At 43.8% G+C, this 144,179-nt stretch overlaps 1 protein-coding gene and 1 long non-coding RNA gene across 7 annotated transcripts; one reads left to right on the top strand and one right to left on the bottom strand.

The window, feature by feature from the left end:
* Positions 1 to 24,340: 24,340 nt before the first annotated feature.
* On the bottom strand, positions 24,341 to 140,476 carry LOC115803223 (uncharacterized). The gene is made up of 6 exons (XR_016391160.1): positions 134,855 to 140,476; positions 57,390 to 96,753; positions 46,552 to 56,670; positions 32,949 to 43,906; positions 31,886 to 32,038; positions 24,341 to 25,713 (listed from the first exon to the last, which is right to left on the bottom strand). It is a non-coding gene; the product is annotated as an uncharacterized LOC115803223 (long non-coding RNA).
* Positions 132,151 to 143,663, top strand: PPP1R3B (protein phosphatase 1 regulatory subunit 3B). 6 transcript variants are annotated; one of them, XM_022571128.2, is made up of 2 exons: positions 132,151 to 132,302; positions 138,771 to 140,797. In XM_022571128.2, the coding sequence occupies exons 1-2, from the start codon at positions 132,166 to 132,168 to the stop codon at positions 139,648 to 139,650; spliced, it is 1,017 nt and encodes a 338-aa protein (XP_022426836.1). In that variant the 5' UTR covers positions 132,151 to 132,165; the 3' UTR covers positions 139,651 to 140,797. The 6 variants fall into 6 exon arrangements, 4 of the variants coding, with proteins under 4 accessions (XP_022426836.1, XP_022426837.1, XP_089759822.1 ...); XM_022571129.3 differs by lacking the exon at positions 132,151 to 132,302 and adding an exon at positions 132,990 to 133,153; XR_016391158.1 differs by lacking the exons at positions 132,151 to 132,302; positions 138,771 to 140,797 and adding exons at positions 133,063 to 133,153; positions 143,452 to 143,663.
* The last annotated feature ends 516 nt before the right edge of the window (positions 143,664 to 144,179 follow it).

The following is a 144,179-nucleotide window of genomic DNA, read 5'->3' as shown; positions in this document are numbered from 1 at the left end:
AGTGGGACGCGTCTTCATCTCTCAGCCACACACAGGCTTAAAGGGACAAAAAGATCATCATATTCCTTGTCTGAGGAGGACTTTGGAATCTGCTTTAAGTGTTCATTCTTTTTTCCTTCACCCCTTTGTGAGACATTTTAGACAATCTCTGCCACCAGGATGCCGAGGTGCCCGGGCAGTGAGATGCAGAGGGCAGGACCTGCCTGAGGGTGACAGGTTGGGAAATGGCCTCTGTGAGGCCAGGCTTTGTTTTCTTGCAAACATTTGATGACTGTCACAGGGATCCAGAGGCAGAAATGGCTCACCTTCTTTGACACACAGATAGTATTCTTTGAGACTTTAATCAAGTCACAATTTGTTTTGTGCCCTAGTCCTTGTGGAGATGGACCATTTTATGGTTAATTTGGAAGTGAATTCCTCTATAAGAAACATGCCTATTCAGAATCTTTTCTGACGGCCAAAAATTAGGTAGCCCGGCAATGAACCCTTGCCAACATTTTTCTTTTTTTTTGGCAATTCATCATGTGGTTGAACTGAGAGATCAAATACGGAAAGAAGAACACAAAAATAAAAATCACCGTACCTCCCCCACACCCAGGAAAGGACTGGTAATAAGACAAGGGACCCGGAGAACAACCTTCTAGACTAAACTCCCATCCTTTATTCAGTGAAGACTTTTTGGACCCTGAGAGGCAGAGTTGAAATCACTGGTCTTTGTGTTAAATAATATGTTTCTTACTGCATCATTTTGAAATTATCTGTTTATAATTAAACGAATTAGAATCGGAGCCCCATCAGGGTAGGGACTCTTTGTGTTTTTGTATCTCTCTCACTGAGTACAGTCCCTTAAACATATAACCAAAAAAAAAAAAGTATATAAAATGAACAAATGGGGGGCTTCCCTGGTAGCGCAGTGGTTGAGAATCTGCCTGCCAATGCAGGGGACACGGGTTCGAGCCCTGGTCTGGGAAGATCTCACATGCCACGGAGCAACTAGGCCCATGAGCCACAACTACTGAGCCTGCGCGTCTGGAGCCTGTGCTCCGAAACAAGAGAGGCCGTGATAGTGAGAGGCCCGCGTACTGCGATGAAGAGTGTTCCCCACTTGCCGCAACTAGAGAAAGCCCTCGCACAGAACCGAAGACCCAACACAGCCAAAAAATAAATTAATTTTTAAAAAAAGCTTTAAAAAAAAAATGGACACATGAATGAATGAATGGATCACAGACCTTCCTTCCCAATTCACAAATCCCAAAAAGGGCGCTGCCCCCCTGAAGCATGTTTTTCAGGCCATCAGTAATAACAAAAATAACAGCTACAATTTACTGAGCACCTACTATGTGCTAGAGACCATGCTAAGAACTTTATGCATAACATAACATTTAATCTGGATCCTCCCCTAAGTTCACATACGGTATATGGAGTACACTGTGCTTCCCCATTGTGCTACCTGCTGCACTTACAAATAATGGTTCACTCTTTGTCTCTCCTTGGATTGAAAGCCCCACAAGGACAGAAACGTTATCTTTTCTTATACCTGAATCCTCCAGCATATAGCCCTTATAATGTGTGCCATGTAATACATACTGAATTAATTTTTTTTTTTACTTTAACAAAGTCTTACAGATCCCTGTTAGGTGATATTATAAGTATTTTCTAGTAAAGCTATGGCAATGCTGAGTGTCTCCGCTCCTTTCCCTTCCTCAGACAAAATGTAGGGAAACTGGCAACTTTTCCTTGTGGTCGCTGGAAACATTGATGACCTCTATTGTCACCAGTAGGTCACTCTGTACCTCAAACCTTGGAAGAGGCTCCTCCCCACTCCCTGATAATTTTTCCTTTTGCTTGTCATTGACACACCTGTGTTGCTGTCTCCACCAATGTGACACTGCTCCCAGGCATTACTACTGGTTCTTTGGGATCCCAGGTACCAAGAGAACTAGAATGAAGCGGACACATCCAGGAACCAGACAGGGCTGAGCAAGGTTCAGTGCAGAAAGCGCAAGAGTCTGACGTTGAGACCACCAGTCCCAGGTACATCCCCAGCTTAGAAAGCTTCTCTGAAAGGAGTAAGGAGTAGCCCCCATTTCTCCCAGTCAGAGGGGGTTTCCCTTTGCCCCCAGCTATATTGCACCCCAGCCCATTTCCTCCATGACTGCCACATCCAACATCTTCATCCTAATAGGATTTTCTGCATTGTGTCTAGAGGTTTGTTTTGCTTCTTGGGGCCCCTTGCTACCATCATGGACCCCAACCTCTCCTCACTGCTCTAAGGGCAGCCATCTCCTCGGGTTGATGTCCAAGGCCAAGAAAGAGGTGAGCAATTTCCACAAAGTGGGCTAAGAATATTCCCACTATACCAGGGTGCTGTATCCGGTTTGAAAATGGCACATTTGTTGGACACTCTTCTCCCTTTCAGCTTCATGAATTCCAGAAATGCAGATTCCCACCCCAGATCCTGGACAGACACTCTGCCAGGGGTCCAGCTTCTGGAGTTGTTGCCATTCTGGTCGGGGACATCCGGGATCTAACCAGTTCAGAGCTACAATGGCCAAGAGTCAGGAGTGTGATTTCATCTGGCACTGGGCTTGTTGCTAGGATCACGTAGAGGGACAGCGGAGACTCAGAGTTTCCACTATAATAATAAATTGCAGATGCCTATTTAAAGCACTCAGACATTTATTTCAAAGCTTGGGAGGCAGCCCTGGATGATAAAAATGAAACAGACTAAGGGCTGGGAGTCTGGGTCACTCACTCTGTGTCCTTAACAGAGTCACCCGGTCTTCTTGGACTCAGTTGCCTCCTCTATAAAATGAGAGGATTGATGGGATGGAGATGAAAAAGGGGTCCCAGACCCAATTTCAACTTGTGTGGAGGCTTCCCCACACCAACAAGCAATTCTCAGATGCCAGCAGGGTGTCTGCGAATGCAACCCAATTCTGACATTATCTGCCGAGAGACAGAATCAGACTCCACAGGTAAGAGGCTCAGCCCCACGAGACCATCCTCCACTTCAGATGCTAGTGAGACACCCGGGTTTTAACCTGTGCTTCCTGCTGATCCACTGGATGTAAGTTGGAGGTTCTCACAACCTACCCCTTGCGTTCCATTAATTTTCTAGAATGGCTCACAGGACTCAGGAAAACCCTTGAGTTCACTATACTACTGATTTATTTAAAAAGGATATCAAGGGGTACGAATCAACAGTCAGATGAAGAGATACATAGGGCAAGGTCCTTCTGTTCTCATGAAGCATGGGGCCCAGCATAGAGGCAAGCATCTGATTCCCCAACGTGGAAGCTCTGGGAAAAAGAGCCAGAAAGCTGTCCTTTGGGGTTTTTACAGAGGCTTCCTTGCATAGTCATAATTGACTAAAGCACTGGCCAATGACAACCGATTCAACCTTCAACCTCCAGTCCCAGAAATTAGGGGGCGCAACTGTAAGCTCCAACCCTCTAATTACGGAAGCGGTTCTCCTGGCAGGCAGCCTCCGTTCTGGGGTGAGGTCCAAAAGTCACCTTCATTAACATAAGCCCAATTGTCCTGGCAGAAAATTCCAGGGGTTTTGGGAGCTGTGAGCCAGGAACTGTGGATAAAGACCAAATACACATGAGAATGTGAATGACCAAATATATGAAATATTTCTCTTATAAATCACAATACCACAAGGTGTTAGCTAACGCTATGCTGTTAATCATTTTGCAATACACAAATGTACCAAATCCACACTTTGTACACCTTACACTTACATAATGTTATATGTCAATTACATTTCAATGAAGCTGGGAAAAAATGAGGGGTTGACTGGTTCATCTCTGAGGTTCCTCTCAGATCAAACGCTGTGGTTCTTTGAGGTCTTTTATTTCTGAAGTCAGAATCACTTCATTCTAAAGGCAAGTCTGTTGCCTGGCCCTCTCTCCCATCCCATCCATCGGCACTGTAAAGCTACTTCTGCTGTCTCATGAGCCCAGACTCCAAATCTTTCACCTCAGGAGACTGAGTGGGTTCCTTTTCTTAGCCACAACTCTGGAAAGGACCTTCACAGCCAGTTCAGTGTTACTGAACCTATCTTGTCCATTCTGAGTCATAATATACAACTTTATGTCAAGGTGGGATGACAGCTCCAAGTGGGAAATAAAACAGGTATATCATTAGGGATCATCTTTGCTATTTAGACAAGATTTTCTACGCTTTTTTTAAAAAGTTTTTTCTTAATTATACATGGAACTCATTTTCTTGCATAAAATTTGGAAAACTATGATAAGTTTAGAGAAAAGGTAAAATTATTCTCTTTTTAAAAAAAATCTTTTTCTTTTTTTAAAAATTTATTTACTTATTTTATTTTTGGTTGCGTTGGGTCTTCGTTGCTGCGCACAGGCTTTCTCTAGTTGCGGCGAGCGGGGGCTACTCTTTCTTGTGGCGCACGGGCTTCTCATTGAGGTGGCTTCTCTTGTTGTGGAGCACGGGCTCTAGGTGCGCAGGCTTCAGTAGTTGTAGCACACAGGCTCAGTAGTTATGGCGCACGGGCTTAGTTGCTCCGCGGCATGTGGGATCTTCCCGGACCAAGGCTCAAACCTGTGTCCCCTGCATTGGCAGGTGGATTCTTAACCACTGAGCCACCAGGGAAGCCGGTAAAATTATTCTTAATCCTACAATCCTACCCCTCCCCCCACAGAGAAATTGGTAGCATTTTGCTATATTCTCCATTGTTGAGATCATGCTATTTCATCCTTTTTTCCACTTAACGAAGGTATAATAAACATTTCCTCATGTTATTGAAGTCCTTTATAAATAATATTTTAATGATTTCAAAATATTCTATGTTGTGGGCATTGCCCTGAGGTTGACCAGTTAGGTTGTTTCTAGTTACATTCTTGAAAAAAAAATTTTTATTAGTAATACTGAGATGAACATCTCTGTCACTTATCTCTGTGAATTTCAGATTATTTCTTTAAAATGCATTCCTAGAAATAAGTTAACTAAATTGAAGAGTATGAACAGTTTAAGACTCTTGATACTGTTTTGGTCTTAATTTTTCAAGCACATTTTATGACAACATCACCATTTTTTTCTCTTAAAGAATATCCTATTCATTTTAATCATGAGAATGCTTGAAGTTTTTCAAACTTTCCTGAAGCAACACCTACCAACCCAAACCTCCTCCCAGGAAACATCAGAATCCAGATCTTTGTCAGGAACTGTCAATTAGCTTCAAGAATACCTGTCTGACCCCAGGCACCTGTGTCCTTAGGTCAATGACTTAAATGCTTTGAGCCTTAGTTTCTTTAACTGTATAAGCACTGAGAACAGAACCCATCTTGTGGGGCGGTTGGGGATTAGGTGGATAAAGCATGCGACTGGCACACAGGAAGCACTCAGGAACTATCACCTGGAGAACTGCTACGGTTCTTGTCCCAAAACGAGCATTCCTCCTAGTGCAGCAGGGAAAACTGAGGCTCAGGGAAGTTGCTCCTTGACAAAAATTGCGCAGCAAGTGACCTGTGGTTCACTTGTCCCAGTTTACGCTTTGATCCCCACATAATTCAGGAAATAGCTGAGTGAAAATAAATAATTCTAAAGGTAGTTTAGGCAAATATATCATTGTTTTCTTGACCATGGTCCAAAGCCAGTTGCAGTGTTATGTGTAGACAATCACATCTTATCCAAGCAAGATGGAAAAGTCATGGCTACCACCACTACGCAACAAGGATGAGGTCTACACTCTCCTGCTGGGTTCTGAAGATCTCTCTCAGCCTGCCTCCCCGTGCTCACCTCCTGTCACAGCCCCCCATGGGCTCCCGTGTCAACTAAAATCCACGGCACATCATTCTCTTAACGTAGGGATTTCACCAAGGCTCTGCTGGAGCTGCTGGCAGCTTCCCCCTCATCCTTCGAGGCCAAACGTCCTTCTGGGTGAAGCCTTCCCTCTTTCCCAGGCACATTCATTGCTCCTGGCCCCAGCTGAGTTATCGAGATGCCTATGTGTGTCATCGCATTACAACGTGTGACCCACGTAACTCGTGGGCATGGGAGGTCTTCCTCCTTGGTCAACTCCAGCTGAACCTAGAGAGGGTCAGATCCTCCCAAAGTCAGCTGACATCTGCTTCTGCAAGACTTCGAAACTCAGAGCATCTGAAACCTAATATAAACTCGTGGTTGTTCTTCTAAGAAGACAGTGACAGGAAAACGTAATTTAATATTGGGGTCCCATCAGCAGCAAAAGCAATAAGAGCTGGCTATCTTCAGCTGGACGCCTGAAACCAGCACAACATTGTGCATCACCTCTACTCCAATAAAAGTTTAAAACCACATACCTTCCTAATCTACAAAAATAAAAATAAACAAACAAATGTTAAAAAAAAGAAAAAAGAACTGAGTATCTTCAACAGATTGCCATGCCACCACCATCATTTATGGTTTTCTCCCACTATTACAGTGGGAATCCATTTTTTCCCCATCTTTGGATCCCAGTGCCTATGGCAGGGCATATTAGTACACGCAGGGTAGGTGCTCTGTGGTCTGCTGAGGGCTCTGACCACAAGTCGGTCACTGAATGACCATTACTGTGTCCAGTAATGTGCCGGGGGCTCGGGAGGCACACCTGCCTTTTCAGCTGAACTCAGCCCCAGACCCCAGCACTTAGCCTTTTCAAGCCTGGAGATGGTCGCCATGGCTGCAGTGGAGTGAGTACTAAGGCCCCGCGGCGGAGAGATCTCTGCAGTTCTTTGCACCTGCCTTCCACACTCTCCCCTCTGCGTGCATTTCAGTTTCAGGTCACTCCCCCTCGTCCGCCGGTCTTAGCCCCACTGTGCTTAGACAGACCCCTCTCTTCCTGAAGACTTCCGGCCCAGTCCAGCCTACACAGCTTCCTCTGTTTCACTCCTGTGCTTTTGTGTTTGCATCTCTTACCTCCTCTTTAAGACTCTAAACTCCTGCCCAAGGGGGTTCTTATCTTCTTTTCGACTCTTCAGAGCACTTAGCAGATTGCTAGGTACATAACAGGCACTTAATAAATAATTCGTTCATTGGTACCGACATTCTTCACGTTCCAAGAGGTGAAACTGGGGTCCTCTAATCTTGGTACTCAAAGCTCAGTCTGGACAAGCAGCCTCGGCACCTTCTGGGAACTTGGTAGAAATGCAGAATTGCAGGCCTGCCCCAGACCGGCTGACTCAGATCTGCCTTTTAAGAAGGTGCCCAGGGGATCTGTGTGTGTGAGAAGCACTGATCTAAATGACACTAAGCGCCAAGCTCCTGAGCTTGCCTTCCTCACTTGGTCCATTGTTTCTGCTTCCCCCATCCCTGCCTCTTCCCCACAGCGTCCCGAGCCCCTCCCCTTCCCTCCCCAGTGCATCACTTGCACCGTTTGCTTTCCAATATCCTCAATTCACGCACTCCTCAAGTTTCTCTTTCCCGTCCCCAAAACGCCAACAATTCACCTCCTCCGTTCCTTTCTTGCTCTTTGATCACCCGGCACCTACCATGCTACCGTCTCCTGTTTTGTTGATTCAATACACATCTTGCTCATCAAACAGCCAAGTGAGAGGGATTCAGCAAGAAATCTGAGCCCAAACTTCTCTTGAATGCGTAAAAGGTCTTTTTGCTGTTTCTGTTTATCAACTTACTCCTAACCGAACAGAAACTGAGAATTCACTGGCCCACAGAAAATGTGAGATGGCAGGGAAAACTGTGCTCGTCCATTTGTAGGCTCAGCTGCTAAAAGGAATTTGAGAAATAAGCAGTCTTCATTAGTTAAGCCTCAACGTTCAACTCAAAGAAAGGTATGCCTCACTTAAAGGTGATCAAACACAGAAAACCATACTTAGAAGAAGGAATGCCAGGGTTTGCTTTAAACCATGATTCTTCCACTTAAAATATAAGACTTCAAAAGGTCTTTAATCGAGTGACTTTAAAAACTACATTTGTTCACACTTTGATAAGAGCACAGGTGTCTTGAAATTCAGGGGAGACACCTTCAGTTTCAGTTGTTGTATTTTATGTAGAATCCAGGAAGAAGCAAGTTTGGGGCCTGATATACAAAGAAAATTACTACCCCCATATTTTGTAGCAGGAACTAAGCAGTTAAGTACTGTCCTCTCAGACTTCCTACCTGAGGCTGGATTTGCAGTGATAATTTTCTTTAGACATTTTGAAAAGTGATTGTTCATAAAGAAATGAGATATATTGGACACAGTCTTCCTTAAGGCCAAGGGCCACAATAATTGGGTTGTTTGATTTCTATTCATTTTTCTTAAATCTGATTGCTTGCACGATAACTTTCTTCCCCAATCAACTAGTCTAATAATTCATATCAATATTTTATTTTTAATGGTTGACTACTCATTTAATTAAAAATGTAAGTGCATTAGCTCTGTGTAAAATGATTCCATTGGGATAGGATGATTTAAATATTCATAACATAAAAAGTAATAAATCTGAGCTCAGTGTTTGCATTTTAAAATGTCAGGCTACTGTCAGCTGTATTTAGCCCTAGATGAGTTTTACTGAATTAAAAGCTTTGAGCATCATCTTTTTATTGATCCTTCTTTATAATAAAACAATACAACAGAAATGCTATGAGAACAGTATAACTCAATAACTCACTTCCACTTTCAGCTTCATCCACTTATAACTAGCTTCCCTCCCTTTCTGTCTTTGGTGCTATCCTCCTCTCCTATCACCTAGATTCTGGTCCCTAAATCATCCTGTCTGAAATCAAAGAAGTTACATGCTGGGGAGGCATAATATTTATTTCCAGTTAATTCAATCTCTCTTTCCACTCCTCCCCCATGCCCCATCAAAAAAAATAAATAAATAAAGCCAATGAATCATAAGAGTGTACAGCAAGATCTCTAGAGAAAACTGTGTCCACTGGAATGCTTGCCAATTGGAGGAAGAGTCATGCACTTCACAGGGGGTAAGAACTGTCCTGTGTCAGTTCATGAATATATATAGCTTTAGAATCAGCAAACTTGACAAGTCTATATATTGGGTTAGGACATGGAAGACTCCAACTAGAGCAGGAATCTCTGATAAGCTACCAAAGGCTTGAGAATGTCATTTACATTATTCACAAAAATGAACTTGAAGTGCACTCAAGACTTAAATATAAGATCTGAAAAAAAGACCTTATAAAATGCCTAGAGGAAAACATACAGAAAGAGCTCCCTGACAGTGGTCTTGGCAAAGATTTTTTGAATATGATACCAAAAGTATAGGCAACAAAGCAAAAAATAAACAACTGGGACTACATCAAACTAAAAAGCTTCTGCACAGCCAAGAAAACAATCCATAAAATGAAAAGGCTACCTAAGGAATGGGCGAAAATATTTGCAAGCCATGTATCTGATAAGTGGTCAATATCTAAAATATATAGGGAACACATACAACTCAACAGCAAAATAAATAAATAAATAATCTGATTTTTAAATGGGCAAAGGTCCTGAGTAGACATTTTTCCAAAGAAGATATACAGATGGCCAACAGGCACATGAAAAGGTGCTCAACACCACTAATCATCAGGGAAATGCAAACCAAAACCACAACGAGACGTCACCTCACAGCTGTCTGGATGGCTATCATCAAAAAGACAAGAGATAATGAACCTGTAGTGAGGATGTAGAGAAAAGGGAACCCTGGTACACAGCCGGTGGGAACATAAATCGGTACAGCCATTATGGAAAACAGTTTGGAGGTTCCTCAAAAAATTAACAATAAAACTGTCGTATGATTCAGCAACCTCACTGCTGGGTATATAGCCAAAGAAAACAAAATCACTATCTTGAGATATCTGCGCTCTAATGTTCACTGCAGCCTTACTTACAATGGCCAAGGTATAAAAACAACTTAAGTATGTATCTCTGGATGAACAGATATAGAAAATGTGGTGTGATATATACACAACAGAATATTATTCAGCCTTAAAAAGGAAATCCTGCCATTTGTGACACATGAATGAAGCTAGAAGGCATTATGCTAAGCGAAATAAGCAAAACAGAGAAAGACAAATACTGTATGGTATCACTTGTATGTGGAATTCAAAAAAAAAAAAAGAGAGAGAGAGAAAAGGTCAATGCATAGAACCAAAGAGTAGAGTGGTGGTTACCAGGGGGGCTGAGGGATGGAGGAAATGGGGATGTTGTTCAGAGGTACAAACTTCCAGGTATAAGATGAACAGCTCCTGAAGATCTAATGTCCAGCGTAGTGATTACAGTTAATAATACTGTAGAGTATACTTGAAATTTGCTAAAACAATAAATCTTAAGTGATCTTACCACATACAAGAAAGGTAACTATGAAGTGATGGATATGGTAACGACTGTGACGATATTCCACAATGTATAAATATATCACATCACATTGTATAGTTCAAATATATGCAATTCTATATGTCAAATATATTTCAATAAAGCTGGGGAAAAAAATAAAAGGAAGTGGGGGAATTCAACAAGTGCAGGGCATCATTGATAAGCTATGGAAGGCTTGAAAATGCCACTTGGAAATAAGGACACTGGCGTAGTGAAGGCATGTCCTCCCCAAGAACCCCCAGCAACCTGGTTTGGGATTACTATTGTCTCATCTTCAACCCCAAATCACTACTGTTAGCAAAGCCTGTCTGGATTACACAGAAGAGGCCTCTGCTATGAATAGGAACAGGCGGCCTGGAAGAATGGGAGGGCAATGACATTTTGCAGCCTCCCACAGTCCCAGCCCCACTAGTGTGGATAATGTTTTTGAACTGGGTTATTGGGAGGAACGTGAAATGTGGAGTCAGGAGATGGAAGATCTACCCCTTAGCTATCAAACCTCCAAGTTCTCTTACAGTTCTAAAATTATCTATACAAAGAGCAGGTCTTTGAAAGATAAAACCCAGGACTGGATTGGCACATAGGTGATACAAAAGTGACCCCGTCCTACCCAATAGGGGCGCATGTCACACGCTTTCATTTGGAGCCCATATAGAACCCCAGAATCCTTCTCTACTCACGCCTTTGCTCTGCCTCTACAAAATGTTCATCAACAGCCCATGAGCTGAAGCCTATTTGCCATCCCTGAAGGTGTCTGATTAACAGAGGAGAAACAAATTCATTTCCACTTGGGCAGGACAGGGCAGAGCACAGCATTAATAACCTCCCAGTGCTGGAGCCTCCATAAGCCATCCGACTTTGGAGGTCAAACGTCAGGTTTGAGGCTGAAAGGAAAGAGAAGCCATCAAAACAGCAAAGACGAGACGCCCAAGTTTGTTTGGAAGGGTCCGTGAAGCCAGGCACACAGACGCTTCTGTATTTACTTCTCAGAGATGTGGAGCTTTGTTTGTGATTCTGGTCATCCTTTATAAATTAAATTCTCCTCCTGGGCCAAGTGACGAAAGAAAATACTCAAATCTACACACCGTATTTATTTGATTTTACCAAAAACGTATAAAGTTCAGTTGTTCTATTATAAATGAGGCACATGTGGAATCCATATACACAGTAGAGACAGATGGTGTACAGTCTCTCCCTGCATGTGTACACAGAGGCTATGAATGTGTAAGATATACAAAGCATCGAATGTTTAGAGATTCTGTGTATATTACATACAGCTGAGTCATCTCCTCCAGAGTTTCTCAAAGTGTGGTCTATCAACCAGCTGCATGAGAACATGCTGGGATGTCCGTTAAACGGGGTCCCCATGCCAGACCTCTTGAATCAGTCCCCTCCACACCTCTACCAAGACTGATTCTGGGTCAGTGATGGATTACTGGATGGCAGGAAGTCTCTTGGAGGCACAGATGTTATTCTGTGACTCTGGGGACCTAGGCATGTGTTTCTGGGCATGACTGTATTTCACAGGCAAATGTAAATGCATTTTAGACTTATCAGTGGTTTTAATATGCTTTTCATCTCTCTCTTCCTCTATCAGCTAATCATGGCTTTAAGTATGCCTGTGTTGCTTTTTTTTAATTAGCCCTTCCTTCTGGGTTTGTAGCACATTATGCTTAGCTATGGTGAAGCTTCTAGAATCATCCTTTGTTACATCTGGACTTGCTTCTTCCCCCTGAGTCATTACAGCCTCTTTGCAGTTTTCCTGCTGTGCCCTTGACACAATTAAATGGTCCTGATTTCCTGAAATCCAATAATTAAATGGGCGAGAATGAGCTACAGTAAAAATGAAGAACAGCCATGCTGCATCTTTACACCTTTCTCGTTTTCCTGGAGGCAGTCCACAAATTTAAGCTAATCTGATTAAGCAGGAATACAGTGGATCTCTCCATCATTACAGAAAAGCAGGGCCCTTGGAGGAGTAACTTATGGCACCTGTTTAGCTGCGTTAAAATCACTACCTAAAAGGTAGAGATAAAAATTAAGTAATAAACCATAAGCTACAGAAACTTGAAGGAAGAACTTCAGAAGTTATCTGTACTAACCGTCTCAACTTGGCCAGGACTCTGAGCCTTCATTTGTAGATTCCCAGATTGGACTGTACACAGTAAAGGATGGAGAGGTCAGAGAGGCTTCTAGCATCAGTCCAGGGCCAAAGGGTAGAAGGTTGCTCTCCTCTGAGGAATTACCTGGATCATCCCGCACAAGCGAGGTGGGCTGACAGCCTGCACATCAAACAGTCTGCAGCCACAGGAATCAACGCGCTACGCCAAGCTCCTGAAAAGGCCGATGGTCCCCTGCACTGTAGGGCGGAGACGGGATTTTCTCCCCCTCTCCTGGAGAGCTTATTTTCCCTTAGAGCAGGCATCCTCTGTGCTGTCCTTTGGGAAAAGAGCTGTCATCAAAATTTCTGCTACAGGAAGAATCTTGCAGATTTTATTTCGCTACAAATTGTTATGTCCCATGCTCCAGTAAGAATTTATGGCAAGTCTTCTGTAGGATGGAGGAGTCAGAGGTGCAGGATAACACAGGTGGTGTGGTGGGGCTGAGAGCACGCTGTGTACCAGTAGATGCTGCACCTCTGCTTTCCTAGGACTGCCATGGTGTAAAGATTTGACAAGGCTGCAAGCCCTGCTTTGAGCTGTGGGGATGGCAGATGTGGAAAAAGGGACCCGCGGGCCTAGCCTGATACCTCAGGGAAACAGAAGCAAGCATGGTGGAGATACAATTTTTGAGCACTATTCATGTGCCAGTTACTGTGCTAACAGTTTTTTACGATGACTACTACCAATAATAATAATAACACACAAGTACCTAATATCGTCCGGCATGATCCCCAAGAAGCCCAGGAGGTTCACATGATAATCTCTATTATACAGGTGAAGTTTAGGGAGTGAAGTCTCTTGGTCAATCAAGGTCATGTGATTTGATCCCAAAGAACCCTGCTCTTAACTCCTATTCTCCATGCCTCATATTTTCAGGGGATGATGGCACTTAAGACCCAAAATAGATCTGTGTGGTGGAAGGTATTATATATACCCTCTCCTATTTTATAGATGAGTAAATGGAGATCTAGAAAGCTTAGGTGAGGTCCTGCCTGGAGGGACGCCTGGTAAGTGACGGCTCCAGGACTCACGCGCAGATTGACCTGATGCGAAAGCCTGCCCCTCGAGACTGGTGGGGGCCACCTTCAGGGCAACCACAAACACTGGCTAAGACCCGTGAGGATCAGACCCTGACACAGGGCCGTGCCTAGTGCCACCTCGGCCTGGAGCTAATATCACTCCACCTTGGCTACAGCTGTGCAGACAGAACTCTTATACCTTAAACTAGAGTATGCATTCAGATGGAACGGAATTGAGTGACAAAATGCACGGCTCAGACAATAATGGGTGGTCAGGAAGGGCACGAAATGGTGGGGAGGCTGAAGAAACATGGAATACATTTTCTAGTCTTAAAGGGCCTGGAGTCTGGTTGGTGCAAGAGAGCACAGAGGAAATGAGTGACTGATACTAGCCAGTACCCATTTAAGGGCTAAATTATGTTCCATTATCTCCAAGTACTACAGAGCTTCGAAGGATGAGAGATGATCAAGGGCGGGAAGGTTAAGAAAGGCTTCCTGCAGGAGGTGGGTCTTGAGCTGCGCCTTGGAGGAAGCAGAGGTCGGACGGGGGGTATTACATCAGTAAGTGCACGGAACAGGGAAAGAACATGGTGTGTTCATGGTTGGTGTGCAGCGAAGCATTTAGGGCTGCTGGCCGGCCTCAGGAGCAGCTCCGTATCTGGGGGCTGGGATAAACCAGGTGTCTCAAAGCAACCCAGATAATTCGGAATTGAGGTTGTTATGTTATGAGTTAAACTACTAAACTTGTACACAGCGGATCAAAGCAAGAGAACAAAGTCATCTAAGAGAGACTGCCTCCAGCCTGACAGGACTCAGTAACAATGGGGACTGAGGGACATTTCTCCATCTCTAAAGAGACTGCGGCCATCAGAAAAAGGGACAGTTGATCACAGAGCCGAGAACATCATGGGTGAGTGTCCACTCTGCCCATCACAGAGAGCCTGTCCCAACCCAGGTGGTCCACTCTGAGTGGCTGGTGTATTTCTCCCTCTTCTTTTACTTGAAGTATAGTTGCTGCACAATATTATATATGTTACAGCTATACAATATAGTGATTCACAATTTTTAAAGGCTATACTCCATTTAGAGTTATTATAAAATACTGGCTATATTCCCTGTGTTATGTGTATTTCTTATTTTTAATCACAGCAGGCTCTGTGAACATGGCTAAGGTGCTTCCTTCCCTAAGAAAGGCCTCTGTTCCCCTGATAAATGAAGTGGCCAAATCTCTGAAACTGATAATCCAGCCCAGACCGTGGCAAAATTGTCCCATAAGGCCATTCGGTGGGGACCTGCTCGTCTCCGCAAGACCCCAGGGCTGTTGCATGTCTCTCTGGTTGGGCAATGAACGACTCCAGAGGTGTCATCACCCACACCCCTGGCCACCCCGCATGACCCCATTTAAACTTTAATAAATATATCCGGAAGGTCCCCAGCAATTCTCAGAGCTGGAGAGCTAGGAGGCCTCAGTTGGAGCCCCTTCCTGGGCCCCCTTGGGTTCTGGCAGCTGAGTGAGTGGTGTCAGGAACCACATATTAATGAATACTCCCTCACCACCATGGTTGGAGGGAAGTGCTCGGCATTCACGCCCTATCTCTCACAGAGCCCCGTGTTCTGGCAACTGTCAGAAAATCACCAGCGTCCCTCCCTCGCACACAAGAGAGACAAGATTGTGGGATCAGCTCCTGCAGATTCTTAAAAATTCCAGGCTGTGCTTATTTGACCTCATGCTGACCTGACTTTGGAGACAGTCTTGTTTCCTTGGTGGTTAGTTTCCTGCCAGAAAATGCTTGTGTTTTATAACTGACCCGCCAAACCTGCTGGGCAGAGCAGGGCTCCTGGCGTCAAAGTTAAGGGAAACGGCCCCAGGAATCTTGAAGGGAAAGGGGGTCAGGCCAGACAAAGAGGAGGTGGTCCAGAGCGCCCACGGAAAATGGGCTTAGTGATGGCCATCTGTCCACCCAGTGGAAGAGGCACACGCACACTGTTGGACCCAGGGCGTGACCCGTGGCACCTCGTCAGTGATACGTCCCCCTCGGTGGAAGGAAGCCTGGAGCCCTTTCAGGCCAGACACCCAGCCTGATGTGTTAGATGCCCTGGGACCTTGAGACGAAGAGAGCAAGGGCTGGGGACTCTGAAACAGGAGGGGTAAATGTACAGGCGTGCACACCTGTGTGGCACGCACATGTGTTGGACTGGGGGACAATTAGAATAAAGCAAGTAAAGCTCTGAACACTGAAGTTGTTTGGGAATTAGGGGCTCACACATAATACCCATCTTCTCCGCCTGAATTCAAAATCCATAGAGAGAAAGATACAGGCAGTCAACAGTTGGGGAGCCGCATGTCAGCGTTATTGCAAATAAGCTGGCTAGCGAGCGTGGTTGTAGACCTGCAGCCTGCGGGTTGTGCTAACACTTGGCCTCTGAAATACCCACAGGGATGAGAGCTCAGCAGGTCTTCCCACAGGGCTGGGCCCCTCTGCCTGCAGGGTGCACAGGAGGGACGGGAGCTGCCCGCAGGCAGGTATGGAACAAGGAGGAACCAGGAAAAGCTGAACCACGCGGGCTCAGATTCTCCTCCCAATACCCCGACCAGACGATTGACTTCCTTACCAGACGGAATGGGTGGATGGAGGCTCGGGAGTCCCTTAAAAGAAGTCCTCCTCATGGAAGCACAAACCGAGCAGAAGAAGTCCCCACCCCTTAGCAAGTTCTCCGCAAACATAAAGCAAGAGCTAGAATCTAGAATCACTGCATTGTAAGGTTTCCCTTACCTGACAGAAAATAGGCATCTCTCTGAGTGTCCCGTGGACTTCCAAGACGTGCCTTGGTGCTTCGGCGGTCAGCAGGTTCGGTTTCCCAGGCCCAGAGAGGCCAGTACGTTGTGATAGTGCAGCGTGAGTAACGGGATCAGAAGAAGAGCAGCGCCTACGCGGATAAAAAGGACACCCGGAAACCTCGGGGTTTCTCGCGGTACCGAAGTGTTCCTCCCTCCAGCAGAAACATCCGCTCCGGGAGCGCAGGGCGCATGCTCAGACCCTCCCAGAATTGACTGTTTCTCTACACTTTGCACTCACTGAAGGTTTGGTGATTTGGTCCCCATCCGCCCCATGGGACAGAAAACCGGCAGATCTAGATGTTAACTAGGATTGATCTTACCAGTCCTGAACTTGGCACGGGTTCGAGCCCTGGTCCGGGAAGATCCCACGTGCCGCAGAGCAACTAAGCCCGTGTGCCACAACTACTGAACCTGCGCTCCAGAGCCTGTGACCACATCTACTGAGCCCGCGTGCCACAACTACTAGAGCCCACGTGCCTAGAGCCTGTGCTCCGCAACAAGAGAAGCCACCGCAATGAGAAGCCTGCACACCGCAACTAAGAGTAGCCCCTGCTCGCTGCAACTAGAGAAAGCCCACACGCAGCAATGAAGACCCAACGCAGCCAAAAATAAATAACTAAATTTATAAAAAAAAAAAAAGTACAGCATGGTGACTACTTAACCACACTGTACTGTATATTTGACAGTTGCTGAGAGAGTAGACCTTAAAAGTTCTCATCACAAGAAAAAAGTGTAACTATGTGAGGTGATGGATGTTAACTAGACCTATTGTGATCATCATTTTTAATACATACGTATATCAAATCAGTATGTTGTACACCTAAAATTAATACAGTGTTATACATCAATTATATCTCAGTAAAACTGGGAAGAAAAACTTAAAAAAATTTCCTTATCCATTCCTTTTAGATAGGTGTTTGCATAGCATGTATTTTGCATAACCTCCTTTAGTAACTGCACTGAATGCTGTGTTAGTTTTGGGACTGTAATCTCAATTAGTTGAATACTTTGTGGCAGGATTATGGTTAATTTCATGGTCAATTTAACCGATGCCTCGCTCCTTCTTTTGAAATGCTTGTGATAATGTAAATCTTTCTAAAACATATTGAAGGAGTTTAGGCTTTTCTTGCAGAGCCACTGCGGTGGGATTCATGTGAGACAGGACTAGGCTGATGGGATGGGGTGACTCTTTAGATGGTGGTGGGCTTGCAGCAGGAAGCAGGTCAGGAGCGTGGACCAGCACCTCAAGGTGCTCAGCCACGGACGAGAAGAGCGGACGAGAAGGCAGTCAGGGAGGTTGGGGGTCAAGGATGACTCAGTCACCAGCTGAATCCTCGTCACTTACCGGGTTGCAGGGTGACTTTTAGTCTTCAGCCTTCTGCTTCCTTTTAAGATTCCGGCATCCTGCTGTATAAGCACAGACACCTGGACACAACAAAGGGCCTTGCAGCACCCAGCAGAATAATGCTGAACCTAATAGTCCTACGTGGAAAGGCCTTATATATAGTTAAGACATTCATTACTTCTGTGAATACTTCCATGTACATAAAAATGGTAGTAAAATATTAAATGAGGTAGAGAAACCAGATTACAGATGGAATGGAAGCTAGGGCTGCTGGCATCCAAGTTATGGAAAGTTTCGTATAATGGTATTTAACCTTATTTTCCAGCTATCATCTTGGACACCGTGGTTATGGTCATGAAGATTGGGAAGCTCTTTCTGCAAAGCTCCACCTGGATCTGAGAAGATGCTGCTCTCTCCCTGTTACGAGTAGATGAGGTCCATCTTGTACTTTTGTGTGGCTTTGGAGGGTGTATAGGAAGAGAGCATGGCTTTAGGAAATGATGCTGTCTATGATTCTAATTTATTTTTGGACTCCTGAGGCTTAAACATTAACCAGAGTAAAATAAACATATATGTGGAAACTCTGTGAGTTGCATTCTATCTACTGTTTCCATCTCTTTATCTCTGCCTTTTAATATAGTTGAAATGTCCCAGTTTGAGCTACAAAATAAGTCTGTGTTTGTCAATGAAATCCAGTTGTTTGGATATGATGGTGTTCATAAATCCTCTGAATTTAGTCCTCTGGAATTTTCCCGGATTGAAATCAAATATTCACACTCCTGCCTGGCTTTCAGATTCCAAGTCAGCGGTGTTCCCCACTGCACACAGCCTGTAGGTGACATTTGGGAGGGAGGTTATCACAGTATAAGGACTATGTGAGTACTCAAGTCTTATCTAATCAGGTTTTCTTCACACTTGTTTTATTGTGTTCAAATCCCACTGGCTTATCGAGTGACTGGACTTTCTAGTGAGATGTAAGAAAAGAGAGCTTCCCTACAAATGCTTGCCCTTGTTTTAAACCCATTCTCCTGCAAGTTTGAGGAGTTTTGCTCCCTGGCTTTGGCTACATCATTCCTGGCTGATCACAGTTGGAAACCTGAGCTCTGTTCCTATCTCTCTAGTTTTAGGAAACATTGCTGAGTGGGGTAGGTGTTTGGACAAGAGGATTCTTAAGGTCCCTTCCAATTTTTGGTGTTGTGGATTCTAAAATCCAGATGCCACAGAATTCGACACAATTTTTCCTTGCTCCCTACAAAGCAGGCATTCAATAAATATTTGTGGAATAAATGAATGAGGGAAAAAATGAATGGATAAATAAATAAACAGATGGACAGAACTGTCAAGTGACTATGGTTCCAAGCCCTTCTCCCAGTTCCTCCCTGGAAAACCTTTTTGCTTTGGATAAAAACTTTTGCAAAAAGAAATCATGGTGCCAGATATACTCCCTGATATGCCAGAGTTCCAGGGGTAGACAGGCAACTTTATCTACTCTGGAGTTTCTCACCACATGGAGATATAATGGATACTCTTCAAAGCAAATGGGGTTACCACGTCCACCCATTAGGTGGCTATTATTTTTTTAAAAAAGGAAAATAACTAGTGTTGGTGAGGCTGTGGAGAAATTGTCACCCTCATACGTGGCTGGTGGAAATCTAAGCTGGTGCAGCTGCTGTGGAAAACAGTTTGGCAGTTCCTCAAAAAGTTAAACGTAGAATGACCATGTGATCCCGCAATTCCACTCCTAGATATATACTCAAAAGAACTGAGAGCAGGACTTCAAACAGATACTTGGACTTGAATGTTCATAGCGACATTATTCACAATTGTGGAAAGGTGGAAACAACTGACAGATGAATATATAAACAAACTGTGGTCTAGCCATACAATGGAATATTATTTAGCCTGGAAAAGGAAGGAAATTCTGACGCATGCTACAACATGGATAAACCCTGGGGACATTACGCTAAGTGAAATAAGCCAGACATAGAAGGATAAGTATTGTATGATTCCATTTATATGAAATATGTATTATAGGCAAGTTCACAGAGACAGAAAGTGGAATAGAGGTTACAAGGGGCTGAGGAGAGGGGAGAATGGGGAGTTATTATTTAATGGGTACAGGGTCTCAGTGGGGGATGATGAAATAGTTCTGGAAATGGAGAGTGGTGGTTGTACAACATTGTGAATGTATTTATTATCCCTGAATTGTACAGTTAAAGATAGTTACAATGCTAAATTTTATGTGTGTATATTTTAGTGCAACAAAAAATAGCAAAAATAAACAAAACAAAACAAAAGGGGAATGTGAAAGACCAGAGGTAGAAGGCGGCTATCAGGTAAATTATGCCTCAAAATCCTGCTAACTACAGAAGCTAGCGTTTCATAGTGCTTGCAGCTTACAGGTGCTCTCGTATGTCACTACCTCGATCCTTGCAACGTCTCTGTGGGGGGATTATTATCCCATTTCACCGACAAATAAACTGAGGCTCAGTTGACTCACCCAACAGCATATCATTAGCCAGTAGCAAAGTTGTGATTCGAACACCTGTCTTCACACCCGAAATGCTGTGCTCATCCTGCTTCCCCGCAGCGGCCTGTCAAAGCGTTGACCATGCAGCTTGCAGAAGCGCAGCCCACACGCGGGGCCAGCGAGTAAGGCCAATGAGATGGCAAGGGGTGCCGCCCCAGAGGCCAATGGCCTGGTCGGCCATCTCCAGCTGGCCTCACCCTCACCCTTCCCTGAGAGAGGAAGAAGGTCACAATGCTTACTGCTGGGTTGATGGCATTGAAATGCATGTGCTTTGAACATATACAGTGACTATAAAATAACTATAACCCCCAACTCCATCCCCTCCTTAAAGCTTATGTATTCAGGGATCTCTTCAAGGCATTGACATCAAATTCCAATCTTCTGCATATCAGAACCCAGCACTTCTCCTTACAGCCCCCTACGCCATCTTTCAAGAAAACTTTTCTATCGTTTGACATTTGAATCCAGCATCCCTGGCATGAAATCAAGTATCACGAGGAGTTTCCCCCGTCTGGTGAAATTCATGCATATCGTTTGCACTTTGTTTGTGAGGTTAATCTCTTCAGGGCCCCATTTAGCACAGAGATAGCCATACATTTCTCCTGATTTTATGGTTGCAGAAGTTACTCCGTCAAACCATCCACTGGCTTTTTCTGAGCATAATGATCCATCTGTGTAATTAATGGAGCCCACTCTCCTGCCAAAACCTGGCCAGTTCAGTCTGCCTGTTGCTATCCGTAGCAGCTTGAAAGATGGCAAAGACGGCCCCTCAATTCTGATTTTCACCCCCAAGTCATTCACCCGTGGAGTTCCTGTTGTTCTTGGCGTTCCTGCAAGTGGGCTGTTAATTAAACTCCTCAAGTTGTTATTTACAGACAGTGGCTGCCTCAGGGTGCCAAGGGCAAACCATGCACACCCTGCCTACTGTCCATCTGTCCCTGATTTCTCGGACTCTGTCTCTGGAACAGTGAGCCTTGGGTTCCTAGGCCTGGCTGTGTGCTCACCCAAACACCCGCCCACTGCAGCTGGGGAGAGGCAATGGTGCCTAATGGTTAGGAATATGGGCTCCAACAAGCCTGCTGGGGTTTCAATCCTGGCTCCACCAAGGACAAGTTCTGCACCACTGGGAAAGCCTCTGAACCTCAGTACCTCATTTCAGGACCTCAGTTTCCTCATTTATAAAATGGGGATAGTAATGGTATACCCACCCCCTTAAGTAGTTGAGATTAAATATCCTCTAACATGTAAATTACTTAAAATAGCATTGGAAGCAGAGTAAGGCCCCAATATAGGCTAATCCCTACAGCTCTTAGCATTATTACTATGTACCTGGATTTACAGAGCAATTCACCAAAATCCTAACCTTCAAAAATTTCCTAGCAGCACCTTGTCAACACCCACAACTGGAGTACTCAAGGGCAATCATGTAAGTGGCAACCCTTGGCCTTCCCCAAATCCTCTGTAAACTTTCAGAAGCTGCTGCAACTTGGAAGTCAGAGATTATGAATCTCCAATTGCCAGGCCTGTTGAGTCACTTGCTCCTACGCCAATTGTTTGTGTAGGAGCAGAAGACTTTGTCTCCCGTTAGTCACTTGACTCTGTCCTCACAGCTCTCGCCTCCGGCCATATTGTTTGAGCTCTTCGACGTCACGTGAGCTCTGGTGCTCCTCAACGTTTGCACGTGCCTTTCTCTTTGTGTGCCATGGCTCCTGGGGATATTTCAACACTTCCTCATTCTCCATAACTTCTCCTATGGCTCATCCTTCTAGACCTTCAGGCATCGGCTTCGGTTCTGCCTCTTCATCTGTCCTGGCCCAGTCTGCAGAAAGGGCTCCTTTCTGGTGTAGTCCCACACCTTGTATTCATCACACACTTCTGTTGTAGTGTGTTACTTTTCCCCACTAGACCCTAAGTTCCTTGAGGGTGGAGACTGTGTTATGGCTTATGGTCTCTCTGTTCCTTAGCACATTTGGCATTTCAAGGATGTTCAGGAAATAAATGAACCACCCATTGAGGGATGCAGAACTTTCCAGGGAGCGTCCTAAGACAGGTGAAACAGTCAACACGACTGGGAAACTTGGAGAAGGTTTCACAGCAGAAGTGACACGTGGAACTGAGTCTTTAAAGATGAGAATGATTTTTGACAAGCAGAAGAGGGAAGAGGCAAGTGTCTCCAGACCAAGGAACTAACAGGAGTGAGACTCACAGGCCTGGAGATCTGTTGAGGCTAAAACCTGGAGTGGGGTGGGAGGCGGAGGGAGCTAGAGGGAGGTGGGTGCCGGGCTGGAAGGCGGTGCTCATTTGGGGAGACGGATGTGAAGGATGTTCTGCACCAGTAAGAGGTTGGGCTTTATCCTGCAGAAAACTGGGGTCTATGAACGTATTTTAAGCAGGATGGTGTTTTGGAAACTGTATGCCTGGAACAGCAAGGGGCAGGAAGTGCGTCGTACGCGTGGATAGAAAGATACTTTGCTGGTAATGCACGTAATACCTCTGGAAAGGTAAACTCTAGAAACTGGTACCAGAGGGTGGCCCTTTCGTGGAGGAACAGCGGTGGAAGGAAGACAATTTTTGCTGCATTCCTTTTGCACTGGTTCTATTTTTCCAGGCGTTTGTATTATATTTTCTAAAAGAGTACAAGTTTTAAATAGATAGTAAAACTGTGAAAATGAGGAATAAAAGAAAGGAAGACAGAAGGAAAGGCGTCTCACACCACAACGTGAAAGAGCAAATTACCCCCCAGAGTCTGGCCGGGAAGACCAGCCAGGAGACCATGGGGATGGGCAGGAGAGCGATGATTATCACCCACCTGGGACTCTCCTGCCCAGAAAACCAAGGCCACGGTGCAGCCTCGAGTTTGCACACTCCTTTCCCCTCGAAGATGCAAGCGCCCTATTGTAAATCCTCTTATTTCATACTCTGATCCCAGCCTCAAATGTTTGACAAGGCAAACGCAGCCCCAGTTATAATCAGAGAGATGCTTGCTGCTCCTCCGTGAACCTCCATGCACTCTGCCTCACACCCGTCAGCTTCCCCGCTGCTCAGACCTCTCTGAGCAGAGGCCCTGCTGCCACTCACCAGCTCATTGGTGCTTTGCGCTGAGGCCAGCCCCTCGTGGGACCCCAGGGGTTGCAGGCAGAAGGGGAGAGAAGGGCTCTTCCTTCCTCGGGAGGGTGACTTGAGAGAGGCCTGCTCTCCAGACCTCCCGAGAGCTGCTGTTCTGTTTTCAGGACACGTGGAATCTGAAAAGAAGGAAAGAATGCCAGGTCATGTTCGAAGTTCAAATTCGGGCATAGCAAATCATCGGGGAGACCTACCTTGGCCCCCAAAATGACGGCTTTGGGGCTGTGAGGAACTAACAGTTTGGGACTCCCAGTGAGAGAAATTTCTAGAGACATCACAACATTTTTCACAGAGGAACTTGTGATTTCAGGTGCTGATGGCAGCACAAATCTAGGTGCACTTCAGTTTAAGAAAGCCCAATTAAAAAAAAAAAAAGTCTGGACTTTGGAACTGGATGTTAAGAGTAAACTGAACACAATTTTTGAAGGTTACTTTCCATTTACAGTGATTACAAAACATTGGCTCTATTCCCTGGGTTGTACAATACATCCCTGAGCCTATCTTACACCCAATAGTTTGTACCTTCCATTCTGTCAACCCTATATTGTCCCTCCACCCCACACTGGTAACCACTAGTTTGTTCTCTGTATCTGTGAGTCTGCTTCTTTTTTGTTATATTCACTTAGTTTGTTGTATTTTTTAGATTCCACATATAGGTGATATCAGACAGTATTTGTCTTTCCCCGTCTGACTTATTTCACTTAGCATATGTATTGTACAACACAGCAAATATGGCCAATATTTTGTAACAACTGTAAATGGAAAGTAACCTTTAAAAATTGTATGAAAAATTTAAGAAAATATTTTTAAAGAGTATACTGAATAAAGTCCAGGTCTCAGGAATGCCTCTCTGGCCCTGTCTTGTTGATCTTGAGTGAATCACTTCACCTGTCTAAGCTTCAAGTTTCCCTCTAGATCTGCAAGATGCATTTCAGCTCTCCCCTTAATTCTAGCAGCATCTGTTTGCACCATGAAGGGTTTCTTGATTTATTCATCGATGCCCTGTTACCTGTTATCCTAAAGTATATTCAGCGTCACTTTTCAAGATGCTCACGGCTCATCTGAGAGGTGGGTGTGGGGAGGGCATGAGTAAGTGAGGCACTTTTTGCTCAGTCTCCCAGAGCTTTAGACTTTCAAATATTGGGGAGGTGGGAGCAGCTTTATTTTGCTCTAAGAACATGTCTGATGCTGGCTGTCATCACATGACTGAAGCTGGGAGGTCCTGTGATGGGGACCTTTAGGTGGCACCAATGACCTCCTCTTGCACAGGAATCTGTTGATATGAAAATCACGTTTCTGATACTGCTAGCAGATCAGGACCTGTGTCTGTCAGTTTTTCAAAAGCCTCTGCTGATGGGAGCTTGGCTCTTGCTTGCTAACAAGGATCTGAAAGTGGTTTGAAATAACTTGAACACATTTTTCAAGATGTTCTGCCTTTTAGGAATATCCAGCAGACAGTAAATATCATTAAGATTAATTGTGCCAAACATACTCTCACAATTTGAATCGTCAGAAATGCAAAATAAAAGATTGAAATTATGTGTCACACAAAGAATACATTTAACCAAATTATCTGACTCAAAATTAAATGAAAGGCTGAAGGTACTTACTTTTTAATATGTTTTACGTTGTTATGTGACTTCCCTTAGAGTCATTTATATTTAAGTCGTATTTCTTTAAAGCAAGTAATGTAAATTTGCTCTCTCTAGTGTCTTTTACGTCACCAAAGCAAGCAATGTGTCTTCCATATGACTCTGTTTCCTGGTGATGATAGTTGATGCATCTTAGTATTTCTAACGTTTGCCCTGACTCTGATTCACATGGAGAACACTCTTATTTCCACACTGTTTCACTCTCTTTAATTCTGGATGACTCCACTGGCCACAATAGCAAATGCTAAAGATATTGATTCTCACTCCCCTGGCCCAACAGTCTCTATAGTAGAATGACCAGATAAAACAAAGGACTGGACGTCTTGTATTTTTATTTGCTAAGTCTGGCAACCCACTGCCAGAGCCCTTCTAACTTCCTCAGACCTCCTCTTCCACCCAGTCCTCCTTTCCTCTCTTCACCCTCAACTTTCCCCCATCTTTTGGGGGGGCCCGCACCCTGAGCTCTTACTCACCTGCTTGCTTCCACAGTCCGCACCCACACTCAGCCATCGTGAAGTGCTGAGCTTGTGGACAGGGTGCTCCCACCTGAGAGACCCTGTGTCCAGCCTTGGAGGATAAGCTTCCCTCTCACTCCTTGGGTTCAGTCTTTTGCCAAATGTTTCCTATGTCTGTCGTGTCCTTGAGCTCAGCTCCTTCCTGAGGATGGCAACAGGAATTTCCTCTGGTCCTATAGCATCTTTTATTCATGATGGATGATCAAATCATAGGGATGGAACTAAAAGGAGAAAGGATTAAAGGGCCATCACTCAGGGTGTGGGTTCCTAATGCATAAGAACTTCTTAATGTGGGGACCATGCTTCCAAGACTCCAACCAAATCATCCTCTGCGTCCACAGACCATCTAGACCCTAGAGGATATGGCTTCTGCTTTCTTGTTACTGAGCCACCGTTTCCTTAAATGAGCTGGACTCAAAAGAGTGCAAGCAGAAAGCAATTATACTGTTTTTTCTGTGCTAAGTTGAATGCTTCTTCTTTGCTCCTGGATGAAATCTCAGGCAGGTCCTGTGGAATTAACAAATAGCCCCATTTTTCAGATAATAAAAATGTCCAGTTCAATCCAGAATTCAAGTTTGTCATACAATCTAGAGTCCTCTCTTCCTGCCAGTTTGGGCCAGATGCAAGATTAGGAGCTGGCGGTGGTGTAGGAGCTTGTTGGCTCCATCACTGTTTGAACTCCTTCTCGATTCAGACTTCCCCAGAACAGGAGCAGAGTGAAGGAAAGGGTGGGAGCAAGAAAGGGCTCACCTGGTTGAGACCACTGCAGTCTGGTGTCAGGATGCTTCTTTCTCCTACTTAGCACTTTCATGGGTTCTTTGAGGGTCTTCCCTTGGCACCTCGCCCAACGTCATGGGAGTCTCCAACCTGCAGTTCTTTTTTTTTTTTTTTTGCGGTACGCGGGCCTCTCCCGTTGCGGAGCACAGGCTCCGGACGCGCAGGCTCAGCGGCCATGGCTCACGGGCCCAGCCGCTCCGCAGCACGTGGGATCTTCCCGGACCGGGGCACGAACCCGTGTCCCCTACATCGGCAGGCGGACTCCCAACCACTGCGCCACCAGGGAAGCCCCCAAGTTTGTTAAATTGAGTTGAACAAGAATAACAGGTAGATCGAGACTCCTCCTGTGTCCTATTTTTGCCAAAGCCTCCAAACCAAAGACGAGGATAAGTACCATCCACCTTCTAAAGGGAGGGGCTGACCACGTCCATCTTGAAGTTAGACAGAGGAGGCCAAGCGACCCAGCAACCTCCTAGGCATCTGAGGGGCCTCATGGCTTTTAGGAGAGAAGAAGGATTCTTTGGAGAGGATGGTAGGACCAGGGAGAGCCTTGTGGTTCCCCCAAGCCTCCCCCACCTCCCACTGCCTCCAGGATAAATGAAAGCACCTTAAAGTACCACCGGCGGAGATTCGAGTGATTTTCAGGATAGGGGGATGGACAGCCCACTCGCTGGCCAGGTGCTGGCTGGTCCCCTCAAACTCTCCAGCCTTCCCCTTGCTGTGGCTGGAGGGGCATGGGAGGGTTCCTGGGAGGGCCTTGAAATGTGGCCCCTGGGTTTGCTGGTCGTGAGACATGGGGCCTGACTCACCACCGAAGCAGCCTGCAGGAGGGTGCTAGCTGAAGCCCCCACTGAGGATTGGGAGAGGAGAGAGGGCAGAGGGAGGCGTACCTGTGAGGCCCCGGTTTGGAAAGGACCACAGCCAAGAGGGCTGGCGGCTTGGGGGAAGGGAGCCCAGTAGCAAAGCGCAGAGAGGAAGAGCCGAGGGGCCTCCTAAGAGCGCATCTCCAAGTGCCTCTTCCCCGACGGGGACTGGGGTCCTTGTGCAGCCTTGACCTGCATCTGAGGGAGTGCAGGCAGTGATGGCGGGGTGAGAGCGGCGGGGAGGTTCGCCTAACCAACCCACAGAAGGCGCCAGAGCAATTCTCCAATATATGTGAATCCGCAGTGAGAGGGAACATTACACAGTGCGGAGCCCTTTCCCTGCCCTGGCTCTGGCCCTCGGGGACCTGGAAGCAGCAGAGAGAGCAGGGGAGGGACAGGAAGAAGGAGCAGGTCTGACCCGAGCCGCGGTGGGGCTGGGAGAGAAGGGAGAAGCTTCTGTTGGATGAGGGAGTGAAGTTTTGATTTGGATTATACTGGATTTTCTGGGGCTTGAAGGGGACCAGGGCATTCTAAAATCTGTCCAAGATGACACTAAGGCCTCGGGGGGAGAGCTGACAGGATGGGTTTGAGGGCGACTGCAGTGGGGAAACACAAAGCTCTTTCCTGACTTCACTCCAACCTGTTCAATAACCCGTTACACTAGGAGGTGTGGGCAGGCGCCGAACACTAGGAACACTGCGTCTCCCCGATCCTAAGACACGCTTTTTTTTTTTTAACATTAAAATACTTCTGAAATCCAATCCCTTGTAAATCCCAGCGCACATCTATTATTTTTTCCCTAAAAAAGCTTTTTTGAACTGATGCTGCTTTCAAATATATCGCTTTTTAGGATTGAGAACACTTTGTAATGATAGAGCTGTCTAGAGGTCTTATGGGTTTTTCAGTGCTCTCATTGCGTGATTGCTTTCAAGTCCAATGCTACTCTCTGACCTTCTGGTCCTAGGCGGCTGTGCTGTCCAGCCTGGGTGAGGGTGTCAGGAAAAGGACAGGACGGGAGTGAACAGTGGTTGGCCTGAAAGTGTAGGCAGAAAGCACAGGGAACTCCCAGCCATGTCCCTGGCAAAAGGTGTCCAGGGAACCGCAGGACAACCCAAGGTTTCCAGTCCAAGGGGTGAGGTAGGGATCGGAATCAGAAGCAAAGATTTGTCCGCATGAGACTGAGTGAGTCTGGAGAAATCTTTAAAGAAAGGAACCTTTAAGATTTTTTAAATGGGTACCTGTTCATCTGTCGATGGACACTTAGGTTATTTCCACGTCTTGGCTATTGTAAATAGTGCTGCTATGAACATGGGGGTGCAGATATCTCTTCAGGGTAGCGATTTTGTTTCCTTTGGATAAATACCCAGGAATGGAATTGCTGGATCGTATGGTAGCTCTATTTTTAGTTTTTTTGAGGAACCTCCATACTGTTCTGCATAGCGGCTGTATCAGTTTACATTCCCGCCAGCAGTGCAGGAGGGTTCCCTTTCCTCCACAGCCTCCCCAGCACTTGTTATCTGTGCGAGGTGACTGATGTTAACTAAACGTATTGTGGTAGTCATGTTGCAATATATACATACATCAAATCATTACATTTTACACTTTGGACTAACACAATGTTATATATCAACTGTATCTCAGTAAAACTGGGAAAAAATAAGCTGTGGCAATAAAATTTTTTAAAAGGGTAATAAGTGCCTTTGATTGACTCCATGGACAGAAAGAGAACTGAAGAAGACAGATGGTATAGACAGCCACTGCTACATAAGATTAGCCTAAGGAAGAATGAAACTGAACACCATAAAGTAGGGTTAAGCAACTTGTCCAAAGTGACAACAACTAATAAACAACAGAACTAATTACCTCCAATTTTTCTTCAATTTTATCCCTTAATACGAAGTCTTCAAAATGAAAAAAGTAAAACAAAGATACATTGAAGGAAAATAAAGCTTAGAATGGTAAAGAAATAGTAAGAAAACACTTAGCTCTAGATCGGAAATACTGAGTTCCCACACAAACACTCTTCTCATGGGGGTCAGTGAGAGACATGGCCGTGGTGTGATGGCATGACTTCCTGCTGAGACTGGACAAGGTTTAAGGATCCTGCCAGCACGGTGCCTCCCTCGGGCAATCACCCCCAAGTGAACCTGTCTGCCCCCGTGAAGCTGCCTCTTCTACGTCAGTTTCCCCCTCCCTAGTCCAGACGAGGTCTCACAGAGTCTGGAAAGATCCCAGAACGCTGGTCATAATCTTTGAGACGTTCTTTGGGGAACAGGATCTTCCAAATTTCAAAAAGATGAATTTCAAACATGGGAGCAGGAGGCTTGTTATTTCTTGGCACAATCTGACAATTGAATATTAAGCGAAAGAAGTGAAGCTTCTTAGAAAATGAGCTAAGCGTTCACAAAAGAAGTCGTGCAGTACTAACCTCATTATCTTTCACAGCATTCATATCCTAGCACATAAGGGGAATCATAGATAGAGTAAAGCATTTGCTAAAGTTCCTTAAAAACAGATGGAAGTATATTAATTGGATGAAATATGGTTTGGCAAATTCACACGTGATTAAAAGCCTGAATTGATAGAGAATAAGCAGCTCTGTGAGTGGATATTAATAAATCATTGCTGAAAGAAGAGGAGCATTTATATATTATTTATTAAGGATTGATTTATTTTGTTGCTTTTAATGCCGTCAAAATTCTTATTAATGCTTTGGAGCAATAGAAAAAAATCTGTTGGTGGAATGATCCAACATTTCGGACAAGACTGTGGTTATTTGGGTAAATAACATATGGCTGATCTCTATTTGTGGGTCAGGATAATTTAAACCCCTTGTTTATGGAAAACAATGTCCCATAGAGCATTTTAATTTATACCTGAAATACTTTTCAGGCGATGGGAGCAGAGACTTCCGTGTTGGGGATGCCACCTTAAACTACCCCAGGTCCTTTGGTGATAAATGATGGATATTGCTTCACAGTCATAAAATCTTTATGAATTTTAGAGTACCATCTAATCAATCTTGGTGTCACTTTTGGTTGTTTCTTCTAGCCAAACATTCTGAGTTCTTTCAGGGCATAATAAATCATGGCATTTAGACTTTTAGCCTCCATGCCCTCTATTCTCTGAACATGATCTGTTTATCCATGTCCCTCTTAAGATGTGACAACTAATTACCAACACCAGGTAAGGTTGAATCACCTAAGAGCACAGTGTAGTGATGTCCAGCCTTGATCTAGAAACCATTCTTTTACGGAAACAGTCTAACATCACGTCAGCTCTTTAGTACGTGCTTCATACCTCTGGCTCTTACTAAGTTGTAAACTAAAGCTCTCACGTCTGTTTCATTTGAACCGCTGTTGAAACAAATATCCTCCCTCTTGTCCCTGTTGATTTTTTGGAGACTGAATACATGGCTGTACATTCGCTCCTGTTATATTTTAACTTATTAATTTCAGAGTAATCCATCAGTTAGCAGTATTCAAACATTTAAATGTCTCATCGGTGTATTCGTTTAGCACAAATCATCTTGCATTCATTCAACAAAAACTCGAGTGCCTCTGAGACCCTGGGCATGGAATAAGCAACAAATATTTAAGTTCTGAGTTCCAAATATGTTATGACCTACCATAGAACCAATATCTTTTAGAAGAAATAATCAAGGAATTCTAGATAGCAGGAAGACATTCCATACTTCCAGGAGATTTCTCTCCAAGCATCATTTTGTCAGGGGAACATTGTCTTGAAACAGATCACCTAGCTTCCGCTGGTACTCCGTTCCCCAGCTCCCCACCTTGCTTACTGCAGATAAAGATTAGATTCATATTTTCTTAATAATTTATCTGTGGGGAGGAAGGTGATCTCCGCGTCTTACTCTTCCGCCATCTTCCCCCTCTCTTCATATTTTCTTAATAGTTTAAACAAGCTTTTCAGTTCTCTCTATCCCCAGAAAGTAGATCTACACATGGCTCCAATCATATCAGATTTCCTGGATGTACATGTCAGCTCTCATCCCTTTGATGCTGGTGGCTTGAACTTCTGGCCCTCCCATTGATTCATGACTTGAATTCGTACATGGGAACCATCGGGCATTACTTGGAGGGCATGATCGCAAGAGCAAATCACTTTGAGTGAGGAGAAATGGTTTTTCCTCAAAGTAGCTGTGTGATAGAGAGCAAATCTCACTGCCTCTCTGAGCCTTGGCTTCTTTCTTTGCCAATGCAGTGGCTAGACTTACAGCTCAGTGTTACGACCACAGGATTAGGAGCGTAACCGTGACCCTTTCTTGTGCATCAGGGATGTTAAAGTGCTCTGGTTTGGGATGCTTGGGAAGGGGGCTTGAGACCCTCCTTAGGACAATGGTAATACTTTGAGTTTGCAGATAAGGACAAAAGAGAAAGTTTGGCTTTAGCCAGAAGTGCCCTACTGGCTAAAATGAAGCTCCCAAGTTTATACGGACCTTGACCACAAGGATGGTTTGTGTACTCAGCTTTGAAAATTCATTTGCAAAACTGTGGCCCCTTTCAGAGAGGTTTTTTCTTGAAGGAGATGAGATGAGGGGGAAAGAGAGATACTTTACCTGTGTGTGTGTGTGTGTGTGTGTGTGTGTGTGTGTGTGTGTGTGTGTGTGATACACACAGAGAAAAATAAGTACAGTTGAACAAACAGTTGTAAAGAGAAAGCCATGTAAGCACTGGGAGGTCCTGTTGAAGTTGTTCAAAATGCAGAAAGTTTAACACCAAAGAGAACTCACTGATTCTCGGATGTCAGCTCATGAGAGCTGAGGGCCCAGGGCCTTGGGTCAGCTGACTTTTCTCTCTCCCAGGCCTGGAAAGGGTAAATGGTCGCCTGCATGCTGGCTGCTCCTGCTTTCCCCTGGCTCCAAAGAAGCAAGATGGAGAATCCTCTGGAAGGACCAAGAGAACAAGAGCCTTACTGAGGTCGTTGCAGACTTCAGCTAGAGCCCATCCCTGACATCTGTCCGGCTGGAAAGACCAGCCTCAAAACGCGAAACAGGGACGCAGGTCTTTGGGGCTCTCCCATCCCCCTCTCTGCGTCCCCTCCAGGGGACCCATCAGACAGCTGGTCGTCTTCCTAACGTCAAGGACAAGAATCCAGATTGCCATCTTCACCCCAATCACACCCCAATCCCAAGAAAACGTAACAGAGACTTGGCTGACCAGGGCTTACAGCGTAACTGCTGGAGGACAGCCTGCCAGGTCCGCAGGAAAGGAGCCCTGACGCTGGAGCGACAGGAAGAAGAATATTCCCAGCTGCCCCCTCCCTCGGTCCGACTCCAGGAACGACTGCGAGGTCGCTCTGGAGCACTGACCTTCCAGCCTGGCTCCCGTGCAGTAACCTGCCCTTCACCCTCCTCCAAGCCCGTTCTAGCTCAGAGGCCCCCGGATTCTGTTCCAGACATGGAAACACACCTGTAACCAGAAGGTTTATCCAGCAAAAACACGAGTTTGCTGCCGCTCATCACACAGAGACTGCCATCAGTTCGTAGATAAATTTTGGTGAGCACGGAGTTCACAGCAAGACACCCCTATGTCAGCAAAAACCCTTAGCCACTGTCATCTTCTCTACCAATGACAATTTAATGCCACACCTTCTAACTATTAGAAGATTTAGCATGCTCTAAGGGTTCTGAATTAATTTCTAGAAACATAAAATACCATCAAAAAAGCAAAGGGTAACTTTCCTGCCCAGCCCATCTTAGCCAGCATTTCTCTCCAAAAGCTAAGATGAATTTGAGGCAGCGGTGGATGGTGTGGGGTGTGAGGTCACATTCTCTGTTGTCTTGTCCCCTTTACCTAGTGATTGCTGTCCTAAGATGCCAGCAGGCTTCTCCCGGCTCTCCACTGCCCCTGGTGATTTGAGAGCCTTCAAGTTCCAAGCACACCAGGCTTTGAAGGGCATGTCCTCTGGAGCAAGTAGACCGTCTGACTTCCAATCCAGCTGTGTTCAACCCTCTCTTGCGCCTCAGTTCTCTCATTTGTAAAACAGAAATATAACACAATATCCCTCATGGAATTAAATATAAACACCGTTGTTCCTGACATGCCCTGATGGGGCATCACTCCTCTGAACAGCTCCAGTTAGGGCCTCGGGCACCTTCCCAGTGGACAACAGTCATGCCTCATCTGGTCTGACTTACCCACAGCACTTGATGTGGTTGATGGTTCCCTCTTTCTCAAGCGCCTCCTGGCTTGGTTTCCAGAATAACCATTGATTCTGGTTTTCCTTCCATCTCACTGGTTACATCTTCATCTCCCGCCTGGATCCTGCCTCCTTTTCTAGACCTTGGCGTGCCCTACGACTCTGTGCTGGGACTTTTCTTCTAACCTCATACACGCTCAGTTCATGTGTCTGGTCTGTGATTTTTCAACACCATCTCCGCCCACTTTTATATTCTTAGTCTGGACGCCTCCCTGGAATGGCAGACTAGCACCGAAATGCCCGCCTCGAGTTCTTTACTGAGATCGTCATGAGAATCTCAAACTTAATAATATCCCGAACTGAACTCCCCATTCCAGCTCTCCCTCTAAACAGCTCCTCTGGCACTTTCACTGTCTCAGGAAATGTCAACTCTACCCTTGAAGTTGCTCAGGACAAAATCCTCGGGATCATCTCCGACTCTCCTCTTCCTCTCACGTACCACATCCAGTCCACCAGCGAATCCCATGGGCTCTGCCTTCAGAGATAACTGGCGACTGACCACTTCTCACCACCTCCAGTGTAACTGCCACAGCCCAAGCCACCAGCCCCTCCAGGCTGGATTTGGCACTAGCCATTTAATTGTCCCCCTGATGCCCTAGTCTATTTTCAGCACAGCAGCTGGAGGATGCTTTTAAAACAAGTCATCCCCGTGGTCAAAGCGCTCTACTGTGTTCCCCGTCCAACAGAGCCTGTGAGGTCCTGCTTAGTTTCCCTCCCAGCTCCATCTGACCTTGTTCACCCTTCTCCCCCTTGTTCCCGTCACCCCTTCCTCCCTTGATTTTTCTCAGGTAGGCCAAGCACACTCCCACCCCAGGGTCTATGTACTGGTGTTTCCTGTGACTTGATTTTGTCATGTTTACTCGCTCTCCGCTCAAATGTCACCTCATCAATGAGACCTAAATATAGCAACATCTACCTGGCACTCTGCCCGTTTGCCTCAGCTGATTTTTCTCTGTAGGACTTAAAATCACCTGATACACTGTATGTCTTCTTGTTTATTTGTGCATCGCCTGGCAACCCTCAATAAAGTATCATCTCTGTAAAGGCAGAAGCTTTGTTTAGCTCACCACTATAGAACCTAGATCAGTGCCTGACACACAGGAGGCTCTCGGTAAATACCTGTTGAATGAATGGATGAATGAATGAATAAATGAATGAAAAGCCTTTATAACAATACTTGACACATAAGAGGTCAAGCACTGGATGAATAAATGAATAAACAGCATTTAGAAGTGACTGGCACATAGGATGCACTCAGTAAGTACTTGTTGAATAAATGAATGAATTAAAGCATTTAGAGCAGTAGCAACACGTAGTAAGCCTTTGGTAAGTTTTCTTTTTTTCTTCTTTTTAATTTATTTATTTCTGGCTGTGCTGGGTCTTCGTTGCTGTGCAGGGACTTTCTCTAGTCACGGCAATTGGGAGCTACTCTTGGTTGCGGTGTGCGGGCTTCTCACTGCGGTGGCTTCTCTTGCTGCGGAGCATGGGCTCTAGGCATGTGGGCTTCAGTAGTTGTGGCTCGCGGGCTCTAGAGCGCAGGCTCAGTAGTTGTGATGCACGGACTTAGTTGCTCCGTGGCATGTGGGATCTTCCTGGACCAGGGCTCAAACCTGCGTCCCCTGCATTGGCAGGCAGATTCTTAACCACTGCGCCACCAGGGAAGCCCCTTTGGTAAGTTTTAGTATTTATTATTTAAATGTCAAAACTCCAACATCAAGGGGTGCTCCTTCTGCCTGCACTCCCAAAGGACAAAGACGCTCCTCATTTGGCACTGCGAGTAGGGAGGAAAGGAGAATAAATAGGAGTGGGAGGCCCATCCCTGAGAACCCCTATCTCAGGGGTACCCAGGATAAGGACCAGTAATTCTAGGACCCTGTGTGGGCTTGCTTTTCCTTTCTAGTATGTCCAAAGAGGCTTCCATGATTCTTATCTATCCTCATGGTAGATCTCTGAATATTGGGGAGTTAACCATCTGCTATTCCCAGATGCAGCATTTCCTTATTATCAGATCAAGCAACACAGAGGAAAGGAGGTAACTCTCACGATGCTAAAACTTTTTTTTGCCCTTGACCTTAGTGAGTGAGATGCCACCCTGAAATTGTATAACTGAGATACTTGAATTCATAAAAAGCGTTAGGGCCGCTCCAAGAATTTATCAGCTGTTTGTTATTTAGTGTGAATTAGTTCGCTCAGCGTTTTCACTCCAAACTCCTTATTGATACTAGTCTGAACTCAAGAATGGGAGTTTTGCTTGGGATGGAAGAAAGATTGAGGGAGAGGAATTTTACAGCCACGTCACCAGGAGAAAGGACAGTGGTGAAGGCACTTTTTGCAAATATATGGCCCTCAGAATGATAGAGTGAAGCATATAGGAAGGCAGAAGTCTGGGGGTAAGGGTGGGATCAGATGCAAATTTCTTCCAAATGAGAACCAGGCAGCTTCCATACTGACTGTGCGCATTGTGTGAGGCCGGGAAAACCACTTCTCATGACCCTTTTCCAGGGCAACGGTTTGATGCTAATTCAGTTGGGCAGCTGCAACCCAAGGGAAACCTCTATGTAAACGTTCCTCTAAACTTATTTTTTCTTTTCACTCCTTTGAAGGGTCTCAGTTTACAAGGCTATGTCAGTACTCGAGCAATCCGGCCAAAGCATCTAAGTACGGGGCTCTGTGGCCTGGGACTGGTGTTGATTCGGTAAATGTACAGGTCTGACAGCCATTTGTCCTCCTCCTTCCTCCTTGCGTGGAAACTGTATTCGTTTTGTAGGTTTGACTGTTAGCTCTGCAAATGTAGCACTACCACCTCCTTGCCTGGACTTTGCAGCCATTTGCTACCCTCCTCAAAGATCAGGGGAGGGGTCTTTCCCCCAGAGATGCGTGAATCAAATTATACACAGGAACCAAGTTTCAAGAAAACTCACCAAGGAAAACCTGAAAGTTGATCAATTAGGGGCTTGCTTCTAACGTTTATTTATAGTTTCTCAATTACTTGATGGGTAGTCTGGAAGACCAAAGAAACTTGAGGCAAAAACGACAGATTACCAGGGCTGCTCAGAGAGCTGTGAGGCACATCTGGAATTTTAGAAAACTTTAAGTCATCAACAAAAACCATTACCAGCCCTTCAATGTCCTCTAATACGTTCCATCCAGGCGGTCCTCTGCCCCACCCTTCAGCCACCCCTGCTATGGTGATGAGCCCTCCCACCACTGAAGCAACCAGTCCATCTTTGGTTAACTTTACCTGTCAGAAAATTCTTTGTCACTGATAATAACAGGCAGCTCAAATTAAAAATACATTCAAATTTCCAAAATTAAATCTGATTTTTTTTAATGACAGTGGGGATAGCCATAACTACCCCTAGTTTAGCTCTTGCGAATCGGTGGTAGTCAAAACTCAAAGTCCCCATGTCGGTGAGAGTGGTCCCCAGCCCAGCATTACAGGCTGTGAGCCTTTAAAACAGGAAGGGCAATTAGACTAGTTAGTGATGCTATTATTAACAGCTACTGATGATGCACTGCTTACCATGAGATGGGCATTACCACAGCCCAGGGAAGAGGGTGGCATTACCTGCATTTTTCAGATGAGAAAGCAGAGAGGTTAGGTGACGCTGCCAGTCAGTAGCAGAGCTGGGAGTTGAACCCTGGAGGGTTTAATATCCAAGCTCGCGCTCTATCCACGATGTACCCTCTGAGGGTGGTCCTTAGCCACTCTTCATGGACCCTGCAGGGCTGGGCTCGATGGCAGCAGTCAAAGAGGAGCTCTCAGCCGACCACAGAGTGGCCCGCACAAGGTCAGCTCAAGGTCATTTCCCTTCTGATTTCTCCTCAGCCTAGTGGAAATGTGACCCCCAACTGTCAATGCCTAAAAGAGATTCCCAGAAAGCACTAATATCCAGTGACGTTTCTGGATGCCCTTAACACCTGTGATGCATATCTTTATCTTTTATAGAACATTAAATTATGGAACAACAGAATGAGAGAATTTCAGAGTTGTTGGAACTTTGCAGATCATCTAGTCAAGGTTTCCTCCTGATATACCTGTTGGGAATAATCTTGCCAAGAGGGAACTGAAGAGATGAAAAAAAGTAAATAAATGTGGGTAGCAAAGCTAGAATAGTTGCTTCTGCTATGCACCCCTTTGGGGAAGGCAAGAGTATCTGAGACCCAGTCGTGGCCTCTGAAGGGTTTGGAGATGAATAGGAATCAAGTCAGAGGGTTGAACTGAGCCCTGACAGTCTCTGCCTCTAAGTTCTCACGGACCAGCTCCTTCTGCACAGCTCTGTATGTTGAGGCAGAGGACAGAGAGATATCCCTGGACATGCAGAAAGCTCCCTGCTAGCTACATAGGACTAAGAAGAAAACTGACCTTTTCCACACTGTTCCTAGAAGCCATAAGGGACAAGAAGGGTGGAGTCCACGGATGTCCCTCCTGTACGAGGCTGACACCATGCTTTCAGGAACCCAAACCGTTGGGGTGTTCTTCCACGCAGTGAGCTGCTGTATGCCTCCCCGTAAGTTAGTTATCATCTCTAAGCCCCAGTTTTCTTATCTCCGAAAAAGAATAAGAAAGGTACCTACCTCCTAGGAGTCCCATAAGGGTTCAATGAGATAATCTTAGTAAAATGCTTGGAAAAGACTCTGGCACATAGAAAGCTCTTGACTAATAACGCCAATTAGCATTATTATCACTCTACCCACTGGTGAAAGTTAGAGACAAATAGGGACACACTTCTAGAATAAAAGGGGGGAGGAAAAGCTTTACATTGTGTTTCATTTTGTCTTTTAAATTTTCTTTAAGCATCTAATATGTCTGTTTTTCTATATTTCAGGTTATAGAGCTTTTAGAACTAGTACTGAGATTGGACTTAATTTGTAGCTGTGTCCCCAGGCCAATATGGGGGGAGGGAAGGAAAAGGGAAGGGGAGAATATAAATAAAAGAACCTAGAGATTTTTGTCTCGTTTCCTAGATACCTTAACCCAGAGGGACTATTTCTGCAGTGCTTTTTCCTCAGAGGAAACTCTTAGAGAGTTGTGGTTAATTTTGTTAATGAACTGTCACTGATTGAGGATTTAATGTGCTTAATCCTTGCATACGTTAGCTCGTTGAATCCACCACCACTAGTTGAGACAGGTTCATTTGTCCCATTCTCCAGATAGTTTGCAGAGGCAGGACTCGAACCCATTTTTGTCTCACTGCAAGACAGGCTCTTAACCACCACGCTAAACAAAACGTTCACCCAAAACCCAGTGGATCTGGGTCCTGCCTTAAGGCTCGGCCCAGCGAAGCTGAGAAAGCAGGAGGGTGTCCTTGTGCCCTTACCCAGAATGCCTGCCCTGGCCAATCTAGGGATCTTTGAATAAGTCTCTGTAAGGGTAGCTGTCTGAGAAAGCGGTGTTGCAGCTCTGAGGAGGCCAGCTGGGCAGCTTATGAGAGCAGCTTCTAAGAGGGAGGTTCACTGCGAGAGACTCCGAGTGGGTCAGACCTGAAGTAATTCATTCCCAGGAACGAGAAGGCGCATCCAAACAGCCTCCAAGTTACTTGCTGGGAAGAATGACTCTGTTCCTGCCATCATCCCAGGATGAAGGGCCAAGGATGGCTGAGGCGGGGGTCTTGAGCTCACAGCCCCAATCTCTATCAGTCCTCCAATCCACCCCAAATAAAAATAACATTTTATGGGGCAAGGAATATTTTCTTAACCTTATATTTAGAGTAAGTAAAATCTCGTTGAAAAGTTTTATTTAAAGTGCTATGAAATCTAAGTTTTTAAGAATGTAGCTTGTAGACAAGACCCCAGGGCTGGCCTCCTACCCCCTCATCTAGATTTCTACCCAAACCCCTCTTGATAGAAATTCTAGAACTGAGGCAAGATGAAGCCTCATTGAGAACAAAAGGGTTTGCTTAGTATCCTAAGGATGTAGGGGAAGGCTGGAGAGACAAGTCTTCAGGAGAGAGAACTTTCTGGTCACAGGTGGAGCCTGGATGGAAGAGGGATGAGAATAGATGCAGAGGACAAACAGTAGTCATCACAAAGTCCTTGGTTTAAGTACTTCTCTGATAAGTGTCTCTGCGAATCAGAAGTTGATATTTTGACAGTGACCACTATCCAGTTCTTATAAAATTTAACCTCTCGATCTGAGAACTTCGAAAACTGAGCCTGTTTTTATTTTACTTACTTTTTATTTATTTATTGGTTGCATTGGGTCTTCGTTGCTGCGTGCAGGCCTTCTCTAGTTGTGGTGAGCAGGGGCTACTCTTCGTTGCGGTGCGCGGGCTTCTCGTTGCAGTGGCTTCTCTTGTTGTGGAGCACGGGCTCTAGAGCACAGGCTCAGTAGGTGTGGTGCACGGGCTTAGTTGCTTCGCGGCATGTGGGATCTTCCCGGACCAGGACTCGATCCCTTGTCTCCTGCATTGGCAGGCCGATTCTTAACCACTGTGCCACCAGGGAAGTCCCTGAGCCTGTTTTTAAATGTCTTTATTCTACCCTCACATTGGATGATGCTTATTCTGTCTCCCCATAGAATTAATCGTCTACCAGGGTATAGAATTCAGCTTTGGACACCATCTTCCTTCAGGCTCTCTTCTTTGTTCCATTGTCCTCCAGGATCCAATGTTGCTCCAGAGACATTTGAAGCCATTCTGGTTCTTAATCCTTAGTATGCGCCTAGGTTTTCTTTCTGGAAACTTGCAGGATCTTCTCTTTATTCCCACATTCTGAAATATGACAATGACATGTCTGGATACAAATCTATTTTCATCCAATGTCTGGACACGGTGTGGATCCCATCTAGGGCTGTATGGTCTTCAATGCTGGGAAACAATTCTCAGTTCTTTCATTATATCTCCCCTCTGCTTCCTTTGTCCGGCTCACTTTCCTAGACTAATCTTCAGATTTTTCTTTTTTTCTCCCCGTTTTTTTTTTTTTTTTCTGTCTTTTTGCTTCACTTTTTAGTGTTTGGTTGAATTCTTCCTTTCTACTACCATATTTAAAAATTTTCAAAAGCCCATTTTCATTGTTTTTCAAAGGACCCCTTCTTAAAAAAAATAGTCACCTCTTCTTGTTTTCATGGATGAAATATCTTTTCTTACCCCTCCAAGGGTATTAATGTTAGCTGTTTTCCAAGTTTAATTTTTCCTGAAAAGTCTCTTTTTCCTCCAAGATTGTTATTTATTTCAATTTATTTTGTTCTCCATCTTTCTTTAGATATCTGCTCACCCTTGATCGTCTGCTCACATTTATAAGGAAGGGACATTTTGTGTCCATGGTGAGCTTCGCTGAAGAGCAGGAGTTCTCAACTTTACTGAATAGGTGGGGGACTTCTTAAAGTAGATCTCAGGGTCCTACCCCAGTGGTTCTTATTCTGTAGGTCTGGAGCAGGGTGTGAGAATTTGCATTTTTAGCGGGTTCCCAGGTGTTGCCGATACTGCAGGTTTGGAGACCACACTTTGGGAGCCACCGCTCTGACTGTCTGTTTTCTTGGGAACTCCCTGAGAGAGCCATTTTTAGCTATTTCTCCTTGGGTGGTCAGATTCCTCAAAGAAGCATCTTCCAATCTCATGCTCAGGGTCTAGGCCCTGCTGCCGGCATTTTGCTGACCTAAGAGGGCTTGGAGGGAAGGTCTAATCATTAGATGTGTAAGTTTTCATCTGATCCCCCTGTTGTATTATGGTAGACTTGCCATCAACCATTTCTAGAATCTTCCAGTCCAGAGACCCTCTGTTCCACCCTCTCCAGAGGGAAAAACCTCTCGACTTGTACCAGTGGAGACGAGTGACCGTCCCTCTGCCGGGGATCCAAATGCTTCCCAAGCAGACTCTCAGCTGATCCTCCTAGAGCCCCACATTTAGCTCCACTTACTGGAACCACTAATTCCTGCACATCCGGGGGGTGCTGAGCGCAATGAGTTTGCACCTCACCTCCTACTCTGTTGGCTTCGGATTCTGGTTCTTGGGTCTGAAATGTCAATAGTCCTTGTCCTTCTGCCTGCAGCTGCCAGGACTCTGTTGCTCTGTTCTTCCCCTGCATTTTCTTTGTCCTTGTGGGTTTCTACCCTTTTTAAACCTCCGTTGCTGTCATTTCAGTGGGCTTTCAAGAGGAAAGAGCGATCAACGAAAATGTTCAGTCCGCTCTCTTTACCCCGAAGTCCCTAACAGCACTCTAAAAACATTTGGCTTAGCATTAAGTGCGGATCATTCTGAGCTCTCTGTATCTGTAAAGATAGATGTGGCCTCACTGTGACTATTTCGGGTTTATGGACTATTTTTTTCTTTCTGTGCTAAAGAAAGCTTCCTAATTCAAAATGATTTTTTTAAAAACACATCTCCAGTAATGACCCCCAGAAGAAAATATGAAGACTCTCACTTTTTCTGGTTTCTTAGACTTGCATTAATTAGAAAATGCCCTCAAGAAACAGTAAAGCTCTAAATCAGATTCATTTCAATATTCAACTTGTCAGGAGTTTTACAATACTTCTAATGAAGCGCTCAGCATAATGAATTGTACAATTATAATGAAATGGGGTTCTAATGAGCAATTACAATTCCAAGCAAGAGCATTCCAGGTTTCTTTTTCATTGTCTTTCTCTCAAACTGGAGGCTAACAAGTAGTTATGAAAAAAATTAATGCGGCGTATCTGTAAGAGGCGCGGCACTCGGTTGAAATGACTCTTACAAACCCAGTTTTCCGCCGTTTGTAGGTGGCAATATAGCTTAAGAAAATGGGTTCTGTATATGTATAACTGATCACTTTGTTATAAAGCAGAAACTAACACACCATTGTAAAGCAATTATACTCCAATAAAGATGTTAAAAAAAAAAAGAAAATGGGTTCTGTGGACCCTTGTGCACTGTTGGTGGGAATGTAAATTGGTGCAGCCACCATGGAAAACAGTACAGGGGTTCCTCAAAAAATTAAAAATAGAACTATCATATGATCCAGCAATTCCACTTCCTTTTCATATCCAAAGGAAATGAAACCAGAATCTCTAAGAGATATCTATACTGTGTGTTCATTCACAATAGCCAAGATATGGAAACAACCTAAGTGTCTATCAATGGATGAATACGTAAGAAGATGTCTGTTCAGCCATAAGATAGAAGGAAATCCCGCTATTTGTAACAACATAGGCAGATCTTGAGGCCATCACACTAAGTGAAATGAGTCAGAGAAAGAAAAATATTATATGATATCGTTTATATGTGGAATCTATAAATGCTGAACTCATAGAAACAGAGATTAGAATGGTGGTTACCAGGGCCTTGGGGGGTGGATAGGGAGAAGTTGTTCAAAGGATACAAAGTTCCAGTTATAAAATGAATAAGTTCTGAGGATCTAATGTATAGCATGGTGATTATAGTTAATAATGCTGTATTATATACTTGAAAGTTGCTAAGACAGTAGATCTTAAATGTTCTCAACAGTATAGAAGAACTAGTAATTATATGATGTGAAGGTGTTAGCTATGGTTGCAATCATTCTGCAATATGTAAGTATCAAATCAACACATTGTACACCTTAAACTTACACAATGTTATATGGCAATTATATCTCAATAAATCCGAGGAAAAAAAAGAAAATGTGTTCTCAGGTATGGTCCCAGGATCTTTCCTGATGCATACGAGCTTTCACATATGGAGATGGAGTTGTTTGGATGTGGGTTTCGGGCATGAAGTAATGACTCACTGATCACAGCTGCAAATTGAGTCTCATTCATGGAACACTCTCCTTCCCTTCTGGCCTATGAATTTATGGTGTCAAGTGACAGTAAGAGGATAAATGACCCAGAGGTTCTTTGCTACCATCAAGGATCTGAGGCAGAAAAAGGTTGGGAATCATCACGCTTGTTCAAATAAAAGCTGCCTTTACTGAATGCCCATAGTGCATGGGCTGTAAGCACCACGCTGCATGAATTATCATGCATTATTTTGTATTCTCACAGCAACCTGCGAGGCATATATCTTACAGATGAGAAAAGCTGAAGCTTCGAGATGTGGAGTGAAGTGGCCCAAGTTTATGGGCAAAAGGAATCAGAGCTGGCTGAGCCAGGCTCCGTGCTCCAGCTGACCTTCAAGGAGGAAGCCACTGTCTTGGCTGCCTTCTTCCTGGCTTTCTTCTTGATCCCCTCGGTGACTCAAATGAAGCCATTTGCTCACTCCCTGCTTTCCGGAACCTGCTTTGTGCAACTCCAGGGGCATTGATTTCATTATAGCTTAGAGTGATGTAACGTGAGTGCTCTGCTCCGACCATCTGCTTTCCTCACTGGGCTGGTAAGAAACGGTGTGAATTGCCATTGTTATTGGTTACAGTGCTTCTGCTGCAAGTAACAGAAAAGTCCAAACTGGTCAGCTTAGCGTAGTAAAGAAAATGAATCATCTCACATAAAAGAGGTCCTGGTAGAACTCCTTGGGTTTGGTTAAGCCGGTGACTTTGCAATGCCACCAGAGCCCTAAGCTTTCCTTGTCCTCCTGGCTCGGTCATCCTCAGGGCACTGGCATTGCTCCAGCTGAGCTTCCCCAGGGCTGCAAGGTGGCTACTGCTGTTCCAGGTACCGTATCTTGATGGTGGGAGAAGAGAAACAAATACTGGCATCGGCGCTTTTCAAAATCAAGGCAACATTTCCAAGAAACCCCCAAGCAGACCTGTACTCATGCATCATTGAAAGTTGCTAAGAGAGTAGATCTTAAATGTTCTCACCCATGCATACACTGGGTCACCCCTAAATCCATCACTGATAAGAGGCACAAAATTGCCGTGATTAGATTAATTTGGATTTATTCCTGAGTCAGATTAGGGAAAAGTCCAGGATATCTGGACAAAATCATGGCTTTGACACCAAAGAGTAAGTAAGGAAAGAACTGGCCATTGGATGCAGAACCAACAGAGACTTCTACTTAAGTGAAGTGTGCTAAACTTCTCTGGAGAAAGATCACTTAGCGGCAACGTTTTTACGTTTCTGTATTTTCAACTGTTCTCCAGGTTGGGGATGTGGGAATGAAAAGGGGTGGGACCTTGGATGAGGAGCTACAAAGAAACTAAAGATACTTCAACTATGTTAGGACTTAAACGAAATTTCCATGCATTTAGACAAATGCTGTAATGGAGAAATACATGTGACTATCAACATGACGACGGAGCAGTAGGACTGAGAATCCATGAAGAGATGGATCTTTATCTTTTAGGTTAAAGTTTAAGATATGGGCTGTTATTAGCTGATCAGAAACAAGTTGAAAACTGGAACCCAAACGTACTGATGACAAGAGTCCCAAAGTGTTGCCAAAAATCCCTGAACTCGTATGTCAGTATTCTGGGCTCCACTGGGGAGCTGGCACATGGCTCTGCCTCTCCCAAAAGAATTTGGACAGAGTTCTCTGCAAGGCTGACAGATGATGCAACCTGTAACGTTTTTTAGATGTCTTTTGGGCCACCAGCATGAGGTTCTCTCAGTTCGGTAAAGTACGTAGGTCACAGAGGGATATTTAATTCATCTGTGCTATTCTTGAAGAAACTGAGGATTAATGAGCTTCTCCAGCACGTATAAAGTGTTGTCAATTCTTGGAAGAAAAGAACTACCTGTTATGAAGCAGCCACATCCCTAATTATCACTCATTAAGCTTCCCAGCAACCTCAGCCCACAACCAAATACATGGAAAAGAAAGTATCTTTTTTTAAACACAAATCTCATGATATTACCACCTATTCAAAAAGCTTTCATGATGTCCTATTTCCCACAGAACAAAATCCAACTATTTAACTTCACATCCAACACCCTTGGGAATGTGGTCCCTCTTTTTTCCCCACTCTTGTTTCCTCCAGTCTTACCAGATGCCTCACCGTTTCTGGCTGGTATGAACTTTCACATTTTTGTGCCTTTGTCTAACTTCACTTTTTTATTTCTACCATTTAAATACCTATTCATCCTTTAAGACCCCGATTAAACCCAGTTCCTCTAGCAGACTTCCCTTATCAGCTCTCCCTTATTGATTAATCAGAATTAATCAATCTTATCCCTGTGGACTCCCTTCTTTGATTCCACCTCTATTTAATGTTTTTAACAGTTGCCCCTCCTAAAGATACTTTAGTGTCTGCTGGACTTTCTGGGCCACTAAATTAAGAGCTTCCTACAATGGAGGCCAGCTATATCTTCATCAATCCCATTTCTTCTTTCTGGGAACATAGGGAGGCCTCATTTCTCAGTCTTCCTTGCTGTTGGAGTGAGACTATATGTTTGGGTTCTGACTGATGGAATTGGGTGGAAGTATTGTAAGCAACTTGCAAGACTGGTCTTTTAAAATATTTGATGAGGGCTTCCCTGGTGGTGCAGTGGTTGAGAGTCCACCTGCCAATGCAGGGGACACAGGTTCGTGCCCCGGTCCGGGAAGATCCCACATGCCGTGGAGCAGCTGGGCCCGTGAGCCGTGGCTGCTGAGCCTTGCATGTCCAGAGCTTGTGCTCCGCAACGGGAGAGGCCACAAGAGCGAGAGGCCCGCGTACCGCAAAAAAAAAAAAAAAAAAAAATAAATAAATAAATAAATAAAATAAAATATTTGATGAGCCTCCAGCGCACTCTTCACCTTCTGTGGATAGAGGCCAGAATCACAAGATGAAAGGAACCTGGATTTCTGAGTAACAACTTGTAGGAGAGCTACCCAGGAGAGCTGCTGACCCACTTTGGAAATTGTGTGAGTGAGAAATAAACTACTAGTACATTAAGCCACCAAGATGTGGGGATTACTTGTTATTGCGAAGCAGCCTCACTTACCTTGACTAACACAATTCCTAAGGTAGAGGGGGGCCATGCATCATTCAGTTTTTATTCCCCTGGGGATCAGTGCTTTGCACATCTTTCCAAAGTGGGATGAAGAGTAAATAAAATAGTTGTCATAAACATATATTTTCACCTAAGGAAAGACTGAAATCCCCTTAAGAGCAACATCTCTATTTTCTGTGAACATGAGATTAATGATTTAACAGATGTGTGTTTCTGATATTTGCTGGCCGACTTCAGCAATGAGACTGAGGGGAAAGCGGGGTGGAAACAGTTGCCAGCCATTCTCCCCACAGTTGGCTGGCCTGCTCCTTCTGGATGTGGCTTAGCTGTCACCTTCAGAGCAAGGTCTTCAGGGCTCACCATGCTACAGGAATACTCACCTGCTTTCTAACATTATTCTCTATCTTAGCAGTTATCTTCATAGAATTTACCTCAGGTACTTCCCTGGTGGTCCAGTGGTTAAGACTCCACCCTTCCAATGCAGGGGGCACAGGTTCGATCCCTGGTCAGGGAACTAAGGTCCCACAAGCTGCGCGGCCAGAAAAAAAAAAAAAAGAATTCACCTCAGGTTGTAATTATTCACCCGGTTTGTTTGAATTACAGATTAGACTGGAAACTTTGTAAAGGAACCACATCCGTCTTGTTCACTGTTGTTTCCAGGTACCTAGGGCATGTCTGGCTCACGGTAATGCACACTCGTGATGATTGGTAAGGTAAGGAAGGAAAATGAAGAAGCCCCGAATAAAAAAAAAATCACTGTAGGGTGGAGGCAAATAGCTCACACTTCCAAACCTCAAAGTCACAGTTGTACACAGTAAAATAACCAATGAAAAGGCAAAATTATGTTCCATAAAGTACATTTAAGAAGAAAGGAACATGACAGAAGCACTAAAAACATGACCATATAACATGTTTAAAAGCAGGTGACTTCACATCTATAGGAGGAAATCTTAGTTAACTGGAAAAATCATTCAACATAATTCCACAAAGAGTCAAAATAAATGAGACATGACTAGTCATTCTTTCACCAATTCAGCAGTTCATTTCTCAACAAATATTTACTGTGTATCTAGAAGATATAGAATATTTTTCTGGAAGTTGCTGGGAATTTTAAGTAGCAGATAACACCCTCCTCTTTCTCTTCCTCTACAGTGACTTATAATTGAAAACATTCAAGAAAAGTGGCCTTGCCTCCTGTTTCCACCTGAGACCAGGTGCCATAGTTCTCTCTATTCCCATTGTGGGTCCTTTGTTGTACCTGACATAGAACTCCAAGGCAAGTGACTTTTTTTTTTTTTTTCCAGTACGCGAGCCTCTCACTGCTGTGGCCTCTCCCGTTGCGGAGCACAGGCTCCGGACGCGCAGGCTCAGCGGCCATGGCTCACGGGCCCAGCCGCTCCGCGGCATGTGGGATCTTCCCGGACCGGGGCACGAACCCGTGTCCCCTGCATCAGCAGGCGGACCCTCAACCACTGCGCCACCAGGGAAGCCCCCAGGCAAGTGACTTTTATACCAAGCATATACTCCAGGTCTTCAATCCTCACTTCCATCTACCCACACCTCCTTTTATCATCATTTCATGAAAAGGTGCAATTCATTTCACATAGAAAAGACTCAGTAAATGTGTGCTATACAGTGAAACAATCACACCCACAGAGTTCGCTTTTCTGTGGATTTCCCCTCCTGGAGAGAACGTGTCCCCCCTATCTTGTCCCCCCACCTGGAATGTGTCCTCCTTATCGCTCAGTTCCTGCAGTCTGTGGGCCACAAGCCAGTAGTACTTCCTGAAACTCTCACGATCGCTAGGACATTTTCAAGCCACTTCCAGGCTGTCTTCAGACTTGCCAAAATCGCTGCCTGCCCCCCTTACACCACCCTGAAACTGCAGTTCCATCCAAACCTGGGGCAAGGTGGGCTCTGAGAGATGGAGCCTCTTTTTCCCTTGCACTTGAGAGCTGTCTATCTCAAGTGTAAAGCAAGTTGAATATTTCTGTTGAATTTTTTTAACTCCAGGGATTCAAATGTGTTCCCTAAGAGGCAGCTCAGTGAAGTAGAAAGAGCACTGAATCAGCAGTCCAGAAAACGTGGTGGTTTCATGTCCTGGGTCAGCCTCTGTGTGATCTAGAGCACACAGGGTCTTAACCTCTCTGGGTTGGACCAGAAGGTCATCACCTTTAACCCTAAAAAACCCAAGAGTGTGTTTTTCATCCTAACAGTACGGGTTCTATTGACCAATATATGGTTTTATCTCTTGGGAGAAAACAGTTTGCTGATACAGCAGGTGTCTGAGAGTTCTGCCTGCGGAATTGTCATCAAAGCAAGACAGAGTCCCACAGTTGTCGGCTGCCCAATAAGGCTCCACGGAAATACCTAATACAATGAGGTGTTTCTTTGATGTTTCTTGGTCTCAGTCTTTGCTTGACTCTTGGAGCTTTGTTTCTATGAAGGCTTTTCTAGCAAATAAGAATGTTTATATCAGTAACTCCTAAGGCATTATTTAAGTTCAACAAATAGCACTTTTGAGTGGAAGCAGATTTGAATGGCTAGAATTTATTTGCCTGTGCAATGATAATTAGCTGTATAATTCACTTCTTTATTCAGGTTAGTACTGAAATCCTATGTCCCTGGACTGGGATTAGATTCCCTAATGATTCAAGTGGCTGTTCAGAGATTATCTCCACTTCACTGTGGAGACGGGCATCTGAAGGATACTTTCCCTCGATTCTTGAATATGAAGTAACAGCACTTACAAATCATTCATTAAATAACCATTTAGCTATCAAGGTCATGAAACAAAGGACTCAATCAATCTTTTAAAGATAGGCTTTTTTTTTTTGTTAAGCAACATTCATTGTCATTATCATAACTACTTCTGCTAACAGGAGAGGGAAACATCACCACCTAGTTTCTTCCTGCCAAGCAGTAAGTTGCTTCAGCAAGTTCTCTATTCAGAATGCAAAGGTTTTACTAAGTCAAAGAGACTTAGTAAAAGGTGACAGGTGACTGGGGGTGATCTCTGCTTTGAATTCCAGGAGATGGCTGCCCTGTCTCCGTTGCCTCAGGTGGGTTGATCTGGGGACAGATTCCCCAGTGAGCCTGCCCTGCCTGTTCTTTTGTTCCTTGAGCAGCAGTCCAGAGCTGCTCGTGACGCTGGTCCTGTGCAGGGAGAAAACACTCTCTCTCCATCAACACGCATCAGGCAAAATAATCGGGTATCAATTACTTGGCTGAGTGAGGATGATATAATTGAACTTGACAGTATGGCTTGCTCAATGTCTGTAGCTTTGGGTTGGCATTTATCTAGTCCTGCAGCAGCAAGCTCTTCTCCCATGAACGGCTGTTAATTAGAATGCTTTTGTTTTCCTTGATGGATTGATAATTCTTCCTCTTACATTTAAAAATAATTTTAAAAGTTCCTTTCCTCGGGAGAGATGGCATAAACCGAAGGGGATAGTGGTAAAAGTCAGGCATTGGATGTTTCTAATGCAGGATTTTTCTAACAGCAGTTTTCTAATGCTATTAATCTAGAAAGGCTCCAGACATTTCACAGTGGTGTTTCAAGGGATCTCACCATCTGCCTATGTCTCAGGCTCAGTGAATTACTTAGCAATGCTTTTAGGAGGCAGATTCGGACATTGTGCTGCTGCTTTTATATTTTCCACATGCTATGTAATTGACTAGAGTAGTCACCCTCCTCTTCTTCTAATGTAGGATCCAATGGGTCCCCAGGTACTCATGCCACATGCCAAGATGACGTGATAAATCACCTATGTTTACTCTGGCCTCTTCTTCGATCTCACAGAAAACTTGGGGGACTAAGGAGCTACAACTTGTTGGCCCGTTTTCTCCTCTGTTCTTTTCCTATAAGAAATGGTATTTTAGTGGGCTTAATATGTGCCAGGAACTACTTCAAGGGCTTAACATGCATTCACTCCTTTTATCCTCACCACAGCCCTACTGGGTAGGGACTATCATGGTTCCCATTTTGGTGGGGGGGAGTAGGGCACGAGGCATGTGGGATCAGGGATTGAACCCGTCTCCCCTGCATTGGAAGCATGCAGTCTTAACCACTGGCCCGCCAGGGAAGTCCTTGACCCCATTTTAAAGATGAAGTAGTTGAGATACAGAGGGTCGAAGTAACATATCCAATTTCATAGTAGATGGCAGGGTCAGGATTCAAACCCAAGCTCTCTGACTCCAGTGCCCATGGTCTTTACCATTTCACGAACTGAAATTAGTGAGCAGACACTAAATTCCAGCCATGTGATGACAGTAGGAATATCAGTGATACAAAGATCCTTGGGGAAAAACCATATATATGGTCTTAAGCATTCAGGTCATTTGCCTCTAGAGATTGCTTTAGTTTGCACTAAAAAACAAGAACAGAAAAAGACAAAACAAAACAAAACAAAAAACTGAAAACAAAGCTAGACTGCATTGCTTAGTCCTTGAAATCTACCCTCTACCCTCAGCCCAGATCTTCTGCTACCTGCTTATCTGGGAAGCTCACATCTCTTCATAGTTGTAACCTGTATCTTCCACACTCAAGTTAGAACGCATCCTTTCTCCAGTTTCCTGGTCCTCGAGGAAATGAGCTCATCTATTTGGTTCTTCAAGACCCTCCACTGGGTTCTTTCCATCAGATGCACAGGCAATCCTGACACCCTCCCCTCTTTCCTGACGGGCTGCTGGCTTCCTCTCCCACCTTAACTTTCTGCAAACTAAATATCTCATCTCATATGCTCTCTTTTTCTTTGATTATCCACTGTTTATCCCCAACCTAAATAGAAAGAAGCCCAAACACTAACCACCCAATCCAGGGTAACTGAGGGTCGCATGTTGGGGTCTATGACCCAGTTGTCTCTCTGCCTTCTGGGTGTCCTTGGTCTACCTGCCCCACTGCCTCTCCCATCTGCAATGCAGATGCCCTGGGGAGGTCTATAAAGGGAAAGAAAAGCTGAGCACAACCAGAGACCAGGAGGGGCCTCTCTAAATGGAAAATTAGGACATCTTCTCAAGTCTATGACATCACTGTTGCCATTAAAGAACAACCAACTCTTGTCCAGAATCTCAGGCAGGAACTTGAGTGGAGTTTCTAGAGCATGACACAGGAAGCTCATTTAATTCAGACAAATAGGGGCAAACCTAGACTAAATCAGAGAATGTTTAAAGGAATATATGTCTCACAAGCAATGTCAACTTACTGTATTTAAAACTGAACTTGTCATTTCTAGCTAAAACACCTGTTTGCCCCCCAGTCTTTGCATCCACTGGCTTCCTTGATTTCTCTTTTCCTTTACACCCCGTCAGTAGGTCCCGCCAGTGCCACTTCTAACATGTACCCTAAATCCTTCCATTCACCCCCATCTCCATTTCCACTTCCCTTGTCCGTGCCACCATCGCCCTCACTTGTACTCGCCCACCCGCCTCCTAACTGGTCTCCCTATTTCTCTTTGCCCCTCCACGTCCATTCTCCACACAACAGCCAGAACAATCTTTTGAAAACATATATTGGATCCCCTGACTACCCTGTTTAATGCCCTTCAAAGTCTCCCGACTGCACGTGAAATAAAACTCAAACTCCTTGCAGGGCTCTGCAGTTCTGGATGCCACTGACTTTTCTGACCTCATTACACGCCAATCTCTGACTTGGTCCCCAAACCGCAGCCACACCAGACTTTGTCTCCTCGTTGCCCTCAACTGTGGGCCCTGCACTGGCTGTTCCGTTGGCCTGGAAGACTCTTCTGCAGGAACCCACCTGGTTGGCTCCACATCATTCATGCCTCAACTCAGATGGTATCTAGAAAATCTCAACGTGCTACAGACTTGAACAGCGTTGGAGGGCAGTATGTTTCCTAACTGAGCTCCGAGTGAGTCTAAGAATTCACCGATGAACGCAGCTGAAGAGCATCTATGCAGACAGGCCTTCTCTGACCTCCAGTCTAAACTATCCAATGTTTATGAAGAAGATGCGGTACATATACACAATGCAATATTACTCAGCCATAAAAAAGAATGCAATGATGCCATTTGCAGCAACATGGATGGACCTAGAGATGATCATACTAAGTGAAGTAAGTCAGACAAAGACAAATATCATATGACATCACTTATATGTGGAATCTAAAAAAATGATACAAGTGAACTTATTTACAAAATAGAAATAGACTCACAGACATAGAAAAAAAACTTACGGTTACTCAAAAGGGAAAGTGGGGGGATGGATAAATTAGGAGTTTGGGATTAACAGATACATACTACTATATAGATAGATAACCGGGCTTCCCTGGTGGCGCAGTGGTTGAGAGTCCACCTGCCGATGCAGGGGACACGGGGTCGTGCCCCGGTCCGGGAAGATCCCACATGCCGCGGAGTGGCTGGGCCCGTGAGCCATGGCCGCTGAGCCTGCGTGTCTGGAGCCTGTGCTCCGCAACGGGAGAGGCCACAACAGTGAGAGGCCTGCGTACCACAAAAAAAAAAAAAAAAAAAAAAGATAGATAACCAACAAGGAAGGACCTACTGTATAGCACAGGGAACTATATTCAATATCTTGTAATAACCTATAATGGAAAAGAATCTGAAAAAAGAATATATATATATATAACTGAATCGCTTTGCTGTATGCTTGAAGCTAACACAGTATTGTAAATCAACTGTATTTCAGTAAAAACTAAAAAACAAAACAAACAGACCAACTATCCAGTGTTTTATCACATTCTTGTGATGGGCTTTCTTCATAGCACCTGTGGCCACCTGGAATGATCTTGTCCACTTATTTTCTATCTTCCCCAAGAGGATGAGGGCCCTCTGGTTCTTGCCTCAGGGCCAGGCCATGGCAAAGCATAAAGTACATGTGTTGTGTGAAGTTTGTAAACAGTAGCAAGGCACACACAGGGCCTGAGAACAGAGGGCACTTCGTTTCCTTCTTGGCTTTCCATTAACCAGCTGTGTCAACTTGGAAATGCTGCTTCAACTTTTTCTTCACCTGAGCTTGGATGATAATGGAGATTCTTTTTTTTTTTTTTTTTTGCGGTACGCGGGCCTCTCACTGTTGTGGCCTCTCCCATTGCGGAGCACAGGCTCCAGACGCGCAGGCTCAGCGGCCATGGCTCACGGGCCCAGCCACTCCGTGGCATGTGGGATCTTCCCGGACCGGGGCACGAACCCGTGTCCCCTGCATCAGCAGGCAGACTCTCAACCACTGCGCCACCAGGGAAGCCCTGGAGATTCTTTTAAGGCCTAAGTTCCATAACAAGTAGGAGGAAAAGGCCTAACTAGGTACAGTAACTTGCTGCTGGGCCTTTCCTAAATCGATGGGAATAGTTATTAGGCCCTGAAATGCTTCATGAATCAAGGGAAACTTAGCTTACATTCCTACAGTTTTAAAAGTCCTGTGCGTCATTTTCTAATCCTTTGTAAACTGTTCTCTGTGTAAGGCATAGATAGTACCACTCAATCAACCACAGAACTTTCTATATTAAAACAGATTCATTTCTCACCAGTGCTAGAGGGTGGGATGTTGATTAAAGTGAGCTCTGAGTTAGTCTGTGACTCCATCAATGAGCATGGCTGAAGAGCGTAGTAATGAGAGGCCTCCTCAGCATCTGAGTCTCTCACTTCACAGGTGGAAAGCTGGGCTCTAGGAGTTGTTATGAAATACAGGGGCAGACCTAGAATCCAGCTCTCTCACTCCCAGGAGCCGTCCTTTCTTCTGTACCTCACTGCTGCCAGCCACCCCTGGCAGAGCCACCTGGGCTCATGCCTTCTCAGTGGGCTCTGCTGAGGCTCAAACAATGCTCTGATTCTTTCAGCTGATAAAGGTTTGAGTGGCTACTCTCCCAGATACTGTTCTCTCTCTCTCTCTAGGTTTTCCTTTGCAGCAGAAACATCAAAGACTCCAACTTCAATAGCCCATGGTTCTGTAAGTGAAGTGGCTTTGGTGTCCCCTTCTGGATCATAAACCTAATAAGGCCAAGAACTCTGATGTACAACCAACAGCCATTGTAAACATATATGAGTCAGTCAATAGATTAAAAAATAAATAAATCTGTGAATAAATACACTGGGGGTGGGAGATAAGAAGTAGATCTTCTCAAAGAACTGATACGCTATAACCTTGGAAAAGCTACAGTTCAGAGAGGGAACTTGAGATTTCCATAAGAAAGGAAAGACTGGAATTTGTGTGTTTTTTAAAAAATTTCATCCCAGGGCTTCCCTGGTGGCACAGTGGTTGAGAGTCCGCCTGTCGATGCAGGGGACACAGGTTCGTGCCCCGGTCTGGGAAGATCCCACATGCCGCGGAGCGGCTAGGCCCGTGAGCCATGGCCGCTGAGCCTGCGCGTCCGGAGCCTGTGCTCCGTGACGGGAGAGGCCACAACAGTGAGAGGCCCGCGTACCGCAAAAAAAAAAAAAAAAATTTCATCCCAAAGTTGACAACTGGCCAAAGAGTTTTCCAGCTTATTGCCTCTTCCCTAGTTTCAGGATGTAACTCTATTTGATTTGATTATATAAGAAAAGGAGAGGAGAGACTTTGGCCTGAATAACAAACCACAGGACTCTTCTTATCTAAAAGTGACCATAGAAGTATTCTTTTCATCCCTAAAACAGGGTCATTTACATACACACACAGGAAACATGCCAGTGTGGCACATGGCTTCTTTTTCCAGCTCCTTCGCCTGAGGATTCAGAGCTGATGGGCTGGGCTACATCAGTCCTAGACACTGAGAAAATCCAGGCTTCCCGGAAACTTACGAGCTGCTCTGTCCTGGCTCAACACCTCCAGCAGTTCAGCTGCCACACGTGGTTTCCTGGTTGTAATTCAGTCACGATCCTGGCTTTAGCTTCATCTACACAAAGCAGTAGCCTCTCCGGGGCTCCAAGGATCTAGGGGTCAGAGACCTTAGTTTAACTTTTGGTGTTCTGTGTACAACCAGGCAGAGCCCTGCCAGCCACCCTTGAAATACCTGGTCCTGGGTTTAACCTCATGTGGCCCCTCTGTGGACATCAGGGTCTACTGAGATGGCAAGTTACACCTGGGCCCTCTGATGAGCCTGCTATGCAAATGCAACTTGAATGTAGAGACTAAGGTCTGCCACCCCAATTCAGGACCCGTGGTCTGGAAGATGATCTGGTAGTAGTGAGTCCTGGCATATTAATCACTGTATTTAGCAGTTTGAGCACTTATGGGAAAATTTAGCACACTGGTTTAAAACCTTAGCTTAGCATGGAAAGATGTGTATGTGATCCTTCCAACCCCACACTCATTCTTTACTTTATTGTCCTGTTTGTTATCTTCACTGATGATCTGAGTTTATATTATTTATTTGCTTACCAGGTCCTTGCCTATTTCTTCCCAATAGAAAGTCAGCCTTACAACGACAGGAACTTTATCTTATCCACTGCTACCTCTACAGTACTCAGAACAGTGCCTGGCCCATAGTAGGTGCTCAATAAATAATCACTGAATGAACAAAGTATTCGAAATTAGTCAAAGTATTTTTGGCAAGGGGGCAGGAACCCAACTTTGTTTAATTCCCCTCACGTTCCAGCCTTATAACAACCACACCAGGATAGGGGTGTTATCCCCATTTTATACCCGAGGAGACGGACAGCACATCTTCTCAGGCAGTTAACACAATACAAACCAGAAGCCAAAATAATAGCGGTCTGTCTCTGGGCTGAGATGATCTCTCTAATGATGGAGGATGATGAAAGAAAACAGGGAAGGGCCAGACTGATTTGTAACTGAGAAAAACAAGATGGGCAATGAGAAACCAGAGCTTTGCAGAGGTTGAACCTCACCCCAGGAGGCTTCCAGTGTGCCAGCCTGACTTTTCTTTTAAAACTCTGCTCAAACGTCCACTTCCACTTGGGACTTATTTCTCCTAAGAAACCATTACCAAATTCTCTTCCTTTCTAGGACATGCGTTCTGCACACCCACTTTGGCTCTTGGAGGGCGTGTCTGCTGTATCCGTAAGGGATGGGGTTGTTGATCCAGTGTGTGGTGCGCTACTTAGGTACCCAAAGTCCCCCACCCACAAACCTCTGCTCTGACAACCCACCATGCCCACGTGTCTACCATTAGAATTCCACTTTTGGTTGAAGCATGTTTTCAGAAGGTATCTGTTAAAATACAGATTGATTGATTTACTCACTTTACCTAGGAAGAGACTCATGACTGTGGATCGAGTCATACACAGTCATGAGGTTGCAAGGAATCCAGTTGAAGTAGCAGAACCTGGAGTTCTAGTACCTGATCTTACAGGGGTGGACATCCTTGGAATTCTGTAGTGCTGTGGGGTCTGGCCATGGGAGAATGAATTCAAAGATACATCAAAAACAGAAGGATCAGTCTCTAAGCAGCAAGGCATGCTGATCACCTCGTAAGAGCCAAGACTTTGTCCAGTCCTGATTCTTACCTGCGAAGATCCAGCACATAGGTGAGCAATATCCAGAAGCCTGGGGACAGTTCAGAGAAGCTGGGTTAACCGGGCTGAGAAGGAAGTAGGGTGCACGGCAGTCCTCAGTACCAGGGAAACCAAAACGCGGGCTGGGAACCAGAACCGGGGCATTGAGTTCAGACAGAGACTGACTGGCTGCACTGCAGCCTTATTCATGTTCAGCGACCTATTTCTGTTTCTAAGTGAAAGTGAGAAGGAGCCTCCCCTCTGCTTTCATCCAGCAGCGCTGGGGACCCAACTTCTCCTGTGTCCTCTGGCTTCCCCAGTGGAGTCCCTTTCTCCCCCTCCTCACTGGGTTTCTAGTACACATGGTCTGTTCAGTTATACGCTTCTGTTTGATATTAATGTTTAGTAATGGTTGGTGTGTTTATAAACGTAAAATGCAAATTACCTGCCTTCCACTAGATATTTGTTTCCATTTTAAAAACTGATACCACAATTTCCCCGTGTCTTCAAGCAAAGTGAGATGCCCCCTTTATGAATTCTCACTGTATGCTGTGCTTGCCTTTCATAACTTTTGCCACAAGGTAAATAAATGATTGTTTGTGTAGTGATTTAGGTGATGTCTGTCTCCCTGATAGACTGTAAAGACAGGAACTATGTCTGTCTTATTCATGGATTTATCCCCTAGCACGTAATAGAGCTCCTGGCGCACAGTGTGTATTCATAAATATTACATGAACGAATCAATGGATGAAGGAGGCATCGCTAGATTTGGGACTCGACTTTGAGACCAAGATTTCTCCACTAGACCCAACATAATCCTAGGGCCAAAAGGTTTACCAGTTGGCCCATTCTGTTTACTCACCAGCTTGGGATCAAGTGCCTGCTTTTTACTTCCAGCCTTTTGACAACATCTGGTCATCTTTGATGTCACCCTCTTTCTTCATTCTTCTGATATCTTTGTCCATTTTCCTGTCTTTGGTATTCAAGTTCTTCCATCTCTGTTCTCTGGCTTTTGATATGGGCCTGGCCTTCTTATTTAAGGAGCTGTGAATACTCAATTTCCTTTGTTTCTTTTATTCCTGTGTAGGCTGTGGATGTTGGATTGCTGTCTTTTTCACTGAACACCTGTGAGCCCTTATCCAGCTCCTACGGAGGAGCTGCCCGTCTGGCCTCACTGAAAGCCCTATGGCCTATAATCTCTCTGTAGAATTCACCTTACTTATTTATGTGTTAGAGCCAAGGGGACATCCATTCAACACTTACTGACATTATAACATTGTACCAAGGAGGAAGGTATCTTCCTCTACCCTTCTAAGTTCTTCGGGCTGGTCTAAGAAGTAAATTGACATGAGACATATTAACAGGAGAAAATCAAACAAAAAGTTGAGTCACGTGAATACACACGGGAGAGACAAAGGAGAACTGAGCCCTCATCTTAAATACCATCTTCAGCTAAAGACAAAAGAGGATGTTGAGGATGGGAGAGTCAGTAACTCTCTGATGCGAGCTTATCAGGAAAAGCACAGTAAACAATGGTAAGGGCGTTATGCAGATTTAAGTCGTTGCCTTCTTCATGGTTAAGAATTTCTAGAGATTTGGTCATCTTTCTCTTCCTGGTACATGGAAGGAGACACCCTTGCGTATAGAGATTTCCCTTACAAATATAAACGTTTCTTACAAAAGGGTAACTCCTAATTAGTTTTCAGAATTTTTCACGTCTGCTGTTTCCTAGAAAATAACCAGCCTAAAATAATTAATATGCCAAAGAGACAAGATTTTTTAAAGGAGGAGCTCTTTTACAATAGAAGAGAGAATTGGGATGATACATAAGACAAGGACCTCAAGATAAGCAAATTTAAAGATCACCAGGCCAGCCAAGAGTCACAGTCACATGGCAACGTGACCATGGGCAAGTCACGTAACTTTTCTGAGCCACAGCTTCCAAATATATAAAACGAAGCAACTAAATAGTTTCTTAAGTCCTTTCCAGCTTGTGTGATTCTCTAGTATTTTGAGTTTTAGAAGAAAGTTCTTGACAGAAATATTCTTTCAAGAATAATTGCTAACTGCCCCAGCTTGAGCACAATCAGAACTCTGTTAATTTGTTCACATTCCAGGTTGGATTTCCAATTTCCATTTGTGTGTTTGACAAAGTAAGTATTGGCTTTTTAGAATTTTTTAATTACCGTGAGACTCGTGTATTGACGGGGCTCTCAGAGCAATCTTAGAGCATCGGTAACTGCTTATGATTCTAGCGATCTTGCAGTAGGTTATTCATTCTTTGGTATTTGGTTTGACATTTATTTTTCTTTTTCAGCCATATTGACTTAAATATCATTAGCCCCCAAATGCACCAAAGGGCAACTGCATTGACTTTTTTAGTTCTACTCAGCTATTACATCGTAATTCATCTTTTACGGCAAAACTTCCATTGTGAACAGGCCAGGAGGGCTGAAATTGCATCATAGTCACACCTTCCAGTAAACTGTAGAGTCTACTTTAAATGTTACAGGAGTAAATCACAAGATAGGAGAAAACACTTGCTAAATGGCAAATGATTTGAAACTTCTATTTGAGAGAGTATTAGGAGAGGAATGAATGAAGCTATGGAAGTGTATCATATTAGAAAGGGGAAAAGTGTCAACCAATTCTTACAAAATTGGATGATTTCCATTGAAAAATCTCCCTAATTGATTACATGTTGCACAACGTGGGTTAATTTGGGATTCAAGTAACCCAAAGTTTTCTAAAAGCCCACCAAAGAAGAGAGAGAATCTTCTGGGCAGCAAAACTAACTGTCCCTAAATAGGATCTCTTTTATTCCATGGGGTCAGAGCCTAGAAAAAAAGAAAAGAGTAAGAAAACCTCTTTCACCTAGGAATTTAAACATTTTTGGTAAACTGTTTTCTTGAAGTTAATTTTTTCTAATTGAGACTCCAAATCTAGGGGAGGTTGGGTTTGGATGGAAGGAGTCTCCCACTATCACCTTATCCTTGTTAAATACCTGTCACAATATTAAGGTGTTTTCAACTGCAAGTGAAGAGAAACGCTAACTGGTGGGTCTAACCCTAAACTGAAATGGTTTTCCCCACAATCTTTCTGCTGGGTTTGTGTGGTGAATGTTACTTTCATAATTAACCAGCCAGTGTCCTGTCTTTTGGACAAAAGAAGAGTCAGTCACAGTGTGGCAAAAGCAGACAACAAAAAATAAGAACTAAGCAACAAAAGTAAAAATAAACAAATGGGCCTACATCAAACTAAAAAGCTTCTGTACAGCAAAGGAACCATCAACAAAATGAAAAGGCAACCTACATAATGGAAGAAATGTTTGCATCCTATATCTGATCAGAATGGCTATTATCAACAAGATAAGACGTAACAAGTGTCGATGAGGGTGTGGAAAAAAGGCGACACTGGTGCTCTGCTGGTGGCAATGTAAATCGGTGTAGCCCCTATGGAAAACAGTATGGAGTTTCTTTGAAAAATTAAAAATAGAACTACCATATGATCCAGCAACTCCACTTCTGGGTATTTATTTAAAGGAAACAAAAACACTATCTTGAAAAGACACCTGCACCCTCATGTTCATTGCAGCATTATTTACAATTAGCCAAGGCATGGAAACCCTCTAAGTGTCCATTGGCAGATCAATGGATAAAGACGATGTGGTGTATATACACAATGGGGTATTATTCAGCCACAAAAAAGAAGGAAATCCTGCCTTTTGCAACAACATGGATGGATCTTGAGGGTATTATGCTACGTGAAGTAAGTCAGACTGAGAAAGACAAATACTGTATGATTTTTATAAATGAACTGATAGATACAGAGAACAGTCTGGTGGTTGACAGAGGCGGGGAGTGGAGGGTGGGCAAAAATGGGTGAACGTGACCAAAAGGTACAAACTTCCAGTTAGACGAGAAATAAGTTCTGGAGATGAAATGTATAGCATGGTGACTATGGTTAACAATACCATATTGCATGTTTGAAAGTTGCTAGGATAGTACATCTTGAAAATTCTCATCACAAGCACTCACATTGTAACTAGGTGTTGTGGTGGATGTTAATTAGATTTACTGTGGTGATCATTTAGCAATATATACACATATCAAACCATTATGTTATACACCTAAAACGAATACAATATTACATGTCAATTATATCTCAATAAATTTTTTTTAGACTAAAAACTCATATTCATACAGAGATCCCACTTTGTGGGGTGCTTGTGCACTTTTACTGTCCACACCCCTCACTTCTCAGTCTTCCTTCTTTTCAGCCTCTGGAATTTCTTCCCTCTCCATAGGTCACTCATCTTGACCACAGGTCAATATCAGGATGTATGGAAGAGGGCCTTCTGAGTGGCTAACCTAGAGGGGAAGATGAGGGCTGAGTGGCAAACAGAGATGACCCATATCTGGGCACTGAGAGACACACATAGAGGTCCCAAGACCTTGATCAAAGCCTATGTTCTTTTTCAATAATAACTAAAATTATCTGCTTAATTTGGATTTCCAGTCCACAGATAATCAGAAACCAAGGCTGAGAATGAAAAATGACACCTCGGGACTTCCCTGGTGGTCCAGTGGTTAAGATTCTGCACTTCAACTGCAGGGGGTGTGGGTTTGACCCCTGGTCGGGGAACTGAGATCCCACATGCCATGTGGTGAGGCAAAACAAAGAAAAAAGAAAAAAAAAAAAAAAAGAAAACTGATACCCACAGGCTGAAAGTGATGATGGAGACAAGAAAATGGCCGTGAAACAGGTACAACTAAAAAACCCATAGAGCTCAGAGGGCATTTCGTGAGTGACTCACTGCCTAATAACCTCAGAGTCATTTCCTCTGTATTTTTATATTTCAGTTCCACAAGTGATGCACCCAATAGGTCTAAAGCTTGGTTTTAAAAACAATAGTCTTTAGTTATCTCTAAACTTCCACGATACTTAATTACTCATACCAGAAATGCTTTTAAATGAGATACCATTACCTCATGTAGAGAGATAAAATCCCAGGATTAGTTGGCCTGTGTTGTGTGCACTGTTTGTCTAAATGAGGCTGCCCATCTCCTAAAATACCCTCACCCCAGAAGGCCAGCACTAGGGAAGCATGAGTGTTCCCCCTTCGTCATTAGATGACAAAGGACGAATCATACAGCTTGCCCAGCCTGGAGGTGAGCAAGACACTCAGAAGGCGCCTGCACATTTTTCTCTGAGGATGCCCAGATGGCACCAAGCCCAATGTGGAGGCTGGGACATGAATCAGAGACCCCTCGTGGCTTTTGCACTAGCAGGGCTGAGTGTCTTGTCAGCAAAGTCACTGAAGGAGGCAAAACCACCACTAACAACACCCTTCCACTTGTTCCTCACTTTCCAACACCTTCCTCTTCTAAGGTCAAGTTCAAGGCTCACCTTACCCACAGGGCCCACCCTGACCACCTGGTCAGGTCTTTCCCTCCTCTGAAGGCTGCTCATCCTATTATCCAGATCATTCATTTGGCACTTGCCAGAGGGTTTTAGATTGTCAGCTCTCATTTGCTTGGCAAAGAGCATGGGGCCCTGAACACAGCACACCCCCAATAACTATGACTCTTTTATTCATTGAGCAAATATTTATTGACTACCTACTATGTGTCAGCTACACAAAATCCCTGTCCTCACGGAGTTCACCGTCTAGTGGGGGAAGACAGACAAAGACAGATAAATAAAATGTATGGTACCTTAGATGGTGTAAGTGCTAAGGACAAAAAATTGTATGAAATGTGGGCAGTGGGGGAGCTTTGAAATTTTAGATCTTATGATCAAGGAGAAGGTGACTGTGAGTAAAGACCTGAAGACGTCGGTGAGAGAGCCATACAGACATCTGGAGAAACGCGTTTCAGGCAGAGGGAATGGCAGGCAGATACCCTGTAAATTATGGCATTAACAGACATCGTTACTAACCCCTTGGGACCAGGACTTTATTTCAACTTGAAAAGTCCTGCTTATTATATATAATATATATAGTAAGGCTGGCATTAACAGACACTATTGTTAACTTTTCTAGTATATATATATGTGTGTGTGTGTGTGTACGTATATATCGATATATATGATATTGATATGATACGCTATATGACATGATATTAAAGGCTGGCATCAACAAACACTACTCTTGAACCCCTGGGAGCAGGGTTTTTCAAGCTGTAAGAACATAAGCCATATTAAACAAAGCTCTACCAGCCCTTAGAAGATTAGACTGACAGTCTTAAACTTTTTTGTGTCTTTGGCCATAGCTCAGGTGATACAACTCAGATTATCAGCCCCAGGCAGTCCAGTTCGCCACAGCAGGAACACTGGTCCTAAGCGATGGAAGAATAGTCCCACTTGGGGCAAGTTATCAATGAGGCTGTTAGCAAGTCCTCTCATTATCAGCTTCTGCCAGAAATTATAGTCGGGATACTTCCTTAGACGCAAGATCAATCGGCGGTGGGAATCTTGCCCATTGTGAGGTTCGGTTTCCAACTAGTCTGGAGTTGCCCCAGAGAGGCTCGATCTGATTGGTTAAGCGGTTACATCGCCCAGCCAATCATAATATTCAAGAGACCAGTTGAAGCCCTTTTGTCTACCCTGGCGGCTGCAGTAGCTTCTGGCAATGAAGGTCAAAGTGAAGCTTGAATGTACTATTGTAACTTCCCTTTCCTTCTCTGACGGGCCAAATTAGCCACTTGCTTACTTACTTTCCTTTCATTAAAGATCCGACGTAATAACCTCAAAGCTATTGTAAAAAACAGCGTTAAGATTTGTATCCTTTGGGGAAAACTGCATAAGATGACCTGTCACTCCTCTCCACTCCTGCGCATCCCAGGGCCCAGGAGCAGCCCTGCCTCTCACCCCCTCAGATGTCCCACAGCCTTGAGGGAGGGGCTTGCATCTCACTCCACCACTTTTTTTTTTTTTTCACCCCTTCTCTTCTGGAATTATAGAATTGAATTTTGAAAGTCACTTTCTGCCAAGACTTTTAAAAATATCTTCTGTATGTGCTACTGCCAGACTGGGATTGATTTACCAAATAAAAGGACATTAGAAATCTGCAGAGTCAGATCAATCTTTATTGAAAACCCAACAAACATTAAAAGGCTGCCACTAAGCAGCCAGGGGTTGAAGGCAACTCCAGCTAACTGGCGCCCATAGCACTTCTATTCACTGCCAAGTTCTAGGCAACTGGCTCTCAACCCAGCTCCATCAACTTAGGCCAGTTCTCTATAGGGCTTGTGTTGCTGTGTTGCTAATTAGGGTGATACAGAGCACCCCTATCCCAATAGCGTTTCTTCTAGATGTAGATGCTTCCTGAAACTCGAGGATTTAAAAATGCTCCCTGAAATGCTAGCTGCCATTTTGTTACTTGCATTGATCAGTGATGAAGAAATTACTAAACAGCTCCTGTTCTCACTAAATGGTGCAATAGCAATGCTAAAATGATTTGGGGACTGAAGGGACGGAGAGGTATTTGGAGGAAGAAATCTCTTTTATATTGGTGGAACAACATACAATGATTTATGAAATCTGAGTCCTCTAAAAGTCTGAAATGGGGACTTCCCTGGTGGCACAGTGCTTAAGAATCTGCCTGCCAATGCAGGGGACACGGGTTCGAGCCCTGGTCTGCGAAGATCCCACATGCTGCGGAGCAACTAAGCCCGTGCGCCGCAACTACTGAGCCTGCGCTCTAGAGCCCAAGAGCCACAACTACGGAAGCCCGCATGCCTACAGCCCGTGCTCCGCAACAAGAGAAGCCACCGCAATGAGAAGCCCGCGCACCGCAACGAAGAGTAGCCCCCGCTCACCGCAACTAGGGAAAGCCCGTGTGCGGCAACAAAGACTCAACGTAGCCAAAGATAAATAAATAAATTAATTTTTTTAAAAAAAGACTGAAATAGAGTGATTCTCTTTGTAAATTCTCCGAGGTTTACTAATCAACTGATTTTTATAGCAGTTTTCCTCACGCCTAGCTAACATTAGAATCACCCCAGCGTGGGGTATGGCACCCAACGCAAACCAGTAACCCAGAAACTCTGGAGGTAGAGCCCAGATATCAGTCATTTTCCTCCAAATCTCTCTAGTTGATTGTAATGTGAAGCTGGGGGTGAGAACTGCTACTCCACAGGAATCAAGTTTATTGTTTCAAATAACAATTTTTTTAAATTGTAGAATGAAAACAAAAGCGTTATATATATAGGGCTTTAAAAAGCCTGACTGTTACAAGCCCTGTCATAAGGTTTGGTTTCTTCTGGGGCCTTTCTCCTTGGCTTATAGATGGCTGTCTTCTCCTTGTGTCTTCATATGGTCTTCCCTGTATACATCTCTGTGTCTTAATCTCTTCTCTTCATAAGGACACCAGTCATACTGGATTTGGGTCCACTCACATGACCTCATTTTACTTTAACTACTTCATAAAAGACCCTCTCCCCAAACAGTCACCTTCGGAGGCAGTCAGGGTTAGGACTTGAACATATAAATTTAGAGGGGACGCAATTCAGCCCATAACAGGTACTTTGAAGTAAAGTGGATTTTTCTGTTGCTATTGTTGGGTGGGAGACAAAAATTTCTTTTAAAACATGTTAATTAAAAAAAAAAAAAGACATTGAGAATAAATTCAAAAGTTCCCCAGGCATGTGCAGCATAAAGATCCTGAACTGTCGTGACAGAAAGACTGTGCCAGAGGAAGGAAGTCTCAGGACCAGCTGAAAGCGCAGTGCTGGGGTGTTCCAGAGATGCCTTGTAAAGATGTAAGAGATCGCCTACTCATGTGGATTCTTCAACTGCCTGCGTTGTCCAGAATGCCCCAGACAGCCCACGGTGCTGTAGGAGCGTGTGTAATAAACTTTCCCTTCCCAAGAGGTCTCTCCTTTCTTGGCTCTTCCAATGCTTATAAAGTTTGTATTTGCATAAAAGGTAAAGCAATGTATACAATGCATGAAGCCTTGGTGCTCTTAAATCCTAGATGTGTTTAATTAAAAATACTAAAAAATAATTTGGAGATCTTAAGAATCCACTCCCTAAATGTGTGGTTCCTGGGAAATACCACCTCAATAGGTTTTACCTTAGGCCCTCAGTTTAGTTTTTATAAAACTGAATGTTTCTAGAGAAGCGAAGCTGAGGAAGAATATAGAACCAAAACAGAGAGGTACGTGTATATGGTGTGTGTGTGCGTGTGTGTGTGTGTGTGTGTGGTAAGGGGTGTACAGATAAGGGAAAATAGAATCAAGAAAAGCCAGTGTAAGCCATTCTGCTGTCATGGAGGAAGCTATTAGGGCTGTGGGTTTAGAATACCTGCTCAAGACAGGTGATATTTTATTCTGAGTTTCTGTTTGAATGAATCTCCCGGTCCCCTGAATTTACCTACAACAGGAGCAAAGATAATAACCATTTTGTATGAATTCTATGCTCCAACTCAATCACGGTGCTGTTCTTTCAGCAAATTGTTTCTGAGAACCTTTCATGTGCATAGCACTGTCCAGAGAGCCAGGGCCAACACAAAGAGGTACAGGATATGCCCACTACTCTCAGTGAGCTGGGAGTTTATTTGCGCAGACAATGCGTATACAAGTCAAAGATAAACCACACACTCCCTAACACCATACACAAAAATAAGCTCAAAATGGATTAAAGACCTAAATGTAAGGCCAGACACTATCAAACTCTTAGAGGAAAACATAGGCAGGACACTCCATGACATAAATCACAGCAAGATCCTTTTTGACCCACCTCCTAGAGAAATGGAAATAAAAACGAAAATAAACAAATGGGACCTAATGAAACTTCAAAGCTTTTGCACAGCAAAGGAAACCATAAACAAGATGAAAAGAAAACCCTCAGAATGGGAGAAAATGTTTGCAAATGAAGCAACTGACAGAGGATTCATCTCCAAAATTTACAAGCAGCTCATGCAGCTCAATATCAATAAAACAAACAACCCAATCCAAAAATGGGCAGAAGACCTGAAGAGACATTTCTCCAAAGAAGATATACAGATTGCCAACAAACACATGAAAGGATGCTCAACGTCACTAATTATTAGAGAAATGCAAATCAAAACTACAATAAGATATATCACCTCACACCCGTCAGAACAGCCATCATCAAAAAATCTAAAAACAATAAATGCTGGAGAGGTTGTGGAGAAAAGGGAACCCTCTTGCACTGTTGGTGGGAATGTAAATTGATACAGCCACTATGGAGAACATTATGGAGGTTCCTTAAAAAACTAAAAATAGAGCTACCATACAACCCAGCAATCCCACTACTGGGCATATACCCTGAGAAAACCACAATTCAAAAAGAGTCATGTACCACAATGTTCACTGCAGCACTATTTACAATAGCCAGGGCATGGAAGAAACCTAAGTGTCCATCAACAGATGAATGAATAAAGAAGATGTGGCACATAAATACAATGGAATATTACTCAGCCATAAAAAGAAATGAAATTGAGTTATCTGTAGTGAGGTGGATGGATCTAGAGTCTGTCATACAGAGTGAAGTAAGTCAGAAAGAGAAAAATAAATACCGTATGCTAACACATATATATGGAATCTAAAAAAGAAAAATGGTTCTGAAGAACCTAGGGGCAGGACAGGAATAAAGACACAGACATAGAGAATGGACTTGAAGACACAGGGAGGGAGAAGGGTAAGCTGGGACAAAGTGAGAGAGTGGTAGTGTATATATGGACATATATACACTACCAAATGTAAAATAGATAGCTAGTGGGAAGCAGTCGCATAGCACAGGGAGATCAGCTCAGTGCTCTGTGACCAGCTAGAAGGGTGGGATAGGGAGGGTGGGAGGGAGGCAGACACAAGAGGGAAGAGATATGGGGATATCTGTATATGTATAACGGATTCACTTTGTTATAAAGCAGAAACTAACACACCATTGTAAAGTAATTGTAAAAAATTATACTCCAATAAAAATGTTAAAAAAATAAAATAAAATAAATTAACCTCAAGAAAAAGAAAAGATAAACCACACCATGAAACTTACAAGCAATGCAAAGGCGATGTAGGGTGATAGCTTATAAATGTCCATGTAGTGCCCTAAAGGAAAAAATTCAATCCTTCTAGAACTAAAGGCTGCAATAAGATGTGAATTCAGAGCTATCCTGGTAGACTGGACTCAGGGCAAGGAAAATGGATAGGAGAAACTTCAAAAATGGAAAACAGGGATAAAATGGACTAGCCATTTTTGTTTGTTTTTCACTGGTTTGTGTTAGATTGCATGGATCAGATCTGGGACTCAGGGGAAAATCACTGGACATGTTTATAATAAAATGTAAGTCAAATTTCAGTCATCTCTCAGCTTCTAACAGGTCTTTCTTTCAGCCCCATCCCTACTCCAAACAAACAGGCAAACAAACACATGACTTAATGATCAGCTTACACTACGATCCCTGTCAGTGGGAAACTAGATCTTGGCTAAGGGCACAGTCATTTAAAAGGGTCCAGTTTGGTCCTCAATATAAACTGGTCATTACAGAACATGTGAGACCTGACCCTCCTTCAGGAACCTGCCCAGTGTGGCTAAAATTGGCCTCCTGAATTAGACATTGCTAAGGAGAGAAAACACACCATGGGCTGAGGGCCTTTCAAAAGTCTTTTCTTTCTCTAAAAGGAAACGAGGCCAAAATCAGCAACCAGAGTAGACTCGAGTTTATAAAAGCTATCTAGAGTCTACCTCAGGAATGTGAATGAAACTCAGGTCTTTCTTAACCAATATCTTTTTATCAAATTTGCTTTAAAAAAAAAAAAGCTGCTGTTGTGTTTGGGTTACCATCCCTGTTCTGATATTATTATTTTTTAAAAAATTCTGTTACTTTAAAATAAAAGCCTAGTATATGGAATATCATAGGAGATGACTGTTTTAAACAAGGAAGGCTTTTTCTCCATCCTCTTTCCCAGGCCTCCACACATACGCATGGGACCGACCTGCTCTTTGGACCTCAGAAGGTGTGAGTACACATGGGCGTGATCGGCCTGCCCTTTACCCCTCCGAGGTCGGGGTGTTCCTCCTTCCAGCTGGCAAGACCAGCAAACCATTGTGCAATCTGTTCCACCCACACAGACCCCAGGCTGTTGCTGCACTGTCTTTTCCTTTTATTAGTAGGGAAAATTGATCCTTCTAAATGGTAAGTCCAATATTGTAAGGAAGCTGAAACAGTTGCATGGGTTTTGGCTAGTGGCTAACTAGGTTCCCTTGTTCCCAGCTCTACTGGAAACATCCAGTTAGGAGCAATGTCCAGGATCCTAATCTCTCCCTTCTAGAACCTCTACGTTCACCTAACTCTTGTACCTCCCTGGCAATAAAAGCATCACGATAAAGCCTGTGTCATGTCACTTTCTTGATGGCATACTCCTTCTGGCTTTCCAATCAGGAACACCTAGGGGTAGTGAATGCAGATGACTCCAGGGGCCAGCTAGACAACTCCAATGTGTGGATTTGGTGGCGTCTGTGCATGTGTCCAGGGATCCCGGCAGGGTTGATCACAGGCCTGGGGTAATGCGGCTACTGTGACTTTACTCCAGACCATTGTTACCCTGTGGGAACACTGACCCAGTGTTATCTTAGGAGTTTTCAACGGAAGCTCAGACTCTAGAGTTTAACGTGAGATGTTCTGATTTTCCAAGGTTGGCTCAACTTTGTTTTTTTGGCTCAACTTTTAAAAACATTATGAAAGCCAGATAAAATTTATCTGAGGGCTACGTTCAGCCTTCAGGCTGCCAGTGTGAGACATCTGCCATCTTGGATAGGACTAACACCTCCTGTTTGCACGGGAGTTGACAGTTAATGGAAGCATGTAGAGCATTTAGTGTGAGCGCCTACCTGGTTACCTTCAACACAGAGGTGTGGGTGCTCGTTTTGCTACATTAACTCTAGCCTGACTTGGCATTTTGTGTTTGTATAAGAGACAGCATGCTCACCACACACGGGGCTCACAGATGGAGAATGTCTGCTCTGCCTGGGTAGAGAGGAGGGAACACAACAGGGCACAAGTCTCCATTCCTTTTTTCCTCTCTCTGCTGGGGAGGAAAAAGCATGGGTGGGCTTAGCTGAGGAGGTACCAGGCTGGACTGAGCAGTCTAGACTTCCCTGATTGGGTGGATTGGGGAAAAAGCTGTGCAGGGCGCCATATGGATAAACTCTCATTCAACCCAGACAACAGCGGGGATATCGTGTTGCATGGGAATTGTAAAAAATGGCTGTTCAGTTTGGGTGTCCTCTCCCTGCCTGGCTGGACGCTAGCTCTCATCTCCTGCCCCTTTGCAAGCCTCCTAGTCATACACACAACATACACATGCTGCCCACTACTGCTTCCTACTCTCACCTCCATTCACATACCAACACATTGAGCCTGGCATCAAAATTTCCACTGTCTCCTGCCCAACCCAGGTCTGCTCTAATTATCTAATTCCAGAAGAGGGAAGCTAGAAGTCACCTCCACCTCTAGAGCTACACTGTCTAATACAAATATTATGTGAGCCACAAATATAATTTTAAATTTTCACCTAGCCACATTTTACCAAGTAAAAAGAAACAGGCAAAAAAAAATTAAATAATACATTTTATTTAATCCAATATATCCCAAATATCATTTCAACATGTAATGATATTTTTTTAAATTGTTAATGAGATATTTTAACTTTTTTTGTACTCAGCCTTTGAAATCTTGTGTGTATTTTACACTTAGAGCACATTGCAATTTGTACTAGCCACATTTCAAGTGTTCAAAAGTCATATGAGGCTAGTGACTACTGTTTAGTTAGCACAGCTCTAGAACATAAAGAAAGAAATTTCCCTAATGTAGTGATCAAATTTCTACCTCCAAGTTTTTGTTAACGAGGCAATCCAGTTGCCTAAAATTTCCTATACTGACATATTTGAATAAAATTCAAAAATGTTTTGACAAATTAAAATGGTTCATTGACTCTTACAAAGCGAATGTCAACTAGGCTAAATGTAAAATTCTATATTCGGGCTCATAAAAGTCAAACGTATAAATATAGAAGGAGGAGACTGGCTTGGCAATTCATGTAAAAAAAATGTGTGTTTAAGTTAGCCACAATCTCCTAAGACCCGTACTGTGATAGGATTTTTTTTTTTTTAATGACCAGTCAATATAGTAACCCAGAATACAGGAAACAATTGGTCAGATCTAGTGCTGAATTAAGGAGTGTGTCAACCATGTTTGGTGTCCAGGGCTCCAAACTGTAAGATGCTCACTATCATAGGATGCGTAAGAAGATGGAGAAAATGTCATTTACCAGATTTCTTGGTTGAATCTGATACTTTCTGATAAGCTCACTGGCATGAGAACCGTGTTCTCTGAAGACATGTTTGAGCTATAATTGAGGGTCACTAACTAGCTTTCAAGGAGGTGGATGCTGTTATCTATAGGACTTGTATTTGCTAGGTAGGGTGTTCATGATTGGGCAAGACCTGAACTGATCAGGGTAATAAAGAGGACCAAGAATTGCTGTGGCCAACCTTTCCAGCCCACTCCATGTAACAGACACATATTTAAGGCATGTCCATTTGAACAGGCATAAAATTATTAACCTGCCTAGGGTACGTATAGCCTCCTCTTTCGGCCACGGCTAGAGAAGTGTGCTGAAGTTTAAGTATAGCATTTTAAGATAGACTTTTACAAACTAGAGTTTCTGATGAGTCATGGAGAAGATTGATATGGGTGATGAGCAGTTTGTCAATTACCTCATGTGAGAGTTTGAAGAACGAAAGAGATTTGACATAAGAGAAGACTAAAGAATAGTCAAAGGATTCTCACGTAAAAGATGGAGTAGATTTATCCTATTCTCTGATTTTCTGGGTACCAACTGGGCGCCTAACAGTCAATCCCATTCTGACGCTAACTACCAGGACTTAGCTTCCAATCCCACAAGTTAAAGGATCTCAGTTCCCACAAGACTGCCCTCGCTTCAGACATCAACATAAGACCCAAATTTCTGTTTGACTTTGGCTAAAAATTCAGAAGTTTCCACACCTGTGCCCCCCACCCCAGTTTCCATAATTTGCTAGAATGACTCACAGGACTCAGGAAAATGTTACACTTACTATAACAACTTATTATAAAGGACACAAATGACCAGCTAGACGAAGAGGTACACAGGATGAGGTCTGAAATGGTCCTGAAGGCAGAAGCCTGTCTCCGTGGAGTTGGGGTACCCCAGCCTCCCAGCACATGGAAGTGCTCACCAACTTGGTATCTCCCCAACCCTATCATTTATGGGTGTTTATAGAGGTTTCATTATTTGGCATGATTAGTTAATCATTGGCCATTGGTGACTGAATTCAATCTCCATCCACTCTCCTCTCCCAGGGGCCAGAGCAGTGGGGCTGAAAGTCCAACCCTCTCATGTTGGCTTGGTTTTTGACTGGCTCCCGTCCTGAAGCTATCCAGGGCCCCACCTTAAGTCACCTTATTAGCAGAAACTCAGATGTGATAGAAAGGGGCTCAGAATGAATAACAAAAGACGCTCCTCTGAAAAGGGAACCCTCCTACACTGTTGGTGGGAAAGTAAATTGGTACAGCCACTATGGAGAACAGTACGGAGGTTCCTCAAAACACTAAAGATAGAGTGCCCATATGATCCAGCAATTCCACTCCTGGGCATGTGTATGGACAAAACCATAATTCAAAAAGATACATGCACCCCTATGTTCATAGCGGCACTATTTACAATAGCTAAGACATGGAAACAACCTAAATGTCCATTGACAGATGAATGGATAAAGAAGATGTGGTACACATATACAATAGAATATTACTCAACCATAAAAAAGAATGAAATAATGCCATTTGCAGCAACAATGGACGGACATAGAGATTATCATACTAAGCGAAGTTAGTCAGAAAGAGAAAGACAAATTACATGTAATATCACTTATGTGTGGAATCTAAAATATGGCACAAATGAACATATCTACAAAACAGAAACAGACTCACAGGCATAGAGAACACACTTGTGGTTGCCAAGGGGAAGGGGGAGTGCGGGGAGGGGGAAGGATTGGGAGTTTGGGATTAGTAGACACAAACTGTTATATATCAGATGGATAAACAACAAGGTCCTACTATATAGGACAGGGAACTATATTCAATGTCCTGTGATAAACCATAATGGAAAAGAATATGAAAAATGCGTATGTATATATGAATGTATGTATGCATGTATGTATGAATATGTATATGTATAACTGAGTCACTCTGTTGTACAGCAGAAATTAACACAACATTGTAAATCAACTAGACTTCAATTTTAAAGAAAAAAGATTCTCCTTTCACTCAAGAAATTCCAGGGGTTTTAGGAACTCTGTGCACCCCAAATGTATTTCTTATTATACCATGTTGTGATGGTTAATTTTATGTGTCAACTTGACTGGGCTAAGGGATGTCCAGATAGCTGGTAAAACATTATCTCTGGGTATGTCTGTGATGATGTTTCTGGAAGAGAATCATTTGACTCAGTAGACTGAGTATAGACGATCCACCCTCACCAATGTGGGCTGGCATCATTCAATCCCTTGAGTGCCCCAAGAGAACAAAAAGGTGGAGGAAGGGAGAATTTTCTCTCTCTTCTTGAGCACTGATGTTCATCCTCTCCTATCCTCAGGCATCAGAGCTCCCGGGTCTCGGGCCTTTGGACTCTGGGACTTATACCAGCAGATCCCTAGTTCCCAGGCCTTTGGACATGGAGTGAATTGTACCACTGGCTTTCCTGGTTCTCCAACTTGCAGAAGGTAGACGGAAGGGGGCATCTCAGCCTCCAGAATGGCATAAGCTAGTTCCTATAATAAACTTTCTCTTACATTTATGTCTCTATATATCCTATTTTTTCTGTTTCTAGAAAAGCCTGACTAATACGCACACTTACGTTATTCCAAGCATAGACTACTTGGTGGAAGTTTTAAGGAGGCAAGTTTTAATTAAGCATCAGAAAGGACTTCCTGAAAATCAAAATATTCCATTAGTTGAAAATTGGTTTTGTCTCTTGGGTAGTGAGACAATGAGCTCTCTCATCTCCAGATATAAGCAGAGGGCAGCTAAATTTGTCAGGGTTATAGAGATTCTCACTTTTTTTTTTTTTTTTAATAATTAAGCCTCAAAACCTGGAGCTCTCCTTACCAACCTTAATATTCTAAACTACAAAAAAAAAAAAAAAAATTCAAAGGTTAGAATTTACATGTTAAAAGAGCCATTCTTTTAAAATGTCAAAGTAGATATAGATCACACGGAGAAATATCAGGTTTTTCAGGTACCTTGCCAAATATCAAAATGACATTGAGGGTTATCCTCAACCGCAAGCAGGTTGAGGGGAAAAAAATACATGGACTCAGCACTTGAGTTCCACACCCGTTACCATTTCTTCACCAACACAACCCCCGCCCCCAACGCCGTAAACTCCTGCACAGACTCCCCGCAAACAAGCAAAGAGTTAGGTCTGGGGGAAGTGTGAGGGATGGCCCAGGAAAATCTGACTAATCCTCTGAGCGCAGAAAATCTTCCGTGCAACTCAAACTTATCGGTCGATGCTTTCTTTTGTTTTCAGAAAAAAAACCCTTAAACTAATTCGGTCAGAAGGTTACTAGTTGCTATTTGTTTAGCCAATGATTCCTCTCCAAGAATGCATATAACTATGGGCAAATCAAAATTCAGGTTACCTTTGTTAGAAAGTAAACAGGCATATTAGAAATTTTAAGAGTTTTTTGAGCAAATGTCGGTTGGAATGGACATGGCCAAACCGTAAGTGGTTAGGAGCGCTCCACCAAGAGTAGGCAGGGGCAAGACTGTTATAGGGAAAAGGCAGAAGCAGAGGCAGGAAATTAACTGACTGACTGTGGCTTAAGCGTTTGTCTTACGTGGAAAAGCCAAGTTGGCTGTTTGTGATTGGATAACCTGAGGCATCTACAGGGTCAGGTTTTTGTTTGTTCCCGCAGACTGCTAAGGTATTAGAACCATCTCAGTCTAATGGCCCCCTTGTTTTATTAACATTTTCTACTTCTGTGGTCAAATACCTTGGATTATTGGACCTGCAAGCTGCTCTAGGGCATCACCGATCTTTAATCAGTTCCATTTTCAGAGTATAGATGTAGCGAGATTGTTCTTCAGGGGGCAAGCTGACAAGAGTATTGCCACCACGTGCTTCTAGAACAGAAAGTACACATTAATAGGTACTTAATATGTCAGCCTAGAACAACGACTTATTTCCAAAAGGCCTCTATATTTCTAAACCCAATGGTCACTTCTCTGACCTCATCTCACTCAGCCTCTCAACAGCATTTAATCTAGCTCACCACCCCCTATTTCTTGACTTACTTTGTTCCCTAGGCTTCCTTAAGAAAGGGGTGTGGCCCCTTGTGGTAGGTGTACCATTGTTCCAGCTATTCACCGCTTATCCCTGTGAGGGGATTGTACACCCTCAACCTGGACACAACAAGCTTGACCACGGAAAGTAAGTGGAAGAGATAGAGGCCACACCCCTCCATGTGTTTAATGTATGGGATTCAGGAATTCCTAACATCACCTCCTCTAGCTACAGCTGATATCTGAAGTGAATTTTCAGAATTTCTTCCTTTTATCTTAGGACGTGTTGCAAATCCTCTCGGGTGAAGAAAACCCTTAAAGGATGAAGGGAATTAACATTTATTGCATACCTAATATGTGACAAGTTCTGTATTAGAAACTTTACACATATTATCTTATTTCATCATCACAATCCTCTCATTACTCCCATTTTACAGATGGGAAAATGAAAGCTCAGAGAGGTTAGGTAAACTTAACTCTTACTTGCAGTCAAACGGATAGTAATTAGTTACTGGGATTAGAACCGAGTCTGCGTGTTTCCAAGCCTTAAGTTCTTTCTACGCTACAATGCTGGCTACCTGCTTGGTCATATACCTCTGGGTTAGAATGAAGGTTGTAGTGGGGAGGAGAGGGCAAGAGGTTAGCAGATGCCTCATGGATGAGCCCTGTGGACCCAGGATGCAGAAGGAAGCTGGTCTTATTTATTTATTTAATTTATTTATTTTTGGCTGCATTGGGTCTTCATTGCTGCACGCGGGCTTTCTCTAGTTGCGGCGAGCGGGGTCTACTCTTCATTTCGGTGTGCGGGCTTCTCATTGCGGTGGCTTCTCTTGTTGCGGAGCATGGACTCTAGGCTCGCAGGCTTCAGTAGTTTCAGCAAGTGGGCTCAGTAGTTGTGGCTCACGGGCTCTAGAGCACAGGCTCAGTAGTTGTGGCTCACGGGTTCTAGAGCGCAGGCTCAGTAGTTGTGGCGCACGGGCTTAGTTGCTCCAAGGCACATGGGATCTTCCTGGACCAGGGCTTGAACCCTTGTCCTATGCGTTGACAGGCGGATTCTTAACCACTGCACCACCAGGGAAGCCCTCATACTGATTTAGAATCCTAGAAGATTAGAACTGAAAGAACCGAAGATATCACCTGGTCCAGCCAATCAACTCTACCTAATGAGACTGAGGCTCAGAGAAGGGAAGTAATCTTTCCCAATGTGGAAGAATAATTATTTAGATATTTTACTAGTAAGATTTTGCTAGATAATCCTGTGATTACAAACAACCCTAGGCCCCAAATCTTGGTAGATTCCAATAACAAAGATTTATTTCTCATTTGTGTTACACATTGCCTGTGGGTTAGCACCAGACTATGGCTCCGCACAAACTGCAAGTTGGCTGTGGGTCTGTTCCACAAGAATCAAGGCTGAAAGTTCTAGGGCATTCCTTGTTTTATCATTCTTGCTTTATTGCACTTCACAGATACTGCATTTTTTTACAAATTGAAGATTTGTGGCAACCTTGTGTCAAGGAAGTCTATTTGTGCCATTTTCCAACAGCATCTGCTTACTTTGTGTCTCTGTGTCACATTCTGGTAATTCTTGCAATATTTCAAACCCCCCACCAGCAAAAAGATTCACTCAAGTTTCAGGTGATGGTTAGCATTTTTTATCAGAAGGTATTTTTAATTAAGGTATATATATATTTTAGACATCATGCTACTGCACACTAATAGATTACAGTATAATGTAAACATAGCTTTTATATGCACTGGGAAACCCCAAAATTCGTGTGACTCACTTTATTGCAATATTCACTTTACTGCGGTGGTCTGGAACTAAATCTGTGATATCTCCGAGATATGCCTGTGTATGGAATATACTATTTTCATAGCAAAGGGAAGAATTAAGGGGGCTAGTGGAAACAGTGCTCAGACATCATCATGTCATGTCTGCTCACCTCCCATTGGCCAAAGCTAAGCCTGACATCACTGGGGGCAGGGAATACATATTTTTCACAAGGGAGCATGGCAAGTCACATAGCAGTGGGTGGGGTGTCTAACCCTTTTGTAGAAAGAGAGAGTTAATCATTGTGAACAATAACACAATCTACCACATATATTAATTTGTGTTTCATTCACAGTGAACTTTGCTGTTCCCAATGAAGATGGTAGCCCAACCACTGCATTCACTGGCCTCAAGAAGGGCTTGTGTTGCCAAGGTCAAGCATAACTTGCTGGTTTGGATTTCAGAAAGCCAAAGCTATTGAGATGTCTCTGGAGGGCAGGGGGTGAGGAGAGAGGTGAGTGCCTTGGAAAGAGAAGGGAAGAAGCTGTGAGTTAAGGAGAGAGATTTTATTCCTCAAGCTTGAAAAAGGAAGCGGATTTTTGGGGAGGGGCATCGAGGAGAGATGAACACCTGGTCTCAAGAGCTGTGAGAATCAGCTGAAACTTGCTACACCACGGAGGGAGGGCAAGACTTATAGGAGCTTGCTTCTTAGGTGTTCCTGGGGAGGCCAGGGTACCAGCCTCAGTGAGAAGCCCAGCGGGTGCAAACTGGGCTCTCCATGTGCTCAAGGAACAAAAGTCCTCTCCAAAGGTATTGGATGATATAAGGCCTCAAGGACCTTCCCAATGGCCTGGGATGTGGGGCAGAAGAGAACCCATCGTAACATTAAACTTACTACCAACCCAGTGGGATGGGGAGCAGAATACATTTGATTTAATGAAATAAAATGAGTGAGACATTTCTTCCATCTCCTATTATGGAATAAAATTCATTCATCAAGATCTCACAGCTAGAAAGGAACAGGGCAATTCTTTATATTTTCTTTCAAACAAATATTTGTCATTTTCTATGCTAGGCCCTTCATGTTAGTTTCCTAGAGTTGCCGTAACAAAGTACCACAAACTATGTGGTTTAGACAACAGAAATTTATTGTCTCATAGTTCGGAAGGCTGCAAGTCTGAGGTCACGTCAGGGCCACGCTCCCTCTGAAGGCACCAGGGAAGGATCTGTTTCCAGCCTCTCTCCGAGCTTCCGGTAACTCCTTAGCTGTGGCGGCATAACTCCACTCTTCACAAGGCATTTCTCCCTGTATGTGGATCTGTGTCCAAATTTCCCCTTTTTATAAGGACACAAGTCCTGTTAGATTAGGGGGCCCACTCTACTCCACTATGACCTCATCTTAACTAATTACAGCTGCAATGACCTTATTTCCAAATAAGGTGACATTCACATGGGTTAGGACTTCAACATATGAATTTGAGAGGGACACAATTCAACCTATAATACCCTCTGAGAGGCACTGGGGATGTAATGCCACCGAGACAGTCAGGGACCCTGACCTCACGGGGTCAACCATCCAGGGGAGGACAGACACTAAGCCCAAGAGTATGAGCGTGAGGCAGATTCCAGGTCGTTCCATTTCAACTTCCTGCCTCTTGGCCATTGGGAGCTAGTCTTGCAATTAGACGAATATCAACAACACTCCTGGGAACCTCTACTGATATATGATGTGTATTCTCAAGGAAGTTGTCAAAACAGAAATAAGGATTTGCCATGTTTTTGACCATCCAGCATCTGAACCCCCTTCTCAAGTTCTGCCTTTGTGTGAGCCTTCATGGAAAGCAGCAAGGATACGAGGTTACAACCAAAATACAGCCATGATTCACTCTTGCCTAATAATTTGAGTCTAGAGCAATGACTCCTAGGGGCAGCGACAATTTAGAATTCATCCCGGTAGCACCATTCAGGGTCCAGGGGCACTCATGTAAGCAGTAGTGCTGGAAGCAGCACCCTCACCAGCCTGTACCTGTTGTGCTGTGTTCTAGCCTGTGCTAACCACCCAACTTCCCTTGGTGCTTGCCAGATTCTCCATCCTCGCTGTTAACTCTGTGAGCTACCCCATATTCTACCAATAAGTTCCTTTTCTTCTTACAATAACTGAAGTGTGTTGTTTGCAAGTGCTGAAGGGGCAGATACACAGGTAAACAGAGCCGGCTTCATCCAGCCTAGGAGATAAATCTTACGTTGAGATTCCACAGCTGCAGAAGCCAGCCTGTATGATCCATCTCCCTCTGCCTCTCCAAGAAATTGGTGTCCTTTACACATTCTAAATTGCTTATCCTTTCACTCTGCTGAGCTGTTCTTTAGAAGACCTGCAGTGAAAGAGGAACAGATTTTGATGCAGAAATGGAGAAGAGAGGAGTGGTATTTAAGATGGTGGCAAATGGTAAGAGCTCAGTGTAAAAGCCAAAGGCAAACATCTTGCTCATTATAGACTGTGAAACCTCTCAGTCAGGAATTTGAGTTTGCTGATGTCATGCTCCTTTAGTTTGTTTACCATTGCAGCATCCTGGAACATAGCTGAGTCAATCCACTTAGCCATGGTCACATGGAGCAGTTTGGAAGGGGCCACAACCAGCCTGGACCTGGTCCCTGAGGGATGGAGGGGAAATTGCTGCAGGTGTGGGGAAACAGCTTGGTGTGGTAGAGAGAACATAGCAAGCAGCGTGCTTGGTGTTGAGGCTGCCTGTTATTGACATGAGGCATGGGATCCTTTCCCCAGACATGCCAGGGGCGGCGGGGGTGGGGGGGTCCTGACTCTCCACAGACAGTCATTAGATAAGCAGTGCAGCGGGAAGCATAGACCCAAACCTTGAATGGAGAAGAAGGTGGAGTTCAGGACTCCTGTGGAGTTCAATCCAATCAGAGTCCAGATTTTAAAGAGATTGCAGAACCCCAGGATTTACATGATAGTGATGCAGAGGAAAAGAAAACAGGGCAAATGTCAGTCACCAGACTTGGGACAAAGGAAGGCAGGGTCATCAGCAAAAATGGATTTGATATAAATACTAGAACCTTCCATCTCTGCTGTCTACGTCAAGGTCATTGCCAGGGGAAGGACAGCAGCAGGGCCAGGCTTCCAGATGGTGGCCACATGCTCTGATAGAAAAAGGACAGGACGCTGCAAAGACTGAATGCCCACTAGTAATGCATCTTGCCTCACTCAGTTTTTCCTGCCAAATTTGACAGCATCAGAAATCCAGGAGAACCCTATAGAAGGAGCTGGTCTAGGCCCCATCTAAAGACCAATAAGAAAAGCAGAAGCTCTGCAAAAGATCCATTTTCTTTTATTTATTTTAGGGAAAGAGACTTCAAAACTTCCCTCTGTTACTGTTCTACCGTTTATTTTCTACATTTGTTTTGTGTCTGACTCAATGCTCTCAACTTTGATTAAAATTGGGTCAATGGCTTCACGTGTATACTTGTTACTATGCTCAAAGAAATTCCTCATTCGCTTCAAGTTTGAAATTATGCCACCTAATTCAAATGTAGAGTGTATGTGCTGTATTCTGGGTTTTGAGGATTCAAACATGAATAAAATATAGTCCTGCCTTTGGGAAACGTACAGAGTAATTTGTAGTTGCCTTTTCTTAAGACAAATCAATCCCCGTTCTTATAAACTTGTTCAGCAACTTACAAAGGAGAGGAAATTGGAATGGAAAAATACAAGGATAAGGGGAAAGGACAAGAAAGTCAGAAAAGCATACAATGATGAACCCCATCATTCCTGCTTCTGAGACTGTCTGTCTCCCAGCACAGAAGACTAGGGCTGCCACAGCAGGACACCTGCTTGTCCACAGCATTCATTTCACACCAATCTGACATACACAAAGAAAGCCAGTGTGATTTACTCCCTGACTGACTGACTGACAGACACAGGGTGGTGTGTATGTAATAAACTGTTACCCACAGGACTTTTGCCTCACTTGATGACAACAAGAGGAACAAAGATACACATACACACACTAACGCACATACAACTCCTTTCCCCCAACCCTCCACATACACATAGGTGTAGAAAGCTTTATAAATATAAAATCAAAGGCAAAATATTATACAGGAAATTACTTGTGTACCCATCTCCTATGTAGCAAAAAGCAACCAGAAACAAAAGTACAAGGCAAATGACCACTGACAACATAAGAGGTCTTATATACAGAGAGAGCTCAAACAATTCAAGAATAAAAAGACTAACACAATAGCTAAATCAACATAAGAGATTAATAGAAAGCCACAGAAGAAAAAACATAAATATTAAACATGTATGGAAAAAATATTCAATCTCCCTAGTAAGTAATTTAATTAAAATGATAATTATAACAAAATTATAACAAATGAGATCCCAATTTTCCTTTATTAAATTGACTGATATTTTAAACAGATCTCAATGTTAGCAAGGATGTGGAAGCTCTCCAAGGACGATTTATGTTGAACTCATTGTGATTTATTACACCAGTTCTTAAGCCCCAAGTCAGCAGAACACTCCAGGGTGTTCCAAGACCAAAATCTGTGACCAGTGGCTTTCTTTCCTTAGGAACAGTCAAGCTAAAGGAGAAAATGTGCAAAATCATGTGTTTTTCTCCAACGTATCTCTTATAAGAACTTCAGCACTTGCAGGAGTAAAAGGACAAAATCGATTAACAAGATGCAAGCAAATATGAACGTAAAAACCTGGAAATAGCCCATCTTTCGTAGTTCAATAGTTTGCTGGGTTTCATTTTTGTTGATGTTGCTTGTGGACTTTTGTGTTTATGATTTTATGTTACGAAGATCATACGGCCATATTTTCTGCTGAAAAATTATTCCTACTTCACACGATGGGATTAAACATAAATACTTTGTGCTACTCCCCAGGAACACCATGATTTCCACATGTCTCTTCACTTCAGCCACTCACTCATTCCTTCAATAGATATTCACAGTACTCCCTACATGCTGGGCAGAGTTCTGGAGGCTGGAGATATAATCATGAGCAAATTAAAGTCCCCGTTCTCACAGAGCTTACATCCTTGTGGGAGAAAACAGACCATAAACAATAAAAGATAAATATCTAACGTGACAGATGGTGATAAGGAAAGTAGAAGAAAAAGTCAGCAGGGTGGGAGGGGTAAGGAGCACTGGGGGAAGTGGGAGAGGGGGTGAGAGTGCTGTAACTTACAGGATGGTCAAAGAGTGTCCCCCTAATAAGGGGATATTTGAGCAGAGTCCACAAGAGAGGAAAGGATAAGACATGCACTGATCTGGGAGAAGAATATTCCATTTAGAGGGAAGAGCAAGTGCAAAAGGTCCTGAGGTGGGAGCACACTTAGCATGTTCAAAGAACAGCCAGGAGGGCTTCCCTGGTGGCACAGTGATTGAGAGTCCGCCTGCCGATGCAGGGGACACAGGTTCGTGCCCCGGTCCGGGAAGATCCCACATGCCGCGGAGCAGCTGGGCCCGTGAGCCATGGCCGCTGAGCCTGTGCGTCCGGAGCCTGTGCTCCGCAACGGGAGAGGCCACAGCAGTGAGAGGCCCGCGTACCGCAAAAACAAAACAAAACAAAACAGAAAAAGAACAGCCAGGAGGCCTCTTTGGGCAGAGCAGAGAAAGAGGGTGATACTGGTGGGTGACGAGGGCTGATAGGAAGCAGGGGGTGGACAGATCATACAAGGCTTCATAGACAGGGTGACCATACATCTCATTTGCCTGAGATAGCCCTGTTTATGCCTGTTGTTCTGGGATAATTTGTCATACCTCCCCCTTTCATTCTAAAAATGTCCCTGTTTATAGGATAAATCATACGGTCATTCTATTTATGGACCATTATATGGGTTTTGGCTTTTGCTCTGAGCAAAGGAAAAAGCCACTGAAGGGTTTAAAGCAAAGAAGTAACATGCTATGACTTTCATTTTTTTAAAAAAAGGGGGGCACTGGTGGAAGCAGGGAGATCAGCTGAAGACTTCTGTGGTCATCTAAGCAAAAATAATGGTGGTTTGGGCTGGGACAGAAGTAGTGAAGAAGCAGTGGAACTCGGAATAGATCTTGAAGGTAAGGCTTACAGGATAGACTTATAGATTGCACTGGAGAGTGAGAGGAAGAGCAGAGTCACAATGACTCCAGTGGAATGTGTTTGGAACCCCTGATTAATCATATATTTTGGTTTCCACAGAACCTTCATATATCATGGAATCTGCTTGCTTGAAGTGTAGGTCTTGGTACATTCACTGTTTGTTTGTGTTTTTTAATTAATTAATTTATTTATGGCTGCGTTGGGTCTTCGTTACTGTGCGCGGGCTTTCTCTAGTTGCCGTGAACAGGGGCTACGCTTCGTTGCGGTGCGCGGGCTTCTTATTGCAGTGGCTTCTCTTGTTGAGGAGCACGGGCTCTAGGCGCGTGGGCTTCAGTAGTTGTGGCATGTGAGCTTCAGTAGTTGTGGCTCGTGGGCTCTCGAGCGCAGGCTCAGTAGTTGTGGCGCATGGACTTAGTTGCTCCACGGTATGTGGGATCTTCCCGGACCAGGACTCTAACCCGTGTCCCCTGCATTGGCAGGCGGATTCTTAACCACTGCACCACCAGGGAAGTCCCACATTCACTGCTGATGGGAACAAAACATTCATCACCAAAAACAGATAATCTAGTAAATAGAGATTATGGTCTGAGAGCTCAAAGAACCACAAAATGAGGAGTAAATGTATTATTGGAATCTTTCTGGAGTCTCAAATCAAACTGGCACAGGCTCTATAGGGCAGTTCAGGGCTGTTCAAAGCTGTTGGTGATTCACACAAGGTGATGCATCTCAAAGGACAGATGCTTAAATCAGCTTTCTGACTCCATGCGAGGAACCAATCTTCAGCTTTGGGAGAAAATGCTGCTTGCTGAACCTAGTTAACTCCCTTTTTGCTGCACACGTAATTCTACATGGCCATTTTCCAGCAGAAGAAGATACGTACAGTAGATGATTCCTGCTTTGTGCCAGGGTCTCAGTGATGATGAGTCTGTTCTGCCATTTAGGGTTGAGGAAGGATTATTGGAGACTGAAAATGTTGTCAAGTGGCTACGTGTGACCTGTGCCTCATCCAAATCCCCCAAACTATAAAAAACATTGAATAGTATTGAATAACTCAGAAACTTGTTTCATACGGAACTTTGATGCCATGTTAATGATATTTTCTGGTCACTTCCTTAAGAACCCTATAGGGCTTTTATTTGCCTTTCTGTTTAACTAATGAGAAATACAGTAAACACTGTCCTACTAGAATAAGGCTATCATTGACCTCTGCTAGTTCTCTCCCCATTGACTTAGGGCATTTCTTCCTTTTATTTCTACCAGAGAAGTTTTGTAGATTTCTTCAAAGAGATTTTTCACGTTTCTTTTTAAGCATGTTCTGGGGATTTTATTGTTTTATCCCTAGTGTGAACGGATCTTTTTTCCATTACATTTTCTAACAGATAATTGCTATACGAAGAAAAGCAATTGGCTTTTGTACATAACTTTCTCTACATTTTACTGATCATACTTATTGGTTTCAATATTTTTTCAGCTGATTTTCTAGGATTTTCTATGTATGAAAATATATCATTAGAAAATAATCATGTTTGTGTCATCCCATTGACTATAGTCTTCCTAACAAGGTTGGATGCTGGCTATAATTGGGGGGCATTCTTGCCTTGTTCCTGACTTTTATAGGAATTCCATTGTTAATCCACCGTTTAATACAATAGTTGCTATTGGTTTCTGCTATGTAAGGAAGCTTCCTTTGGTTCCTAGTATACCGAGAACTTTTATTAGCATTAGTGGGGGTTTTAGGGTACCAGTGAATAACACCCTATCTGTTCCCCACCTTGAGTATGGAACCTTTTCTGAACACAAGAATCAGACTGAAGCAGATCAAAACACCAGCTTAATTGGCAAGACTAATTGGACAAGGTGGCATAGACGTTGTGGATTCTGGTGGCTTCCTAACTCTTCACCTGGGAAATAAACTCATCCGGGTCAAGGCAGGTAACAGCAAACCTCCTCCACAGAGGCACAGCTGCCCTGATAAATACAAAACCACATGGAAGGAAAGCATTCCAGAAAGGAGCCTCTCTCGCAAGTAAGCACATGTAAACCAGAAGAGGCAGAGCCAAGAAATCTCAGACTTTTCTCGAAAACTCACCAGACATTCCGTGGGGAGAAAGATACAGAGAGAGGACAGACACGTTATTCTTAGAAATTCCTCTATGGGGACTTCCCTGGTAGTGCAGTGGTTAAGAATCGCCTGCCAATGCAGGGGACACGGGTTCGAGCCCTGGTCCGGGAAGATCCCACATGCTGTGGAGCAACTAAGCCCATGCGCCACAACTACTGAGCCTGCACTCTAGAGCGCGTGAGCCACAACTACTGAAGCCCACACTACTAGAGCCCATGCTCCACAACAAGAGAATCCATCACAATGAGAAGCCCGTGCACTGCAACGAAGACTAGCCCCCGCTCACGGCAACTAGAGAAAGCCCGTGCGCAGCAATGAATATCCAATGCAGCCAAAAATAAATAAATAAATTTATTAAAAAAAAGAAACTCCTCTATGGAAAGATGAGGCCCATGCATGGAGCTTCCCCTCACAAAAATGGCTGCCCAATTTTGTCCAAAGATTGTTAGGCATCAATATTAGTTACCTATTGCTACATAACTAGTTGCCACCAACTTAGCCACTTAAAATGACATGCATTTATGGTCTCACGGTTTCTGTGAGTCAGGAGTCTGGGCATGTCTTAGCTGGGTCCTCTGCTTGGGGTCTCTTATGAGGCTGCAATCGAGCTGTTGGCCAGAACTGGGGTCTCATGTGAAGGCTCAACTGGGGAAGGATTGGCTTCCAATCTCAGTTACATGGTGGTTGGAAGAATCCAGCTGGCTCTTGGCCAGAGGCCACCCTCAGTTCCTTGCCATGTGGGCCTCCCCAACATGGCAACTTACTTCCTCAAAGCCAGCAAGAGGGAGAGTCTGTTAACAAGAGGAAAGTTAGAAACTTTTGTAATTTAATCAAGGACATGACGTTCCCTCAGTGTTGTTGAATTCTGTTGGTTAGAAGCAAGTTGTACTCAAGAGGAGACTGCATAGGTGTGAACACCAGAAGGCAGGAAACCAGTGGGGGCCATTTAGAGGTTGCTGACCACAGGCATCCATAAATAAGACATAACTAATACATTTAAAAATTGCGAGCTATTCTTAAATTCCTAAAAGTTGCTTGAATCATGACATGTTATTCTTTTAATTAACTGTTAGATTAAATTACTAATATTTTATTTAGGATATTGATATATGAATATATTTATAATATATTTGGTATACAATTTTTAGTGGGTTTGGAATCTGGATTATGATAGCCTAAAAAGTTGAATTGGTAAGTGTCCATCTTTTTTCACACTCTGACAAAATTTAATAACATAGGAATTACCAGATCCTTTGAAGTTTGGAGAGGACCCTCCTGTAATACCATTTGGACGTAAGTTTTTAACAAAATTGAAAGTCTCTGATTGTTGGTATATTTAAGTTTTGTACATTACCTTGTCAACTTTGGTCCTTTAAATTTTCCTTAAAAGAATGCATTTTATGTAGATTGTCAATAATTTTGGCATAACTAATCATTTCCACATAATTTTAAACTCCTCTATATCTGCAATTATATTTCCCTTTCTCACTCTTAATATCGTATGCACATATCTTCTGAAGTGTTTTCTTGCCTAAATTTACCAGCAATAGTCTCTCTTGATGTTTTTTAAAAAAAAAGCTGTACAGTTTTAAACTTACTCTTTTCTAATTCTTTATTTTTCCAACTTTACCTTGTTCATTTTTAAAATAACTTCTTGAGTTAAATTTTAGTCAGTTTTCCATGTTTCTCATTTGATCACAAGGTAATTTAAGGCTCAGAAGTTTTCTCTGAGTATGGTTTTGGCTGTATCAATACCTATAGGGTCTGATGTGTGCTATTTCCATTTTTATTACCCCTAAGTAGTCTGGATTTTAGATTTGATTTCCTCATTTATTCAAGGGGTATGATTTAAAAAAGTAGTTTTGCTGTAATTTTTAAGTTGTTAGACCATTTTGTCATCTTCTAATAGTTAATTTCCAGTTTATTATAGTACAATCAAATAATATGTCTTATAATAATACTAATTTTTGCATTTTATTGAGATTCTCTTTGTGGCTTAGTACATGATCAACTTTTGCAAATGTTCACTGGGGATCTGAAACAACTGTAAAGAACAAAATTTTTTATGTCTACAATTAAGTCTACTGTATATTCAAAACATTTATGGTCTTATTTATCTTTAAACTACTCAATCTGTTTTAATACTAAAAGTATTATTAGTTTTAAAAGTAATTTAAATATTACTTTTTAAAACGTAATTTAAAATATTAAAAGTAATATTAAAATCTACCACTAATATTGTGTTCTATTAAATTATCATCAGCCTCCCAATAGGTTTATTGCCTTATGCACATTTTTGCTAATCAGTACATGAGGTTTTATAACTATAGGTTTTGTTTATTGTATTTTTTATTATTTTTAATATCATCTTGCCCCATTTAGATCCTTTTGTTCTTAATTTTACTTTGTGTGATATTCTTGCCACCCTGCTATTTTTTGTCGTTGTTGTTGTTTTTCAGTATTTATTTATTTATTTGGTTGTGCTGGGTGTTAGCTGTGGCAGGCCGGCTCCTTAGTTGTGGCATATGCACTCTTAGTTTCGGCATGCATGTGGGATCTAATTCCCTGACCAGGGATTGAACCCGGGCCCCCTGCACTGGGAGCGCAGTCTTATCCACTGCACCACCAGGGAAGTCCCCACCCTGCTGTATTTTTATTATGCTTTCCTAGTATATCTTTTCCTACCCCTTTATTTTAAAACTTATTGTGAATTTTTTAAGGTACAACCTTGTAACAGTTATGCAGCTAAATTGTTTTTGAAACAATCTTTGTTTTGGTAGGGATTTTAACCCATTAAGGTTGATTACTTTCACCTACTTAAGCTAACTGTTAGAAATATAGTACAAATATCTTGGACAGATGAGGGCTTGGGCTCATATATTCTATAAAAATTTTTCTTGCTCTCTCCTATTTTAGCCAGAGCTGGTCTTGAAGAAAATGATCAACTTTGCACTGAACAAATGTAGGATTTTGGTGAATTTGGGCGGCAAGCAAATGAAGGGTTAACTGCCTCGACTTTGATCTATTGTTGGCATCCTAGGCGTAAATGAAGTAGAGGCACAGAGTAGAGGTCTGTGGGCCATGTTCTCATGGCAAAAACTATGTTTACAATATTTCCATGCATCTCAGCTCCTCTGCAGTGATGACTGATGTGGCAGCAATGTTGTTCTATAGCTTGTCTTAAAGGGCCAGGCCAACGATTTTAGGGTATTAGAGTACAGAGAAATACTGAGAATGCTGCATTTGTCAATTCTGTCTTTCTTTAACAAGGGGATGGCATCCTTGCTCAGAATAATCTCAATAAATCTCCAGGTCTCCAGAAACCCTTCGCGTTCTTCATCATCCTAACTTCTTCAGAAATTGGGCAGAAGTCAGTTCTTTGCATGTTGAGAGCTCTGATGGTTCCCTATTCTATTAATATGAAAATTAAACTAGACGAAAATACAAGGTGACTGTATTGAAAGAAAATAGATGGATTGGCTAACAATCCTCTTTTGTTCTGTTTGAAATACTCTAAGTAAAATCAGAGAAAGAAAAGATAATATATTTTTATTCCATTCCCAACGCTCCTCCTGTAAAAGTTACTTGAAAAAAAAGCCTCTAGTAAATGTGGAATCCTAAATAAGAAATAAGACAGCCTTGTGATGTCTCTGGAAGAATAAAAGGTAAAATTTGCATTACTATAGAAAGTTACTAAGGGTGATGTTATGAGAAGGAAAAGTGAGGATTTTTTAAATGACATTTTAAAATTCACATGTAATTTCTCACTTGTGTAACTAAGTCCAGGCACTTAAGGTAAGATGTTAAACTAGTTTATGTATATTCTAGGATTGAACAGCTAGGTAAATATATGAGGACTAGAGTTCTCATTGTCAGAGAAAGCAGTTACAAACGAGAAAGGAGGAAGGTAAGAAGGAGCCCTATGGGTTCGGATTGCAGCTGGAGATAGTAGGCACTTATGGTTTTTAATAGGTGTACAGATATTAATAGAAATAAATGTGTCTATAATATATATTTCTTAGCTCTGCCCACTGAGAGGCCTAGAGGTAATGACACTTCAACAGCAATGAGAACAACCATCTGCAAGATCTTAGACTCTAAACACCATTCTCCAAGAAAAGGAACAGTCTTCCTGGAAGAAATAGCTGATTCCAGGGCTGGAGCAGGGAAAGAATCAGATGAGCTTGGAACATCTTGATACATCGGAAAGTAAGAAAGAAAGTGCCCGAGGGATGATAGGGGCATGTCAAAAAGGACATAGGAACCTCTTTGAAGGGGCTCCTAATGGCCAAACCCAGGGATAATTTGAACAAGAAAATAAATGATGGTAGTAATGGATTGATAACTCATAGACAATAAATAAGAATCCATGAGCCCTTACTGATATGAACAATTTTAAAATAAATGAGAGAAAAGGAAGCTCTTTCTTACTGTACAATTTCAACTAAAAAATATAGAAGGAATGATAGAAAGCCACCATTTGGAAAAACACCACAGTAATAATTGCTTCAGGTAAGAAGCATCAAAGGATGCTAAAAGGAATAAGTGAATGTATGATGAGAAACAGGATATTTAGTCTCAAAGTATCTCTTCATAAGAGACTTAGTGTTTACAAAGGGAAAAAAATAACTAGATTAAAAAGAATGAAATTTTGCCATTTGCAACCACATGGATGGACCTAGAGGGTCTAAGTGAAATAAGTCAGACAAAGGCAAACACTGTATGATATCACTTGTATGTGGAATCTAACAAATAAAGCAAACTAGTGAGTATAACAAGAAAGAAACAGACTCACAGATACAGAGAACAAACTAGTCACTACCCAGTGGGGAGAGGGAAGCAGGGAGGGGCACGATAGGGGTAGGAGATCAAGAGTTACAAACTACTAAGTATAAAGTAAATAAGCTACAAGGATACCTTGTACAACAGGGAATATAGCCAATATTTTATAATAACTATAAATGGAATATAACCTTTAAAATTGTGAAGCACCATGTTGTATACCTGAAACGGATATAATATTGTACATCAGGTATGCCACAATAAAGAAAGAAAACTGTATAAAGGAGGAGCCCAGGAGACACCACCTTAACCAAAGTGCACCTCACAAATAATGGGACATTTCTGATGCATGTGCCAAAGATACACAACCTGAATCTCATCACAAGGAGCCATCAGGCAAACCCAAACTGAGGGATATTCCACAAAATAATTGGCCTGTACTCTCCAGAAGCGTCAAGGTCATGAAAGACAAAGAAAGATGGAGGAGACATTGCAGATGAAAGGAAACTAAGGGGACAGGAAAATTAAGTTCCAGGTGAGATCCTTGATTGGATCTTGGACCAGAAAAAGAACATTAATGGGCCACGTGGCAAAGTTTGAATGTCTAAATATTAGATCTTAGTACTGTATCAAGCTTAATCTCCTGATTTTGATGGTTGTACTAAAATACTCCCATAGCTGTGACTATGTCAGATGTTAAATTTGGGGACTCTGGGTGAAGGATATACAGTACGTTTTTTTAAACCCTGAAATTATTTCAAAATAAGAGTTTGAAAACGGGAAAAACATGCTCCCAGCAATACTTCTCTGTGGATAAGCAATACATCCTTGCCTCTTGCCCTTTCCATGTGGTTTTGAACTTGGGAATTTGCTGGGCTGTGACATCCCCACACCTTACAGCAGTTATAACCATGTGTTTAGGCTCCCAGAGACTGAGTCCAGACGAAGTAATACACAGCACAGATGCAGTCTGGGACAAGCAAAATTCTTGTCTTTTTTTCCTCACTGTATTTTCTTCTTGCTTTCTGGCCACATCAGCTTTAGGCTGCAACTAAAACTAGATGAGGTCCAATCTCTTCAAAATACAGCTTGGGGGACTTCCCTGGTGGTCCAGCTGGTTAAGACTCTGTACCTCAAACGCAGGGGGCCTGGGTTCGATCCCTGGTCGGGGAACTAAGATCCGACATGCCACATGGTGCGGTCAAAATTTAAAAAAAAATTTTTTTTAAACTACAGCCTGACAAGACACTTATGGTAGTAAGTTCAGGCCACGGAGCTGAGACTCCTGTGGATGCTGGGCTGGGCTGGGGGACAGGATGTGGCTCCCAGCCACTCATCCCCCACTTGGAAGAAATTCTGCTGGCCTAAAGTCTGTATTCGGACAGATAAACTCTCAGGTGTTCTGTGACAGGAGACCAAGCATCTGCCTTCAGTACAGGATAAAACTAATCCTCGCTCCTGGGCAGGTGCTCACCTCCACGGAGGCTTCAAAGACAGGAAAGGGTGCCTTCTCCCTCCGAGGGCGTCTGGTTACCGTCCACATTCTCCTGCAAGACTGCATTTCTGCTGGGATTTAGAGGTTTCAGAAGTTTATACTTTATATTCTCATTCCTCAGAGACAGAAGGCCTGGTCTTTCATTCCATTTAAATGAAAATAGTTTCCCTTAAACCCAATAGTTGGTTTTTCTTGATATGGGTTGTTTGGTTGTGGGCTCCTTTTGTACTAAACCTAATAGATTTATTCTAATATCCTTGCCCACATGAAAAAAATGCAGTGTACATTAATTCCTCTCTGAATCATTGAGAGACTGTGGGTATGATGATGTATGGTAATTACCATACAGGTAACGTTAGGAATAGTCGTGTCTCATAAATGGGAAATAAGCAACCATGGATCACAGTGCATATTTCTTGCATTTTTAATACACACCAGAGCTGCAAAGTGGGTCTGGCGGAAGAAATCGCTGCTGGATTAGTTTTCTGCTGCAGATATGGAAAATCATTTGATTTTTGCTGGAGCAAGACATCCTATTTTCTGTTTAGACCTTCAGACACTGTGTGTGTGCCTGGATTCCCAAGTAAGTGAGGCCATGAGAGGGCTGCCCTAACCATCCAGGCACTTCGGCTCAGGCTTTCTACAACCTCCCAAGAAAAATATGCAAGACTCTTGAGAGATGCTAATGGAATGCCATTTGCACCGACTTTGAAATTATCTTGGAGGTGAGAATCAAGATGGAAATTGGTGACTGTACATTTTAATTCTGAATCCTGCCCCTACCAACACTAAAGCTTCCCTAGGGACAAGCTGCTTGGTCATCTGCATGTATGACAAGTTCCCACCTCCTGCTGCCAGTTGCTGCTTGCTGCTGGCTGAAAAATGTGTTTAAAACTGAACTTATTTTTTTAAGAAAAGAGAAAAACCTAAGACCCCAAAATAGGGTACTTTTTCCTTCTGGGAAAAACTCGCTCAAATGGAGAGTTTTTAATGAATACTGATAAGTCTGAATATGAAATGAATGATTAACAGCTCTGTAAGCCAGTGACAGATGTTCAACCCAATAAAACACAGCCTTGTATGCCATCGGCAGCCCTCCCAACAGAATTAAAGTACAGTTCTAATTAATATAGAAAACATCTCCTGTCTTTCTTCCACTTGAAAAGAGCCACTTGGTTTCCTCAATACCAGACGGGTTGTTTTAAACACTTGTTATAATTTATTGCCTTGGCACGAGCTTTATGGTGAGGAGTGTGATTGTTAAATTTCATTCATACAAATCTCATTACTTTTCAATTATTTTGCAGCGAAAACAAAAATTGAAGGTAGCGCTAAAATACACAGGCAATTCTAACTTATATTCTAGCATATAGAACAATAACAGAAACCCATAGAGAGAGCATTTTTACAGGCTGGACTCATCTAAATCAGGCAACATGTATACAAATGAGACAAATTCGAGATAAGCAGACACGGAAGGTAAATGCTTTGCTGGTGTTCACCGATCAGTAGGAAAACCCAGATCAGAAGTGGGAGTTCCAGAAAACCAGGCCAGAACAAAGGACACAGGGTGGGGAACAGTGGAACAAGTTGTTCTTTCCATGGTGAAATCACAAAACTCTTTGTAAGTCCACAGTTTAGATGTTGGTTGATTTTATTTCTCATCTCTTCTTGCCAATGTTATTTCAGAAAATTAACATCATGAATTTGAATGGAGCTATGTCAAATATAAACCTTTTTTTTAAACTGTCTTGAACCGTAATTTTATACATATATCAAAAAATTGTTTTTAAATGACGATTCTGTGACTTTTAAAAAATGGCCTACTTTGAAGATTCCCAAAATGCAAGAAAGGTACTAAGTAGGAGTGGTTAGGGAGGAGGCCCGTTTATCTGCAAAACCACAAAAACCGCTCCCTTAGGCATCTACTTGCTTGTTTTCTGATCGTTAGTTACTTGAACTTGAGTTAGGGAACTCTTGGTCTGGAGGAACAATTGGAAAGAAAGTAGAGAATCAGAGAACCAAAGGGGTAAGCAAATTAGGATTTCAGTGATTTCTAGCTTGACTATTAGTGTTATACCATGTTAATTGCTTTGTGGCATTTATCAAAATCTGTTATTATTCAATTCATTTACTAGTCGGTTTATAACCCTCCTCTCAAATGCAAGCCCTGTGAAGTCAGAGAGCTTCCTTGCCTTGTTCAGTGCTCTAATTAATGCCAGAGCTTCATCCACAGTCTGACACATGGCAGGTAGAATTCAGGGATGATTTTTGAATGAATAAGTACAGAAATGAATGAAATTCATAATCAATAAATCAATACAGAATCAACAAGGAATCATTAACAAAGAGTGGGCTGGCCAAAAAGTGCCTTCGGTTTTTTGGTGGGTTTTTTAAACATCTTTATTGGAGTCTAATTGCTTTACGGTGGTGTGTTAGTTCCTGCTTTATAACAAAGTGAATCAGTTATAGCCTTCGGTTTTTAAGTAAAAATTAAAAATACATTTTTCATTTTCACCAAGAACTTTATTGAACAATGTATTCACCCTTTTGTTCCACTAACTTCTGTCATTTTTCAGGCAACTTCATAATTCTGTCTTCCCAAAACTTTTCATCTTTTTGAGCAAAGAACTGTTCCAGGTGCCTTTTACAGTCTTCCAGGGAATTGAAATTTTTTCTGTTAAGAGAATTTTGTAAAGACAAAAATAAATGGAAATGCGAAGGTGCAATGTCTGGTGGATACAGGGGATGAATCAGAACTTCCCAGCCAAGCTGTAACAGTTTTTGTCCGGTCATCAAAGAAACATGGGGTCTTGAGTTATCCTGATGGAAGATTATGTGTTTTTTGTTGACTGATTCTGGACGCTTTTCGTCGAGTGCTGCTTTCAGTTGGTCTAACTGGGAGCAGTACTTGTTGGAATTAATCGTTTGGTTTTCTGGAAGGAGCTCATAACAGAGGACTCCCTTGCAATCCCACCATATACACAACATCACCTTCTTTGGATGAAGACCGGCCTTTGGTGTGGTTGGTGGTGGTTCATTTCACTTGCCCCACGATCTCTTCCATTCCACATTGTTACACAGTATCCACTTTTCATTGGCTGTCACAATGTTTTTAAAATGGAACGCTTTCATTACGTTTAAGTAGAGAATCGCATGTGGAAATATGGTCAAGAAGGTTTTTTTCACTTAACTTATGTGGAACCCAAACATCAAAGCAATGAACATAACCAAGCTGGTGCTAATGATTTTCAGTGCTTGATTTGGATATTTTGAGTATGTCGGCCATCTCCCGCCTGGTATAACATTGGTTGTTCTCAGTTAATGTCTTGATTCGATCTCTATCAACTTCAACTGGTCTACCCGACCGTGGAGCATCCTCCAGCGAGAAATCTCCAGCACAAAACTTCACAAACCACTTTTGAGACATTTGATCTGTCACAGCACCTTCTCCATACACTGCACAAATCTTTTTTTGCATTTTTACCTTTCTTGAAATAATAAAGCATAACAGGCCAAAAATGTTGCTTTTTCTCTTCCATCTTCAATATTAAAATGCCTACACAAAAATTCACCGATTTTGATAAGCCTCTTTAAATGCACGCTGATACGACAGCTGTCACAACCTAACAAAATTGTTTCGAATGAATTTAAAGACAACTAAGTGTTACTAGAGCCATCTTACGGGAAAAAACTGAACGAAACTCTTGGCTAACCCAATACATTAATGGAAAAAAAGATTGCTTAAAAATGTATGCTCTGTCATTGCAAGCACTCCCCTCATGTAAAGGCTGAGTGGTCTCTAATATTCCATGACTGAGAAGGAACACACTCCTGAGTCTCTCCCATGGATCATGGTACCCATGACATAGCTACACCCATCACCAACTTTATTGGCATCTTTAAAGATGTTGGTTCTGTTTTCAGTTTTGACTACTATGGAATGATCCTGCAGACTTTTTTATATGTTGTCATTTTTCTGAAACTTTCATCCGAATTACAAAAGTTTCTAAACTAACACTTTGGAATGAGTCATGGAGATAGTGAGTGACAACATTTTATATACCTTCTTATTCTCAATTTGCTGAGGAAGCATTTCTTAAAACTCTGTGAGGGGGGAAAAGCCCTACTCCTCAAAACCAGCTGGAACTGAAGAAAAGTTGTTTAAGAAAAGTATTGATTGTCAGCAAAAGATAGAAGTTATTGAGGGTAAGTTTAAGTTTTCATAGTATTATCGTAACCTCATTTTACAAGTAGGGACTTGCAAAGGAATGTGAATAAGGACATTGGGGCAGCGTGTATCTTTAGGGCTCCTCTGATACCAGTCCTCTGAGGTCAGTACTGGACTATGCTGAGCTCTGATTCAGTCCTTCTGAGCCATTTCCTAAAACAAAGCTCCAGCCTCCACCTGCATCAAGAAGAATCAAGTCATCTTGGCCCCAGAGGCCGGGAGGTGCCAGAGCGTCTTTGGAGTCCTGGTAGGAGAAGCCAAGGGTGGGCTGTGTCAACACTGCCTGTTCTCTGTTACCAGAGCTCCAAGTAAAGAGAGGCCTTCCAGGGGTGATAAACTTGGGAATAGAGAGAAAAATTAGTGCAATCCTGGAATGCTCAGGCTAGAAGGGACCTTCATTTAATAAATGAGTAAGTGGGACCCAGAGAGGTAAAGTAACTTATAAAAGATGAAATCATGGTAGAAAAACAGATGGCAGGCAGGATACAGGTCCTAAGTGGATAGAAACAGAAGGTCAAGTTTGATGGTGAGCATAGACTTGTCAAATCCTTCTGTCCAATGGAATAGATTCTCCAGGAAGCCCTCATCCTAAAAGTTGTTCTCTTTTATTGGCGGGAGTGGGCGGGGGGTTGTCAAAGAGAAAGGAGACAAAAAGAGACTCATATTGCAGCAAATACACAGGAGAAGTTCCAGCAATGGCACAGGGCTGAGTAGGCATAATTAGGGAAGGCAGTCCCTAGAGTCATTGAAATATAGTTAATGAAACCAGGACATTAAATTCTAAACTTGATGCCATTGCGCTCAGAGGAACGGAAGCTTTTGCAAATAGTAGGAAAGCTCTGATCTGTCAATGAGAGCATTCTGATTCTGACCTGCAGGGGACAGAGAGGAGGGGTGGCAGTGACAGAAAACCATGACAAGGGAGTGAAGGTCCCGATGGGACATGACAGAGACATTGCCTTCAGCCACTGTGGGCTAAGGGTTTCCCAGTGGTACCCAGAGCCTGAAGCTATCACCGGACTACAGCGAATCCCAGGGAGCTTTGGTGGGCATCGGTTATCCACCCAGGACTGGTCAAGGGGATTGGTGAACTGTACGTACATCATTCCAAACTGGGGCTTCTGTCATTCTCAACTCATCCCTTTAGAGAGTCCCTCATAGCTAAAGAATTGTTAAAGGTAAGCCTTAAACTTTCCTAGTTTGCCAACATTAAATCTTACCAGCTCACAAGATTGGGGAACCCAGAGTGGACATCCACTGGAGAAGCTCACTGCACAGAGATGTGTCTGAAGAAGGTCCCCTCCAGCCTAGGTGTGCTGCACAGGACTCATGCTTCTCTGAAGCTCCAGAAAGAGTCAGGGAACCTAGGGAAGGGCAGAAGTTTACAACCAGAAAGAGCATGAGTGTGGAGGTGGGCAGAGCTGGGCACAACCCTCGGCTCTACATCTGAGTGACCCTGGCCTTTGTGTTCAGTGACCTTCTATTTCCTTACCTGTGTAATTGGGACAGGGTCATTTAAAGACTAAAATAATAAACTGAAAAAGTAGATAAGGTCTTAACACAGTGCCTGGCCAAATCAGAGGTACACATGTTCATTTTCTGTCCTTTATCTGGACAATAAACCTGTGTTCACTTCCCCAAAACTTTTTTTAATTGTGGTAAAAAAAAACCCACATAACATAAAATGTACCATCTTAACCATTTTTAAGCGTACATTTCAGTAGTGTTAAGTATATTCGCATTGTTGTACAATCAATCTCCAGAACTATTTTCATCTCGGAAAACTGAACCCCTATAGCAATGAAACAACTTCCCATTTTCTCCCTTCCCTCCAATTTTTAATTGAAAAGAACATCAATCACTACTTTGAACAGCTGCCTTAGCAGGTTTTTCTGATGAACTAAATTTCAGATTAAAAAAACAAAAACAGAAGCAAAGACATCAGAGTTGTTTAACAACTCGAAGTTCATAAAGGAGCGAGCAGTGAATTAAACGTGTCAAGAAGACTGATCTGGTAAAACCCCATTTTAAAAAAATCACAAGGGCTCAAAATCGCCATGTCATATCCACGCTGCCAAATAGAAGTGTGCAGCTTCTTTACAAAGACAACATGCAAATATTTCGCAGGTCTATGTGATTGGGGTGGGAGAGAGAACAGGAAGGTCGAGTATACAATAAAGCAGTGTTTTCCGGGCTTCTCTGATGATACGAATCACCCAAGATACTTGTTAAAACTACAAATTCCTGGGCCCCATCCCAGATTCACTGAATCAGAATCTCCAGGTTGGATTCCAAGTATGAAGTTCTAAAACAATGATCTTCTAGAGGGTAAGCGATCTGTATCTAAGCACATGTCCATCTTCCAAAAAAGCTGCCTGGTAATGCCGATGACAAAATACAAAACAAGAAACTGAGTACAGCAGCTCCAATCTGTCAGCCCCCGAGAAGTGAACTGAAATGTTCATTCCAAGCACTGAGCCGCAATTAGCCACAAATGCAGCTAATTGTTAGGGAACACTGTTAGGGGCGCTTGGAACAGAATCAGGGACACAGTGCCTGTAGGATTCGGGTAGAAATGAACTAACAGCACAGGTTCTAAATATAACATGGGGGAGGGGAACACCCCCCATACACACCCATGTCCCAGTGACCCTTCAAACTTCCAGAAGAAAAAAGTGTAACTTTTCAAAACATGTTAGAACATGGAACCAGTCTATAACACATGGCTCTAGGTGTTCTTTGATAGTGAAAACATTACTAGCTTTGCATCAAGATGGCGACTGAAAACAAAGAAAAGCTAAGCACCACCTCCTAGAAAGACCTCCCACTCCCACCTGGGGCAGCTGGTCCCGGGCGCCGGACCCGCTGCAAGCAACCAAGCCAATAAGAAGGGACGATCCTGTGGGCACCAGCGGGAACTGGGCATGGGCACTGAAATGTAAAACCAAACCACAAGAAGAAGTTAACTCTGATTCCGAGCTGGGGCGTAGCTCTGTGGTTTTGTGCCTATAAAGCCCCCAGCCCTGTGCCCCCAGCCTAGCTCCCATTAGGATGGATTCTAAGAGAACCACCCCCCATAGGCTTCTACCCTGATTATTCCACACTCAATTACAAGTAAGACTTTTTTTTTTTTGCAGTACGCGGGCCTCTCACTGTTGTGGCCTCTCCCGTTGCAGAGCACAGGCTCCAGACGCGCAGGCTCAGCGGCCATGGCTCACGGGCCCAGCCACTCCGCGGCATGTGGGATCTTCCCGGACCGGGGCACGAACCCGTGTCCCCTGCATCAGCAGGCGGACTCTCAACCACTGCGCCACCAGGGAAGCCCCAAGTAAGACTTTTAATGCCACCATCCATAACCATCATCCTTGCTCAATGTTTTTAATTTATTCTCTTGATTCCAATACCTCTGACATTTATCAAAAAAGAAGAATACAAAAGAAACACTTCCTTGCAAAGTTCAATCAATGCTCTCAATTTGCTGAAAGGGTTTTTTTAAATTTCTGGACATGTCTTTCACTTCCAGTAGTCCAAGCATTGACTCACATTCAATTCATCTTGCCAGATTTTCCATTGCTTTCCTTTCTTCTTGTTGAAGGAACAGTAGACTGTGCTTAACCGAAGTCATTTAGAAGGCCATGGTGTGGATGCAGGAGAAAGTGAGGATTGTATCAAACCACGTGCGCCACATTTAAAGAAATCCCGTGTGTGTCTAAATTCTAGACAGAGCCACCCTGGCCTCAGATAAAACTGCCTGTTTCAGTTCCTGCTTCCTCCAGATCTGCATTACTGAATTTTGGTGTATCCTTATGAATGAATGCTGTTCAAGTCACTGATAAAGAGCACAAACCAGGGTTTCCCTGGTGGCGCAGTGGTTGAGAATCTGCCTGCCAATGCAGGGGACACGGGTTCGAGCCCTGGTCTGGGAAGATCCCAAGTGCCGCGGAGCAGCTAGGCCCGTGAGCCACAACTACTGAGCCTGCGTGTCTGGAGCCTGTGCTCCACAACAAGAGAGGCCGCAATCGTGAGAGGCCCGCGCACTGCGATGAAGAGTGGCCCCCACTTGCCGCAACTAGAGAAGGCCCTCACACAGAAATGAGGACCCAACACAGCCATAAATAAATAAATAAAGGAATTCCTTTAAAAAAAAAAAAAAAGACACTGACATCCTTAAAGAGTAAAGCTCACTGTGTTGCTGCACGTATCTGATTAAAAAAAAAAAAAAAAGCACAAACCATTGTAAATCCCTTTTGCTATTGCAACATTTCATACGTCTGCTGCTGCTGGATCGTGGGTCAACTGTAAAGGAAGAGCTATTCAAGGTCAGAGTATGGAGGGCCAGGAAATCCAGAAAGCGTTGAATATGTCTTTGAGGGTCCTTAAGTTCTGAATACGATTCGATTCTCAAAACTGCTCACACTTACAGCATGTTTGCAGTTCCTTAAAATGTACATACTCGATTAAAAATTGTGCCACATTTTCCACAAATACATAGGAAGTGGTCTATCCAGAATAAAGTAGAGTTTTAAGAGCGCTGCATTTCTCTGATAGGACGATCTTAGAAATCACTTGTGGTAGAAGTAAAAAATTAAAGGAACACATTTAAAGGCCAAATTAACCTTTCAAACAACCTGAAAGTAAGATTTGTACTTGGGGGAGGGAAGGCAGATACAGGTATAACTCTATCCTTAGTGCCAAGGAGAAAAGTGATGACAAAAATAATCTTAAACAGCAGAAAGTACATTATTTTTCCAGGCCTTCCCGGTTGTTCTAATTATTCATTGGTCATTGTGTCAAAACAATAGAGATAGAAACCCATATTATTCATAAGGATAGAACTACATATACCAATATTTTATCTGGATTCCACATAGGAAATACCTAGGTACAATAATACGAGAGAAAATACTGGGGAAAAATGAACCTAAATCAGTAACTCCTAGAAACAGGGGGGAAAGCTAAGCCAGTGCAAGCATCTGCTCCCGAATTAATCCCATGGAAATTTCCCAAGCTGATATTATGGGAACTTCGACTCCCCAGAGAGGGCTGCAGTGATTGGGAAAGTTGTGAGCTGGCCCTAGGGGCAAGGAGCCTGGTGACTCACAGGGTCCCTGGAGCTCCGAAGGGATAAAGACAATGAGAATTCAGCAATGAATATTTATAAAACTTTGCTACATTCCAGGCACTAGGCTAAAAGTTTAACCTACATCATCTAATTTAATCCACAATATTCCAATGAGGTACATGCCATTAGTATCCCATTTTACAGACTAAGAAACCAGGTTTTACGAGGTAGAGAGAGTTGTTCAAGTTCACACCGCTAGTCAGTAGCACTTCCGTTCATGGTAGAACTTGCTGGGTCTTCTTAACATTACACAGCGTCCGCTATCTTGTACACACTAGATTACCCACAAGGACGTACTATATAGCACAGGGAGCTATACTCAATATCCTGCACGCACTCCAGAGCGCCAGAGCTCTGTGCTTCTACCATTTTGAACTTCATGTTCCTGTCAAACAGGAGTGTTGCTCCCGGGTTCAGAAGACCCTTCCCCATTTCACCTTTGCTACCCAACCTCTACCTACGTTTCAGTCTCAGCTCTAATGCCTCCTCCTCTGGGAGGCTTCTCTCCCTAGTATTCCCATTGTATCTTAACTGTTCTCAGTCATGGGACTTAACTCCCAGTAATCTGAGTGCCTGGTGACTTGTCATTTTACCCCAGAAGGTATGACTTGTCATTCATACCCCAGGCATGAAACAATGGTGCTCACTCTTGTACCCCTGGTGCTTAGCACGGTGTCTGATACACAGCAGGTGCTCAAAAGATATCCCTTGAATGAATGAATCACCTAACTACTCCATTTACTGTTGAGGAGACAAAAATTCAGAAGGGTCTGTAGCTTGCCCCATGCCACACAGGACGCTGGAGCACAGACATGGAGTACAGGTGAAAAGCCAGGTCTCCTAACCCCTGGCTGGGGCTCCTTCTACTTTGCTGCTGCCACCCTCTTACCCAGAATGTCTCAGTTCCCCCTTCACCATCTCAGTCCTCCCATCCTTGGGGCCCCAGCTCTGTCCCCTCCTTGCTGACACTGACCTCAGAAGGCCTGTTCAAGGTCACATTTTTCAGATAACTGATCACAGGCTACTTTGCGTTAGAAATTCCACTGTGGTTACCAATTGCTTCTAAACCTCTTCTACCCAGAGCTAGCTCTCGTCTGCCCCGCTAGATGCACCTCCACTTCACTTGTAGCCTGTAACAGGGCTCAGGTCAATGTTAATTTGATTTTGCAGCACCAGGCAAAACACAGACAACACTTCCTCTTTCCAAGGGTAATAACAGTGAAACAATAAATGGAGAGCTCTCCACCCACAAGATGGCCTGGGACGGCAACATGGATTCTCATTCCCTCTTCTTGCCTCAGTTCTAAGAATGGCAACACTTAATACCCAGCAACATTAGTCCTAGCGGCCCCGTGTTTCCTGACACCTGGCCACTTCCTCACTGTATATATTGATTTAAGGAGGGGCCTCCGCCATCTCTGTTATTCATACCCATCACTTCCCTTGCCTGTTAGCTATTCTCCAAATTGAGCTATTCAAGCCAATTCATCAGATAACCTCCGGAAACACTGCAGGCTGGTCAAGGGATGAGAACAAATAACATAGAGATTTCAAAGCCATTACCAAGTGATCTGCTAAAGGAAGGAAACTGAACAAAAAGGAGAGGAAGAACTTCAACGAAGCCATTGAAACGTCCCCAGGAGTAATGTAACACAGATGCCAGCAGACAGGAAAGGGCACAGAAAGCCAAGTAGCCAAGGTTGGTGACCCTGTTCATATGAGTTGTCCCTCTGACCCTAAGTCAAGAAAAATAAAAGAGTAAAGCACAGTCTGCCATATATACATTGTCCCAAAGAAGAGGAAATATTAAAATAGATTATTGGAGGGTAAAAAAGCCTGGTTTCAGGAGAAAAATCTTGGCCCATTTCATTCCTCTGTTACATGGTAAATACGTTCATTCATCATCTAGCCACCCTACCTCTTTGAAATTCCATGAAACACTGCCTACTTCATCTTGAAATATCTGTGCTTGGAGGAAAATGTGCAGTTTAAGCACAAAGCTTTAAAATGCCACAGGAGTAATATCAAAAGTCAGCTTCAGGACTTAACGCAACCAGAAAAAAGACCAATAAATCTCAGGTCTGCGTGCATGTGCATTTTAATAAGAGAATTCTTGCGTACAGTATTACAGTTTTGCTTGCCAAACATAAGACACATTCCCGTGTCCTATGCTCATAATTGTAATAAAAGGTCTTACTGTAAACGGTACAGGCAGGAGCAGAAGGGGCATTTTGGATTAAGGAGTTTTATGAAGGAGGCTGACTTACGGTTGCTAGGAAAACTTACCATTGATTTTCCAGCTCAAATCCTGGATTTGAAGCTAGGCAGGTGACTCTCGCTTTCTTACATTTTTTTTCAAACAGTTTTTGGTTTTTTAAAATATTTATTATGTGGAAAGATGTTCTCATCTTTTACTCCCCTGCCCTTATTTTTTACTTGATCGGAGACGCGGTATTTACATTGATATTCATCCACACAATTATCTCTAAGTGCTTAGGAAGGCTCAGATGGTCTTTTCAGGGTTGGAGAAAATAACATTTTCTTCCAAACCGTCACTTCAAAAACACGTTCCCATTCGACATTGCAGCAGGTGATGGGAAAACACTGCAGCATCTTGGATCCTGGAGGCGTGGAAGAAAGCAGACTGCCCTTGGCTCCCAAGGTCAAAGGCAAGCTGAAAGCAGGGCATTGGGCCAGGAGGCTCTTCTGGGATAGGAGTTGGCTCTCCTGCATCCCCACGTGGATGGGACAGGGGCAGAGCAAAAGTTATTTACATACCATTGCAACTGAAATGTCCTATCAGATGGCAACATGGTCCATGGACAGAGGAGGGAATTAGACAAAGGATTTTCTGCTCCTGATCATGAGTAAACGACCTTTACTTTAGGAGGAAGTCAAGGTGAGTTACTTAGTCTCTACTTTCTGTGATTGGAAAAGCACACAGGTACACACACACACCACACTTCACTATTAAAACAATTGAACAGTACTCAGAATGCTTATCTTACATCAATTTTCTATGTGAAGGCCAACATTTATTCTTGCAGTGCAAATTGAATTAAAATTGAAGTTCTTCAAAGGACTACATGACGCCATTCTGATTCACAGGCTATTGTTACTGCCATGGGTTTCTTTAACTTTTAGGAAAGTCTGAAACTCACACTCCTTAGTGGAAAAGGAAGATGAAGTAGCTATCATTACAGTCTACTGGCAAGTGTCCATAATTTAACGTTCCCATTAAGTCATGACTCATCTCTATTTCCCTGGCATTTCTTGGTTGAAAATGTGTCTGACCCCAGGTAAGCACCAAGCCCTTGTCTGCACGCTTGTAGCCTTTCTGCTCCAAGCAGAGGATTCAAGGTCCGCTCCCAGATGCCAGCTGGGACAGCGGCAGTAACCCCACCCAGGGCCTCTGGTCTCCAAGCTGTGCTCAGAGCTGATTTATATCATGTAAATGGATGTTTCAATAAAGAGATTGGTACATTAGCCAAAACTCAGGGACACGTAAAACGTATTAGGTGATTTATCGTCCAACAAGTTTCTTGTGGCGAAGGCAGCTAGAGAAACACTTCCAAAATAAATGTCATTTCAATTCTTAATCTAAAAAGAATCATCATAACCACCACTAGTTTTCCCCTTTACAATTCTGCATTAGCATCTCTAATGGAGCAGGACACTCTAAAACTGGAATGACCTCTGCCCTTGCCAATACCAGTTTTAGGGAAAGTTCTGCACTGTTCGGCATTACAATCACATCTCTCAAAGGTACAAAAGTCCCATCAATTCCCTGGAATTACAGAAACCTGAATATTTGGCATTACTGTGTATACTGTATTAGTACACTTTCAGTCAATAATAATTGCCATTGCTAAAAACGATATTTAATGGGGGTATATTTTTTATCACGTTTAAAGTACCCATGACATTGCATTTTGGAAATAAAAGAGAATGGAAAAATCTCTCATTCCCTGCAGAACCATGATTCTGAGCAACTAGCTCTAAGGAAAAAAATGGTGTAATCGAATTAGCAGTAAAAAATCAATTGCAGTAATAGGAACTTTTAACTTTTTTCATTTGAAAAAAGAGGTACAGATGTTCATGCAGGTGATAGAAAGTTCTGCTGGGAGCAATTGCCAATAGCAGATAACACTTGAGAACTTTCTGTATTCAATTCAGCAGAGTATTATCTACCATCAAGGCTGCCGCTGGCCTCTTGCAGCCTTTGTGCTAATTAGAAAAAGATGTTCTCTGTTTGTTGGAAGATTTTTAATCACAATTTCAATTTCAGTGCTTGTGATTGGTCTGTTCATATTTTCTATGTACCAAAATGTTCATTGCAGCTCTATTTACAATAGCCAGGAGATGGAAGCAACCTAAGTGTCCATCATCGGATGAATGGATAAAGAAGATGTGGCACATATATACAATGGAATACCACTCAGCCATAAAAAGAAACGAAATTGAGTTATTTGTAGTGAGGTGGATGGACCTAGAGTCTGTCATACAGATTGAAGTAAGTCAGAAAGAGAAAGACAAATACCGTATGCTAACACATATATATGGAATCTAAGAAAAAAAAAAGGTCATGAAGAACCTAGGGGTAAGACGGGAATAAAGACACAGACCTACTAGAGAATGGACTTGAGGATATGGGGAGGGGGAAGGGTAAGCTGTGACAAAGCGAGAGAGTGGCATGGACATATATACACTACCAAATGTAAAATAGATAGCTAGTGGGAAGCAGCCACATAGCACAGGGAGATCAGCTCGGTGCTTTGTGACCACCTAGAGGGTTGGGATAGGGAGGGTGGGAGGGAGGGAGATGCAAGAGGGAGGAGATATGGGGATATATGTATATGTATAACTGATGCCCTTTTTTATAAAGCAGAAACTAACACACCATTGTAAAGCAATTATACTCCAATAAAGATGTTTAAAAAATTAATTAATTAATTAAAAAAAAAAAAAGATGTTCTCTGGCCTCACTCCCCCTCCTCCACCCGACCCTGCAGTCTGTGCAGGTACACGCCCTCGGGAGCTGAATGCCAGCTGGATTCCAGCCTCCCCCCACCTCAGACAGAAACCCTGGTGCAAAACCAAAATGTATACTCCTCTGTCAAGGCCTTGGCCCTAGAAGTAAAGAAATTAAGGAACAGATCAATCAATTATGGTCTATCCATATGATGGAATATTAGGAAGTCATCAAAATGGTGTTTTAATATTTAAATATTCAAACTATTCTTTAACTATTGATATATCAGGGTAATATTTATGATACAATGTTAAGTTAGAAAAAAATGCAATAGGATATCAACTTAATGAACAAATTATCAGATGTAAATAAGATGAGGTATACACCAAAATGTTAATAATTATTACCTCCAACTATGGCTACCTAATTATTTTTGTATTAATAAATTTCTGCATTTGAAAGATTTTCTTCAATGAGCATGAACTGCTTCTTCAGTAGAAATCAATCGGAAATAACAAAGAAATATCTATAATCCCACCTGCTTTTCAATCCAGGAAATAATACCATCTAGTTACTTATTTTGATTCAAAACCTTTCAAATTAAGGACACATAGGGATGCTGAAGTAACAAGACAGCAGTTGATTGTTTCTCCAAGGCTATGATCCCCCTTAAGGATAGAGAAGAAATCTATAGTGGTTTAAAAAAGAAGAAAAGTGCAGTTTAAACCAGGGGATAAAGGTTTGAATCCTACCTTCAGTAGCCATTACTATATGACCTTGGAAAAATTATTTAACCTCTTTGATTTTGTTTCTCCTTTTATATGATGGGGTTAATCATTTCTACCTTGAAGACTGCTCTGAGCATAAAATTAGCTGATGGTATAGTGAGCTGGTACTTAATAGATACATGTAATTTAGGTCTTGTTACAATGATCTCATATACCTCACCTGTCCCCTAGCCCACAGCCCTGCACATAGTAGGAGCTCAGTAAATGCTACAATCAATGTGTTGCACTAGGTTTAAAAGAAGCCTGATCGTCTTGGAGAGGAAATCTCAAATGTTATATGGCTGAGTGAGACCTATAGGAATTGCCTTGATAGAACAGACCTTAGGTTGTGTTGCCAAGAACAGAGATTCTCTGAAAGACCACCACCTCCACTCCTGACCATTTGTTTGGACTGTTTGTTCTGTGTATTAATATATGGTGTCAGCCTCTGGGGCTCTGCACCCTTCGTGGATGGACATTTAAAAGCATAGTTCTCACTTCGTAGGAAAGAAAACTCAGAGCCGATGGATGAATGTGGAATCCATTGAAAGCCCTTTTTATGAATCACCAAGCCCCGCCACCCCTGGACTATTAGTAAGAATAATGACAAACACATGTACTTCCTAGGTGTCGGGCACTGTTACAAGCACCTCACTTATACCAGACCATTTAATACCTGCGGATCTCAGCAGAAACTCATCTGAAGGGACAGAACCTCTGTAAAGTTTAAATCCATAGATGTTCTGACTTCTAACAGGAAAAGGAATTTGCAGTGATGCCAGGAAAGGACAAGACAGCAGGCCAACTCCTCCCTCAGACCACGGAGTTAGGGGCTACTCATCACATGGGTTCAGGCAGCCCAGGGGACAAGACATTAAAAGTTAGATAAGCTCTTTGGGGCCATAATGTAGGTTTTGTAGTTTAAGAGGTTTCAGGGCTAATATTTAAACTCCTTCCATGCTTCAACTCCTATATGTACATTTAGACTTTTAACTTAGAATCCTAACAATTTTCACGTCATCTTAGTTTTCTCTAACTCTTCCTGGCATTTTTGCTTATGTTCATTTTGAAAATACCAGCCTATCTGCAGGGAAGTGTTCAGGGCTAAGGGCCAGGACCAGGCATGTTCTCCCACCCCACCCTGACCCCCTGTCACTTGGGGCAAATTAGGGAAGAGGAGGTCACCTCCCCCAGGGCAGACCTGCGGAGGTGACAGCCAGGGATGCGTTCACTGTGAAACTAATGAAATTAAGTGAGAGGCTCTCACTTGCCTGGGATCTTTCCAAAACCGTGCACCAAATTCTACAGTATTCACTATTTGCTTTTCTATATTTGTGCTCCCAGACTGCACAAGCTCCAGGCCGCACAAACCTGGATCCACTGCGGGTGACCGGGTAAATCAGGTGAGAATACACGGGAAGACAAACTCTGGGCGGAGGCATCGGGGTGCATCTCGTGGAAGGCTCTGGACGCTCCCGCAAAGGGTCTGGTGTTATTTTAAGGGTTGGACTTGGTCCCGTCCACCCCAACAGCAAGAAGTTATTTTTAGCCTTTTGTTGTTTTACTTGTTGACGATTGATATCCGAACAAGGTGGTAAAGGCTTCTTTAGCAGCAGAGGCAGCTTGCCTCCTGATCATCCTGAAAGATATGATGGAGCAGGGCTGGTGCCTCCGAGAACAAGCTCTCCCTGAGCAGCACTAAAGAAGCCTTAAGAAGGAAAAAGAAGAGGAAGGCAGTGCTTGCAACAGATGGGTGCTCTTTGCCTGTAACCCAGCAAGGCCCCCTGTGCCCTGAGGAGGGGGCGGGTGCTTAGCCGGGCGGCTGAGTCCTTAGAAACCGTCTCTAAGGGGCGGTGTAAGCCTCTAAATTATTAGCATCTCCTCAGTTCTGACGCCCTGGACAATACTGCTTTGGGTGTATGTTGCAGAGAATGAGGGAGAGGGGTGGTGAACATCTTAGAATAACAAACAAACAAAACCCTGAAGGGGATTTCGCAGAACACCCAAGGCCCTCATTTGCATTCGTTTATCCACCTGCTCCTGACTCTGGAATGTTCCTAGAAACTCCTCCCTCTGCCTTTTAGCATCCTAGTTGCTAGCGTTAATAAAATGGTCTTTTTCAGAAAAAGGAGGATGACATTTTTTATATTCAGTATTATTACAACCACATACATATTTTATGTACCCAGGAAGAAAATACATCAACATTCTAACAGCAATTATATTAGAATGGGGATTTTTTCCCAAATTTTCTTTAATATACATGTGTTATTTTATAATATAAAAGGGACATAATAAACTTGGGAGGGGAGAACATTTTATTAGTGGTTCCATCCCCAGTACTTGGCCTGCTGGAAAGCATTCAAATATACTGTTTGAGGATAAATCAGGAGCTTGGGATCAACATACACACACTACTATATATAAGACAGACAACCAACAAGGACCTACTGTATAGCACAGGGAACTCTACTCGATACTCTATAATGACCTATATGAGAAAAGAATCTGAAAAAGAATGAATATATGTATATGTATAACTGAATCACTTTGCTGTACACCTAAAACTAACAGAACATTGTAAATCAACTATACTCCAACAAATTTTTTTTTTAAATATGCTGATTGAAATGAATAATCCATAGGAAGAGATAAGGATACCAGGCTTGTCAATAGCACTTCGATGAATCAACCCAACTTGGTAGAAGACTGCTCCTCCTTTTCTAAAACTATTTTCATTAGATTCTTTCTCTATATAATTCTTTTCCTGGCCATTTGTCCAGTAAAAAGGTAAAACCTGAAGAACACACCATGATGCTACTTAAAGTGGCAACATAGAAATTAATTTTTTCCTAAAATCCTTCAGGAATTTTGAACCACCTAAGTTTGTATGCAAAGTTGATTTTTGATTCTTCAACTTTTTTGTTATTATTATTCATTTGCACAACAGAAAACATTTGCCTCTCATTTCAACCAGATGTGGCAAATATCAACTCAAGCCAAGTCAGCAACAAAAATTCTGATTTAATTCCAACCACCCGAGGTTCCCCTCCATGGGAGAAGTTGGCTTGGCAAACCTTGTGTATTTATGTGAAATACTATACCCTAGAAGAGGGGGAAACACCTGTCTTGGGGGGAAAAAAGAAAGAGAGACAAGCTGAAGCCATGTTTATTAAAGTTTCTTTATCTTGCTACCGAGACCAGCTGAGGTCACCTGCCCTGGTGATGCTAAGCCAAGGCCAATTTCAACAACCTTGTCATCAGTCTGCCTGTTCCCTATCTTTCCTCTCCCTCCAGTGGCTCCTCTCCTTGGGTTGGTTTCCCCCTGTCTCTGCCTAGGCCAGGCATCCATGGTTAGCAGGCCTCTGGTTCCTTCGGTTCCCACAAGGAAAGAAGGGCATATACAATCCAGGTCAAGAACCATAGAGTGGAAAATGTCTCTGTGGTAACTGTTGGGACTTGGTAGAATCACATTTATACCAATCAAACCACAGATTGGTTCCAGGCAGGATGTAGGTCAGGCTCCGGTTTTTACATGAGGAATCCACACCCCACGGGCTGCCCAAGGCCATAGAGTTGCTTTGTGGCAAAATCCACTGGGAACCCAAATGCCTCCCTAATTCTCTCAGTTCCAAGTGGTGAGCAACTGAATAGCATCCATGGGTGACTCTGAAAATCTCAGGCTCTCTGGTGGTTCAGCAGTTATTCAGGTATCTCACAGTGACTCTGGATGGCATTTTCCAGCATCAAAGTCCATCAGTCATAGATACGCAGAAGGGTTAGTGACTAGAGTGTTTGTTCAAAGGAATTCCGACCACGAAGAACTCGCAGTAGGATGAAGTCTTGTTAACAGAGTGTGGTAGATGGTACTTTCCAAAAATGCTGACAAGAGTATTTCCAGACCCATGTGCTCTTCCAGAATCTTGCCATGCTCCCATCAAGAGATGGAGTCTCTGTCATCTCCCCTTTCCCTGGGCAGGTCTTCGTGACGGCTTGACCAAGGGAATGTTGCAGAAGTGATGCTGTGAGGCTTCTGAGGGTGGGTCATCAAAGTCTCACTGGCTTCTGCCTGGTTCTCTCTCTCTTTCTGTCTGTCTCTCTCCATACACCTTCTGAGTTCTGAGCTGTCGTGTAAGAAGTCACACTACTTTCCCACGGAGAAACACAGAGAAAGAGAGAGAGGCCTCCTGAGGAACCCCAGCTGTTAGAGACCTCCCAGCCCACGTGCCAGGCATGGGGGTGAGCAAGTCTTCAGATGATTCCAGTTGCAGCCACTGTCTGAGTCCCATCACATGAGGACCCCCAGTACGTGCTGGAGACAAGAATGAGACACAGCGTGGCTTGTGGAGAAGAGGGCGGGCTGCGGTGAAGCTGGGTGAAGACGTACAACTTGAGCTGCATCTTGAGGGATGAATAACAGCCCACCAGGCAGACAAAGGAGCAGGCTCTCCAGGCAGGGGCAGCAGCAGGTGAGGCGAAGAGGTGTGAAGCGGCCACGGGAAGATGCAAGACATTCCTGGGGTTGGAAATGAAGGAGCCTGTCTGTGGGGCCAAGGAAGGGCACAGCGAGAGGAGACCATGATCTGATTTTCTTTTGACAAAGCTCACTCTGACCAATGGAGAGGACGGGTGTGTGTGTGTGTGTGTGTGTGTGTGTGGCAAGGTCAAGGTCAATCAGTGCTGGGGAAAGAGCTCAGCTGAGGGATGATGAGAGTACAAAGCAAGGCAGGAGCAGCTGACATGGAGGGAAAACAGCGGAAAGAAGGGCAGTGGCTCAGAAAGGACCCGGTCACCGGTTGGAGGTTAAGAGAGGAGAAGGCTGAGGTGGATTCAGGTTTCTAGGTCAGAAAACAGGAAGGCTGGGTGGTGCCGTTCACAGAGCTTAGATTTCAAGTTGCGTGGAGGGCAGGTGAACTCATGCTTTTCCACTTGTGTTCCCGGTGGGGATGCTTGGGGACCAGGAGGATGTACAGCTCTCATCAGGACCACGGGCATTTTAAGTCCAGAAAATGAGTGAGTCTTGGAAGAGTAACACCGTCATGAAGGAAGAGGGCGATGACAGAATCCTAAGGAACCAACCTTTGAGGGATGGCCAGAGGAAGCAGACCCTAGGAACAAGAATGCAAAGAGAGGGCAGAGAAGCAGAAGACAAGTCCAAGGACCAGGAGCCGAGAGCTCACCTCTCCCTGGGCTAAGGCACAGCTCTGAAGGAAGCGCATCTCTGGAGGAAGTCTAGATGCTTCCCTTCTTTCCTTGCTCTGGATCCTTTCACAGCGATTCATAGCACAGGATTCAAAGAAATGCGTGGGCCAGCAGGAAACCCTGACATCTGATTTATCATTAACAACAACATAATACCCTGTTCTTTCATTTAAGTTTACCCAGTGACTTTAATGGTTTTGGCCGGGAGTTTAATTCTTTAGGTATTCATCAACATTTTGTGTAAGAACACACTTGAATTTCAGGCAGCAGAGCACTGTGGCCTTTGGATGTGGCCCAATTGATACAGTAACCAGATCTGCAGTTATATCCAAATTCCTCGTGCGTACACAGATGAGTGAGCTTGCCCATATTTTAGAATACTAAGGAATCCTGAGAATCCAGCACTTAATTAATATGGACGGTCCCTTCCTAGAAATGTCAGACTTTGAAAGCACCTTAGATGTCATCAACTCTGACCTGTAAAATTGCAGACTTTGGGTGGTGTCTTCAGATGGCAGAGGACAGGGGTTTTTATTTCAGCTGAAAGCAGAACAAGCCAGAGAAATTTGATAATGCAGAGCTGTCCTGCAGGTGTGTATAAATTATTGATGAGGACTCCACCAGATGAATTTGCGGGTAAAGGTGGGTTGGCCAGAGATGAATCATAGTCTTTCTCTGAACTAGAGTGCCCAGGGCCGGGACTCTCATTTTCTAGATGAAGAAACAAAGGACTACAGAGGTGAAGCAACTGGCCCAAGGTCAAACCTAGATTAGAGCCAGAGCTGGGAGGATTCCTGGGGCTGAGTCCCTTATTCGTTTTCTCCTGCGAGCCATCTCCACGCCGTCTCTGGTTTTATCTTCTGTGTTTTATGTCAAATGTCATAAATATAGAAAGCAGAAGATATCGTTGACAAATGCTCTTCCCACATCAGCAGCCACTAGGGGCTTTTTTAAAACCCTTTCCAACATCCACCCAATGCAATCATGGAACATGCAAACAAAATGCATATAGCTTATGGGCCAATCTAATGTCTCTGAGAAATAAGGGGTGTATTGTATTCTTAAAACAGGTTTGGAAAATTAAGTAAAATTTTATCCAGACAGAAGATGTAATTGTTAACTGCTTCCTGAAATCTCATTGTTTTTATTTCTCAAGATAAAGAATAGAGCATCACAGTGGGTTACTAGGAACTCGATGATTTCCTGCTCCGAGTGCAGTGCTCCCTTGAGCAGAGAACAGATGGAAATGCTAGCGTCTGCTTGAGTCCTGAACTCAGGCTGCTGCCCTGCTGCTCCTAAAACTGTTCTCCACAGTCTCAGGACCTCCACTTCACTTAGCTGGCTTTTCTCAGGCTTTGTTCTCATCTGCCTCTCTAGTACTGAACATGGCTCCCACCCACCCTCTTCTTTGGGCAAGCCTTTCTTCTCTTGGCTTCCATGATGTCAAGGATAGCAGAGAGTTTTTCTCTCAAGGGTCAAATCTGATTGATTAGTGCTGCTTCCTGGTGTTGGGAAGGATGTTGAGGCAAATCCAAGCTCTCTGGAGAAAATCCTGGTGATCGACGAGTGATGTCTGCGGTAGGTGGAGCAAGAAAGAGCGGAGGTTGGTGGGGCTGCTGTTTTGCCATCACTGAGTGCTATTCTCAACTGTCTGCCTCCTTCTTTTTAATCTTGTAGATGTTAGTCTTTTCTACGGATCTGCACTTTGCCCGAGTATAGCGTCTGGTACATTGTATACGCTCAGAGATTGTTAGTTGGTTTCTCTATGTCTATACTCTCTCCCTTAACAATATCTTCCATTGTTTCAACCACCACTGCCATGTACCCAACTCTTCTGTTTATCTCTTTCGACCTGAATATCTACTCGCCTGATAAACAACATTACTCAGACAGCTCACCAGCCGCTGCTCGAGTGCAAAATTTCCAAAACCAAATTAACTTCTCTCATCTGCATACCATTCCGTTCTTTGCATACGTTATTTTCACTGAGCCAGTTTCACTTTCACTGAGCTTATTTCCCTTAGGCATCCTCTTAATTTAATCCCCCTCACATGGATGACTGATGTCATCTTTCCTCTGGTCCATGTAGGCAGTCTCTCAGCCCTCCAACCTATTTTACACACTGCTACCAGATTGGGTTTCGGAAACAAATGTGCAGCTCCTACGACTCCTGTCTTTGTTTGGGTTTCCCTCAAAGCAGACCCTGAGACATGAATCTGGGTGCAGGTGGTTGATTTGGGAGACGACCTCAGGATGGTGAGAGAGTGAGACGAAAGGCAGGGAAGGGAGGACACCGGACATAGTGGGCGCTGTGGCTCCCTGCCCAGATCCCCCCTCAGGCCTGAGACGCTCAGCCTCCCAGCTACTAGGGGGATTGGTAGCTGATGGCTCTTAGCTGAGTCCCTCCCTGGGAACTGCTCTGGGCAGAGGAGGGCAGCCGCACCCGATCCTCCCCTGGGGGCAGCCTACATCCACTGACTAGTCAATGTGAGGATATAATGGCCCATCCCCCATCCTGATCTCAAGTGGGTCAACTCTGAAGGGCTCTCTTCGCTCTGGAGCTGACTATGGGATCTTCTGAGGCTGTAGGTGCCCTGCAGTTCAACACCTCCTTCTACCCAATCCTGCCTCCTCTCTTCCTCGTAGGTGTTGGTCTCAAGGGAATTCCCCAATAAACTTCCTGCAGGCAGATCTCCACTTCCGGGTCTGTCTTCCAGGTAACCCCTCCTGAAACAGCCAATGAAGTGGCATTAATGAGTGAAGTACTGCTATGGGCAATTGAGACTAAGTCCTGCTGGGGACCCTTTGAGAAACCGTGTAGACTTCAGCACTGGCCCATCAAGGAGTAAGGAATTGGGGGGTGCTTATCTAGCTACTCCTGTCCTTCACTGGTTGAAGGTTGTTCATGGGGCAGTAACGCCCTGACACTTCTCGCTGGCCCTGTGTGTGGCCAGGTATGCTTCCCTGGCCAGGGGATGCTCTCAGGCAGAAAGAGGCAGGAAGCCATCAGCTTGGAGGGAGCAGATGACCCCCAGGGTGAACCAATGGGTTCTGAGCAGAGAGCGCCCACAGCACCCGCTACAGTTCCCCTCGTGAAAAGCCATCTCCGACGCCCCATTCTCCACAGCAGGGATCACAGGCTCACAAAGTCATATCACCACTCATGTGACTGGTTTGGCAAAGCGCATTCTTGACATTTTGAATTTGAATTCTTTAGACAGAACAATCAAACCCAGAGACTTCACACATGTGTTACTATCTGGTCTCTGAAGGTACTGGAGATCTGGATGCTTGGTCTAGATTCCTTTGGCCGAGCATCTCTCATGACCTGTTATCAAGCCAACTTTCCATTTCTGTGTTCGTCTAGACACTTTCTTCCACCCAGATTTCTCTATTTGTGTGTAAAACGACCCAAAATCTAGTCATGCTGTTCTTTTCCAGAGACTTCCCAATGACCAGAAGATGGGACTCAAGCTTCCTGGCGAGGCACACGAGGGCTCCCACCACCAGGCCAACCCCTAGTGCAGTCCCCCACTCCCCCGACCCCACACAGCTCTCCTCCATGCCTCACATCTCATCCACATGACAAATCTGTGCATCCCTCAACATTCCAGATTCTCCCACGTCTAGCTGCTTTTCTTTCTCTGTCTAAAAGTATCCACCCCATGTTCTCCTCCTGGAAAACTCCACGTCCTCTTTCAAGGATCAGCTCAAATTCCACCTCCTTGGCACAGGTGGGGAGAAAGGAGTTTCCTCCTCTGTGTTCCCAGTTCCTGGTACAGATTCCATTACAGCGCAGATCACCGTGTTGTATTTATCTGTTTAAATGCCTGTTTCCCCCACTAGACCATGAACTCCTCAAAGGCAACACTGAGTTGCCTCTCTCTCCCCACGGTCTGGCATAATGCTGTGGATCCATTACAATACACCAACTGGATAACAGATGGTTGGACGGATGGATGGATGGATGTTAATCTAGTTGCTGGACCTGCTGCTTTTCTGAGGGTATGAAAATATTTGCTCATCTGTAGCTGCTGATTCTCTGTCCTCCACTCTTAAGCTCACATCTCCTCCTTACCTTTAGCTAAATGTGGCCAACTGGATGTTCTCGGCTAGAGGACCTTAACCATTTCTCTTAGTTCCTGCCACTTGGGCCCCAGAAGATGCCCAGATGCAGGAGGGAGTGTTACTCTCGGGACCAAGAATCTTTAAGACGGTGTGTGGCGTTCTGCTTTCTGCTACCTGCCCTTAAACTCTCACAGACTTCCTGACCCCTGCCTGCCTGCCTTGCAGACAGACTACCCTCAGCTCTGGGCCCCTCTTGATTCTGGTGACACTACTGTCAGCTACTATTTTTTTAAAAATACAAAATCCATCCCTGACTCTCTATTGACACCTAGTTCAGCACAGCAAAGTGGAAGGCGCTCCCTGAAATAGATGTGCCCACCTGGCTCTGGGTGGCACTCAGGAGCCCAGATGGCTGTCTCTGCTGCAGACTGCCCAACATTTTGATCCAGTTACAGCCAGAAGTTGTCAGTTGTTTGATAAGAGAGAACAAAAATACATGAACGTCCGTGAACAAAACCAGCAGGGAATCTTCCTTTTGCTTTTCCATACAAAATTGTCTCTGATAGTTTTGTCTCATTATTCTTTTTTATCCAGTCAACAGGCCCTGTCTGTGCTCTGGGAAAGGCAGAGTGAGGTGAGGAGACACAGTTTTCCCTTCTAAGGCTCGCTTTCTAGTTGGAGAGGACAGAGCGCCAACAAGAAAATAAATAGAAGAGAAATAATTACACATGGTGAGAACTGCTGTGTAGGGTACAGGCAAGAAGGATCTAGGGTGTCGGGTGGTCCGGGGACCTCTCTGAGCTTGTGACATTTCAGTTGAATGCAGGAGGGTAAGGAAGATACTATCAGAGGAAGGAAAAGTGTGGGGAAGGCTGCCAGGCTCTGTGCACAGCTTTTGTCAGTACATTCACGCTAAACTAGAATAGACACTTCATCTGGGTCCTTCAGAAACAGGCTGGGGTTCAGCTCCCAATGTGTTAATGGCAGTACCATCAAGAGGTGGATGGATGGAAATGGCGACCTTTGAAGCTGCAGTTCCCAGGGATTGCTGGTGGCTGCTGGATGGCGAGGTGCCTTGGTGACGCTCAGGCTGCTTCTCGTTGTCTGCAGGTCCTCAGGGTAGCACGCACACTCAGAGAACTTTATGGTTGCGGAATAGCTCATTGTCTGTTTTAGAGGATGAGGCTGAGTGGTAGTGGTGGGATTGACTCAAGTGCCCTGCCCATTACTGCAATTAATGCTGTATTAAAACGGACAGTATTTGTGTAGAGAACCTTTACAGGCTAAAATGCAGCCAACATTAAAATGTGGCCAGGAACAAGGAGACTATATATGTTCCCTTTCTGAAGGGGTCGAATTCCCCAAACACATCTTTGGCTGACACAGGTAACTTGATAGAAATCTTCCTTCACCAGAAAGGGGTTTCGTGAGTAGTTTTCTATTTTCCCATTTATATAATAAGCAATTGAAAGCCATTTGTCATTCTGGCCAGTGCTCCTGTGATCCACACAAACAACCGCGGCATCTGACATATTTGACAGAAGTTAAGAAGCAGGGCAGTGCCAAAGCTACACCCCAATGTTCATAGCAGCACTATTCACAATAGGCAAGAAATGGAAGCAAACTGAATGTCCATTGACAATGGATAAAGAAGATGTGGTATATAAAACACACACACACACACACACACACACACACACACACACACACTGGAATATTACTCAGCCATAAAAAAGAATGAAATAATGCCATCTGTGGCAATATAGATGGACCTAGAGATTATCATACTAAGTGAAGTAAGTCAGAGAAAGACACATATCATGTGATATCACTTATATGTGGAATCTAAAAAACTGATACAAATGAACTTATTTACAAAACAGAAATAGACACAGAAAACAAACTTATGGTTACCAAAGGGGAAAGTGGGGGACGGATAAATTGGGAATGTGGGGTTAATATATACTCACTACTATTTATAAAATACATAAACAACAAGGACCTACTGTATAGCACAAGGAGCTACATTTAGTACCTTGTCATAACCTATAATGGAAAAGAATCTGGAAAAGACTATACATATACGTATAACCAAATCACTTTGCTGTATACCTGAAACGTAAATCAACTATACTTCAATTTTTAAAAAATTTAAAAAAACACAACTGAAATCCTAATTTCCACATTTTAGCTTTGGATGTTTTTTAGCATCTTCCAGAGTGTTGTCTGATATCTGCTTCCAGGGCCTGTAGCAGAAGAGATATATTACCAAGCGCAGTAGTTAATGTTTGGTTTTACAAACAACCAACCATGTGTTGGGTTGTTTCAGCCACTAAGAAAGCACCATTAAAAAAAAACAAAAAAAGAAAGCGCCATTTAACTGCTCTAGGGATCAAAGTGGATATGCTGGGTTCAATTAAAATTGCATCCTGGGTTCAGTCCAGCAGCCCTAGTCATCACGTTATCAAAGAACCCATCCCACTGGCCTGTAGTCGTTTCCATCTCTGCTCTGCCCAATGGTGAAAGCCAACACAGCAGGGAGCCCGACTCGCTCACCCTGCATCCTCAGCCCTGACTGACACGTACAGGCAATCAATCAATTGTACTGAATGAATGAATGGATGAATGAGTGAATTTTGATCCTACAAAGATAAAAACTACCCTATTTTTCTTTTTTGTCTTCAAGCAATAGACATTTATTTTCTCACAGTTCTGGAGGCTAGAGTCCAAATTCAAGGTGTCGGCTGTTATACGCTCCCTCTGAAGGCTCTAGGGGAGGACCCTTCCCTGCCTCTTCCAGCTTCTGGTGGCTCTAGGTGTTTCCGAACTTGTGGCTGCATCACTCCAATATCTGCCTCTGTCTTTACATGGCCTTCTCTTCTATGTTTCTGTCCACACTCCTCTATTTTTAAAAGAAGTAAGAGTTTTTTCCTTTCAAACCCACACAAAACATTAACGTGGGTGGGTGTATTTCTAGGACTAGGGCTGATCTCAAGTGAAGCACTGCATCTCGTCTTTCTTTGGGGGGGGCTGCTCTTCGTTGCTGCACGCGGGCTTTCTCTAGTTGCGGCGAGGGGGGCTACTCTTAGTTGCGGTGCGCAGGCTTCTCATTGCGGTGGCTTCTCTTGCTGCGGAGCACAGGCTCTAGAGCGCAGGCTCAGTAGTTGTGGCGCACGGCCTTAGCTGCTCCGCGGCATGTGGGATCTTCCCGGACCAGAGACTGAACCTGTGTCCCCTGCATTGGCAGGCGGATTCTTATCCACTGCGCCACCAGGGAAGCCCGCGTCCCGTCTTTATGTGTCTGCATTGTAAGCCTTCATTCCTTACCGATAAGCCTTGAACTGGTCGATTTAATCTCTTCCATCTGGTTCTGTTTCTTGCACTGTCACTTGATTCTGTGCTTGGGTGAAAGAAGGCATCCTGATTGTCCTGTTCTAGGAACAGGGGTTCAGTGCATGTCTGTTGGAACTATTCCCGTCCTTGCTCCAGATGGAGGGCTAACATTACATAGAATTAAATCACGCATAATACATGTTCCCATTCCGTTAGAATTTCTTTCTAAAGTTTCAGTTATGCTCACTTATGTTCATTTTTTTTTTGTCTTTACTCCTTTCCATACAGTCAAATACAACTTTGCAGGAAACACGAGCTCTCAGGGCAGTTCCGGAAGTGCCGGGTTAAATAAACAGCCAGATTTCCTCACTGCGGGATTTGTCAGCCTTCAATATGTCCCAAGCACTGTGAATCTCCAAAGAGGGTGACACTTTGTCAAAATCTCCGGATTTGTTTGAACCCAGAAAACTTTTAGTGATGAATTTCTCTTGGGACTAGTGTTTCACCCAAGGCACTTTGGAGAACAATAGCATATATCTTCTTTGTTGTTTTTCCTGTTGTTTTTTGTTTGTTTGTTTTTGGGTTTTTTTGCGGTACAGGGGCCTCTCACTGTTGTGGCCTCTCCCGTTGCGGAGCACAGGCTCCGGACGCGCAGGCTCAGCGGCCATGGCTCACGGGCCCAGCCGCTCTGCGGCATGTGGGATCTTCCCGGACCGGGGCACGAACCCGTGTCCCCCTGCATCGGCAGGCACACTCTCAACCACTGCGCCACCAGGGAAGCCCTGTTTCTTTACATTATCACATTTTTTCTCCAATGTTTCCCTAAATATAAAATGATTTTCTTTTCCTGGTTTTTCCTCTATCCAATTTTGTCTGTCCCTTAATCAAAAAGTCTGATTTAAACAAACAGGTATTGAATACATTTGCAATTAAAATTAAATTAAATACCTTTAAGTGTTTGGCAAATAGAGAAAGCGGCTTGGGAAATCTCAGGCCCCTGAGTGCTGTTATAAGGAGGGTGATCACCGTTGGTGTTCTACCTTCCCCAGGAAAGGGTGAGGTGGGCTTCCCTGCCAGGAGGCAGCATGAGTGTAGGGTCTGGAAGTCCCTCTGTGACGTTGTTCCACAGCCGGCAGTGATCAGAAAAGCACTAGAAACATTTATCCCAGTGAAGGTTTTTTCAGAATCCTTATAGCACTAACTTACAACTCCCCAGTGTTTTTTGGCGCCTTGAAATTTTCATTACTTGCTTCTACAACGTTTCTTCTTATTCATAAAAATTCCAGATGGCACACATTCATGTTTTAAATTGAAGTGAATTAGAATTAAAGTTATTTTTTGTTTTGGCAGGGTGTCTTTAAGGCTATGTGACCACCTTGAGAAAATGGTCTATTTTCAGATCTCAGGAGTCCTCAAGGCACAAAGGTCGGGAGAACATAAAACTCATGTCCAAGACGACCCACTGGCAAACTGTCCCCCTCCCCGGTGACCACCCCTCTCTTGACGTCTTGCAAGAGTCACTCATTTCAGATGCAGTGTGACAAGTGCCAGTCCTGGCTGGGAGCCACGGAAGGGGGCCCAGAGATGAGAGGGTGGGGTCAGTCACCCGGAGCCTCCTCTCCCAACCACACACCACAGACCCAAGTGTGACACCCCTTTCACCCACTGCAGCCCTGTGTCCCCAGGTTGTGACAAAGCCAGAAAAGCTGGCAGATTTCTAGCTGCCCTGCCCCAAGGTAGTCACCCAGGCTGAACAACTGTCACAAAGCCGGGTTGAATAGATAGATTAACTCCTTCGAGGTTACTATGGAATTTTCTAGCTTCAGTGCATTTCTAGCAGTTTGTTTCGTTTACTTATTTTTGTATGCTGTCTCAGGATGTGGGGTGGACTTGAGAATTGTTTGGGGTAGGAGAACTTTTTTCTGTGTCTGGCTTTTTCCCAAAAACAGGGATTTTTGGCATCTGTTCCTCCATTGTGTGGCCTTTCCCTTTTACCCCGCATAAGCCTCCGAAACCTTCCTCCCCATGTGTCCCCTCTCTTCCTCTCTTTTCTCCAGCCCTACGGTTTCCTGCCCCACCTCCCCAGATTTCCTTCCTGCCCCTGTGCTGTAGCTGGCCAGGGGGACTGCAATCCTCTCCTCCTCCAGCCACAGTAATCCAATCATCCTTTCCTCACTGCCTGCCTGTGAATGGGAGAGTTGTCCTGGTGGTCAAATTAAATTAAGGGCTATGCTTGCAAAATTCACAATTTATTCCGCTGGGGCCCCGGTGAAGACCCTAAAATTCAATTTAGCAGACTGGGGGAGCAAGACAAGAAATCCCTGAGGTGGGGCTCTCAGCCTCTTTCATCTGGTTGCTGTGAGCTGCAGCCTGGTGTGCTGGAAAGAGCCTGGACTTTGGAAGTTAGACAGATTTGACTTTGAATCAAGACTCGGCTATTGGCTGCTGTGTGATCTTAGGCAAGTTACTTAACTTCTCTGAGCCTCTTACCTATAAAAAGGGGATAACAGAACTACCTACCTTTTGGGACACTGGTACAAAGTATGTAAGTGCCTGGTACTGAGGGAATGCTCAATGAAGGAAAGTCCTTACTGTTTAGATTGGGCCTGTGGAGTATAAGAAACAGAAATGAAGCCGAGGAGCTGGCGAGAAGGCTTTCCCCCGTGGAGGTCACAGCTGTCACTTTGCTAGAGTTGCACCAGCCAGCTGGACGGTGATGGAGCCAAGGGTTAACCTGGGTCACCGGGACTGCACCACCACCCACACAGGGCAGAAGGACATCATCTCGGAAACTCCAGTGTGGACGTCTCTGCCTTGTCTGAAACGACCCCACGTTGAGTCTGTTTCTTGCCTGGCACCAAGCAAACCTGTTCTCCTGCTCTCCCTGCTGGTGAATATCTTATCTGGGGGAGGGGAGAGAGCGTCACCAAGACCCCTGGAAGTGGCTCTTGCTAGAGGATAGAAATCCTCCCCAAAGCCCTGCAGACTCTCATTACCCAGCACAGGTGCTGAGCTCCTGCGCTCTTCAGCAGCGCTTCCTGACCAGGAGACAGCATCCCGTACCTTCCCGAAGCGCGCTTGGTGATGGTGGTGAAGGGGACGACAAAGGAAGGGAATTACTCATTTCTTTCTTTCCTTCTTGGAAATCCAAGGTGGCAGTAACATCAGAAAGACAGCGCGTGCTATCTTCTCCACATTCTCAAACCCGCTACAGGTAATGATAGAAACAATGGCTATTGTTTACATCAGACTTGTACCTATTTCTGGCCCGTTCTCTTTAATTTAGTGACAGAAAATGCTCCTCCACAGAGAAGTGGGCATGGAGCCGGGCTGGGCCACCTCTCTGACTACAGTTGTTGGTCCTCCAGTGTACAGTTGTATGCTGGCATCAGGCGAGATTCCCTCCTTCCTTTCCGTACTCTAAGTGGGGTTGGCGTTAGCCCCCAGAAGCCAGCAGGCATGTTCCCCATGATGCCGAGTTTATCCTAGAAACAAGCCCACCCCTGCCTTCCTGGTATTTGGTTATATGAACCAATTTACTTCTTCTTTTTGTTTGTTTGATTAAGCTAGTTGGAGTGGGGCTTCCCACTTGTACAATCTAATGAGTTCCTGACTCACCCAAGTACCAAATCGAAAGGCTATGGGATCCACAAGTGCAGGCTCTGATCCTGACCCTTGACTTTGGTCAGTGTTTGAAGATAGGATGTCAGGTACCATGAGCCAAGTCTGCTTGTTTAGAAAGGAAACGTTCTTGTTACCACAGCTCTTGAAAGTTAAGACTTGGAAGAACTCGGAGAACTGGCTGGAGGCATGTCGCCTGTGTCCTCAGATTCTTCCGTACTGAATACCTTTGGTTTTTGGTTACTTCAAGGTGCCATGTTGAAGGTGTGTCTCCACTGATTGTTGGAAACTCACTGGCCTTTTGAGTAGTGGTCATTAGCTTCACACTTGGCCATTCCATGGGCTTTGACCACTGGCCTACAGGAGCCCCTCCCTCATTGTAAAGACTGGCTCACGTGAGCCCTTCAATAGATCTTGCCCATCAGTCTGCCTGGAGGGGGATGCAGAGAGACCAGGAGCCTAGTTTGCCCAAGTCAAACAGAAGATGAATGTATGAATTTACACAAGCGATGGCACCTTTCTGGTTTTTCGCTTTCTCACCTGTAAACAGAGGGTGCTGAACTAGAAAACACAAAGTCCTTTTAACTCCAGTAGTCTACGATTTTTCAATATAATTTATAAATGAAAGTCTTGGCATTTGGAGTGAAATTAAGGAGCCAAGACTTATGTGAAGCTCTTCCACCTGAGCAAACACTACGCCCACAAAGTGTAAATTCCCACTGGTAAGGAAAACAATAGACCACCCTTGGAGTGGGAGAGGGAAGGCTCAACACGTCACTGGGAGACAGACCTCTTTTCTCAGCAGCAAATAACACTCCCACTGCCAGATAAAATGATTATTAAAACCAAGGAGAAGCGAGGGGTACAAAATAGACTTTTACCTGTAGTGTGAGAACCTCACCAAGGAACTAAATCAGCATGGTGGATAAGCTAGAACTCTTTCTGAGTACTACTCAGTCCCATGGGTATATTTTGTAATGTCAGGGAAAATCTGGTAAGAAAATTGGGAAGTGTTAGGAAGAGCGGTCATGTACATGTATAAAAATGTGTATGAGTATAAAATTCTTTTAGATGCTTCTCCGTGGTTTTCTGACAGTTAGTATTGTTACTACAAAGAGGTCAGAAGTCAGTCTGGTGTTTTTTCTTCCATCAATAATTTGTTTTCCAGGGGGTGTTATTTCCTACCTGGATACTTGTAGCACCTTTTTTTTTTTTTGTCCTTGGAATTCAAAAATGTTTTAAGTATGTGTCTAGATGTGGGTCTTTTAAAATTGATTTATCTGAAATATGTGAGCCCATTCAATCTATATATACCCTGGTCTCTTTCCAGCTTGGAAACGTTTTCTTCAATAAAAGTTTTTATAACTTCTTTTTCTACTGTTCTGGGGTTTTCGTTAATAGTGCTATAATTCTTCAATTGGATTCCCATTCTCTTTCATAGTATCTATTTCTGTTTTCAACAATTCTTCCTTCTTCTGTTATCATTTCTAACTCAATGTTCTTTTCCTATACATTCTGGTAGACTTGTCAAGATTAACCTCCAAATCACTGATTCGATTTTCCTTTTTCTTTCTTTTCTTTGGCTGAGCCGCATGGCTTGTGGGATCTTAGTTCCCCAATCAAGGATCAAACCCAGGCCGTCGGCAGTGAAAGCGCAGAGTCCTAACCACTGGACTGCCAGGGAAGTCCCTCACTGATTCCATCTTATACACTGTCAGTTTTGCTTGTTTCCACTTCCACAATGGAGTTTAACTGTTTGATTGCATTTTCGCCATCCATTCGTATCTCATCTCTCTTCATATCTCATGTTATTAACTTTTTTAAAAATCTTACTTTTTTTAAAGAACTTTTAGGTGTACAACAAAATTGAGACGAAAGTACAGAGAGCTCCCATACATCCCCGCCCCACACATGCACAGCTTCCCCCATTATCAACATCACTCCATCAGAATGGTACATTTTTTACCAAGGATGAAAAAAATGTCCCATTTTTGGTACATTTGACACAGTACAGTCAATGTGGACATAGTACAATCAACCAGAATGAATAGGGTGTTTAACTTAGGGTTCACGCTTAGTGTTGTACATTCTATGGGTTTAGACAAATGTGTTATCACATACCACCGTTATTATAATGTCATACGGGGTATTTTTACTGCCCTAAAAATGCTCTGTGCTCTGTCTATTCATCTCACCTGATCCACCCACGGCAACCACTGACCTTTCTACTGTCTCCCTAGTCTTCTCCTTTCTAGAATGTCATATAGTTGGAATCATCTAGCATGTAGCCTTTTCAGATTGGCTTCTTTCACTAGTAACATGCATTTGAGTTTCCACTATGTCTTTTCATGGCTTGACAGCTCATTTCTTTTAAGTGCTGAATAATATTCCATTACCTGGATGTACCATAGTTTATTTACCTGCTTACCTACTACAGGACATGTTGGTTGTGTCCAAGTTTGGGCAATTATGAATAAAGCTGCTATAAAAATCGTGTGCAGGTTTCTGTGTGGACATAATTTTTCAACTTTCAATTTCTTTGGTAAATACCAAGAAGCATGATTGCTGGATTGCATGATAAAAGTATGTTTAGCTTTGTAAGAAACCATCTTGCTATGGTGTTAGAAGTCAGTATAATTCTTACCCCTGTGGGGAAGAGTGACAAGAATTGGGAATAAAAGGGGTTTCTGTGGCGCTAGTGGATGGATATAATGAGAATTCATTAATCTATACACTTAAAATTTGTTGACTTTTCAAAGTGTATGCTATACTTTACTAAGGGTTTACTACAAAAATTATTATATGGCAGAACTATCTAAGAAAGCAATGAACCATACAGGATAAATGCACATTTAAAAAAAAAAATCAGCTTGTAACTTTTTATCTGAGTTTTTTATGTAATTTACAAAGACCATGTCTTTTTTGTAACAAAGATACCTTAAATTTTTCTTTTGTTTCCTGTAGTAAGCCTGTTTCAGAGGTCTGCTCCTTTCCCAAGTCTTTAGGGATATCCCTTTCCCCTTTTCCTAAGCTATATCTTAGTTGTTTCTGTTCACCTACCCTCAAATGAGGGAGTATTTGGCAAACCAGTGATGTCTTTGGAATATCTACCATGTGCTTGGTAGTTTACAAATATGTCAGCATATACGTTTGTGCCTTATTCTCACATATCCCAACACCTTACACCAGAGAAAAGGGTAGGTCTTTTTTTCCCTAAAGTCTTGACTCTTAGCTCTAACAAGGTGCTAACAGTTCCTTCGAGTTTCAGGAGCATCTGCAGAAATAGCCCCCATACAACCTTTGTTTGGGAATTCTGGCTCCTACAGAAAGGGTTCAGAACTGTCTAAGACTGGGAGAGCATAGTGCCTGGTGCTTCTATGGGTTTGCAGAAAGATCCACCCTGAAGAGGAGGTGAATCCCAGAGCCTGGGATCTGTGGGATCTGAAGTTTCCACAGGTGATGGAAGCTGACATCCTGCTCACAGGGAAAAAGCTGAGATCCGGGAGTGCAGGACCTTCACGCCAGGCCTGCAAGGGGGCCTCACCGAAGCCTGCCTGAACAGCAGCTGCAGTGGGTGGGTGGTGAGGATGTGACCTCCACAGCAGGTGGGCTGCAAAAGGAGCAGGCAGTGACCACAGAGCCTAAGAACAAAGGGCCTGTTCCCAGTTTTGAGGAGCTGCACACAACAACTGATATTTAAGCTTCTTACTGGACTTGGTAAGTAGAGGGTTCAGATCCAGATTTTACTGTATTTAGAATAATCCAGAAATGTGACTTTCATTGCACTTGGGTTTTGCGCAACGAGTCATCCTGGTTACACAGAAAGTGTTCTGGGAAATCTTCCGAGTAACCCTGCCAGGCAGGCATTAGTATTCCCATTTTACAGATGGGAAAACAGAAGCACGAAGTTGGGTAGTAATTTTTCCAAGGTCCACGGCTCATTGTGGCAGAGTCAGTATTCAAATCCAGGACCGCCAGATGACCGAGCTCTTAACCAACTACATTTTACTGTGTCTAGGGCATGAGAGTTATATGAGTTTTTATATTTTTATGTGTCTTCCTAGGAATCTTTACAGGAAGTTAAAACAGAAACCTTCTCTTATATTTTGTAATATGTTCCTTCTTCTCATCACCTATGACTTTGGATTGTTCCTGAAAGTTGATGGATAATGCTGCTTTATAAGAAAGAGAAATGCTTCTTGACTAATCTTAGGAGAGATAAATTTCTAGATTTTTACAAACTAAAAAGTAATACCAAAAAAGAAAGAAAGAAGGAAGGAAAAAGACCCAGGGTCAAAATCAGGGAAGAAAGCTTAAGTTATTACACCTTTTGGATTAATAAGAAAAATAGGAGACAACAGACCCTACTTATTAGGGGCTCTGCATTTGAAGACGACCAAAGTGTTAACAGAAGAAAATAGGAATCATGCCAGATATCTTTGCTAAGGTTTACTATATGGTCATATCAATTTCCAAGGCTTAGATGTCAAAGTTTGGCTTTGTATATTTTATGGTCCTGGCTGCTTGCCAAGTAAGACATACAAATAGTTATCAGGTTGTTGTTTTTGGTGAAGTGTAATTTTATAACAAGCTTGAGTAGCCTTTACAACAAATGCACTATTGTCCCCTGCATTTTATTATGCAGTAGGTGAACTAACAACGTTAGACGATGGCTCTCCCACTGCTCCCTGAGATTTGTGCCTCCTTGGGAACGCACGCAAGGCAGAGGGCAGAGACAGAATATTCTCAACATGTGGTGACTTCCTAGCTTTAACTGCCCCGACAGCCTGTGGCTCTGTGTGGAGAGATCGTTACCATGAGTTTCGAGAAGGAAGAATGCAGTCTTTAAGTTGTAATTCTCTAGAGGATATCAAATGATCAGAAGGAAAACCATGAAGTCAGTTCAGCTTCTGACTCTAAATTTCAAACAAAAAGAGGAGTGATAAGAATGTAAAGTTGTGGGAAAACATAGTGTGTACATTTAGAAATTATTGTACCTAAATAGTCTTCTTTCCTCATCCCTCTAGTGAGTCACTGTTTTCTTTATACAAATTATATCATTGCCTGTTTCTAAGAGGACAATGCAGGCAGTTTTGTAAAGATCAGGATGGAACCAGCCAAAATACAATTATCTACACAAAAGCCCCAAGTGCTTGCAGTATCTGAGGCGGAGGCGTGCAGCCGAACAGGCCGAAGACCCAAGGCACACAAGGCCAAGCGGCCTGTCGTAACCCTCGAAGCAGCTTGACATGTCATTCTCACAAAAGCGCATGCCACTTGTCATGATATTCCGGACGGTACAGGTTGCATCACATGTATATAGTTATATGTTCAAATATAATTTATGATCACACCAGTCACAAACAGGGGATGAATCAGCAAAGAATATAAATACATACTGGGTTCTGCCTAATTCCTTTTAAGCCTGTGGCAAAGTGGTACCCCATGTTCTCAGCCTCTGCCTTTCTCTCTGACCAGCCACCACTTCATATCATTTAAGTTAATAATATGGGTTATGAAGTCCCCATTCATAACACAAATTGCCTGTGTATTTTGAGACTCAAAGCTACAAGTGTGTAGCTATTTTCACCCAGGCACAGAGTATGTGATTCATTAGTGAAAATTCTCATATGGCTTTTTTGTAAGATGAGGTATAATTTGTCCAAAGTCCACAAACCAAGACCTAATTAGGATTACTTAACTCTTAAACTGCTCCAGTAGTGAATAAAAAGTCAATACTGATCTTCCTAAAAATGATCTGACAATACAAATCAAGAGTCTGAAGAACGTCTGTACCCTGTCGGAAACAGACTTATAAGAAATAATCAGGGCTGTGGACAAAGATTTAAATGTGAAGATTCTTATCAAAGTTTATTTACAATAGAGAAAATTTGGAAAAAAATCTAAGTATCCCACAATAAGAAAATAAATTATAGTCTCTTTATATGAAGGAATATTATGCAGTCATTAAAAAGCATGTCAGAAAAATTATAATAATACTAATACACTCAAAATGAGCAGTCATGATTAAAAAGTTAAGATATTAAATTTTATATATATCAATACTATGATCCTATACTACTATGCACAGAATAAATACTGAAAGAAAAGACAGTGAGTTACATTGGTAGTTATGGCTGGGTGGTACTGATTCTGTTTTCACCTCTATATTTTTCTGTATTTTCCACAAAATACAGTGTCTACAGTGATCTTGTATTCGTTTTATATTCATAAGAATAATACACAATACAAATTAAAGATATATCTGGATCATACAAAGCACTGCACAAGATATAAAGCTAGGGAATAAAAGCTGCTCGGTATATGTAACTTTTAAAGGAGTGGTCCCTACATCAGCATCATATAGAAACTCAGAAGCCCTCAACCGTGTAAATCACTGATGGGCTCTAGGAGCTTTGACATGTAAATTACTCAAGCTCTTCTCCCCATGCTAAGGACATATTCTCCATAGACAGAGGCTTACAGAATCCCTTGGCTCGTATTCCTCTGCCTGTCCCATAAAACATGACCTAGCAAGTCCCTTTCAGTCAAGTCTGAAAGAGGAGCAGAGGGCCCCAGGTAACATGATGCACCCAGAGCACGTCTGCAGCTCTGACAGGTGCAAACAACTCCACTCGTCTAAATATAAATGGATTTAAGCAGTTTGGAAACAGTCTTCCCCACTTTCTATTCTGATCTAGCAAAAGAATGTTCTCTTCTTTAGTTCTGACTTGATGCTGGTTATTTTTATTTAGATTCACTTTGCAATCACTTTCATTCAAAGAGAAGCAATGTTAGAATTTGAAGAAGAAAAAAAGAAAGAAAAAGATTTCTCTTCCAGAATCTTGCATGATTTGAGCTGTTTTTGAAATGTTTTCAGTTGAGGAGGAGATAAGGCATTAACAATATATTTTCAAACTTTCTGGATGAGCAAAAAAGCTGCTGTTTACACATGCAGAAGGAAGCAGCGTCCAATGTTTAAGCCAGAAAGAGGATCTAATTCTTAATCAATGGCGTGGAAATTCTTTGGGGGAACGTATAGAACTCTGTGCCATTTCCAATTCCTGCCATGCTCTCTTCCCATTACCCCTAAACTCTAACTCCCCCTTCAGGATCCTGCTCAACGGTCACTTCTCAAAGGTCAGCCTTCTCAGACTTTCCCCTCCCCTGCCCCACTGCCAGACATGCACAGTCTTCCTCTTAGCTCCCCTAAGAGAGATTTGCCTTTCACACATTCATCCCACATCATTATATATTAGCTTAAGAGCTTCTCGAGAGTAAGATAATATTTCACTCATTTTTCCATTTCCAGCACCCAGGTTTACGGTAGTTAATAGTGTGCTGTTGAATGAATGAACAAATGTGTAAGAGAGAACTGAAAAAGTCACAGATGAGCCCAAGTGCAAGAAGAAGACAGTGCTACTAACAGCCATGAAAAACAACAGCTTATGGTAAAATGATCATTAGCTATGCTTAGCCACTGTTAGGCTTCCTGGTTTTTGCGGGGAGGAGGGTTGGCTTATTAAATGAAATTAAGGCTACAGTTCAAAGCCAGATATTAGAAAAGGAACTTGGTATGCATTGACTAACAGGTTGAAATTTTCCATTTTCAGTTTCCCTCTTTGTGGCTATAACATGAAAGGGTGAAGCAAGGCTGTGTCTAAGGGCCAGTCCAGCTCTCAGGTTCTGGAACTCGGGACTGCTGTGAATTCTACTGGAACAGTTCTCCAGAGCTTGCATCCCAGCTCTATCCTGATCGCAAAGACTGCGCTCTTTGTAAACTCATAGACGCTACACTCCTACCTACCAAGACTGGGGTGTGCCACAACTAAGTTTAGCCCCACTCTCCCGGACTGAAATAGTCACCTAAACCACAGGGATGATTTCCTAGATCTATGTAAGGAAGATGCTTCCAAAACCTAACACTATAAAATTGTATTTACTTGTCCCAACTCCTTCCCAGTTTGGTTCAGATCGCCCTTTGCCTGCATACATTTTGCAATACCTGTTGGCTTTTTATCTCTGCCCACTCCTCCAGCATGCCCCTCCACTTGAGAAACGTAGCCAGCACTTGGCATCATAAATCTTCAACCCACTCATCAGCTAATAAAAGGGGGTTTAGAGTTGGCAAAGGGAATATTGCACAGAAACTTTATTTGCCAATCGCCTACCAATAGCTAATTTCACAGGTGGTCCTTTATCAGATTTGTCCATTGAAAGAGAAGGAAGAGGACTAATGATCACCCTTCAGACAGGAAGACTGAGTCTGGGGAAGCTCTCTATGCAGCTGAAGGCTTCAACTGGATTATTGTAGTGGACTAGCGTTTTTGTCTTACATTCCTAGTAAAATTAGAAGCTGCTTTAAAATCTCTTACAGCAGAAATTCCCATATGCCATAGTCAATGTAATGAATTTTCATAAAGCTAAACATATGCAATGTGAAGGACTAGCCTCTACTCTGAGATTATGCCCTTCCTGCATTTTATTGTTATTGCTGTTAAAGAGTACTTCTTTTAAAAATAAAAGATGGTAACAGAAGATGGTAGGATTTGTTTGTTTTAGTGTCTTTACTTGGCACCTTAGAAAGCTGGCAATCCTATATTAATTTCCAAAATTCATTAAAACTGGAAAACTGGGATTCTCATCCCTAAAGTGGCTAGCGCAGAGCTGGTCACCAAGGAGATGATACATATGGCTAATACATGCATATTTAAATTGATCTCATATGGGAGGAGGGGCTTCTAAGCTCTCTTCTAAGCTCCTCATTCTCTACAGATCTCAAGGCATAGCACAGAGATCACCGAGGCCCTGTGGTACAGGCTGAATCTGTTCATACAGATTCAATTCAGGTAGTTTCCTCGAAAATATACCTACCTGAGAAACCCTCAACTATACACGCGGTGTTCTGTGAGATGGGTATTGGTCCTTTGCCCCAGTAACAACTTCATAAAAAGGATTTTACTGTACTCCTTTCACAGTAACACCTGGACCGTGATGGGCACAAAGCAAGCGTTCAGTAATTACTTACTTTCGACACTATCGCTGGAGCTGGGGATACTGATCCCGAAAAGGCTCCACCTAAAACGGAGGGGAACGCATTTGGCATTCTCTTGGGGCTCCTCTGGGCTCCACGTGTGATGGGGGAAGTAACTGTCATCTGCGAACCCCCGGTAGCTGAAGTGTAAGACAAAGGCGGGGCGGGCGGGACGGCTGAATGCAACTGCAACCAGGTCCGCAGGTGTAGAATGACTTTGCCCGGCTAGGACTTTGCCTAGGGAGAGGGAACTCTGCCAGCCGCCGGCGTCCAGCCCTCTTGCTGTAACGGGATGCTAGGCTGTAGGAAAGTGCCTCTGCCCCCTGGCGCCGGTCCTCGGGCTTCTGATGAAATTATGACCCACCGCCCTCTTCGCAGGCCCTGGACGCCAGCCCTATCACTCCGGGCGCGCAGCCGATCACGTGGCGCGGCGATGCTCTGGAGGACCGCGGCTCCACGGCCATTGGTCGACGGCGCGCGTCCCGGGCGCGCCCATTGGCTGTGGGGGGCGTTCACGTGAAAGGGGGTCTAGGATAACATCCCGAGTGGAGAGAAGTGGTCGCAAAGTTAAAGGGAGCCGTGCGGCGGCTGGGAGATCGAGTCCCGTGTGAGGGGCCGCAGGGAGGAGGCGGGCGGGCAGCTCTCGCGCACGGACGGATGCGGCTGCCCGCGAAGGGTGCCGACCTGAGCCCCGGCCCCCGCTCCTGCCGTCGCCGCCGCTGCCCCTGCCACCCCGGCGCGGATGCTGCCGCGGGCTGGCGCCTCCGCACCTCGGGGCTTATGAGCTGTACCAGGTACGTCCCTCCCAAGCCCGCAAGGCCGGCTGCCCGGCCGCGGAGACGGCGGCGAGGGCGCGTAGCGGGGGCCCTCTTTGGTCGTGCCACCTACACTTTCTCCGTCCAACTTGCAATTACACTCTGGGAGTGGGACACTTTAGAAGGGCTCAAGGAGGCTGTTGCTTCCACGTGGGGAGGGCAATCCAGGGACCAGAGGTGGGATGGAGCCTGGCCGGACCCACGTGATGCACCGAGGTGGGGGTCCCGGCCGCGACGGGCGGCCCGGGGGCTGGGGGCTGGGACTTCAGATACTCTTAATCCCTATTGTGACGAGTTCGAACCTGACACAAGGCTTTTCCACCTGGGACCCGACACTTCTAGAGAGTGTCCCCGGAGTTGAGCGATGGGGTCTCAGCACAAGGGAAAGTCGCTTCGTCTCTCCCCCGGCCTCGATTTCCCGGTACAACGTAGGGAAACACACTTGGTGATCTCTCAGGCCGCCGAGGGCGACGGGACACAGGACGTTGCGGCGGCCGGGGCCTCCCGGAGCAGAGCCACCTCCGGTTCCCGGTCCCCAGACGGGCTGTCCCGGGCCAGCGGGGGCGAGGTGGCCGCGCGGGGACGCTCTCGTGGCGCCGCTCCGCCTCGGGTGGCCCTGCTGCCCCGCCCTGGTGTGATAACTAGGGCTCCTCCTCCTCGTCGTCTTCCTCCCCCTGCCGGTCACAACTCCGGGAACCCAGCCCAAGGCCTGCCTCCCGGACACACCGAGGCTCACGTAGTCTGGTGGCGGCAGCCTCCCCTGCCACCTCCCTCCGGGCGTTCCGATGCAGCGAGCCAGCTGGAAAGGGGGCTTCCCCGCGGCCCAACAGGTGGGTTCCGGACAGGCGAAGGACCTCGGGGAAGGGTTGGGGGCGGGGTGCAGCCCAGGCCTGACGGGACCAGGACACAGAGGGCAGGACGCTCTGGCCTGTGTCCTGTTCCTGCCACCCTTTTGAATCCAGAGAAAGGGGTGTGGAAGGGACTCAGTGCAAAAGAGGGGGTAGGGGGCCCAGAACATACTAGAAGATTTGGGCTCTGTCCTGGTATTGTTTCCCGCAGAGGAGGAGAAAGTTGAGGACAGATTTGAGGACTTGGAGGGTTGCTAGAAGATGTTGGAGCCTGTGGTCTGCGTGGTCAGGCCTCCTTGGGAGACCCAGGGTCCAGGAGAAGAGAGTGTTAGGGCTTTGGGGGCTGGGGTGCAGAGAAGAGGAAATAGTTCACTTGGCAGGGTTATCCAGGAGCCAAGACTAAAGTGAAGACAGCTGGAGGACTGACTACAAAAGTGAAGTTGAGGTATTTAGGGAAAAGTTAGGGAGAAGAGAACCATCAGGCAGTATTAGCAACCAGGAATGTCAGAGCTGGAAGGGATCTCAGAGGAGAAAGCTCAAGCCCAGAGAGGTTGAGTGACTTGCCCCAAGTGGCACAGCCATGTGCAGGTATTCCTAGGCCAGTGCACTGTGTTTCACACTGAACATTTTTAGATGGCAGACACTGCCGTTTTAACTTATCTCTTTCCTATAATATGCCGCCTCATCCACAGATATTTATCTCAAAGATGCTTTGGATGATGGTGACAGAATAGAGGAGTCCAAGTGGCTTCTAGGGCTGTGAATAAGGGCCCCATGGTCTGAGTACCAAGGGAAAGATGCCAATTTTACTCATACTGTGGCAGCCAAGCCTTTTGGGAGGGAATAAAGAAATGTCGAAGGGGTAAGTGGCCACGTCTTTTAAAAAATTATACCTGGTAACCTGGTTGCGAATGCTTACTTAATGCTGTTTCAGTGTTCCTATTGGGTTCTTGGTGCGTCTGATTTTTCTGTCTTTTCTTATCTGAGTACAAGAGAATGGAGGAGGCAATGTGTTGGCCTCAATACAAAAGAAAGATTTGCTTCCTATAAAAGGCACAGCCAGAGAGTCAGTAGCTCAGCCGCCTGAAACTGTGAAGGTCGTGGGGTTATTTTCTGTACAAGTCAATAGTTTTTAGAGAAGAATCACCACAATATCTAACCCTGGCTGAGAGGGTCTGTTGTTTGTCACTAGAGGAACACAGAAAGCATTTATGCAAAACTATCCATGTTCTGTCTTTGCATGGCGCGTTAGGGTTTGCCCCCTTTTGACCAGAAACACTGAAATCTACCCTTGGTGCATGTCCAGTCTCTCATGGGGCAAAATTGATCTCCTAGGCATCTATTTGGAAGCAAAGGTTTTGAGAATCCGTTCTGGTCTGAGTAATAGCTACTCACATTCTCATGACCCTGTCCTGCAACAAACTGGTATCCAGGTCCCATGTCATGCTGTGCTGGTTCAACTGTGTGTCCACATCTCATTCTGGTTTTTCTCCAGACCAACCTTGGTGACTCACATTCCCTGGCTTGGGCATGAGAAAGGCAGAGCGGCCTAAGAGTCTGTCATAAGAGGGGCCCTGAGGTACAGCCTGATGCGTCCTGTGTTGGAACTGATAATTTTCATGCCATTTGAGGACAAAACACTTGTCCAGGTGCCTTCCTTTCAGGGATTTAGGAAACTATTACCTTGCATGTCTCCGTGGCTAGGAGTACGTCTGGGTGTTGGTCATCCCTGTCACGGTCCGTGCGGGAATTTCTGGGCAGGTGATCAGGAAGGCTTACACCAAACCAGCACTTCGGTGCACCAGTTCTTGGAGACCAATCTGGTTAATAAAAGCTGGAATCTACCTGTGAGGATAGGCAAGGGAGCCAAGAGTCAGATTGCACCCTCTACTGAAGCCACCGGGGTTAGTGACCTCCCCTCCAGTGCTGGTGACACCAAAAAAGTGAAGGGATTCTGGGTAGGGGTGCTTGTGCAATGGGCCTGGAGCAGGAGCCTGGGAAGAATGCCTGGGCCGCCAGGTGGTTCACCTTCCTTTTGCCCTCCGTGGAGAATGCTGCAAAACCAATTCGGCTCCAGAAAGTGCCAGTGGAATTGTTTAATTACCTCTGGCTCCGACTCCAGCTTCACCTCCTCGCCCCCAGTTCTTAAAGCTTGGTGATAAAAGGGATCTCAGGGGCATGTTTATACTGCTGGGTCCAAACACTGAAACTTTACCAAGGCCTTCAACTAAGCCTTTCTAACCTGCAGGATTAGACCTTGAGAGTGACTGCAGTCCACTGCAAGTGTGCAGATTCTTTGCCTGATCTCCTTGTTTTAGAATTGTTTCCACAATAGCTTGAGAGTTTCCCAGTCATTTTCTAATGAGCTGTTTTAAGGTGGTTCTGGAAAGCATGCTTGAGGATGGTTTGCAGGCCTGCGGGACACTCATAGAGAGCTTGCAGTTGACCTTGTGCTGACTCAGGCAGGGAGGAAGCGGCTACAACAGAGGAGGAACCCCTCCTTCCTCAGTTCACACCCAGGTTGTCAGGGGTGGGCAGAGTTGGGGGGGCTGGGATGCAAGGCTTTGCCTGCTGTTTGGTTATTTTTAATTAACATTTAATTTAAAAAGCAAAAACTACCTGTATTAAAAGTAGAACTGAACATGTGATTCCAGTGCATTCTAACAAAGTTTTGCAATGAACAGGGGAAAAGAAAAATTCAAGTACTTTGTAAGTATAGGATTTTTGTTTTGTTTTTTTACGTTGAACCCTCTGACTTTTTTTAAAAAAGCTGTCTTGCCCAATTCAGTCAGAACTTTCCTTTCCAGAACAATTGAATGGGTATAAGAAAAGATAATAGGGACTTCCTTCGTGGCGCAGTGGTTAAGAATCCACCTGCCAACGCAGGGGACACGGGTTTGAGCGCTGGTCCGGGAAGATCCCACATGCCGCGGAGCAACTGGGCCCGTGCACCACAACTACTGAGCCTGCGCTCTAGAGCCCGTGAACCACAACTACTGGGCCCATGTGCCACAACTACTGAAGCACACGCACCTATAGCCCATGCTCTGCAACAAGAGAAATGAGAAGCCCACGCACCACAACGAAGAGTAGCCCCCGCTCGGGGCAACTAGAGAAAGCCCGCGCGCAGCAACGAAGACCCAACGCAGCCAAAAATAAATAAATAAAAGAATAGATAAATTTAAAAAATGAAAGAAAAGATAATAGCCAATTTGCTCCTAAAATTTTTACTTGTTTAACTTTGTTAGAGGAGAAACTATAAGGCTATTTAAGGATATTTAAAGGATAAGATGTTTAAAGGATATTTAAATATCCTTATTTAAAGGATAAGATATCCTTTAAAATGCATGTTTAGATAACTACATTATGGCTATAAATTAAGATAAGAACATTTAGAAAGGTTGGGCCTTTTCAGACTAATACAGGTATTTGTATTATTATTGTTTTGTCTCTAAATGTCTGTGTTTCCCCACTTGGTCACCACTAAGTGATTCCTGCATCCTGGGGAAGTGCTGGGTTTTTTGGTGGTGGTTTTTGAAAATGGGATCAAGCCCAATACGTCTTCATCCTTTCTCATTTTTAAAATACATTTGATTAAACGAAATCAGAAGTTGAAAATGAGATATTATTTATTGGACTGATACTATTTGTTGGACCAGTGGTCCCCACTCTTGTCAGATGATGAGCGGCATTTTGCCTGTCCTTCTCCTGAACTACCACCATCACCCCACAGCACCTCCCGGGGCGGGGCTGGGGGGGTAGGGATCGGGAGGCCTGAGAGCTGGTACCCCAGCACACCACCACACACCGACACCTCTGCCGTAGTGAGGGGAGATGTGTTTCGCAACTAATCCAGATCTGTGTTCTGTGATTCTCAGGCTAGAGACTTTAATCCTGGTTTCATCGCCGACTTCTTCAATTAGCCCATTGGAACTGTCAAATCAGAATATCAATTTGCCATGGTAATTAGAATAAAAATGGCTTGGCTTTAGTGAGGCAATAGCGTTGGGTGGGTTTTGGGCCCTACAAGAATCTTAAGATATTTGAGGTGTTTTATTAGATTCATTTTGTTTTCTTGATTAGAGAAGGTCTATTATTTTAGAAAATATTAGAAAGTACAAAGCAGGAAAACAAATTTCCTGAAATCCCATCACCTGGAAAATTCTGACAGTTTTAATTATATCACTAGTCTTTTTTCTGTGCATATACGTAATATTTTTCCCTACAAGTCTAGTCTCTATGTACAATTTATCTTCTCCATTTTCTACATTAATTATATATTATAAATTTTTATGCCATTTAAATCTTTTTCCACATAATGGTTTTAATGATGATATTAAATTGTATCACATGGACATGGTGCACTTGATTTAATTGGATACCTGTTATTGGTCATTTAGTTTACTTTCTCACCCCTTTTCCCTCCATAATGTTGCATTGAACATTTTAGTACATTAACCTTCGCGCATTTTTAATTATTTCCAAGATTAATACCTGTATGTGATATTAGAACCGAAAATGATGATTTAGAAAGGTTGTGCCCATTAAGACTAATACAGATATTTGTATCATCTTTTAAAATTCTTTCCTAACTCACTAGGTAAAAACAGGCATTGTCTTCTAATCTAAATTTCTTAAGTTACTTGTAATGCTGGACACTTTGCATATTTATGAGCCACTTTTAAATTTCTCTCATGAATTGTCTATTCATGCTCCTTGCTCATTTTTCTACATGGAATATTTGACTTTGTTATTGTTTTATAAGAACTCTTTATAAAATTATTAAAACTTTGCTGCCGTGCTTTTTGGAAAATGTTTTCCCAGTCTTCGGTTTTTTGGTTTTACTTATTTTTTTCACTTATAGAAAAACATTGTTTTTATGAAGTCAGATTTAATTTAATCTTTAGCATGATTCTCTTTGCTTTTTATTCTTATAGAGGCTACTTTCACTGTAGAAAAACACAATTCTTCACTGATACGAAAGATTTAAAAATACTAAATTGCTGGCACTTTTTAAAAGTAAGATATACTAGAATATAAAAATCTACTGTACATTGAATGAAAGCAAGTGTGGGTCTGTCTTCACTCCTGATTCCCAGTCTCTGGCACCATGCCTGGCACACAGCAAACACCAATCAATATTTGTGGGAGGAATTAATTTCTTTTTATCGGAGGAAAGCAGTATTTACCAAACTGCATTCAGCAAGGTGCTCCACCAAAAAAAAAAAAGACTTTCCTTGTTTGGGATAAGTTTAGGAAATTCGGCAAACAGCACGCTGTTTTCATTATTCTCCATGGCCCATCAGTATACTGACGGCCCCAACAAGCCCTGACAGGGAAACCCATGAACTAGTTTTAAAACCAGTGGTTCCATACTTCTGTGTTTGTTTTAACCTTGGGCCTCTTCCCCCCGCCCCCCACTTTGCACTCTTAATCTCCCCTGAAACCAAGGTCACACTGGACCACACTTGAGGTAATATTGAGCTGTAGCCATGTGGGCAAAGATGAAGGCAAACGTAGTTCGCTGGTCCCTGTCGGGGGGGATGAGCCTGAACATCTGTCTGACCTCCTTGCTGTTTCTTTCCTTCCCCTTGGCCAGGGTTGTAGCCTGCTGTAGCCCCGTGATGGCTGTGGACATTGAGTGCAGGTACAGCTGCATGGCCCCCTCCTTGCGCAGAGAGCGGTTTGCCTTCCAGATCTCCCAGAAGTCAAGCAAACCCCTGAGGCCTTGTATTCAGCTGAGCGGCAAGAATGAAGCCAGTGGGACGGTGGCCCCGACCGTCCAGGAGAAGAAGGTGAAGAAGCGGGTGTCCTTTGCAGACAACCAAGGGCTGGCCCTGACAATGGTCAAAGTGTTCTCCGAGTTTGATGACCCGTTAGATATTCCACTGAACATCACCGAGCTCCTGGACAGCATTGTGAGTCTGACAACAGCGGAGAGCGAGAGCTTTGTGCTGGATTTCTCGCAGCCCTCTGTAGACTACCTAGACTTCAGAAATCGGCTTCGGACCGACCACGTCTGCCTGGAGAACTGCGTCTTGAAGGACAGAGCCATTGCAGGCACGGTGAAGGTGCAGAACCTCGCATTTGAGAAGATGGTGAAAGTCAGAATGACATTCGACACCTGGAAAAGCTTCACAGACTTTCCCTGTTGGTACGTGAAGGACACGTACGCAGGTTCAGACAAGGACACGTTCTCCTTTGAAATCAGCTTGCCTGAAAAAATTCAGTCTTATGAGAGGATGGAGTTTGCCGTGTGCTATGAGTGCAATGGACAGACGTACTGGGACAGCAATAAAGGCAAAAACTATAGGATCATCCGGGCAGAGTTGAAATCCGCCCAGGGAACAGCCCAGCCACCAAATGGACCAGATTTTGGAATAGCTTTTGACCAGTTTGGAAGCCCTCGGTGTTCCTATGGTCTGTTTCCGGAGTGGCCTAGTTATTTAGGATACGAGAAGCTTGGGCCCTACTATTAGTGACGGCCTGGGATGGAGCCGGGCTGAGTGGGTGCAGAGGAGCCGAGCTGCATCACCCCAGGATGGAGATGGAAGCCCAGAGAAAAGCTGAACTGCCATCAGGCACAGTTTTCGAAAAGAAAGGATCCTAGTCACTTTTTTTCTTCAAGCAGGCAAGCCAGCCAGGCTTAGATCACAGAACTGGGTTCACACTCAGAGGAGATGGGTGTGCGGTCTGTTTGGCACCCGCGTGGTGGCAATGAGGGTCCGAGCAGGATGGTGCTGGAAACGGTCTGGACAGGACCCAGGCCTGCAGGGAGCACTGGCCAGGCCGGAGGATGGTGGCTCAGTGACGAGGAGCCCCTCTCCCCTCGGGTGTGGGAAGTCAGTCCCCCCGGCCCCCTCTTCCTGTGGTCTTTCCCGCCCACCCAGGGCCTCCCCGCCTGTTGCAGCTGCCCCGTGTCTACGTGGGCTTCACACTTTATCTCTGTGTGTTTGATTTTCTTCCACAGTTCATCTGCAGTTCAGGAAAAGATAATAAAGGCAGATCAGCTCATGACAGAGACAGGCATTTCCTTTTTCTGACCCCACTTAGATATCCCAGCAGAGGACGACACACCAGCTATGAAAAGTCAACCGGCTGCTGTGCGCTGTCACCAGCCATGGCAGGCTGGTGCCAGGCAGGACAGTCAGGAGGGGGACACTTTTAGCTCCACCTCTTGGCGCTGGGGGGAACTTTCTAAGCACTCTTACCCTGAGTCACCCGAGGGCTCAATTACAAGACTTGCTGTAACTTGCCAAGCTGGTTTGCCTGTGTCTCTTTCTTCACGAAAGGATTTTAGGATCTCTTTTCCTGGAGAGTCATCTTTTATGCTGTGCTCAGGACGTTTGGATTTGCAGATTAAGTGTATCCTCGGCACCTTCAGGAAGTGCTTGGTTGTATCTTGACTGTGATTTACAACCTCCACGTTGTAAACAGCACCTTACAAGCCCCCACGGACTTTGACTTGGTTGTTCTTACCTATGGTGTGTGGGTACGTAAAGGGATAGGGGTGAAGAACCTCACCGAGTTCTCAGATGTCGTTTTCGCTGTTTGCCAACTCTGAAATATCAGATATTATTTGTTCTTAACCACATTGGACTAAAGCATTAAAAGTCTGTTGGTTCATACTGTTGTGAGACTCCTGGGACTTTCCTTGTCAGATGGACCCCCAAACCCTGTGATTTTTCTTGGGCAAAATTGGTTGGTCCTTGGGGGTGTTTAAAAATATTTTTACATGTGTATTTGTAGAAGGTTGGGGTCTTTTACTGTTCTGTTTTTGTTTTTGGAGCTTAGCTAAATGACTGCCTCATTTTTCTTTTGCCTGACCTTACTAAAGTGAGGTCTTCCTCAGGGAGGAAGGAAGAGGGATGCCCCACTGCCTGGATTTGGGGGCACAGCTCCTGGACTCTGCAAGCAAAGAGTCTTCTTTCACTTGCATTATCCAGATCAGTTGGAAGAGACCTCCCAGCTTCTGTGGCTTTGTAAATTAGCATCAAGCAGGTCTGGAGTGTCTTGGCTCCTAGAGTTTTGTGGTTGGGTTTTTTCTTTTTTGAACTTTAAAAAGTTTTGACTTTTTAAATGCTCTTAAGTGGTGTTCCACGGAGTTCTTGTTCCTAAAACTGGCTGTGACTAGTCTGCAATCTACTGCTTTATTTTTTATGTCTCTCCTAGGTGGGCAGCACTGGGGGTTACATGATAATTTATGGGACAGTCACATTTTTTATTTTATGCTGACATTGGGCAGAACTGGGATTTATCTAAGCATGTCTGACATCAGGTACACAGACAGTACTCCCTGTGTTACAAATCAGGTGATCAGAACTATTATGTAATAGTGTAAATCTACACCATGGGAAGCAAAACTGATCTTATATAGGTCATGAATTTATTTTGCTTTAGGAAGTCCCACCCTCCTCCTCCAGTTTATGAAGGGTACAAGGTGTACTGTCCTTTCCCTATTAACAGACCGAAGGTATCAAGATCGTTCCCTGTTCGTAAGAAAAATGCCTCAAGTGACTTCTGTATGGTTTTCAGTAATAAGGATCTTAAGGCATTCCCGTGTCAGAATTTGAAATATGGTAATTCAGTGATAAGTATGTCTTTTAAAACACCACAAACGCTCCCCCACCCCTCTTTCCTCCCAGCTGACCCCTGCTTTCCTGCCAGGGGCACTGCTTGCAAGCCCCCTGCTGGTGCACCTGGGTTGCTCACCCCACCAGGCAAGTCCTCACCTGCTGGCAAAGACGCTTCTCTGACTAAAGCAAGTGCCCGCCCGAGGTCCCTGTCAGCACGGTCATGCAGTGAGGTTGTAGCATCTGAAAAATAGTCTCCTCTTTACCAATCAGTCTGTCTCCTTTTGGGGCGGTTCTGTCCCAGGAAATCAACAGACAGCCTCAGGACCTGCTCCTTCTTTGGGCCTTCTCCTTGTTCATAGCTCACCGGCAGTAGACAGGTGACACACTGGAGAAAGTGACCGGTTTCTTTTTCTTTTTCTCACTTGCAAGGTCATAATGTCACCATTTTAATTAAGAAAAACAGCTTTTTTTTTCTTCCAGTGGAAACAGCTTGAAACTCAATTGATAATTCTTACAACCGGTACTAAACAAAGGTGGGGAAAAAAAACCCAATCAGAACTGATAACAGCAGGTCAACAGCAGACAAAGAGCAGGGAGAAAGGGAATTTTCCATGCAAAGGAGATTGTGCACGTGGATAATTCAAGGCCACAATCATTTTCTACCCCCAAGTTTGTGTGTTGTATGCTTTCTTTCAACTGAATTACTTTAATATTTTTGTGTCCATGATTCATTTACCTAGCCAAGAATAGGCTCACCAATGAGTTTTGCAGCTGTCCTTTTTTTTTTTTTAACATCTTTATTGGAGTATAATTGCTTTACAATGATGTGTTAGTTTTTGCTGTATAACAAAGTGAATCAGCTATACATGTACATACATCCCCGTATGTCCTCCCTCTTGCGTCTCCCTCCCACCCTCCCCATCCCACCCCTCTAGGTAGACACAAAGCACCGAGCTGATCTCCCTGTGCTATGCGGCTGCTTCCCACTAGCTATCTACCTTACGTGTGGTAGTGTATCTATGTCCATGCCACTCTCTCACTTCGTCCCAGCTTACCCTTCCCCCTCCCCTTGGAAAGTGACAGGTTTCTTAGTTGGAGATATGAATGCAGCCTGACCTGTAGGTTTGACCCTCAGACAGCTCTTGGTTATGATGACACGTGGCCCCCTTCCCAACTTGCCCCCAAAGGACCAGCCTTCTGCCGCTGGTGCAGCTGTCCATGGATGGGGAGGCAGCTCCATTTCTGTTTCATATTTATTCCCTGCTATGTCCTGGGGAGCATTTGCAAATTAGGTGCAATAAATAAGCTAGACTATCTAAAGACAGATTTTAAACAATAAGCTTTCAGTGTTTCTTGGAAGATGTGAAGCATTTGGGCGAGTTTGTTTGCTTTTTTAAAGTATTCTTGTTATAGGAGAGCTGGTGAGAAACAATGGAGTTATGTAGTTCTCCAGAAATTAAAACAATTTCAGAGTCAAGGTAGAGTTTATTTCTCTCTAAGATTTAATTTTAATGGTGGCAAAACATTACTCTCTCAATGTTTCTTAAAGATGTAAATCTTGAACTGCTAAAAGAATGTTTTGTGGTTTTGATCTTTGCATATAATTTGCTTTTTTTAAAAGAAGCGTTACTTGTAGTCACTGGGACATTAAATGGCTTGTATATATATGTTTATAAACCAAAAAAGTGTTTGCTTACTTTTCAGAAGTGCCGTTGGCTAGGTCTTCCCTCTCAATGGACAGTGAGTGAAAACCTCGGTGTCCTTCCTGTTTTCCACATGTTAAATCCCTCGAATGGATGTGGTGTGCTGGAGAAAGCACGTGGCTGTCGGCTCTGGGAGGTCCTGATGGCCTGTCTCTCCCGAAATGATCACGGACATTGGGGCTAAGTTACACACACAGTGGGATCTCCCAGGGTCATCAAAGACAACTTGCCAGCGTATCTTCGCTTCCTGAAGTGGGACACCTCTGGACGGGGAAGGACAGCTGTGCTGACGGGCAGCTTTTCCTTGTTATGGTTGTAAAGCGTTGCAGCCCAGGTTGTAAGGTTGTGAATGTTTTTACAGTCTTGTTTATCAGTTCCTCGAGTCGGCTGGACCCATGAAGACTCCAAGAATGCAGCTGTGATGGTGGTGGTTCACTCTTCCTTCTATGTATGTGAATGTAGAAACGGAGACTCATCTTCATTTTCATGCCTAAAAGTGCCTTGTTGAGAAAGTTCCACAGTTTTTAAAAAAATACATATTTTTGTACACAAAGTTAAAGGGGAAATGCACTTTAAAATCACAAGAATGGATGCCTTTTGTGTGGTGTAAGAGAGTGGTTTGTTTGAATCTCAAATGCAAAAATGTAATAAAGGTTGAAAACAAAACTGAAAGTGTCCTGTTTTAAAACTGACTCTCTTCTTAGAGTCAGAGGCTGGGGAGGAACATTT

Source organism: Delphinapterus leucas, chromosome 21 (genome assembly GCF_059928025.1).
Source record: "Delphinapterus leucas isolate spDelLeu-1000000601 "Yukka" chromosome 21, BTC_Dleu_Yukka2, whole genome shotgun sequence".
NCBI classification, from domain to species: domain Eukaryota; kingdom Metazoa; phylum Chordata; class Mammalia; order Artiodactyla; family Monodontidae; genus Delphinapterus; species Delphinapterus leucas.
Note: the sequence above shows the minus strand (reverse complement) of the source record. Positions and strands in the feature narration are given on the sequence as shown.

Bases quoted from the DNA above. Each gene is read 5' to 3' on its own strand.
- PPP1R3B (XM_022571128.2), top strand. From the start codon at position 132,166: ATGCGGCTGCCCGCGAAGGGTGCCGACCTGAGCCCCGGCCCCCGCTCC. The intron at 132,303-138,770 runs GTACGTCCCTCC...CCCCTTGGCCAG, and splicing joins GGGCTTATGAGCTGTACCAG to GGTTGTAGCCTGCTGTAGCC.